The sequence below is a fragment of the Salminus brasiliensis genome, chromosome 1 (genome assembly GCF_030463535.1).
Source record: "Salminus brasiliensis chromosome 1, fSalBra1.hap2, whole genome shotgun sequence".
Lineage (NCBI taxonomy): Eukaryota > Metazoa > Chordata > Actinopteri > Characiformes > Bryconidae > Salminus > Salminus brasiliensis.
The window spans coordinates 47,621,504-47,765,682 of record NC_132878.1 but is presented as its reverse complement, the minus strand read 5'-3'; the positions used below and the strand labels follow the sequence as shown (position 1 = coordinate 47,765,682).

Genomic DNA, 144,179 nt, shown 5'->3' with positions numbered 1-144,179 from the left:
TTATGTATTTATTTCTTCTCAGTTGACCTAGGCAAAGTGTCAATACCTTCCAACAACTTGTTCTTACTTTGGCAACAATTTAAGTTTGAACTGATTCATTTAGAAATGTTCACAGAAATCGTTGAAAGTCTATGATTGCCATGACATGTGTGTGTTAAGTGTATGTACACTTTAGACCACCACTGCATAAATGTGGTATTGATGGTACTCAGCGATAAGTGAATAAAAACGATCTGTGATGTGTTTTTCTTCATTTGTCTATGATGATAAATAATGACTTTATTATAAAAGTATTATACATTAATTATAATAACCTATCAGAATCAGAAATACTTTATTGATCTCAGGAGTAAAATGACATTTGTTATAGCTGCATGTTAGTTCATGTAAGAATACACATTCAAATAAATGTAGAATAAAGAAAGAAGAAATTAAGAAAAATGTACATATAAGTAAATTATATGAATATAGTGAAGTGGCATATTGGTAATAACTGTGATTTTAAATATGGAAAATTATTGCACCAGAGTTATTGCACACATTTACATTGAATTACAGTACTATAACTGTATGAGACCTTGTAGTCAGTTGGTCTTGAGTCCTACTTACCAAGACAGAGACAAAAGCATTTTAAAGCCAAACTTGAGACCATTAAAGCATATCTGGGCTCTACACTACTACAGTATTACAACACTAGTTTCTCTTTTATGTTCTTGAAGAACCAAAGACCTAATGTAATGCTGGAGGCACTTGGAAGTGAGTGGGCAATAATGGTAGCTTTAGATTAACAGAATCCCACTGACCTTCATAAAATGACAAAAAGGAACAAATGGAAAAACTGTGCTTTTTTGGCCCAGAGTAGGTTTCCATCGCAGCACTAAGTCGGTGACTTGATTACTCACCTAGAGGATGTAACCACCTATTCCTGCCTGGGGTGTTGCAGCTACACTCAGACATCTTGGACATCAGATAAACATAAAAACAATAAAGTCCTAGTGTGGCAGTCATCAGTGCGCAGCTTCCTCCTTATCACTGCAGAATTTTTTTTTTTACTTCTTCAGTAAAAGTCAATCAAAATGGTAATTAGCTCATGTATATTAATGAACATATGTATTAAAAGGGCTGCGAGTTGTAGATTACATTAAAATAACCAAAATTATGATAAAATATAGCAACAATAAACTGAAATCCTCTACTTCTGCACATTATGTTGCACATTTACTGTTTATTGGCTTCATTTTACACATTGGGAAAAAATAGAAAATAATTGGCATGCACAAAATGTTTTACTTCAAAATCAATCAAACATGTAATTTGATCATTTGATCAACCTGCGAGTTCAACTGTATTGTGTATTTAGTCACTCTAAAATTTCTCAAGAAAATGGAGTTCCAAAAGCAGAAGCACTTTTCTGACATCACATAGTAGGAACTTATACTTGCAGTTATGAATGATCTTGTTTGCCTAATGCTAATTGGAGGGTATTTTCTCCTATACACTATTAGCATCATCAGCCTTCGTCAACTGTCCCTTTTAGGGAAGTGTCTTTTCATCAATTGGTCATTTTGCATAATTATTCCACAAAATTGCAATGACCTTTTGTTCTTAATGGCCCTCTCCCCAGACCTGTCAGAGGTGTAATGAAGACTGGATGTGACAAGACTAAAGCAATACTAGCACTCATCTGTGCTGGACCCAGCTCAAAATGAAAAAAGGAAACACTGCTGATTGAAGTGGCAGAGAGGCAGCCTGAGTAAACATGTTTCAACAGAAAATGTACAGAGGGGACAATGAAGAGATAAAATGTCTGCACTGATATTTTGTGACCAAATACCTTGAGACCCAAAGCTATCACTGATGTGTTAATTTTCTAATCTAGGCTTTGAGTGTATGGTGTAGATGTTGAATTTACAAGGTTATAGTGGGTTTAGAGGGACAGGTAAAACTCCCGAAATGTCTTTTGCTCTGTTCTGATGTGTGCTGGCCTCTTTACCAGCCTCTTATGTAAGATTCACTATGGAAAGCAGCAACAAGAAAACACATGTTATGTTTTGACGTGTGACTGGTGGGATATTATTGTGGGAGAATGCCAGAATGTAATGTCAGCAACCTTGCAAGTAAAGACAAATGTACATTTTAATATAACTCAACATCATAATGTCCATGGCCTTATGAGGTAATTCCTTTTTATTTTGTTCATGCAACTTTAAACATAACATATCATATGGGCCTGCTTAACTACCATCAGCACTCTGCTTAGATAGCAGTCGAGGACTTGTAGCAGTACTCCAACATACTATGTAATATTGACAAGAAGCATAATGTCATATACACTGTGTGCAGAATTATTAGGCAAATATGTATTTTGATCACATCATCCTTTTTATACATGTTGTCCTACTCCAAGCTCTATAGGCTTGAAAGCCAACTACCAATCAAGTAAATCAGGTGATGTGCATCTATGTAATGAGAAGGGGTGTGGTCTAATGACATCAACACCCTATATAAGGGGTGCTTAATTATTAGGCAACTTCCTTTCCTTTGGCAAAATGGGTCAGAAGAGAGATTTGACGGACTCTGAAAAGTCAAAAATTGTGAGATGTCTTGCAGAGGGATGCAGCAGTCTTGAACTTGCCAAACTTTTGAAGCGTGATCACCGAACAATCAAGCGTTTCATGGCAAATAGCCAACAGGGTCGCAAGAAACGTGTTGGGAAAAAAAGGCGCAAAATAACTGCCCATGAATTGAGGAAAATCAAGCATGAAGCTGCCAAAATGCCATTTGCCACCAGTTTTGCCATATTTCAGAGCTGCAACGTTACTGGAGTATCAAAAAGCACAAGGTGTGTGATACTCAGGGACATGGCCAAGGCTGAAAAACGACCACCTTTGAACAAGAAACACAAGATAAAACGTCAAGACTGGGCCAAGAAATATCTTAAGACTGATTTTTCTCAAGGTTTTATGGACTGATGAAATGTGAGTGACTCTTGATGGGCCAGATGGATGGGCCCGAGGCTGGATCAGTAAAGGGCAGAGAGCTCCACTCCGACTCAGACGCCAGCAAGGTGGAGGTGGGGTACTGGTATGGGCTGGTATCATCAAAGATGAACTTGTGGGACCTTTTCGGGTTGAGGATGGAGTGAAGCTCAACTCCCAGACCTACTGCCAGTTTCTGGAAGACACCTTCTTCAAGCAGTGGTACAGAAAGAAGTCTGTATCGTTCAAGAAAAACATGATTTCCATGCAGGACAATGCTCCATCACAAGCATCCAAATACTCCACAGCATAGCTGGCCAGTAAGGGGTCTAAAAGAAGAAAAAATGATGACCTGGCCCCCTAGTTCACCTGATCTGAACCCCATAGAGAACCCGTGGTTCCTCATGAAATGTGAGATCTACAGGGAGGGAAAACAGTACACCTCTCTGAACAGTGTCTGGGAGGCTGTGGTGTCTGCTGCACGCAATGTTGATCGTAAACAGATCAAGCAACTGACAGAATCAATGGATGGAAGGCTTTTGAGTGTCATCGTAAAAAAATGTGGCTATATTGCTCACTGATTTGTTTTTGGTTTTGTTTTTGAATGTCAGAATGTTTATTTCTTAATTTTGTGTTATATTGGTTTACCTGGTGAAAATAAACAAGTGAGATGGGTATATATTTGTTTTTTATTAAGTTGCCTAATCATTCTGCACAGTAATAGTTACCTGCACAAACTGATATCCTCCTAAGATAGCCAAATCTTTAAAAAAAAACACTCCAACTCCAAAATATTAAGCTTTAATATTTATGAGTCTTTTGGGTTGATTGAGAGCATAGTTGTTGTTCAATAATAAAAAGAATTCTCTCAAATACAACTTGCCTAATAATTCTGCACACACTGTATATGTATATGAGGTGTTAAGTTTGAATGTGTCACTAGCATTGGTGCACAAATAGTAAGGGAAATGTCCATCATATAGCTACCTAAATAAAAAAAAAAAAGCATATTTATCATTTATTATGTTTTTTTGGAAATGAAATGTAAATGTAATGAAAAAATAATCATCTGCTTTTTAACATAACCAGGCATATTTTATATGATGTGTGATGTATTTGCAAAAACAAAGAAAATAAAATATGATTTTATATTTCTTAGGTTTTATTTTTTTACTATTATCAATGTTTTGTCAGGTCACATTGGTTACATTCATGCAATCATTTATATGTTCAATTATTTGTTTATTTGTGCAAATATATTGCTAAAAATGTATGTCTGAACCAGCTGTTTAGCCTATGCAGATATTATTTAATGACCATTTTGCCATTGATGGTTGTTCATGTGAATCAGTCATGCACTGAGAAATGAAAAGCAAGATGACAATTTTTATATATCCATATATGATGAAGCTTAAAAATGTGAAGTGTATAAGACAATGTCATGCTTTAATTTTAGCAAAATAATTATACTGACTCACAACTCACAAGAGTAACCAACATAGGTGTGTGTTGGCTGTAAGATGAATTGCATATGGGATCATAAAGTATGCAGGTTTATTAGATCCTTTTTCCATACCCACACCCACCCATTTATATCTATGTAGGCAGTACATGCAGTGCGTGTGTTTATGTGGGTGTATATGTAAAGGCATTTACTATATGCTTGTTGTGTGTTTTCTTGCTTACTTGTGAATTTAGTATCCATAAATAATCTCTACTTCAACAAGTGAGAAAATTCCAGAGGTACATGCAGTCAGTTCCAATCTGAAAGTGCTCATGGGTTTGTAGATCACAGACAAATCACAGTTACACACAGACTTCCCAATAATGTTTATCTGATTCAAACCCTTTCTGAACTGCAGGGTTTGAAAGTTATTTATTCTGGAATATTTTGTTGAAGGAGCCAGTTGTTAGCCATTCTTTGTTGTCATTCATTGGTGATACATAAACCCTGATCTTTTCCCGGTGAGCCATTTATAACATAATCAAGTAACAAATTCCAAATTCGCATCAGTTCTCAATCCTATTATTATCACACAATAATAAAATTATTATGCTCACAAGGTCAAGAAAGTGTTGGAGACGAGCAAATTGGCATCCAGTCAAAATAACATTTTTGTTATGCTTAGTAACATGGCCCATGATTGCAAAGCCATTGTCAACACTTTCTGGTGTAGCGTAATGAATGGAGCATCATCTAACACATTTTCCCACTATTCAGTGTAATAGAAAATGCCTTACTCATATAACACATGCCACATAAGTTACATACTGATTAGAACAGACTCCTGTGAAATGTAATACATGCCACCAGCTGGATTAGAAACTGAAGGAATAGAAGCACAGAAGCCTGTGCTTATTAAGTTGGGCCATTCATGGCTCATGCTCCCTGATGAGAATGTTCATGCCCTTTCCCAGACTGATAAGGGTCATCAGCTCTAGCTCTCAGCCGTCCCTCACAATTGAGCTAATAAAGTGCAAACCGCACAATGTCAGCATGCTTGGGTTGTTTCACGGGATAATCATAGAGGTGTTAAAATTATGACATAAAGCAAGAGTAAGAGTAAATTAACGTTTAGGTTGGGAGGAAGAATGTTGTACAGACCTATTACTTGATGGTAACAAGTAATAGGTCTGATGGGAATGCCATGCTCATCATGCAGAGTAAAAATCAGGGCAGTTCCAATGAGTGTGATATGCACAGCAGAATGCGGAAGCTTTTCATTAATCCCTGAGGCACCTTCCCAGCAGGCACATAATGTCCTCCTCGTGTTTTCCTTTGGTTGTTTCCAGAGGAACAATTTATTAACATTCAGGGAATGTTGCTTTTAAGTCTACTAACATCAGGGCTCACGAGTGACGCATCCACCTAAGCCCGGGGTCTCAAACATAAGGACCACCCTGATAAAGATTCTAATGTAGCCCACCAAATAAATTATGAGTCCATGTCCTTATTACTGCCACAACAGAGAGTGAGAGTGGGCATTTGACTCACCACTGAAGTTACCCCACCTCTTTTTAACTGAGATCAGTCTGCATATATAACCTTTTAAACTTGGCCTATTTAAATGAAACTGGTACATCCCAGCTGTACAGTCACCAATTTTAAATTTGAAAATGGCCATCTGAACCCAACAACCTAATATCAGCAGAAGAAATGTGGAATTTTCTGGGACAAAAAAAAAGATCAGATAATCGAAGTAAGAGCTAGATTCAAATAAAATTTCAGCTAGGGGGGTGGGATATCTCTGAAATGATAAAACATGTGTGATTACATGTTCAGTAAGAGGAGCTGCAGCTCATTAATTCAGTAAAGGTTTATACTGTGATTAATGAACTTATGAATGCAGCTGGACACAGTTTACAGTCCAAGAAGTGTCAAAGTTATTTAACATTAGTTGCCGCAGTTTTAAATGCCTTGCTAAACTATGGTTTGATGTTCTTTAGGGATTTCAGAGATGTGATCAAACAAAGTGTGTCTAGTGGAAACCCAGTGAACCCTTAATGTCAATTGATTTACTGGAAGATGTAATTATAGAGCTACTGTATGACTGTATGAAGCTCTGAAAGGTAATTTTGGTCTGTCAGTCAGTGGTCCAACTGTCCTTTAGCAGTCCACCAGTGTTCCACTAGCACACTAGCCAAAATGTGCTAATAATGCAATTGTTCTGTAAGCATGTCCCTTTCTAAAAGATTTTCCAGTAAAAACTGGTGTGGCCTGCTTGACCATTGACTAGACTGGAATGTGGCCCACTACTTAAAGTAAGGTGGTCACTCTAGGTATAGATGTTGTTGGGAGATCCAGAGTCCCATTGATGCCACAGCCTTTCATGGCCAGGAATATAAGTGAGCATAATTGGCCTTGTTGTCTCTGTGGGTAGGATGGCCCATTACGCTCTGTCAGCATAATGCAACACATGCATCTGATGTAACAGATTTACAAGGCCGTTGGGTTGTCTAATGACATTGTGCTAGCGGCAGTTTTAAAAGATGTAGTGGCACTTTATTTGTCTCAGAGGACGCATATGCCAGCCTTTACCCTTCCAGCTTGGTAGCTTTATGTGATAGGGGAAATCTAAATAGTGGGTTGAATTGGACATCAAATCAAATAAAATTTATTTGTATAGCGCTTTTCACTACCAGTGTTGTAAAAAAAAAAACCTTAACGCAATCAGTAATCAGTAAAAAGACAAGAAATCAACAAAATAAGAAGACATGAAAACCTAAGACCCCCAGTGAGCTAGCCAAGGAAAAACTCTCTCTGAGCTGGCGGAAGATACCTTGGAAGCAACCAAGACTCACAAGGGGGACCCATCCTCCTCTGGTCATAACCATTTATAAATTATTGATAAAAGTCACCGAACCACCAAGACAAATGTGCAAAATAATCAAATATCATAATATGATAATCACAATAATCATGATATAGTATAATCACAGTAGTGATTGTAAGAGTAATAAGAGTAATGATAGTTAATGCTGGTAATATTATTAGTGGCTGAGAGTCCATTTAGATTTAACATGGTCATTAGGCAGGAAGCGGTGGCAGGAGGGTGTGCAGCTGGTCTGACATGACAAAATTAGGCATTATAGTTCCAGCTGGTATAAAATCAGGCCCTCTACAGTTAGATAATAAAAGAAGAATGGACTTCATACATTTTTGAGGGCAGTTTTTTTTAACCAGTCACTGTCTTTTCTGAACTCTGGATCTTTTTCACCCAGACTGATGAGGCTTAATTAAGTAATGCAATTAATTAAGAGCACCCAAAGCCATTTCCCAGAATCATTATTCAGCTATTGGCACACCAGAGAGGGAGCTATTTGCAAACCAATTACATAGAAAGGCTGGTTCCAATCAAGATTTAGAATCGACATGAATTGAATTAAGACGTGTCTCCTTAGCAAACAAAAGTGTAATTATAGAAAGCCTCTAGCTCATAAGAGATTGTTAAGAAATGCACCCATCTTGGGCTGGTATTTGACACCAGCATAATAAAGAGATTGACAAAGCCTTACTTGTTGCTCCGCAGTGTCTGGTTTTTCGCCTTTCAGTCACACAGTCAGTCCTGTGAAAGAAGAAATGACAGCTTTTCATGTTCACCGAACAGTTTTTAAATTTGTACTGACAATAGGATTTTAGTGTCTTCAACTATGATAACTGTCTCATGAGAAACGATAGGCAAGCATTAATTACTTATTGTAGCAACCCTAAGGAACTATGTGCTAGTTTAGCATTCCCATTCTAGAGAAATGAGAAATTGCACGATACAAAAGATACTGATACTGTGATACTGTGAAGATACTGTGCAAGCACACGCCTTTAATAATTGATGATTAGTGCTGAATTAAGTGCTTCTGTAAGTGACGAGTCTTCAGTCAGCAAAGACAGCACTTGGAGACCAAGGAGAAATTCATTCCAACACCGGTGCCAGGACTGAGAAAACTCCAGGCTTGAAGCCTCTTGGCATGGCTCGGGTTTTGGCTTTGTAAATCAGTGTCAGGATGCGTGCAGCTAAAGGAAGCCACTGAAGAAAACACAGTAAATGAGTCTAAAGGCCAAATATAGGAAGATTGAAGACAATTCATCCCATTGCATCCTGGATCAGTTACAAGAGCCTAAGGGCACATAAATAATGACCAGGAGGGAGCTGCAATAGCCAAGCCAAGATAAACTACGCAAGTGGGGTCTCCTAAACAGAGAAACTGGAGGAAGTTGTCCAGTTTGTCAATATAGGTGCCAAATGGATACAGAAAAAATATGCCTACTTTTATGCAGTTGTTTTAATAATCAGCCAATAAAAAAGAATTTGCAAGAGCATTGAGCAGTTCATGAGCCAATGGATGTCCTGATAGATGGAGGAGTAAGTGCACAGTTCCCTCTGCTGGCCGGAGCGTAACTGGTTTAACAAGCTTTATAACATTGAAAAATTTTTTTTTTTTAAATAAAAGTGAGATGAGATTAAATATATTTTAAAAACTATTGATAGTCTCAGCATTTATTTACTGTTATTGTTTATCTGTGTGACCATAAAAAGTATACTTACTTCAGAACAAGGATTGGTTGGTGTAGAAGGTTTGATTCCCTGCTCAGGCAAGTTCATGATGTTACACCATTAAGAGTCATTGGGCAAGACACCTTAAGCTACATTCACTTACAATTTTCAAAATAAATGTGTTTCAGAAACCAAACTGTATAGTTAGTATGGTACCTAGCCAGCAAGTCTCTGTCTCCATGTTATTTAATAAATTGCAAATTGCCTTTTCATTGGTTGTGTTTCTTCTGAACATAGCAACAGGCCATTTCACCAAAAGATCAGGCTGGATCAAAATCACATGGCATCTCTGTAGATGATTACTAAACTCTTTACAGAGTATAAGTAACCCATCAGCAAAATATCAGTGCAGTAGCAGCAGTGAAGCATCCGAATACACTGAGATAAATATCTTGAAGATGCTCTGCTGATTCACTACTAACATTAAGTAGATTTACTGTTGATCTGGTACACCAAATAGTCCTTATTTTACTTTTTTAAAAATAAAACCTAACCCAGCTCTACCCCCAATTTAACCATGGCACTGAACATGGGCTGTAGATCTGAACTCGAACTCTCCATATAAGACAAAGAGCTGAATTTAGTATTCTTCAGTAAAGGTCTCTTGATAATCTACTGCATTGTTTAGATGCTGCTACATCACTGATATGTTGTTGAAATGTTTCTGGGACTCTGAGTGTTTATTTCATCTAAAAAGGACTACTACAAATAAAGAGTCAGAGTATAACATATACATATTCTTTAAAATATTGTATAACATTTTCTTTACACCCAAATGTCTCTGTTGCAAACATGATTCTATATGGAATGAAAAGTGTGTGCGAAAGGTTCTATGACACTGCTGTATCTGTGTAACATAATTCAAATGAAAGTCTGGATCATCTCCCAACTGCCATTAATGAAGGAATGTATTTTTTTCAGTATTATTTTCAGTTCATTTATATTATTAGTAAGCACAAATCAGCATTTTTTTAGCAATTTATTATGCTCAAATTTAGCATAATCATAAAGATATTTAATATTAGATAATGTCCTATTTCTGATGGAGTATATTCAAGTCAATTCCACTCAATTAATTCTGTGGACACTTTATGCCATATTTGATGTAACCCCAGCAAGCAGCATCCTGTTCCTTTTTTTCCCCTTTTCTGTTCTTTCCGTCTGTCTACTGGCAAAAACCAAGAAAGATCAAAGTGTAAAGAAAGAAGTTGTATGTCATCTGGGCTAGCAAGGTCTTAGCAGGAGGTCTTCTGAAGGAAGGTGTGAAATGGCCGATGTTCTTAGTGATAAGGGCAGTTGAAGTTGAGGGGGAGAAATCCCCATTTTTGTTTTCTGCAGAAACCAACAGGTCATTGAGAGTTCATAATAAGATGATTGTTCACTTCTGATGTATCTCTTGGCACATTCATGTAAAAAATAAAAGTTCCTAAATGATTTTTGGGTTAGATATAATTCTTCACCCTTAAAAAATGAGGGCTCTTCAAGGCTTCTTCAGAAAACGCAATGGTTATATTAGGCAACTGAAAGAACCTAAGAGACTTTTCCAGTATTATGTTTTTGCTAAGAATGTACATGACAAAATGATTGGTATAGAAACTTTAACACTGAAATGAAGTAAGAGCGTATTCAGATAGGCCCATAAACAAGCAATCAATGAAAAACGTCCCTTACCTTAGCTGCAATGTCTTATCTCACCTTAGCTGCAATGTCACCTTAGCTTAATGTCATTTATTGCTTAATTTTTGTTATATCATAGTATAATGTACTTGCACAATAGTCAGTGCAAAATATGTTTTCCCCTGGTCTCAAAGATTTGTGCTCTGCATGCAGAGTTAGCAAAGCAAACGAGAATGAATGTGGCACTGCTGTCTGTGACACAGAGATAAAGTATCAGTCAAGAAGGCTTTTCCCTCGCTGCATCCAACATATAAACATTATCTGTTTATTGTTCGTTTGACTCGAGTCTAAGATGAGCTTAAAAAGAACCCCTCTGTACATCCCGCATTTAAAAGATGGACTGAACATTTATATAAAACTTGTTAAAATATTTTTTTAAAGCACTTTGTGTTTACTTTCTAAAACATTCTCATATTGACAAAATGTACAGCTGTGCCAATGTCAGTGTCCATACATAATACTTTCTTTATATGAAGACCATAAACTTGATATGATTAATATGTATTGTTTAATGACGCATTCCCTTGGCTTAAAAGGGATCTTCAGGTTTTTCATCCTTGGCCTCATCCTTAACAAAGCAAAGCAAATGATTGTGGACTACAAGAAGCTGCAGATCAATAATCTCTTTTCACCATACATTAATGAAACTGAGGTAGAAAGTTACTCGATGTATAGCCTTCAGATGACCTCACTTTGTTCCTCCACACCAACACATTTGTGTAGATCTGTCCGTCAGCCTTCCTGTAAAAAGCTCAAGCAGTTTAGTATGCCTCCTATCATTCTTTACTACTGCATTCGTAGTGAAACGATTAATTTAACATAATTTAAATTCTACAGAAATTCTGGAACGACTTACTGAAAAATGTACTGAAAGAGTACTGCAATTTGCCCTGTCAGGCTTTTGGTTTCCACTTGCACCTTTTTCCATGCCTAGTATACTTTCACAACTAATACTTTTGGATTGCCCCCTTTCTGATAAGCCTTTTGGTTTGGTTTTAATCTGCATGTGTCTAAGTCATAACATTCACAACAATCACAATTGCATTTCTAATAATCGCATTTTACAAATGATGTTTAAATGACTTTTTCAGTTTTATGTGTTTAGTTAAATTACCTAATATTGTTAAAATGAAGATGAAATGTCCTGATGTTTAAATGATGTTTTCGAATTTACTGATCACTCCTTCTACAGAAGCTCGAAGCCTTGGTGTAGTCATGGATGATCAGTTATTGTTCTCAAGTCATGTCACAAATGTAACTTGGTCATGCAGATTTCTCCTGTACACCAACCGGAGAATTCGACCCTTCCTCTTTAGAGAGGCTATCCAGGTGCTCGTTCAGTTTCTCGTCACTTCAAGACTTGACTACTGCAACTCTCTTCTGTCTGGTCTCCCTCTGCGCACTCATCCAGAATGCAGCGGCACGGGTTGTCTTCAATGTCCCTAAATTCAGCCATGTCTCTCCATTGCTGCGTTCTCTCTTCACTGGCTTCCCGTAGCTGCTGCCTGCATCACATTCAAAACCCTGACACTGGCCTACAAAGCCAAGACTGGACCAGCCCCTCCGTATTTGATGGCAATGGTCAAAAGCCGATCCGCACCAAGAGCTCTTCAAGCTTCAAGTACAGCTCGGCTCGACCCGCCATCCCTCAAAATCCACGAAAGACAAGCATGCAGGCTTTTTTCTGTCCTGGCACCAAAGTGGTGGGACGAGTTTCCCCTGGGTGTCCGAACGGCAGAGTCCAGCGCTTGCAGTCTTCAAACGCAGACTGAAGACCCACCTCTTCAGAGAATACTTGGGCGAATAGTAGAGTGGTCTCCTTACTGACATGTGTTTAGTAATGTCTAAGCTTAGAGGTATCTTTAAATTATGAATGTTAAAAAGGGTAAATAGGTTTTCATAGAATGTTCTGATTGTTTCACCTGACTGTACTTAACAAAGTTAGCTAATTTTGACAAATGAAATCTAATCTTTGGCTTTCCATTTCTTATAAAAACTAAATAAATTATCTTGAAATGTTTCAGTCCCATCAGAAATTGAATGTCATGTTGACTTAATGTGTGGCACAATTGAAATACACTTCACTTAACCATTTTTGTATGTGTAGGACAAAAACAAATCTACAGAAATGATTGAATTTGTGATTTTATTAAACATGTAATTCAAGATTACACAATTTGAACTGATATTCATTCAGCAAGTTTTCACAAATAATAACAATGTACATATGTGTAAAGAGAGTATACAACACTTAACTAAATATTTTGCATCAGCAAACATAAACCAATCACATTCTCATGATAGAATTACTAATTGTTTTTATATACTACTTGTTTTGGATATGGTAGAATTTCAAAGCATTTAACTAAAAATAAATGAAACTGATGCCTGTACATTAGCATTGTAAACATAGTTGACATTTGACATTCACTGCCATTGTAATTATTAAAAGTGAACTAAATGAACATGTATGGCTAGGACTAGTTTTAGCAGAGAAACAAGCAATATTTTATAAAAGCTAACAGACAAACTGAAGCTGTTCCATAAATAATCATGTGCAATAGAACCATGTAAAATATGTGTAAGAAACCTTTTAAATGTCAAAAACTGTCACTTGATGTAAAGGTTCTCTGCTAATTTTAAGGTCATTATATAAACATGGTTCTGCATGGAAACAAATGTGGTTCTCCAATGGCCTCACTTAAATAATCCTTTGTAGCATTTTTAAGAGTGATGATATTTTTTTTACCTGCAGAACAGGGGTTTATAGTTAGTGACTATTTCTGTACAGGTACTGAAGCCAAAAACATGACCTATAAAGCAGGGGTCCCTGAATTCAATCTTGGAGGGCCAGTGTTCTGCACTGTATGGTGATGTATGGGTCAATTAATTAGCAGGTTCGGTGCTGTGTTCGAGCAGAGAAATCACCAAATTGTGCGGGACATCTCCCCTCCTGGACTTGAACTGATAAGTTATCTCACATAGGTATTGTCAGTGTTGACCATTTCTGTTAGTTAGTTTGAGGTGGAATATTTACACAATGCCAAAACCAGCTGATGATTAAGTAAAAAATAAGAAAGAATCAAATGGATATGAAAGTAACTATACTGTTACTGTATACAATTTATTTACTTTCTATGTTAAACACAAAAGAGGTAATGTTTATTTAATGTGATTTGTATATATGCAGTGGGGCAAAAAAGTATTTAGTCGGCCACTGATTGTGCAAGTTCCCTACTTAGAAAGGTGAGAAAGGTCTGTAATTTTCATCATAGGTACACTTCAACTATGAGAGACAAAATGACTATGAGACAAAAAAAAGGATTTTTAAATAATTTATTTGTAAACTATGGTGGAAAATAAGTATTTGGTCACCCACAAACATCTGAAGTTTGCCAGAGACCATATGGATGAATCAGAAGAGGATTGGAAGAATATCATATGGTCAGATGAAACCAAAATAGAACTTTCTGATAAAAAAAAAAGAAGAATGCGGAGTTGCATCCCAAGAACACCATACCTACTGTGAAGCATGGGGGTGGAAACATCATGCTTTGGGGCTGTTTTTCTGCAAAGGGGACAGGACGACTGATCCGTGTTAAGGGGAGAATGAACAGGGCCATATATCGTGAGATTTTAAGCCAAAACCTCCTTCCATCAGTGAGAGCATTGAAGATGGAACGTGGCTGCTTCTTCCAGCATGACAATGATCCTAAACACACCGCTCGGGCAACGAAGGAGTGTCTCTGTAAAAAGCATTTCAAGGTCCTGGAGTAGCGTAGCCAGTCTCCAGACCTCAACCCCATAGAACATTTGTGGAGGGAGTTGAAAGTCTGTGTTGCCCAGCGACAGCCCCAAAACATCACTGTTCTAGAGGAGATCTGCATGAGGAATGGGCCAAAATACCAGCTACAGTGTGTGCAAACCTGGTGAAGACTTACAGGAAACTTTTGACCTCTGTCATTGCCAACAAAGGTTATGTTACAAAGTATTGAGTTGAACTTTTGTTATTGACCAAATACTTATTTTCCACCATAATTTACAAATAAATTCTTTAAAAATTCAACAATGTGATTTCCTGGAATTTTTTTCTCAATTTGTCTCTCATAGTTGAAGTGTACCTATGATGAAAATTACAGACCTCTCTCATCTTTCTAAGTAGGAGATCTTGCGCAATCAGTAAATACCAGTAAATAATCAGTAAATATCAGTAAATAAAGACTAAATACTTTTTTGGCCGAACTGTAACTGTGACAATGATCTTTTTGTATTGGTCAGAAGTATGCAGATTTGCAAAACTGTATAAAACTCTCAGAGTCTTCACTAAATACACAACGGAATACAAAGTTTGAAGCTCTTATAACCTCTGAGTACCTACTCAGAAACACCAGATGTATATACCTCATCTATACTCCACATATTGATGTGTTCTGCAACACTGTCAGGTTACCCTGTTGCCAATAGTACCCATCTATCAGAAATATGTTATGAGCATTGACAGGACAGATGCACTGTTTCTATTTCTTTTAAGTGGGAAAGATGTTGGCCAGATGTTTTGCACTGTTTTTAAAGCCATCAAGTCAAGCCCCCGCTGTCACCTTAGACTGTCAACTAATGGTTTAAAAATAATCATATCTCATTATAATTTGGTGTTATTTACAATGTATACTCTAAAACAATTTTCCAAAGCACCATCTGTCAAACATAAACCTATATGCAGTGTAACATAAATAGAGCAATGAATACTTATGAAGTATTAGACTGTTGTACACTGTCTCATTCATAAAAAGACTGCATTATCTGGCTTTATAGCATGTACAATTGGAAATGTCCCTTTTTTCTTAGGGATTCAAGAGTGACTCAAGCAAGGTTCAAGCTGAATTTGTGCACTGCCAATGATAGGACCAGTGCTTACAAAGTTGTGCCACTTGGGAGCCACTTTAAAGGGGCCCTAAAATGAAAAACTGTATTTACATTGGCATAACTGAATAATCAGAGTTCAGTATTTGTGACAAATTGTGAACCTTGAACATTTCTAAAGAAAATGCAGCATAACCAAAAGAGGGCTATAAAATGGTATAATCCTGTAACTCCATTCTTGTAACAGTCTTGGTTGACTTGACTAAACCAGTGACATGGCCAAAGGCCTTGTTACCACGACTTTTTCTTTGTCATTGTCTGTAGAAAGATAACTCTAACCAGGCCCAAAACAAAATAGAATCTAGACAAGCAAGCAGGGATCCATGCTAGGCTAAAAGCTAATGCTAACTGACCATTGCCAACTATTATGACCTATTATTGACCTTTGCCAACTATTATGTCTAAAACCTGCTCCCTTGAAAACTAAAGCTAACCACACATAGGAAAAGCTTATCATTTTTAACAAAGCTAAATCACTGGTGGCAAGTGGATGCTAAGCTAAAAGCTAACTCAGCTACAACCCCCTCAGCAAGCTTACTGCACACTGCATTGAGAGCTCACAGAGAGAACAGTTACCCTGTGGTAATAATTACATTTTTTTGCCGCAGTATTAAAAAGTGTGCTAGGCAGCTGTTGCTGTGCTGTAAACCAGCCAATAAACGCAATTGTTTTCCACAACTTAACCATAATTTTGAAAATAGACTTAGACTGTAACAAATCCAACCAAAGTCACATAATTGCTTTCTATGCATCAAAGAACAAGTTACTCAATGTATGCATTTCTGTGCTCATTTTAAAGCTAATAATTCTAAACAAACTTATAACAGAAAGCAGTGGACAGGTGATCAAGCAGGTGCTCATAGACTTCTATTTGATTAAACAGTTTAAAAAGTTTTTTTATGTTAAATGAGAAATTAATTGTTTGCTTTTGTCTGTGATAAATTATCATGTCCTAAAAAAAAGTTAAGAACACTAGAGTATTTCTTTAACAGTCTCTTTAGCTCATAAAGCAATTAAGGGGACACTGCAGGATAGGTACCTCTTTGATACTGTCACACCAACTGTGTGTGTCTGAGTTCCCGTGACGTGCTGAGTCTGTCAATGCAATGATTAGAAATAACGGTTAAGTTAATTACAGCCAATATTGAAACAGTTTGGCTTTTACCCTTTCCAGGGCGAGGAGTGTTCGAATGAAAGTCACTCTTGCAGAAGTTTTTTTTTTTCTCCTTGTGTGCATCTGTATGTGATTAGCAAATTAGCCAATTGGTGGAGTGACTTTTACTCAAACTTAAAAGGACAGTAAGATGTCAGGATATCGCCAAGCTCTGGCTGCTTGATTAATGAATTTTAATGCACCCTGTCAATTATATAAGCAGATGCATGCTAATACTACAATGCGACAGTTGCCTAAACAATCACAAATCATAATTTGTCCAAAATTGGAATTAATCAATTTATTATTTTGATATAAACAAAATAAATTATTTGTTAACATGAAAAAGAAAAAGTATATATATTATTTACATTGTGACATGGGATAGTAGACAATACTGGAAATGTGCTAGCGGTTAGCCCACATTATCTGAGCTTCAGGCTCAAAAAATGAAATGAAAGGAACATATTTTAATGCTTTTTTCTATGTGTGGGGAAAATCATGCATGACTAAAATCATGACTAAAATTATACTTATATTTTTTTTATTTTACCTCTTGACCTTGGTGCGAAGTGATTTTTAAGAGATCTATCTGTCAGCTTTCTGATCTCATTAAGAAATTACTCTGCACTAGCTTGATGCACCTTGAAGACTTCAATCCTTGTATTAAGTGCACTTGACTTGACATGACTGAAAAATAACGGCTTCCTCACACTTCAATACACCAGGAAAGAAAGATCCAGGCTTAGAGTGTTATAATTAGAGTTGGCATATCGGTAGCGTTTTGTTAGCTGGCTCTGGGGTAGTAGAGTTTTGAGCATGACAGTCTACTTTTAAATGTTTCTATGAATTAAAAAGTGTCCATTAAACTCATTTTAAAGCTTACTACAAATTAAAGAAAGAATATCGGCATGGTATCGGCTGATGTACAAGCTTTCAAAGTCAATAATACAAAAGAAAAAGTGGCATTGTGCAATCTGTATTTATACTGGAAACATTAACACTTTGGTTGCTCTGTAGAGGCAGACATTGGACTTTCACTGCAGAAAACAAGGATTAGTTCTGGTTAGGAATAGTAGTCAGTAAAACATTTATGAATGGAGCACAGAAGGTCTAAGGGTGCTCAGAATTACTTCTCTCATTAACTAAGCATTTAAAGTGAGTTATATTAGTGAAGAAGAATGTAATATTTACAAAAACACTCCTCTAACTATATCCGACTATATACTATATATAAATCTGTATAGCATGGCTGTCATGTTATGGCTGTTTTACAATCTTTACATAGGGACCTTGTTACTCAAGCATTGACTTCTGTAATGTAACTATATAATAGCAAGCATAAACATCATACTGCATTAAAGTTCACTGTGCATTTTTGCATCACAGCACTTCTCTTAAAGCAGTAGTCTAGGGGAAAATCCAATATGCAGATTTCCTCTACCTCAAAGTAGTCTGTCAAGACATATTTTTCATGTCTGAAGTTTGCTTCTGTAGGTTTGCACAGGATCCGCATGACTAATGTACGTAACAAATTATTGAAACTTATGCACAACAATTAGCATCACACACTCTGCAGGCTAAATCATCACGCACTTGATTCAAAGCATGCTGAGCTATTTGGTAACCTCAAACAGACTTACCTATGCCGTTACTGATACGCAGAGAACATACTTTTGTCAGGATGGCTGCAAGTGCTGTTTTAGATTTTCAGCTTACCTCATTTTACAACTTGATGTGCTTTAAGGCAAGTGTGTAATTATGTTGCGCTGTCCCTAATGGTGTAGTTGCATCCTGCAGCTCTCATTTGAGCATGGCTGCAAGAACCCCGAGGCAGTAGGCTGTCCCGTATCTCACTGTGGCAGTCAAAAGTGTGCTCAGGAGCACTTTCCATGCACCCTTCTAACAGTCTTTGGCAAGGGCCACATCGATTCGGATTTAGCATCTGTTATCCAAAATGCCTTGAGATAACAGGCAGGAAAATAATCAGTTGGGGAAAAATGGCATTTGTTTACTTAATTTTGAGATGCATCATGTAATCAGAGCCATTGTGGATAGTAGGGGTATAATGCAATAGCATTCTCCATGTCTCTGTATTTAGTGCTAAATAATCAATAAAGTAATATCTAAATCAAAATCTGTATGCAGATTTGAAGTGAGCATTGCCTAAAACTTTAGGATGTGATATTTTAAGGTAATATGGTTTTAAATGTATTCATGAATTTACAGTCATGTGAAAACATTTGGACAGTGACACAGTTTCTGTATTTTTGCTTCTGCAGACCACCTCAGTAGATATAGAATAAAGCAATCAAGATGTGATTAAAGAGTAGACTTTCAGCCTTAATTTAAGGGGTTTAACAAAATTAACCGCATTAGCTTTTTAGGAACTATAGCCGTTTTACAGCTGTTCTCCTGTGTGTAGACTTAGACAATAACACACCTACATTTTTAAGAGTGTTGACTTGACTTGACTAGATGTTGTCTTTCACCAAGAAAATAATTTTAGGTTTCCGTGGTCTGTTCAAATACTTATTGACCTGGCTGTATTTATTTATTCATCTATTTATATGAGAGTGCAGTACATCTACAGCCCTGTACAAAAATGCTATGTTTAATAATTATTGTGTCATGTGCAAATGCAATATATCCTAGCTTACTTATAAGCTACAATAGCCATATAGTTCCAGTGCCCTCCTAAATAAGCAAATGTCAAAAACTTAAAATGTTGATAGACTACATTTAGGCTAAAGGGAAACTGTGTAAATTTCAGCCAATCTATTGCTTAAAGATTGTTCAAGCTGGTGAATAGGACTTATTCTGTAGTCCTTGACTAGGTACAGTCTCTGCAACAATTTAGGCTAAAATGTGTCCACAATTGGCAGTTCCTCTTCTTTGTCCTTGGACCCATACCTAGATGTAAACTCCAGGCTTGTGGCTTTGGCCGTTGGCCACAGCAGGGTTGCTCTTCTTGATGGAGGTCATGCGGATGGCTGAGGTACTCTGGAGGTAGCTGGAGCTGCGCTCCTGGTACTGACGACGTCGGCAGGTCAAGTGGCTGTTGAAGTGTCGGCGGAAGCTCTCACTCAGCAGGTACAGGGCAAAGGGATTAACGCAGGAGCTGGAAAAGCTGAGCACACGAGCCAGCAGCGTGATGATGAGGTGCAAGAGTGAAGAGTCAATCTGACGGTAGTTGAAGGACCGGTACATGTACAGCACGTGGTTGGGGAACCAGCATAGTGCGAACAGGCCTACAAACACTAGGACGATCTTTGCCAGCCGTTTCCGTGTCTCCATCTTTGGAAGAGGTAAAGAAAGAAGCAAACAGACAGAGCACTTAGATAAATGTATACAAGATCAATAATTGATTTCTCTTTTTGTTCCCAGGGTTCGTTAAATAATTTCTCTAATTAGACAGAATCTAATATTTTTTTTACATACTTACATAGCATTTTTTACATGCATTTGTTTCAACATAATCTACCAATGACACTAGAGCTGGAAGGTGGGAGACGAACATTGCTGTCTATCTTTGGTAGGTGCTTGTAGAAAGGACTAATGCAACTGACATTTAAAATAGTTCACATAGTTTGGTAAAAAATGGTGACTAGTTGCATTGGTTTGGCTTTGATTGGTTCTGCCACTGAGTTTGAGTATACTGTATGTTCATTTGTGGTAATTGGTCAGCCAGAACGATGAAAGTGGTGAAGTGGTATATTATGTGAACTTTAAGAATGTTTTTGTAGTACATCAATCTGAAGCAAGTAAATTTCAAATTAAACCTACATATAAAGTCTGCAGCTTTCAATTTCTAGAAAATGTTGTGTATATATCCACAGACACATTTTTATTTGTGCAACAAAGATCCTTATATTAGGTTTGATATTAGAAAACCACAGAAGGCCAGATATGACCAAAGAAGGGGTGATGCCTTATGTACTTGTAATACCTTGTTTTTCACTCAAAATAAAGAACTGTTTACAACCTAATGACGAAACAGGTTTGCACCTTATCTTGTTGCAAACAGACAAGAATGACTGAGATCACTGCAAGACAGACAGCTTGGTGTGCATGCTTCTGTGCACACCTGGAAAGAAAATAACTGATGTGTAAAAAGAATGGCATGCGTCAATAGTTCCCACAAGAGTTAAAAATTAAATTAAAAACATATTGTTTAAATGCAAACATATGTTTTTCGGCACTGTTTTGTACCTAACTTCAGGTTTGTTATTGCGAACAGTCGAGTAATAATTTGATAGATCTGATAATTTCTAAAAAGTTCAAAAGTGATCTGGGAATCTGTATGCACTCTGGGTTTCTTCTCAGAAAAGACAGTCTTAATCAACCCAGTGATGTTGCACTGTATTGGTTATTTAGTTGGTTGTTGGTATTATATACCTGTTAAGACAACTTATATACTATTGACATTCATGCCCATGATGTGTGTATGCACCAAAACACTAAATTACTTTAAATGACTATCCAATGAAAGGAATCATATTCTACATACTCTGAAGTTATTTAAAATATTAACCATAACCAAAAACTAAAATGTATGTAAATGTTTTTGGGTTTTTTTGCTTATTCCTGACTATGACAGTCTGTAGAGAATTTTTTTTGGAAAGAAGCTATGTGAGAAGAACATGTTTAAAGCTTCAAGATTTTGAACACAACATAAATTATTATTTTTTTAGAAAATATATATATATATATATTTTCAAATATTATGAACCATCTGGTGCACCTGTACTGCCATATCCCCTACTGCCTTATTGAGCCAAACATATTTCTTTTACAGCATTGTTTAAAAAGCCCAACAAGCCTCTTACCTGGCGTTTAGAGTGCTCACTGATCTCACCTGGCATGTCATGAGCACTTTTGATTAGTGTTCTGGCAATGTGGTAGTAGTACACAGAGATGATGCCCAAGGGGATTAGGAAATAGACCAGGAAGATCATGATGGAATGAATCTTTGGATGCATCTCATTGGATAACGGATAGGGCACACAGGCCGTAAAGGTGACATTCCTGTCGGTCATGTGAACCACCTGGGAGAAGATAGCTTCGGGCACAGCTAGCAGCACAGAGATGACCCAGATAGAGATGGCTTTCAGGCAGGTCCAGAACACTGCGCTCGATGTCTGGATGTCCATAGGGTTCACAATGGCTTTGTGTCTGAGAGGGGAAGAGTAGCAGAGAGCTAGTTAGAATATTGATTGCCATGACTCCTTTCCCTGGTAAGGGGGGGACGAGACAGGCAATTGGTTTGGTTTATCATCTCCTCATCTCCTGAGGAGCATCACCCTGGCTTCTTATCTGCTTGTAAGAATTGATTCTATTTTGACCTCAATCCCTGAGAGTTTTCTGAGGTTTGGGAGGCTTCTCTTCATAAAAGCACTTGGGATTGCTTTTTACAAGCTGGGTCAGCCTAACACCCTGCATGTTTCCTTGCTTGAGATGGAAGACTGTTTGTGATTTTTACAACTTAAAATGGAATTTTACCATTACTGAGAGCTAAATTCTATTATATTCGCATTTTCACTGGAAATATTTGTGCCTTCCACCCCGTCAACATGATTCCAGCACTATTTCATGTTAATCAACTTAAACATCCAGCTGTCATCAAGTTGCTCTAATTCTGCCTTTTGAATAAACCTATTATCTAATCATCGTCATGTAATTTGCTTTATCCTGTAATAACGTCCGGCTCTCCCAGATTTGTTGGCTGGCTATCAGCCCACTCTCAGAGCAAATTTGTATCATATTTCAAAAGCCTGGTTCAGCTACACAAGGTTATATTGTTCTTGAATTTCATATTAAGAATTTGTCTTAATGACTTGATGATTAAATTGTATTTTTAGTGCCATACTGCAATAGTTTAAATCTAACTATGAAAATAGCAATTACTATGAGTCTGTAGCAAACATTTGTCAGATGTTTGCTCTGTAAACAAGATCCGATCCATTCAAGGTCTTGACCAGCAAAGGCCAGCATAAAGAGAAGTTTGTGTCATGAAAACGGCTCTTCCAAAAACAATAATGATTGGATTGGACATGCAAGGTCTGTAGATTATAAATCAGTGACATGACCACCACAACATCCAACTTCATCCGTCTTCACAAAAACCACAAAGAAAGAAATGTGTTTGTGTCATTTTAGCTTAGCTTACTGGCTAGCTGAACAGTAGCAGGGTTTTTTTGTCAATAGTGTATCATTGAGAAGACAAAATTGGACAAAATTCAATGTGTGAAAGAATTTTGGGCTTCTGACATGCTATTAATATTCGAAACAGGCTTTCTAATTGAGTTCTAGCTATAATTAAGTTGAGGTAGTATAATTTAATTTGATTCTCATTGGTCTTAACTATGGCTGTAAAAACTGAAATAGATCACTGTAAAAACATATGAGTCAATAAATTAATTCAGACACTTTGTCATAATGAGCCTGCCTCAGTGTCCACTAGCCCAGAGAGTTATACTTTTGCAGCAAGGAGTCATCCATGACACCACAGATGGCACACAAACCTATATGATATGCTATTGACGTTTATACTTGACACAACCTTGCAGAGAGCTGTACCTGCTCTGCAAGAGTTCTGCAGTGCAAACCCTCGCGTCAGTTTCAAGGCGTCAAATCTAAGTCTATTATAAATATAAGTCTATTTAGGGTCTCTGGGATTTTAACTGTACAGAGGCACTGCTACTGTTTAACTAGATAAAATAGTCTGAACAGTGTTGTTATCAGGGCCAATTGTGTGAGATTGAAATCAATCCGTAATTCCAGAAATCACTGTCAGAACACAGTTATTATTGATTTGTTAGAAAAACAATACCTGAACAAAGTATTAAACTAAAACAAAACAAAAACACAAATCTATAATGTTTTCGATGCAAACCAGAGAGTTCATATTAGAGGTGAGGATGTATATTAGATCTGGGAAATCAGCAAACTGTGCTGGAATCTCACCCTCAGTTCCCCATCCCTGCATTACACAAAGAAACCATGCAATCACAGGGCAGGGCAAATGACAGGTCACATGTAGGCAAGATAAAGAGGCAGAAAAAACAAACAAACACAAAGGCACATGGCCGCAGCTGGGGTGACACAGAAATGACCAGGTAAGAAAAAGGAGACACAAACACAGACATAGTGTCACGCCCGCGCCGCCGCGCCCGCCCCAGGGGCAGTCTCGGGCCGCGGCTCACAGGTGATCAAGAACTCCCCCTTAAAAGTCATGTCATGTTTTGTTATGCTCTGGACTTTTATGCTCTCAACTTTGTGTTGAAACCCATCGTCGCCATCTTGGTTTTAGGTTGCGTTTGTCATGTGTCTGTTCATTGTTTGGCTAATGTGTTACACCTGTGGGCTGGTGTATTTAAGTAGGGATAGTGCCAGCTGCCGGTTGCCGAGGATTACCCTGAGTGCACCACATGCACCCAGGTTATTCAGTTAACGGTAGAGACTCAGTATTCACCGGTCTGGTCTGTAGAGTTCATCCTCGTACAGAGGACTCTCTCTCTACCTAGCTAGCTTAGCAGGGGAAGCTAACTTGCTAGGCTGCTCTTGCCACAGGGTCCAATAGGGAGCTACTGCAGGTCTGTGGCGATCTTTCGCCAGGCTTCTTAGGTTCAGCAAGCTGGGGTCCCGGAGCTTCGGGAGTGAGCGACTCTCCAGCTTGTTTCAGCAGTTAGCTCTCCTCACCGTTGGACCGGAACAGTCGTCTAGGTTTGGCGGCTGACTCCTCACGCTCTCAAGTCTTGTAAGTTCAATGCGCCTGACTAGCGCTACTCTTTATGTCCTAGTTTATAGTTTTCCCAGGCTCGGCTTGGAAGTTTATGTTTCTGAGTAACGGTATTGGCTCAGCCCCGGCAGCTAGCACTGCCCTAGTGCCTCACCAGCCCCAGGTGTGTTCTTTTGGTTTGCCCAGTATTGTTTGTCTCGGTTTTGTTTAAGTTCTTCCTTATCCCTCGTAATTGGTGCTGCATTTCTGTTTTGTTCATGGTTTATTGTTGCCAATAAACTCCTCGCTTTGGTCCATCCCCTGTGAGTGTTCTCCCGTCATTGTCAGACCGAGTGGATCATGACACATAGACAGATGTAAAGATTATGTTCTTTACGTAGTTCTTAAATGTATGTACCAACAACACTTGTATTCATATCTTTGTCAAGTTCAGTTAAGCAATAAGTGCATTCAACTGAAAGCAAAATTAATCTTTCATCACGAGAATAAATGTAATACAATATTTAAACCCTTTTTTCTAATCTGTTTCATCTGTAAACTTCATTTAAAGAAATGGAAACACAACATACAACTTGAATGATTATAGGAAAAAGCTCACAGCTGGACAGTTTACATTTTTATTAGAGGGTGTCTGAATAGTTTATTTTCTTATTTCCAATGTTTCTTTTTTGCTTTTAAGTGAGTAAAAGAAATCACAGTGGAGTTGGGAGCAAGATGAGAAAGAGGGAGAGAGAAAAAGAGAGAAACACAGATGGGAAGTGCAATGTCTGCAATCCTAAATGACCAAGCTTTATAAATGATTTAAGTCAAACATGTTCTCTTTCTCCACAATGGGACAACACATCTTCCTAGTGATGATATTTTTCAGATATTCCACTCAAATTGAAAAGCGATTCTTTAATGTGAAACCTAAGGACCTAGCCAGCTGAGAAAAAAAAAATATGTGGGAAATTGATTAGGTACTTTTCGAGTTTAGAATGAAAACATTAAACTTTTTTAATTTCCACATGAACAATAATCCATTTCCCACACACCACTGAATGATTCACATTAACCCTCAATAATCCACCTCCCACACACCGCTGAATGTAAGCATTTCGGCTGATGTCTCTGAACCTTGTCATGTTTATGCACTGATGTCTTTGCACTGGGTGTATATGTCATTTGTGGTGTGTGTAATTAGGTGTTGTTATTCTGTGTAGCGCACTCAATTTCCACTTGCGGATTAATAAAGCACATTTATCTATCTATCTATCTATCCATGTATCTATTTATCTGTCTGTCTGTTTGTCTATCTATCTACATTCATGCTACAACAATCCACTGAACTGTTCTTCCAAAAAAGTTTTTCTATGGCATTAATTCTTTATAGTACCTCACAGTACCTTGTAGTACATAGGGAATACAGAAATACAAGAAACATTGTCAGATCCATGGGTATTTGGTGACACCACCTCTGTGTATTTGAACTAAGGCAATCAAGATGTGATTGAAGTGCATACTTTCAGCTTTATTTCAAGGGGTTTAACAAAAATATTTCCAATATTTGCTCTTTTTCTCACTTACTTTAAATTCACCATGTTCTGCAGTATTTGACTGAATGTGACCAGAAAGTATCACTCGGCAAAGTTATTACCCTGCTACCTTTATCAGTAGATAACAAACAACTAAAACTTAAATACCAGTGTTTCTGCTCTATTAACAGCCACACATGCCCAGGTGAAAAAAATGCCTCCTTATGTTTGACAGATATGCTTCAGATTATGATTACCCCTCTTTCTTTCTCTGTATTCAAGTTAATCTTTACAGTGATATGTCTCCTTCTTTGAGAGTATAACATGACTCTTCTGTTCTTTTCTGAGGTTATCCATTTTTGTTGTCTTTTTAGTGGTTTTGAGCTCACTAATGTATTCCTCCTCCTATTACACTGTTCATTTGTGCACTGAAAAAGTATCTGCTATTTCTCTGGGATGATTTTTGGGGGTTTTTGTTTCAGTCTACTGATGGTCTGTATTGCACTAACATCTTTTTGCACAACATATTAAGAGTTCCCATGCTACCAAACGTAAATTCTTGGAATCAACTCACTGTTATGTTCTTAATTTGTCATAAATGTGTCATGAAACCTGAAAGTCTACATGTTAATCATAAATTGGTTGTTTAATTTCAAATCTATCAAGTTGGTGTACTAAAGACAAATGGCAAAAATTGTGTCACTTAAACATGTGACACAATATAAAAAAAGTTTTTGGACCTCACCACAAATTACATTACACAATAAACTAATATATCAAATTCATTTGGAAATGTGTTAAGTGCACTAAAAATAGAAATATACTATATGCAAAAATGTACAAAGTTTAAGCAAGTATATTCAGTGCATCTGTCTTTAAAAAATACCTGGCTTACTCTATGGCTTTTTCTTCTTTATTCATCAGTTCTGCTGCAGCCATCTGTGAAGTGAATATTGTTTGGCATTGTCCTTATGTAGGCAGCAGGCTCCACTGCCCCCTGCTGCTTCTTTGCCCCCTCAACGATCATGAACCAGGCTGCCTAAGGCAAGTCGATGCATGGGATAGCCGCTACCAACACTTGAGGTAAACAAGGCTGAGCTGGACATGTGGATTCAGTGTGACGATGCAAATTGGTTTGATTGTGTTTCATGCATGGGTGCCAGGACTAGAGTAGAGTGGTAATAAGATTCTTTCAAAGCTTTAAAGGCATCACTAGCCAGCATATAAATAACTCATTTTCTATCATGCTTCAGCTCACGGACATATACTCAGATGGCTTGATACACACATGAGTGAGCAGCTGCTGCCCTTTTTGAACCCATATGTTTGACCCTTGGAGAAATGACCCTACTAGTGATAGGATCACTGCATAATACTGCATAACACAATGACGGAATAACATTTATTCATAGAAACAGCACACATTTTCAGACAAAACTCTTCTTCTGAAATCAAGAGCATTATTAGGGAATTTTACACTTTACACTATATTTTAGAAGATTTGAGGGCAGGGTGTCATTCAAATGAGCCACAGGTGACCTAGTAAGATCAGGTACAGATGTTGAATGATTAGTTGGATGACTAAATCACAAATGCCACTCTAGCTCGTCCAAACGTTGTGGTCTTAACTTTGCCCATGGTGATTTTATGCCCAATTTGTTAGCAAAGGTTTATTTTGGAAATTAAAGGTATGGACACCTCTGTCAGCATTGGCTGCATATTTCTCGGTATAATTTATTTTACTTATATGTTAAACCAATGTTATGCAAGTATTTCTTCTCCTTAAGTCACGCTTGGAGCACCCTTTAAAGGATGCATTTCTGAAAGAGTTGAGAGATACAGAACAGTCACTAAAAGGTAAAGAAGCATGTGGACTAGAGCAATTTTACAGTATTTTACACAATTAACAAGTTAAACAAAAATTACACAAGTTCTCGCAAGCATTTTCCTGCCTGCTTTACCAAGTTACATACAGCAGTGTCTGGCAAGTCAGTGGAGCATCAGGATGATTTTAAAGTAAGCATGCTACATAGTATTGCTTTAAATGTTAAATATACTTTGATTAGGGTCAAATTAAAAGAGTTAATGGTCTGCAAAACAGCTGCACAAAAAGTATTACTTCTCCTTATGGTCCCAGTATCACAGATTGGAGTAGTAAACAGTGCACACATTATTGCACTAAATGTCCTAATAACCTCTTATTTGAACCTATGAACCTATTATTATATTCAATTCTCATATATAGACTGAGATCATTTACACCATCTTGCTGTGTCTTTCACTAGCATAGGAGAAATACTGTGAGGTAGTTTGGAGGCCTATTGCTTATCATTCTAAGCATCACATTAAGCTTGGGATGAGTTCCATCAGTAGCCAATTAGGTATCTTGTCTAATTAGTACATTTATTGGTAATTGTAAAGTTGTCAAATATTGCCTTCAACAAGGACACAATTTAGGAATTACTGACATAATCTGAGTGTGAATTTACCAGACTGCATTTGATGCTCAAGGCATCACACAATCTATGCCCAAGAATCAAACAATCCCTGTCCAAGAACTGTTGTTTTCTTGTTGACCGATTCTGATAGGTAACGCTGATAACATAGACCTTAGATCAATAACCAAGCGGCACTATTGCCCAAAGGCAGCATCAAAGTCATCATGACAGAAATTAACTTTCAGCAAAGAGAGAGCAGCCTCAGACAACAAACAGGCAGGCTGCTGTGAGGATGTTAGAAACGGTCATGACCTTTTTTCTAGAGCCCCTCCACCCCCCTTCCCAGATGATGAGCATGTCTAGATGCAGAGGAAAGAAGTGATGGGAACATGTGTAACCATGCAGAAAATGCGTTTCACTTAGGCTCACTTTACACTAGCAAGATGTTGTTAAAGTATGCAGTCATCTTCAAGCGATCAGGTTGGCGAACAGTCAGTCACGCTGAGCTGACTCGAGGATTATCTAAAATCCTACAAGAACTTTCATTTTTATCAATGCAGACCAGGACACATTCATTTTTTGTGAGTTATGGATGGAAGGTCCATAGTGCCTGACGCAGTCCTTTAAAAAAACATGACCAGATCTTCCCAACAGACCCAGGGTGTCTGTTCAGCTCAGGACACATTTGGTCAATTATCGCCCCAAAGCACGTTTTAATCAGATTATTTATTGCAGACTGAGCATCCAAAAATCTAAATAATGAGGTGAAGGCAAAGAACCCCTCCCTAATGACCTGTAAAGCCTTCCAAATGTCCGCAAAACATGGAACAAACAAGTTCCTTTATTCATCCGTTCTATTCATTATTACTAATGAACATCCACTGACTTTTTGAGGCAAGCAAGGATGCCTGATGCTGGAAGAGCATAATGAATATTTACTATTCAAAATGACCAGTAAACCTAATATCTCTTAGATTCTACATGTGATGTTGATAATGGTGGTGAATGGACATTTTCTTTGGGGACTATTTTGCCTTGCATTACTGCATATATTTGTCTTCATCAAATAAAAAAAGAGGCTTTTAGAGGCTTAAACATTTAATATAAAGTGGTCTATGTTTGATGTATATTGTCATAATGTGAAGCAATGAGAGAATCAACTAATTACAACTGCAACTGGCTTGCACAATTGCAGGTGTTCTGTGGATTCTTATAAAAGCATTCAATTAGATTTGGAAAATGTAACATCAGAAAAGTTGTAATAATCTGTTTTCTTTTTTGTTTAGTTTTTTTTTACAAATTGAAGTATTAAGTATTAAGTATTTAGACCCTGGCTGAAAATTCATTGTGTGTATTGAAGTTACTCATAATATTATTTAGTTTACAGTTTTTCTCAGTCTCGTTGGTGCATTTCTCACATCACTATTAACATTTGCACAAGAGTAAGTGCATTTCTCAAAATAATTAGTACAAACTGCAAAACCCAGTTGATGACCTGCAAAAGCGATAATTCATTCCTCACAAGCAAGTATTCATGTCTAAGAAAGTGTCATCAAAATAAAAAAGTCCTGACATCATTGTTTATGAACACGATGGCCAAATGGCTTTGTCATGTTTTCACTGTGACAGATTTCCACTGTGAAAAAGTCATCATGGTGACTCCAACTCCAGTACATGCTTTATACCAGAAGAGAGAGAAAGAGAGAGACTATAACACCTTTTCCTGTGTAACATAATGCACAATTCCTCCCACTTGTAAAATGCTGCAGTACAGTGCCATACTGTAAATATGGTAAATCTTTACTGTAACAGTACTTTACACTAAAATACAGTAAATCTGTCTAAATGTAAAATTCTTGTCATGTAGCTTCATGTAGGACAGTAAAGTAGTGCAGATTGTTTAGTGCTGAATTACTGTCCAATATACACACCTGTTCTCCCGACGATAATATAATTGAATTTACAGTGGTTCTCCCAACATTTGGCTGCACCCTTCGACCAGTCTCAGCCATTGTGAGGCCGTAATTGACTACATGGTTCACAATTGTAACCCTAATTTCATCAGTAATCTGCCTATGTACTTGGTCTCTTCTTCCTTCCCCTGTTTTGTCCCCTTCCTCCACGCATCCTTGCCCCTGTTCCGTGTTGCTGACCTTCCATTTCTGTGTCCAGTATTGTTGAAATGGTACACACTTTGTCCTGCTCGGTTCATATTTTCTTGCTAATTGAGGGTTCATGGAATTCAGCTCTAAGTAACTATGGAGAAGTGGCTTATCATTGGTTACTAACTAATGCTTCTAACACTCCTCATTAGTGAATGCTGAGAGAAATAGTTCAATGTGGGAGACATTTGACATTTTCAGGAAAAATGATAAAGAAATGATTTGTTTTGACTGATTTTGACAACTAGTTCAACAATTTTGTATGTAATGATGTAAGCAATGAAATGAGAACTATTCGTTTCATAGGGAATGACTATTCAGCATTCATAAGTATAGTTCATTGACTGACATGACATAAGAAAATGATAATGTATAAAACTGCAGAGAATTGTGTGGCATTTGCATTTTGTTGGAAGCAATGAGAAACTGCTACTATGATGTGCACAAATGACTAAATCTTGTGGAGGTTGAACTAACCGTTGACCGTGAAAATTTAAGGTCTGATCTGAGAAATGCACCAAAGCAATTGAGGAAAAACTGTAATATCTCTCTGATGTTGTGACCAGAAAATAGCCTCAGAAAAAGTCATTGTGATTGGATTGATAACGCGACAAAGCATGAGTAGTTCATTGACAAGAATATGTGGACCATATGGACCCTTTTTTTAAAAAAGAAAGTAAAACAAAAGTGTCCCAACGTCAAGATCAAATCCTCTTTAAGTTATTAATAAACCCTTGGGATGAGAATGTTGAATAAGGGTCAGTGATATAACCTCAAAACAGGTTTTATATATATATATAGTACATTTCAGTATTCTTTGACAGTTCTTCTTGTGCTATTTAGATTTATTTTATTAACCAATTAATCTGACAAAGAATAATTGAAGAATCATTTAAACATCTTTTAGCTGTCAGATGTCGCCATCAAGACACACTGCCTTTACCAAAAAAAAAAAGACATGGCTTTTACATTTTCAGTCTATTTGTTTGAATACACATTACTGAATGCCATATTTGGAGTGACGGTGCGCCATTTTTCCTTTGCTGAGGTCTTAAATAACTATTAAAAAGCTCAAATATTGCGCGGTTAGTTTGTAATAAGAGGGCAAAGCAGAGCTTGGAAAAGCGCTCGGCGTTTCCCAACCTTGTTGTAGGGAGTCACAAAAGCAGCTAGCTGGAAATTGGGAACAGCCTAAAGACTTTTAAAAGTGATTCTGTTCTTACCTGTCGGCGCTAAGTGCCGTCAGGGTGAACACGGAGACCCCGACGGAAGTGAGCTGAATGACCGGGATGAGCTTGCAGGCTACGGTGCCGAAGATCCACTCCTCAAAGAAGTACCTGAACGCGTCCACCGGGACGCAAGTGACCAACAGCAGGAGGTCGCCCACGGCCAGGCTGGAGATGAAGATGTTGGGCACGCTGCGCATGGCGCTGGTGGTGATGAATATTTTGACGAGCGTGATGTTGCCCAGCAAGCCAACTGTTATGATAAGTATGTAGACCGAGGGGATCACGCAGCGGATGATGAAATGGATGGTCTCTCTTCCATCAGGGACCCACTCGTCGGTGAAGTTGTTGTAGTCGGGAATGTCGTTAGAAAAAGACGTGTTTAAAGTATCGTCCATTCTTTCGGGCACAGGAGGATGTGGGACTTGATCGGAGTGAGATGGAACTGGAGGGACTTGAAGCTCCTCTGGGAGAAGGTTGGAGAAGTGGTGCTGTCCGCTCCGCGCTGGTGCTGAAATGAACGATTTGCAACTTGCACGGTCTGACTGGTGGGGTGGGGTGGGGTGGGTGTGGGTGGGGGGAAAGAATGGGGGTGGGAGTCATTGCTTCAGGACACGCGATGAGCGATTGAAAAAAACATCGATGCGAAACCTTTTACATTTTAAGACCCTACACACAAGTAGACGTTCATTGTCGATTAAAGCTATTTCCCAGATTTTCCTACAATTCCTTGAGGCCAAGAGTGTGTATGGAAAGGTGGTGTACTTAGCTGCACAAATATCCATTCATTGTTTTTGTGTAAACAAAAGTACCTTGTACATATGAAAACGTTTAACTCCCTTGTACATGCGTTCAATATATGGAAACAAATCTGCAAAAATATCCAATTAAAACAAAATTAAAGTTGTAAAAAGGATTTCAGCTCTAACAGCCAATCAAAACAGAGATCAAGTACATCCTGTTTAATTATAAAAGAGAGGTTGAACAATGGTCCCGTAGTAAGTCATGGAGAAAAAAATAGAAATAAAAAATAATAATAGAAACAAAAATAAATATTTTAAAAAGAATGGTGCCAAAAACATTTGTTTGGTCCACTTTATCCTAAAGCAATGATTTAAAAACTGGTATCTTGGGGGCCTCCAGAGTGTCCACACTTTTACTTTTACACTCCTTTTCCACACTGTCCAAGACAAGCGTTCTATATAACGATGATTCTTAACGATAGTGGAACTCATTAACCATACACAATAAAAGAGGCATTCAAATGGTTCTTTGGTCAATGTTCTATACAAAAAAAACTTTACTACAGAATTATTGAAGGAACACTGCCCTAAAGAACCTTTCATTGGATGATTCCTCAAAGAACCATTCTTGTAATTGTAAAAGTCTGAAAAACCTCTGTGACCCCAAGGCCTATTACACACTAAGGCATATTACTCTGTAATTACAGGGACTTCAGTACAAACTGGTGTGGCTATTCTCTGGCAACAGTAAAGTTACCTGGTAAAGTTTGTAATAACACTTTAGCTCCACCAGTGGTCCACAGGCTTTTTAAAGGGTTAAAGTACAAGGAATCATTATATGAACTAAAGGCTCTCCACAGATAAAAGTTTTTCTCCATGGCAAGAACCACTTACTGTACATAAAAGAATACATTAAAAAAGAACTTTCAATCTTCTTGCTTCTTTCCAGTGTGGTTTCAACATGTGCATAGCCAGAAGGTGAAGTGCCATTTTATACCGATTTTCACTAATAATTTAAATAGTGATGAAACCATTGTCCTCGAGCCAAGTGGTTTTTTTTTGTGCTCCTGGGATAAATTATTAAGAAAGGAATTGAAGTCACTGTGGTTTCAATCAGAGTCACCTGTAATTCCACATGAGGAGTGTAAACTCAATGGCTTTTATAGCTTTTGTCAGAGAAGGTCTGCTCCTTTCATGCCATTCGCAAAGGGAAGAGAGTGAAAGGAAGAATCCAATAAATACGTAATCAGAGAAGCAGCCGTGACTGAGATGCTGGAGAACAGCCGTCTAGATATCTAAAAGAAAATTCAAAGACTACCTCCACTCTTCTTTATTGAAGGAAAGGTCCAATATTTAGGTGATTTAGGAAGTCTGTGTAAGAAACACTAACTTTCACATTTTATTTACTACTTGCTACAGTAGCCCTGGCAATCAATTGGGGTTGCACTACTATATTTGTATTTTTTGGTGACTGTGTTGGTGCATTGTGTGTCAGCAATGGGTGCACCTTAGTGTAGCTAAATGTATTCATTAAAAGAGGTGTCCACAAATATTTGGGCATATAATGTGGGCTCTACATACTTTATACAAATAAATTCGTTCAATAAAAAAGAATACAACAGGGAATTGCAAAGGAAACCAAAAAGGAATATTTAAGTCTATGTTGGTTTAGTGACATCTACTGGCGAACCGTGGGCATACTTAGAAACTACCTACCATGAATATCCTTCAATGTAATTTCTTGACAGAGTTTAGGCGTGCATTTGGAATTCTGCACTCAGGAAGACTGTTGTGTGAAATTGTGAAATTACATTATTCATTATCATATGGAAACAGCTGAATGCGTTAGTAAAGCCCATGTTTTCCCATTAAAAACAATTTCTACATTATATGAAAACAGCAGCTGCTTGTGTGAAAATGTAATGATAAATAGACCAATAGAAATGCTCCAAACGTATTGTTGAAAGATTGTTAATCACGTGGCTTAACTTGGTCGTTATAAATGTGTTATATAAAAAAAGGTAAGTCATCATTCAATCACTAGAAAATGAAAAACAAACAAACACCTACTACTAGAAAAAGGAACGCTGTCAGAGACCTCAGTGGTTACAGTGGAAAAAAAGATAAATAAAACGTTATGTTAGCATTATGTTTTCCACCCGTATTCCGCCCAGCACTGGCCCTCGCGTTATGATTGGCTAGTAGTTTACGCTCAAAAGTCGATGACCAACCATACACTAAAATCCGACATAAAACTCACTGCATTCGCTTAAATACGAATAATTCAAAATACAAATATAATTTAACCTACTCTATAATTATTATAGTGTTTATCTTATATAATGACATATAGATTAGTATTTCTGTCAAATAATTACACTGACTGAAAGGCATTGTCCAAAACCTCTCAGCCAATACAAAGCGTCTATATAAAATATAAAGCGTCTCTTGGCACATCCCCTGCGCGCCCCACGTGCTCGGTGTGAACGTGTCCGCGAGCTCTTCTTCGTCGTAATTAGTTGGTGACACGCGGATAAGCTGTGCTGCGGCTCCGCGCGCTCTCCGCGCTCTGTGACACGAAGCCGCGCGCTGTGTACGAGGAGTCCCCAACATGCCGCCCTCACAACCCCTCGCTGACATGAGAGCAGGACCCAAGCTCTGACTGAGAGGTGGGAATGAACAGCACTCCGCCTGGACTACGGTTGGTGTGTGGAACTTTTACTACCCACATTTACTTTTCCCCCTTTCTGTTTTTCTGGTGACATGTTTTTGTGGCACAAGATTGTAGCTAGCTAGTTCTCTGAAGAGAGGAGAAAGGAGCAGAGGCCAGGGCACCCAAACTTTAAGACGGTTTTCCAGAAATGTTTTTACAAAGACTCTTTCCACAACATTTGAAGCAGGTTTAACCCGAGGTAACGTCGAGTAGATGGGTACGTCGGTCATACACTTGTTTTCCATCAGAAAATGAACCTAGCTTTGGGCTAGAGGAATAAAAACGGCCAATATCGAGTCTTTTTCCTTTAAACCAGATTCCACAACTTAGTCCCATCGTCAAAACGCAAGCAAATGTGTTTGTAAAGATTTGGCCGCCCACTGTGTGGGCTATAAAACCGACCCAGATAAGCAAATGGACTGGTGGTGGTTGTGCAGTGACGGCGATGAGCCTGCATTGTACTCTATTGCATGTTCGCTCTTCTCTATTGTGTGTTACAGGAGTTGGCTTTTCGCTGACTGGGTCGGATAGGGATTAGCCTATGGGCCGACCACATGCCCCGCGCTTTTGTTTTTTCCTTTTTGTTGCCTTTTTTGCACCGAGTGACTAAACTGATGAAGGCACCGCGGATAAAAGAGAAATATGCATTGACAAGGGCTTTCCAAAGCGAAAGGTCATTAGGTGGAGGCGCAGGCTGTGGTGCGGCCTCTGCCTGAAGCGAAAGCGCGGGCAATGAAGGCCACACGCAACGACACAGACAATCAGGATTTGTTGGCCCAGTCATGTCTTTGAACTACATAAAAAACTTTTACGAGGGATGTGTAAGTATATGCAAACGAAAGACCTGCTGTGCATGCTCATTTGGAATCATTTTGAGGTAGCTATTTTTTTGCAGGAATCCATTTAACCTATTTGGAGTCTTGTAATTACTATCCTCGTCTTCTCCATTAATAGTGAAATGACAGACAAGCATTCTTTCAACATAGTGATTGTGCTGCTGTCCCTCTAGTGTTTTAGAGGCCTGCATACATCGTTAATACTACCCTACTTACCTCAGCAGGGACTGAAAATGCTAGACTGTTGCCCAACTTTGCAGACCCTCTTCTTTTATGACGTTTCTCTGTGGTACATGTGTCTGCGTTTGTTTGCAGGTTGCTGACCTGTTCTTACGAGTAATGTCAGCAAAGCAGCACATTGTTAACGCCTCTGTTCTTTTTCAGCTAAGGCCTCCGACAGTGATAGGCCAGTTCCACACACTGTTCTTTGGCTCTGTGCGCATGTTTTTTCTCGGGGTCCTTGGATTCGCTGTGTATGGCAATGAGGCCCTCCACTTCAGCTGTGATCCGGACAAAAGAGAGTTAAACCTCTACTGTTACAACCAGTTCAGGCCTATAACACCTCAGGTAAACAGTATGCATGCATTTGTGGTATTAATAGTGCATCAAGCCAGTGGTGTCCCTCAAGTTGCATTATTCTTAAAGTGTAAGCTGTAAATGGATTGTTTTTTTTTTTGTCTTTTACAAAAGGTACACGTTAACAAAATTGAAAGTTGACTACCCAAGTTCTGCGATTGTAGTTACATTAATATCAGAAATAATCCAGTGTATCATATTTTGAAAGAATATTGGATCTAAATGTTTGTTTGTTTATTTACACACAGAAAGAATATTAAAGGAACAAAGATTAATACACAAAGCCATAAAAAGCCTTATAAAGTCTTATTTGTATGGTGTCCTCCTTAATTCAATTTGATTTAGGCATGTTAGAAGAAAAAAAACATTTAACCATAACAGTAAGGTTTTAAAAGTATGGTTCATCCAGTTGGCTGCAGTGCTCTGAACAAGGGTCAGCATATTCAGTAATTTTTTTTCAATTTTTCAAAGGTCTTTTCCCTTTTCCAACTTCTGAGGTAAACCCAGTGATGAACAACAGCATCTATATTGTCTGTGAATATTTAGAGGTCCATACTATCTCACTATTTTATTATTTACTAACAAAATCACAGAACTATTCTGTTTTAGAATGACCTATTGTATAAATGCAGAATTAACAGCACTATCCACCCAGAAGTATTGTAACCTAGGGCTAATTTGTCCTATAGCAGTAGCCCAAGATTAAATACCAAGACTTACTGGTACAATCAACTCCCAGTTGCTCCAGAGAATACCATTCTGCTGAATTCAGACTGGGTATAGATAGGCAGACAAAAAATGACCAATCAATACATAATGTTATTCTAACATGTGTAACTTGACATTGCTTGTTCATAAGTTGTTTTCTTTTCCTTCCAGGTATTCTGGGCATTGCAGCTCGTTACTGTGTTGGTGCCTGGGGCTGTGTTCCATCTCTATGCTGCCTGTAAAAACATTGATCAAGAGGAAATCCTTCAACAGCCCACTTACACAGTCTTTTACATCATATCTGTCCTGTTGCGAATCGTGCTGGAGGTCATAGCGTTCTGGCTCCAAAGTCACCTCTTTGGCTTCCTGGTTCACCCTCTTTACATGTGCGATTCCAGTGCCCTTGAGAAGCTGTTCAACGTCACTAAGTGTATGGTCCCCGAACACTTTGAAAAGACCATCTTCCTCAGTGCAATGTACACCTTCACCATCATCACCATACTGCTCTGTGTTGCTGAGATTTTTGAGATCCTCTGTCGAAAGCTTGGCTTTTTAAGCCAACCGGTGACTTGAGATTTTGGCCAGTTTGGTTTGAGAGGTGCTTCTACCATGCTTATCTTGAATGTCTTCAGTGGGTGTCTGATTGACAGAAAGGACAAATACATACATACCTCTCCTTCTATTGTTAGACATGCTGAAGACACACATTCTTTAAACTCAGTTATCTACTTCAAGAGTGTACAGTTGCAGCACATACAGGTGGAAACTGGCTAATTTCATTATTAGGTGGTAGACATAAAATTCCACCAGACCAGTATTGTGAAGTAGGCCTCTGAGGAAGATTAATGGTAAATTAGTTTGGAATAGATCTGTTGTAAATATTCATCATCATGGTAGGAATTTTTTGAAGAACGTTTTACAAATATTGAAGATTCATAAGATGTCTAATGATGCAACAGAAGCATATGCAGAGCCACAGACCTTACAGAGAATATTTATTATTTTGGGTGTTGATTACACAGTCTAAGATACCACTTAGGCTCTACCGAAAAAGGGTGGCTAGTAATAATCAGCCTTTAGACTGCTAATGTAACAGATGCCATGCAAGAGCCTCTTGTCTAAATGGAAGACTACTGGAGATCAGTAGTTTAATTGTGTTAATGACAAGATGAGTAGCTCAAACTGCCACCTGACTTAACCTGAGCAGAATGTTGTGCACACGGGCATTAAGTTTGGGTGGCAGAAACAATGAAACTAGTTGAACTACCACACACTGTTAAGAAATGTTACCAAACTAGTGGCTTGCTTACTAACCTAGCATTATCCCTGCACCATTCATCAGTTTATAAAAGTTTATCCACAATGCCCTGTGCTGACAGTAGGTCTTTCAGCAGTGCTTCCCTATTACTGTTCACTGTTCCACATTTTTGTTTAAATATCTGTGTGATATCTGAGTGGTTTGGTGTGAAATGCGCCATTCCAAAAAAATGACCAACCGAACTTGTTCACAACCTATTTATAAAATGAATCACTGTTTTAGCAATACTACGAATAGAAACTTATTTTTTAGACATATTTAGGTTCACTGGTCATCAGGACCCCCTGGCGCTCATCCCCACCACTGTAAATAGCAGTAAGTTACTCTACAGTGACCTATTTCACATCAAACCATTCTGAAATGACTGTTTACATCTCATTGACTGAATTATGCAGAAGTATTTGAAAATCCCCTTTAATACTGATACTGATTTCCGTTTTGTATTCAATTTTGATTCTGTTTGAGAAGGATAACTTATTTTGTTTGGTTTTATTTGTGTCTATAAGGTATCATCAGACATCCATCCAACTTTTGTTATTATTCTCAGCTAAATGTATCATCTCAGGTACAACATGGCATGTGACAAGGTATTTGTACCTAATCAGATGGTCTTTCTGTCTCCATGACTGTTTGCCTATACAAAATCTCAATGAAAAGTTTTTATTCCAACTATTCTGTCTATGTGTTTCACAAGGGTTATAAACTCTTTTTTTTTTACCATAAAGGGGGTGGATATTTATACCAGTCTCCTTTACACATGTGTCTAGTGCATATATTATAATGAGAACTCTTCAGAAAGTGGGAAACAGGTGGAGCACATTGTGTTGACCACTGTGTATGTTTAGGGACGTGAATCAGTTTGTGGTCAGATTTTCAGAGCTTGTGCTTGTGTATTTATGGTATGCTTTTAGTTGAGATGTTTCATTAACGTACATGAAGTGTCTGCTAAATCAATTAAAAAAATATTTATAGTAACTGTGATTTTCGTGTGCTTTACACTACTGAAAAAAATTGTACAGCGCAGGATTTCTCAGTTTAACTCGATGACTTCAGCCCAAAGTCAAACCTGCTCAATGGGCAATCTTCAACTTTGTGTTTTCACCATTGCCCATCACAGAGTATGTTAAGCCAGTAGTAATATAGGTAATGCCCATCAAAAGCCACCGGAAGCGAGCTACCATCAACCTGGTCTTAGCTGTACTTTTAGCGGCGACTCCAAACACGGCACACATTTAAGTCCCGCAGTACTTTCGCCGTCTTCTAATAGAAAGCCCGTTTTTATAGACTTCCCTTGTGAAGACGTGCTGAACACCAGCACTCGAAGCACCCATCCCACATTCCTGATACTGTGACCCAGCGAAAAAAAAAAAGAGTATCTGTTCACTTCATCTTCCACACCTAGAGGGGTCGCTAAAGGCACTAAGCGCAGGACTGCTCCTGTCATCTTTGTTTTTGTCCTGGCTTGTTGTCTGGGTTCGCTAGCTAGACGTGTGCAGGAGAGGAGCGTAAGGAGATGGCTGTCCCGTCGCAATTAAAAGCTATTCAGCACCATATAAGAACAGCACAGGAACATGAAAAACGAGACCCCGTCGTAGCTTATTACTGTGAGTTTGCCATCTTTCCTTATTTTGACTAGCTAGCCTTACAGCCGCTTCAAGCGGCATAAGAGTTGCGTTAGCTATCTAGCTAACTAGATAGCTACATTGCAACCAGGAAATGACTTAAGTTTATTTAAGAAAGCGTCAGTCGATTCAGTTCAAATTCAGTAACACGATCACTATTAGTTACACCAGCTTTTCTCTCTCTGTTGGCTTTTTTTTGTTCTTCGGATACTTGCTGGACAGTATAATTTAGCTAGTGCTAGCTAAGTTCCTTAGCGCTGACTAAGTTCCTCGAATACATTTATTAAAAGTTCACCTCACCGGTTATCTTGCAGCGTTAGATTAGAGCATAGCTACACAGCTCTAGCTACGTTATGAGTAACGAACTCCCTTTCTTCAGTCAAGATGACCAAAATTGTCACCTAGCTATAAAGTTTGAGGATGGGCGTTTCTAGCTAGCAAATTGGCTAATAGCTGACTAATGGCTAAGTTATGTTGGGCTGTAAGATATAGCTTAGATGATGTATTGTCGTATTGTTGTGGCTTAGGACAACAGTTAGCTAGCTAGTTTCTTTTTATACAGTGATTCAGTGTGCTCTATCACACTGTCCTGTAGCCTATGTTACTGGCCGTGATCTTTAGCTAGCGCTAGCTAAGCTACGTTAGTCTGCATCATCCTCGTTTCTGTGCTAGCTAAAAAAACCATTCAGCTTAAAGCTCCTGTGTCATGCACCCAATCCTGAGACCGGCGTTCAGTTGAGCGCACACAGCGGAGCAGGTGTTTAGGTTTTACGGACTTTTTACCTGGTGTTGCATGTCCTTGTACGAAATAATGATCTTATAAAACCAAACAAAAGCTTGAGCCATCTTCTAGAAATACTCATAAATACACAACACGCATTACCAACATGTCACTTAATAACATTCAGTATAGGCTAACAAAATTGACAGGTTTAATATTTCGATTGGCTGTTGTTTACTGGCTATTGTAAGTAGGAATACTAAGTGCATGGATTTATAGAAAGCAGGATTGGTAACGTGCCGAATGTGTATAGCTCTAGAATATTTTCTTAAATTGCTTGGAGTTTTGAGTGGAGTGATGTGATTACAATTGAACCAACTCCAGATGCTTGAGGTCATTGTTGTGTGTTGCTCTGAGCACAGGACTACTGATAGTTTCGTATAGTTTAGTCTAGCTCCGGGCTGCCCAGCCTCAGTCATGACTTTGTGTTCCATCATCTAGCACACCTAGTTCAACTAATTCCTCCTAATTAACAGCCTCCTTATCCGCTAACCCAGGAGTGATCAGGTTTAGTGTAAAGAGAATTCATATATATGCATGCAGCCTGACTGGAAACCTCTTAAGACTCCCTGTACATTCATTCTAATATGTGGTTAGTTTAAAACCTTAGGCAATAGAAAATATTTGAATTACTCTGAACACCCCTTCTGACTGTGCAGAATATAATTATCATTATGAGTTATAATAGATGTCCCAGGCCAATCCATGTTTTTTGGTGGTGTTCAGGGTGCTTCTCTATCAGATCCCTGGAACGAAGCCTGGAGGTAATCAAATTATCAAGCTAACTAGACTCCGCGAACCCAGAAAACATTAGTTTTTCCTCTATCCAGACTTTAAAATCTGTCCCCTGCAATGCTCAAGTCCAGAAGGAAACTGAGAAAACAGATGGGACATGGTGTCATGTATCTATCTAACAAGCCTACCAGGGCCTTTGGATTTAAATGCGATTTGCAGCACCACAGATCTGCCATCGCACTTTGCACAGCAGATCGGGTTCTTCACTTTTCAAGACCTTGACTTTAATAAAGTGAAACTGTAAACATTCAAATATTAGCATAAGGCATCTTTACCTTTCATTGAAGAATGCATCCAAATCAAGAAATCCCTGTTGAATGGTTTGGAGAATCACTCAGTTAGAAACCATAGAATGCAAGCAATGTTTCAGGCATGTATATCGATCATTATCGAGAGTTTTTTTTCTACTTTACTGGCATGGAGATGATGTCTGATTGTTAGTTTGGAGATTTTTGCAGTTGTCTAACTCTAGTCTTCTTACTCTCAAACTAAGGGTTCATTCCCGCTCCCTGTTGGTTGATAGTTCTTGTCTTTATAGTAGAGGTGGATAGTTATTGCCTGATATATATTTAAGAGACATTGCCATTTAACTTGCATGCCATCACATCTTCATTCTACTGATTGGTGAATAAGACTGTTTGTGAGTCTTGTCATATTTATGCCTCAGTGAAGCAGGAAGTCTTGAATGACCACTTGAGTTTCTGAAGTCCAAAGGCAGGTAAATTAGAAAAAGAGAGATACACACACAAGTTTTTTTTAAGAGTCTGTACACTGACTCATTCATGCAGTAATCTAATCTAAACCAATCATGTGCTAGCAGTGCAGTCCATAAAATTATGCACATACAACCAAGCAGCTTCAGACAATGTTCACATAATTCATCAGAATGGAGGAAAAAAAAAACATGATCTCTGATTTGGAGCAACACGTGGTTGTTTGTGACAGAGGAGCTGGTTTGAGTGTTTGAAGAACTACTGATCTCCTTGGGTTTTCAGCACAGCAGTCTCTAGCATTTACTCAGGATTGTGCAATAGGTAAAAACCTTCAGTGAGTGCCTTGTTGAGAGAGGTGGTGGGTGTAGTATAGTTGGCAATGTCCTCGCTCTTCCTGTGGCAGACTAGGGTTGGATTCCCTGGCTGGGTATGTGCACTTCTCTACACCAGTAGGAATCATTGGCAAACACTCTCCTACCTGTGTAACGTGATTCAAATGTAAATGGATACTGCATTTCGTTGTCTTGTACTTGTACAGAGCAATGATAATAAAGTTCCATCCATCCGTCCATCCATCTATCCATCAATCCATCCAAAAATGTAAACTGTAAGGTCAGCTGAGAATGACCAGATTGTTTTGAGCTGACAGAAAAGAAGCAGTAACTGATAAACCACTCTGTACCACTATGGTGAGTGTGGAATATGTGAATATGTGAATGCACAGCACATCAAACTGCTAGGTGAATGGGCTACAACAGCAAAAGACCACATCCGTTGTTCAGAAAGCCCATCAGTCGTTGCTAGAATGCCAGAGCCTATTTGAGTATTATTGGATAGGAAAGACCCTACCAAGTACTTTGTGTAGTCTTCCTAATAAAGTACTCTGAGTGTTTTTGTTTAATCCTGTAGGGTTTCAATAATTCTTACATTTTTGTAATAGGTGCTTATTTTTCCCTCCTAAATATGGATGGTCCTATTTCTCACCAGAGAGGGCGCTGTATGTATTATTTACACTCTGTGTCTGGGAATTCTTTCTTGTACTTCTGAGCTGGGTAGCTTCAAAGTAAGGTAGATTCAGCTCAGACTCTGAGCTGTATGGCATTATATCATTTTACAATTTACATTTTTTAGTTTAGTGATAATCATGTAGGGCATGAGAAATTGAGAAATTTGAGAAATGATGACACTATCCATGATAAGCTCACAAAAAATGTAATGTAATTGTATTGTCGACCAATTCTATCAAATAAGAGCAAAACGCTGTTTAATATGCTGTCTGAATAATGTTAAGAATGGAAAGTAATTTAATGATTGGTTTAACAATGCATAAAAAAATTCAATTCAGTGCAAAAAATCATCTGTTGAATAGACATTCTTGTAATTATTGCATTAAAACTAAAGCAGTTGCATTGTTTGAACATTGATTGTAAAGATTGTAAGCAACCAGCACCGATCAAGAATCCCATCCAGCGCTGTCACAGCATTCACCACACTCCTCCTGCATCCTAGCTCTAGTCTATTAAGTAAATTATGCAGCAGGGTGAGGGGGGTTAGAGCAGTTATGTTGCTCTGGAAAATAACACCCTTGTACTTAGCAGTAAGTTGATATCACAACGTCAGGCTAATCGTCATCTGCAAATGACCGGTTCAACACCTAGCCAGACGTTTGCAGCTGATCTCGTTGTAGAGCTTTGAATGGCTTGCTTTCAGAAAAATGGCTAATGCTGTGTGCCACTGGAGGTCAGCATTTTTCTTTAAGTGATTCAGGACTTGTGGAAATGGTTGCTGCTGATGTAGTGCTTTCATTCACGTTGGAAATGTTTATAGCCTAAAAGCTTTGCTCTTCTTTTCATTCCTTTGCTGCTCTAGTTGAAAAGAGTTGTGAACTCCAGGTATGTGAGTTATGATTTATGTAGCACATTCATGCCATTATGCCAGAGTTGTCCCATTTTTGTCAACACCGGCTGTCACCGGCGAGGGGCTATTAAAGTGGACCAAAGAAACACTTTCTAAGCACTCCTCCAGGCACTAGAGGACATGCCTCAGATGTTAGTCAAGCATTTTCATTGTGTTATAAAAGTGAGAACCAATCAAAAGTGAATATGACTTCTTCCTGCTTAATAGTAGCTGTTTGTGTCGCTGTGGAGTTTCAGTTGTGGTGGCCTGTAAATCAGAAAGGTCTCTTTGAGCCTGTGTTGTTCTCTATGCTGATTCTTTGACCGAGCCCCAATTGGCCGGACTGCCGCTGTGCTGTGAACCTATGGAAAAGGCGCCTCTTTGACATTGTTTTGCCTCCTGCTATTTGGACTCTGTCCAATCCTCGAACTGAAGCTGCAGCGAAATAATAAGATCCTTGTTGTGGGGCGAGCCGAGTGCGCGGGCTGGCATTCCTGAATACACAATTCTGTCCTTACTGCAGATGTCAGTGAAAATACTTACGTTTGTCCCTACAAGACGTCTGTCAAACGTCAAGCTTACGCTGAAGCCATGAGTTCATGTTAGAGGACTGATGGCTATCCTTTGCATCCTAATAATCCATTGTTATTGGGCTGCATTATGCAAATGAGCCCTCTCTGACCAATCCCAGATGTTATACTGTGTGCTCTGAGCAGCTCTCACTAAAGCTCCAAAAGATGATCCAGGCAAGGTTCTATGAATGGTTTAATGTAAATCATCTTGGGCAAATTAATGCAGACCAGTCTGCATCAATTTCACATCAAGAGTCCACACATTCATTTTTAACCCTTTGAGATTATTCCTGTGATTTTACTGTGTGGGGGTGCCCAAATGTTTTTCTAAGGGGGGAAGACATGCAGTGTTTTAGTGGACCAAAAGGACTTAAGTAGACTTTAAATGGAGTGTAACAATGTATTCTGTGGACTGTATTTTGTAACTTAGATACCTCAATATAATAAAATAGCTGGCATCATAAACAGGCAAAGACCTAAAGACCCTGATGTTTTGTATATATATATAATATATAATATTGTGTTGATTTACCAGGCTCAATTTACTTACACTTTAGCATATCCCCTCTATGTGTTTGCACGTACTTATCTTACTGCTGAGTTGCTCATAAATGCTAGGTGTAGCAGAGATGTAAAGGTTGCTTGTGTAAAAATTTTATTTGTCTTGTTTAAGTAATTATTCAAGAACCGGTTCTCAAAATATTAAGTAAAAATGCAGTGGAACAGTTGATTTGACACATTTCTATAATGACGCCTAGGCTTAAAGTGACGGTTTGAACCACACTCTGTAATACCGCTAATGGATTGATTATCTACCAGTACAATAGCACACACAGAGAAACAAATACTCAGTAAAAATGAACTTTAATTAAGTTAACTTTCATGACCGATGCATTTGCTAGATATGAATTCCGTTTGCGCTTGTATTAAATGTGGTGCAGGTGCATTTTTGACCACCTCTGAATGTGGTTTGGGTGATCTTGTTACGTTCCCAGTGCGTCCTGGGTGTGTTTACACCTGCCTTTTCAGCCTCTGAGTGTCATCACCTGCTTTACCCAACTGCAGGACAGTGAAGAAGCCACTGCAACATGCCTTTGTTTGGTTCCAGCTGTTTCATTGAACTGAAGCACAGATGATGAGTGTCAAAAAAAAAAGCCTACTGTCAAAGCATACTTCTCTCACCCTGTCAAAGTTCTCACACTCTGAAGTCTTTGAGAAACAGATAAAGGGGAAACATCCACACACAGCAAAGTCTGAAGTGGATTATGGATTTTTTTTATTAGCTTCATGGCAGTGCATTTTGAATAGCCTCAGTGTTGCATTGTTTCAAATGAGGAAAGTTGGATGTTAAACAGTATGGGCGTCACTACATTACAAAGAAGGACTTTGTTACTGTATACTGTGATCCACAGTGATGGACATCAGATCTCCGCAAATTGGTCCCCATGGCAGAGGAAGTGGGTTATTCTTGAAGAAAGAAAGAAGGACAGGGGGATTTGGCAAACACAGAGCTTTTCCTATAGCATTTGTTCCAAATGCTGTCAAGACATTTAACTTTAATTTTTTTTTATATATTTTTTTTCTGCTCCTGCAATTTAGTTTGGCCAACTTACTCTGACGAAATGTGGATCTTTCAGTCAAATGGCCACTGCTTCTGTTAACAGAAGTAGTGTGTGACTTATCCTCCTTTTAATTAAACAACATAAAATAGCCAGCCCCTTTTACCAGTGACAAGGTGCTATGGTTAGGCTTTAAGACTGGTGGTCAGTGCTTTTATATGATATGGAATTTATGGGCCAGTACAATAAGATAATTGAGATGTTGTACTGGCCAATACCTATTTAAGTGGAGTATGTCACATTTAAGTACCTTTATCATCACTATGCTTGTACTGCACAATGACCTCTTCACTTAGCTTGAAAAGCATGTTTCTGAGCACAGAGGCAACCATAAGAATGTCCCAACAGTGGCAGCTTAGTAGACATGGGTATTGAACCCGAAACCCTGTGATTGATAATGTAATAAATGTTAAGCAGGTCAAAAATCTCAAGACTGACCATTAATCAGGTTCAGCTGCAAATGTGATTTTCAATGTTGTGTTTTCTAAACAAGTTATAAAATACTGAACTTGTGAGTGTGAGGCTGTTGCAAAAACCTGTGACATGCTCAACAGAGCCTCTTTTTTTTTTAAGGGAGGCAAAAGAAATTTCCACTTGGGCCAGCAGGCTCTGCACTTTAAGTGGCCAACATGTGAAATATTGTACCCAGGGGCACCAGGCAATAAGAAATATCTTCCCCTTTTTAGCAAAGTAGCGCTAAATGTTTTGCTCTTCAACTGTTGACTAAATCTGATCATGATGTGGTAATATTTTTCAAGTAATTCTGTCAATATGGTTACAATAGCTTGTCTCCTATGTAAGCAGGCTGCATATTTTACACCCTGCGCAATGGCTCCAAGAAGTGTGATGAGTCCCCAGTCCTTTCACATGAAATGACCCTGCCTAATAAATCAATGACCTTAACTTATGTCCGTCCACAGCTTTATTTTCAGCTGTCATTTGAATGTAACTGATGATATGGCCGCTCTAAAGGTGATAAACATTTAATTGGCTCAGGCTGGCATTTCATTTGCTCCCTGCAGCTTTTCCTTGTTCGTAGTTCAAGCCAATGCATTATTGCACTTTGCACACCAAACTTTAATATCAACTTTTTAAATATTTTAAACTGTCGCGTTTCTGGTTCACAACACGGGGGACTTGGGGGAAGGTGACAAATTGAGTGAAATGTAAAATAAACATGATTTGAATATTCCTCAGATGCAGTTTAATGAATTGTCTCATCTGTTTCCTGCCTAAAAAGTGTGTTCTCTGTTGGCTCTCAGTAGCCATTTGGCTAGAAGGCTCTTTGTAACCCTGCTAAAATTTGCCTTCTGCGCATATAACGTAGTTTTACTGTGTAATTACTGTAAAATCCATGTTAGATGAGTGACTAAAAGCTGTGCCATTCAAAGCTGAGTCTGTCTCCAAAAACGTCCCTTTTGCTGTGCAAGTAGAATTGGATATTATTCCTTTTAGGAGTTTTTGACAACCATGTCGAATTTCCAGCTCCCTCTAGCAAAGAGACAGGGGGGAAAAAAAGCATAATAAAAGCCACCTTGCATTAGCATGTATTTTGTGTACAGATGGCATCTGGATGTTTTTTGGCCAGATTTTATTTCCAATTCTCCTTATAACATGTCCCCAGTTGTAGCAAATATGATCCAACTTTGTTTTCATATATAAATCCCATGTTTTGTTTTCCTGAAATAAAAGGTATTAAAATGAGTTGTTCTCCCTTTACTGCAGTAACTGTCTCTACTCTTCAGAGAACATTGTGGTACATTGTCTTGAGAGTTTAGTTACATTAGTGAGGTCATGCACTTATGTTAAATAATTAGTTCTGGATCATAAACTTGGCCCAAAGGTATTGGATGGAGCTCCATCCCTCTGGAGAGCATAGTTCCACTGCCCCACAGCCCAGTGGAGGGGGGGGCTGCTCTGTACAACTCTAACTGACTCTTGCCATTGGTCAATGTGACCTTGTTGCAGCACATGTGCAGAGTGTTCTGTTCTATTGTAAATGTCATCCAATCATTCTTTCTTGTGAAATGCTCAACATTCAATTTAATGTGTGGAAAAATGTGATTTCAGCCCAAATACAGTGCAAACAAGCTTATATAGCTCATTTAGCTCTGTTTGAACCCATAGATCATGGTTATTTGGGGTGGAGCATATATTTGACCAATGCTATGAATTGAACACTAATTCTGCAGGAAATAATAAGGCCATGTTCCACAGTTGAACAAAAGTGCCATCTGTTCAAGGCCAGTAAAGCTTTGAAGACCTCTCAACTTTTTAATTTCCTCAGGGAAAGAGTCAACCTGTGGGAGTTTTTAAATTGCCCAAAGCGTGGGAGGTAAAAAGGTATTATCTTTGTTAGTGGACGATGTCCCTCAAGGTCTGGACCGAGTACTGCGTCCAAATGTTCTTCAGAGAGCTCCACCAGCTTAATAGCTTTGAACTTCTGCTCCAGCTATTGATTGTTGTTTTCTCTCCTTCCTGACAGCCTGTAATTAAGGCCTTGTCTGCCGTCCACCTGGAATTCTAATTAACCAACGCTTCCCGTGTTCATCGCTTATGACTTTACCGCGATGGTCTTTGAAGCGCATGCTAACCTATTGAGGCCTGCAGACTGCAGAAATGGCATCTCATTCATGAGCACAGTGATGTGTCCCTCACCCTCATTCGCTTTGTTTGGTCCATCTGTGAAAGCACAGTGACATTTTTGGTTCATCGCCACATCAGAAACAGCTGTGAGGGCTTTGAGCCGCCAGCCACGGCTTCGTTATTTTAAAGTCTGCGTCCTGAAGTGACACCGTAAAGGCTCAAAGGTTTGCAGGGATGTCCATCACCCAGATGTTTTTTTTTTTTTTTTTTATGCCCCTCCCAAACAGTCAAAGGTGAAAGCACATGAAGCAAAGGATGGAAATTTATGGCAGAGTCGAGGGTAGAGGGAGGACAAATAAAGCAGATTCAGCAGATTTTATCCATGTGTTGTGTGTTGATTGACAGTCCTCAGGCGACACTTGTTAAAGGCTCATATTTACCCATTCTCCTGTCAAAGCATGTCACTGTGGATGGCTTGTAGAGTTGTGGAAACGTGGATCAGGATGTGTACAGGGGTCACCGGTTATTTCATTGCTGCCGTATTCGAACCCTGACACTCCATTGTTTTCAGTTCAGTCCATCATTTTGAAATTGTTTCTGTGAATGTTTAATGGGTTAGCAATGTTCCTGCATTACTAGAAAAAACATTAAAATATGTGAAACTGCATAGTTTATACTTTTTGTTTATTTCTGCAAGATGAGACAAACAATTAGATGAATAAAATACAGATAATGTAGTTTAGTAACCCAGAATCACCTAAATAATTAGCTCTTCTGCAGTGTCTTAAATGCATAATCAAATATCAGTTTGAAATACTTGTCAAAAGTAAGTGCTTGCCAACAATTATCTATCAATCCTGATATGATAGACTTGTTTTCATCACGCTTTTGAGCTTATGCTTGTGCTTAAAAAAAAAATAAGTTCTTTAGCCAATTAAACCACTTCTCATGCCTCTTATTTTTTTTATGTCTTTAAGGTCGTCTCTATGCCATGCAGACGGGAATGAAACTTGACAGTAAAACTCCAGAATGTCGAAAGTTCCTTATGAAGCTGATGGATCAGCTGGAGATGGTAAGATTTGCCCTTAACTGTGATAATGACTTTTATTGCAAAGTGCACTGAGAAATGTTTGTAATCTGTTAAGTTCTGCAGCCTTATGTAAAAGCAAACAGAAGAATACACTGGAAGAGTGAGAGAGGCATTACCTTGAGAATGATGGTCAGGAAGCAATAATTGACCCTAATGTTAAGAGCTTCACATTCTCATCCCAGCCTGAAGTGCCTGGCTTATGGCTTTCCACGCAATGGGCACAGGAGACTGCAATAGAATAATGTTTGCTTTTAAGCTGAGGGACTGTTATAGACATTTTGGAACCAATTAGGCCACTCTGGGGACCCTTCTGTCTTTGGTGCCTGAATTGTACTGTTGTACTGTATTAAATATCACAGCAGCAGAAATCTGCAGCTGGCAGAGGCTCTTGCCAGTGTTGAGGCTATGCGGTCAAAAAGTTAAATGTAGGTTAAATTTAGTTGCTTTAGCGTGGATTTTAACCCTATGTTAGCTTCTGCTTCCGTCATTCCGCCGTGCAGGATGTTGATGTCATATTATGTGAAATTACGGTGCAGATAGAGTAGGGATGTCAGTACTGGTTAGATTACTACAGTGGCAAGAAAAAGTAAGTGAACCAATTGGAATTGCCTAGATTTCTGCATCGATTTATTAATAAAATGTGTCTGGGGTCTGTTATTTTTCTATAGCCCTGTTCGGGCAGAATTAGTTTTACATGGGGAGGTGGGGTAATGTAATTATTGCCTTCTCAGGCATGTTAGTCATGTCCAAATGCACCATGTCAGTCAATTTCTCAAGTAGATAGAGTGCTCCTGTGTCAGTAAAGATTCCAGCCTTGTATGTTGTGTAAAACACACCATAAAAATAACCCCAGGTTGTAGTAATCCTGTGCGAATCGACATGTCCGTAAATATTCCGTCATTTCCTGTGAAAAGCTTATTTCACAGCTCTTGTCAAGTATGGAGGCACCTGAGAAGGCACTTAGTTTAATCTTGCATGGCATAGATACCCCGGGTCGTTTAAGTCCATGGTAAACCTCAGACGAGCCTAGACGAGACTAGAAGACGAGCCACAGACTCCTTAGAAGCGATGCCTCTTGCAGCTTCAGGCAAGTCATTGGCCTTCATACTTGCTAGCTTTCAAAAATATCAAGTGGAATATAAGATAATTTTGTTTAAATTTAATGTGAGCTGAGCTGGAAAGCCAGCATTACAGCTGAACAACACAGATCAGAACCAGTTTAAACACAACACGTCTAAATATGACTGAACTGTATCAGTGTGTTTATACTGAAGAGCCGAACACAGAACTAATAAGAGTCATGGTTGCAGTCAAAGAGTAAACAGTAAAACAGTATTCTGAAGGAGAGTGGGTACAGGTGGGTCTTGTCATGAAAAGGCTTGGAAACCCCTGCTTTATGCTGTAAGCTGTTAGCAACATGACATGCTAACATTAGTGAAAGCTGAATAGTGTTTCGAAATAAGTGAAAATAAGATGGACATAAAAGAAATGGCTTGCCTAACCATGTATTAATGTACACCTAGGTCTTTTAGCAATGCTTTTGATGCTTTTGTAGCGTTTTTTTTTATTTGTTTTATTTTACTTCAGCTTCAACACTGAGGTCTTCCGTAAGTTGTTTCTGTCGACGTGTGTTTTTTACTAACCAATCTTTCTGACCAGATTTGTCAGTAACCAGGTTCTGTACCTTTTGTTTGAAGCACCTGTGAAGTACAACTGCTACATTTTATTTTAAATGACAATAAAGACACGCAGCTCACTATGACGTATGGTGGATATGTGGTATTAGCATCAAGATGTTAGTTTTAAGTTTACGTCCGTACGGTGCACACATACCTGGAGTGTCCACACAATGTAAAAGAAAAAAGGACTGTGCCAGGCAGCCATGTATTCTCATTTGTAATGGCATTTGGTACCCACAAACTTTAAACCTGCTCAGCAACTCCTTAAGGCAGACAATGTGCTAATGACTGTAATGCGCTTAAATTGTAAGACTAATTTCAGTGTTAAAAATAGTCCACTAAAATGCATAGCATTTCCAAACACTTTTGTCTATATTCAGTAATGAAATATTGAAATATGTAATGTACTGTTTGTAGATTATAAAATATAAGTAGTATTGTAAAATGAAACTCTTTTTATTGACTGTTAATGTTGAATGTACCCTTTTGTTTAACACACTAACTGACTATTAACTACTACTACTATTAACTACTACTACTAAGAACTGACTATTCTGTTACTGTTTGCTTCATCTGTGGGTAGATTTGTTGTTTTGGCTCTTTGGTGTTGCGAATATCTTGATGGATTTATCTAGAACACCCACAGAAACTCATCTAAACATTTAAGCATGGTTCAGATATGTTTCTGGAGGTGTTCTGGATAAATCAATGACACACAAACTCATGTTGGGTAGATTATATATTATCTGTTGCTTTTTAAAGAATGTATATATTGCACAGTTCTAGTCCATAACACTTAATGCTTCGAAAACCATCAAAAGCCTTATGAAATTGTGTGTTTAGTCACATCTATCATCCTGTCAGCACTAATATCAGCAGGAATGTGACAGTATCTGTATGTACATGAGGGCACAGAAATCTGTACATGAGGGAATTCTAGCAAATCCCAAGGAATCCCTACAGAGTGACAAGATCTGCCCCTGAAGCTTTCATTCAGTCCACACAAGCAAGAAAACCTTCAAAACACATTCTTGTGTTTGCACACTTCGTTCCCAGTTCATGGTATTACGTGCCTCTGCAGTGCCCAAGCAGGGTCTGTGCTGTGTCGGACGTTTTCGTTGGGATAGCTAGTGATTTCATTAAATCTTGAACAGTGTGGCCATTCAGGTGCCTGGGTTCCACCTGTTGAAATGTAACCAGTATTATTTGCTTTACTGATTTTACAAGGAAACCCAAGGCTTTCTAGCAGACTGTAACATCACACTCCTGTGGCCGTGGAGGGGCTGAAGTTTCAGGCCTTGGATGATGGCCATTACAAACTTGAATACAGACTTGACCACTGCCATACTGTTTAAGAGCTGCCTTACCTAGAGAAGAGTGATAGAAATGCAAATAAGCTTAATTCCAGCTGTCTTGTTTGTTAATGCACTTTGATGAGTAGTTTTTAGAGTTAGCCCAGTGTGCCAGTGATATAAAAAAATAATGTGAAAAAAAAGAAGAAAATAGGCCAAGCCATAGCCTGCAGAAAAAACATGGTGCCTGGTGGACAGTGGAGTTAGTACTTGCCAATATACACTCTCCATGCACTTTAGTAGGAACACCCCATAGCTCACAAAACAGCTTCAGTTCTTCATGGCATGGATTCCACAAGATACATCGGAAATATTGCTTTGAGAGTCCAGACTTTTATTTATTTATTTATTTATTTATTTATTTATTTATTTATTTTTACAACTGTAGTAGTGGTGCCGCAAACAGACACAAGCTGCAGCAGTGCTAGACGTTCTAAAGGATGACAGAGTAGTTTAAAACACTGCACTGTGGGACTGTTTTAAAAAAAGATATTCTATTTTCTATTTCTATTTTCTATTTTCTGTGAAGCAAAGGTAATGTTTCCCCTGGGTTTGAACTAGCTGCTTTTCTTTTGAACATGAGCATGTGTACTGTGAGGATGAGCAACATGCAACCAAAAGTCGCAGCTGGTTTAAAACGAAACTCGTGCAGAAATGCTCTGCTGGTTAAAACCTTTGCATTCGTAACCAATGGAAAGGAGAAGACAGTTGCTACCTTGAGCAATATGAAATCAGAGTCTCAAATAGCTCCTATGGAGTGTGCTCAGTGTCTACACTAAAATAGGATTTTATATCCCTAACCTAAAGCTTTTTAAGGCAAAGGTTGCGTAATTCCATGAGTTGCAGATGTTGTGTGCTATATAGGAACAAAGGAGCCATTTGAGATTTAACCATAGTTTGTACACTGCACTATGGAATGCTTTTCACATGTTCCACAAAAATAGCATACATCACTTCATCCTGTGAAGTATTGTGTCCATGTCAGAAGTATATATTGGAAGTGCATAGATTAACTTGGTTTGGGCCGATCCTTAACATCAAAGTGTTTAGATGTGATTATATCACAATGTGAAAATGTAATGATATTGAAGTTTATCAAAATCACCCAGCCCAAAGTGCAGTTTTGGATGAGTTGCTGATGGTAACTGGCATCAGTGCTGACTGCAGTAAAAGGCATGCCAAGTTGCACAAAGCTTGATGGGCCATAGAATGTGTTTCTTCTGAATGATTGGGCTGCAAATCATAGCTGTTGGGTCCGGCTGTCACTGAGCTTGAAAAACAGCTCGGCATATGAATCCACTAATTGTGCGTGGGCAACTCTCCAGAGGAGCCTCCACGCTTCTGTCTGTTAATTACGCTGCGCTTCTGGAGGGGAATCAAAGTGGCGGATGCATCCCAGGAATCGATGAGTCATGGAAACAGGGCTTCTGAGAATAGCCTTCATCTTGAATTTGTCCCTCAGTGGTGCTAAACAAATACCCTAGTTTATGGTGCTACATGTGTGAGTCACCTTCCAAAACCAGGAAAGTGTGAGCTCAGTTTAGAAACTGGGAGAAATGCTCTGCATTCTTTGTCTTGACTGGGACTAATTTTGTGCTGTATTGTAACTGTCGTAATGTGTGTGTTGTTGCAGATGAAGAAGGAGCTCAGCGACAATGAGTCCATCTCTCAGGAGCTGGTTGGCAATGCTCACATTGAGAACTACGCCTTAAAAATGTTCCTCTATGCTGACAATGAAGATCGCTCTGGCCGCTTCCACAAGTAAGCCTACAGTGCATGGAAAGTGATTTCCATTTTAGAACTCGCTTCTGATGTTTCCATCAAATTATCATTTTTTAAAATTGCTGTTTCCTCTCAATGAACCGTAACACCAAATAATCTCACTGTCTCCGTGGCAGTGCATTCTGGGAATGGACGGCTGGGCTAAAATTAGTAACAAAGAATGACTCTGTGCAGGGCTATTGCCTGGGAGTGAGACGGGTGTGGATTAGCCAGGTGTAGCGTTACAGGTCACAGCGATATAATGAGGCTGTTGTGGGGAGTGATGTCACAGGCAGGGCTGGACTGGTAAAGGTGTGCCAATGAGCTGAATGTCTGGCAGAGGTTTGGACCCTAGGTCTCCCAAAAAGGCACTGCTCGAGGCATTTTAACTCAGAACTAACTCTGATGTTAGCATGGGTGCTTACCTTAAATAAGCCCCACCCCTGCCTTTAAGTTTTTGACCTTATGGTCATCGATAGAGGATTGTTTGGGTTATCGTTAGTTTTTATATATATATATATATATATATATATATATATATATATATATATATATATATATATATATATATTGTGTTTTTGTTCCATGATTTCATTTTTTTCAATTTTTTCCATGATGTCATTTTTCTATAATAGTCAAATGTACTGAATGTAATTGCAAACCTAATTTCATAGTTATGTAGTGCAATACATTTGCATTTTATTCATATTCTGAATGAATACATTCCACTCCATCTATTCTTCTCTTTGTTTCAGTGTCAAGAAATGACCAACCGTGGTCCAAAATGTATAGGATGACTTTTTTGATGATACAACTTCCCCTTTAATGCTAACAAATTTCCAGTGAGCTAGGAGAGAGAAATAATTCATGTCCAATTACGCCAACCTTTTGTTCTCACCAGCAATAACTATGCCTTAGAAGGGTCAAGTACCGCAGCCTGTGCGTGTTGCCTTTTTTGAGCAGAATATAAAAGAAGTAACACTGTCCGCTATGTCAGCAGCTTTGTATCCGAGTCACGAAGAGCACAGTCCTGAGAAGAACAAAGTTTTGACATTGTGTACCCAGATCCACTCTTAAGCCCTTTATCCTCCATTTGCTGATAAAGATTACAGTGTAGATCTGTCTCATGATGCCACAGATGTCAAACATGCAGCCGCGCACATCCTGTCCAAGGGCAGTGCACAGCCTCTTGGAGCCCATTTAAAGATCTCTAGTTCATTCACAACAATGGAAAAGGTGGAGTTGTGAAACGTTTTACTGCCACAGTGATTGATTATGAAATGTGGTCTATCCAGAATAGCCTCTTGCTGTGATCTGACAGACACAGGAGTGACTCACAAGCAGTGCAGAGGTAATGCCAAATGTTTTTTTGCCCTTTTGTACTGTTATGTAAGTAATCTTCAAGAGACAGAAATGGTGGAGCATTTCCCTCTTGAACAAACTTCAGGTGTCAGAGGTGGTTGATGATTGTGCCCAAAGTGTTGATCCCATCAGAACAAGTGACCGTTAAGAAGCACCAACTGAATGTGTGTAAGCAGGACTTTGTCTTTTATAGAATTATTCTCTTACTTACAGTTGATGTCACAGGTTAGCCAAACAGAATAGAAAAGGAATAGATTGAAATTGCAAGGGTCTTCATATGAGGCAAATCATTAATTGTATAACTGTTCATTTAATTAACATGCTGTACAATGGGCCAGATGTATAAAATCCTGTAGTAACAATAAATTATATTTACCTTGCTGCTTCTACCAGTTGCCATGCTGACTTTGCTCGATTTTTGAGCCACGTTCAAGGCCATTTTAAAATTCCCAGATATTGAATTCCATAGAGTAAAATACTTATATTAAGGTTCTCATACTATTGCTGTGAGAGCTGTGTCCACATTCTCAACACTAAGACAGGCTTGTTCATGAGTGATGGGAAGAGGGATTGTGAGATCGATCATAAGCTAGCTGCAGTGGCTACAGTAATAAAGTTGCTGTACTGGACTGCAGTGGTGAAGAGGGAGATGGGCCATAAACCATAAAGTTCTGGATTTACCAATCGATCAGCATCACCACCCTCACTTTTTGACATAATTTGTACTTCAATGACATAATTGGAACAGTATCAATACTGATATCGACCTTATATAGCAGGTTGGGTATCAGTTAAATCTGCCTGATCCACACTAAATACCATATCTTGGTCATTCCAATTGTATTTTTATGAGTGAAATTATGTAAGTCTTCCAAAATAAGATGTCCAATCCTATCCACAAAAGCCCCAGTATGCAGTTGTACGTTTGGTACCATGCCTGGTGCGTGCTTTGGTGCTAAAGCTAGTTTATGTGATCGTGACAGATTTTCAGTCAATCGAATGAAGTGTGAGTATGATTAATCCGTCCCTGGATGGCAACAGAAAGCAGCTGCCTGAAAGTGGGCCTACGTTTGTGGGGCACTTTGTGGGAACTGTGCCCAAAGGAAATTAAAAGGGCGAAGTAAACGTGTGTCCGATAATTGATATTTAAACAAGAAAACAAGTCCAGGGTCAGTGGCTAAAATCAATATGCAGGTGACATCATTACTGTCTGAGAGAAAGTGGTGCCTTTAGTGGTACCATATGTAGAGAAATTAAACCACATTCGGAAAGACTGCCCACTGCCCAGGATTACGAGAAATAGGCTAGATTAATATTCCAGTCCCGTCCAAGAAAACAAGCATGACTTATGAGAAACCAGACCTATGTAAACATGCAATGAATGTAATGTTATGTAATTTCTAGAGGGTGCTGAGGTGAAGGTTTATGGGAGCTGACCTTGAACGAAAAACTTCCTCAGCTTCTCAATACAGTCTTGCTTTCCACCTTCTAAAACTTCTAACAAGGCTGCAGTTAAAGTGAAGCCAGTGTATGTCAGAGGCTCCAGGAAAGCCTGTGTTTTTAAGGTCCTGTGTGTTCCGACAAGCTCTCCTGTGACTTGCCTGGCTTTTACAATTCGTCCGGTTTGTGCTGTGTCTTTGAACGCCAAAAGTTTCTTGGGCCCCTTCCTGCCGACCCCCGTTCAAACATCAGAGCCTTACTTAGATTTCACATCGGACGTCCAGTGACAGGTTTGTTTTGGTCTAATACTTTTCAGCTGCAGACGTTTGTAATGAAAGATCGCGTTCATCTAAAATGAGTTGCCCTAAGTGCTGATTTTATGATGGGTTTTGCAGTGCAGCTAGAGTTTCATTCTTCGGACTAAACTGTTATTTAGGAGCTGACACAAGGCTGCTGCAGGTATGCAGAAGATTAAAGTCTCTGCTCTGTTTCTCAAGTGAATTAACACAAACACCCACACTCAGACAGCAGTGTGAGTGATTATAGTAAAATTCACTGTGACAGTACAAAGGCATGTAAAGAAGTATTGCCACGCTGACTTGATTGCAAAGGGACTCTGCGAAGTCATCTGAAGTGTCAGAAGCTATTTCAGCTCATGTTCGAGAAGTTTGTTTCATAAGCTTGTTCAATGGGTTCTACTTGGGTGTGCAATGTGGCTATCACGGTCACTGTGGTAAATTAGACAAGTGTCCTAGAATTTTAATATTTTTATTTATTTATTTATTTTGTGAATAGGATTTTAATATTATTTTGAGTCTATTGATTTATTTTAATTTTAGTAACAAGTAATCAGAACCTCTTTCTTTCTCTCTCTCTCTCTCTCTCTCTCTCTCTCTCACCAGAAACATGATCAAGTCTTTCTACACTGCAAGCCTTCTGTTGGACGTGCTGTCTGTGTTTGGCGAGTTGTCAGAGGAGGTAAGCCTGCTGTGACATGATTTTATTATACCATACTAAATTAAACATTAAAGACTGTTAAAGACTGTTGTGCTGGGAATCCCTGGAGATATGCCTGTGTAGAAATACTCAAAGCAGCCCATCCAGCACAAAAAACCATGCAACACTCAAAATCATGGAGATGATTCTCACACTCAATTCTGAATATCTGCATGATTTTATGCATTGCACTGCTGCCACGGGATTGGCTGATAAGGTAATTGCTTGAAAGAATAGGTGTACAGATTGTCCTTATAAATTGCTTGGTGAGTGTATATGAGGGTTGATTGGAGTGGATAATTTCATAATTATATGTTAATGGACAAGTTGTGTGTGATCGCTTGACTCCTTGTGCAGAAGCTCATTTGTCAAACACTGCTTTATACAGCATTTTCCTAAGCCAGACATGGAGCACTTCGTATACCTTTCCAATTTAAGCTTGTTTGGTGAAACGTTTTTTGTTGTTAAAACCTTGATTCTAATCAGTCCCAAGGTCGCTTTCAGATTGACACCCCGTAATCAAGTGAATAGAAAACGCTAGTCTTAATCCCAGACTTATTATTCCCGGATATATTATGACCTTTAAAATCTTTATTCATATCCAGCAATGTGTGTAAATTACTCATTAACTACTATGAAACCTTGTAGTTAATGAGAACATGGAACCGAAATGTGGGCCGATTATGCTAGTGCTACAGTTCACAGAGCAAACTGGAATCAACAGCACTACCTGGTTGTCCCTCAACCTGAAAGCCACTGCAAAAACCACCAGTGAAAAATGGAAAGAACTGAGGGAAGTGAAAAGGCTGTGCCCAGGACTTCGCCTCACCACTCACAATGTACACAGAAGAGCTTTCGACAGTGCTGATTTTTGGGAAACTCATGCCTGGAAAGTGTGGGTAATACGGGCCCACCAGCAGAGCTTCTGATGCTTTCTTTCCAGCGTTCCTATTAGACCATCATTGCTTGGTTTCCATGGCTGCAAATGTCTTTCTCTTTCTGTCTTTCTTCTTCTTCTTTTTTTTTTTTTGAAAAACGGAGTGAAGTGACCTGTGTCTGAGAATGGACAATGTTTCATTGAGTGCTGTTTGCTCCCTAAGGGCCAGACATTTTCCTACTGTAGAGTGGCGATTGGATCGACTGTTTTAACAGTGCGCCTTGTCCATGTAATGCTAACCCAGACAATGACTCCTCAGAATCAGCCCTCTATAATAGTGCTGCTTCTCTCTGAGCTGGTCACAATGAATTTCGGCCATATTGGATTACTTGTAGAAAAGGAGCATTTTGGCACCAAGCCTCTTGTGGATGTATAAGTAGGTCCTGAGCAGTAGAAAGAACTAAGAGACTGTTTTTTTTTCCAGAAAGCACAAAAACACAGCAGTGGAGAAGTTTGGAATCATTAGTGAAATGAACCATGTGTATTTTATATTCAGTGATAGTACAGTGTAGGTTTACATGTGTACAATATTTTAAAAAAAAAACAAAAGCTATTTGTTGAAACAGTTTGTGCAAAATGTAAATATATATTTAGTCATTTAGTCATATATATGAGTCATCTTTAGGAAATATTTGAACTTGAGGCTGGATCATCACTTGGATACAAATTTTGGATACAAATTTAATTGTAACTTTGTTGTTGGGCATTGGTGACTGTCTATGTCTAGTGTTTGTTAGCAGCTTTGGTCTAGCATATCCTTTTTTGGTAGATCGCATGCACCAGATTATAAATGGATAAATCATAGTAATTGGACTGTTTATCTATTTATTAACTAATTATGCTCTCGTGACAATTGGCAATATTTTCTTATTTTTTTGTAACTTCATGGTCTGCAAACAGCAGTCGTATAAATGACCTATAGTATTTATGCTAAGCGTGCATAACATGTTATGGTAAAGCTCCCCAGTGTTTGTTTGATAAATGGGCAGGCCTGAGCGACTGCTCAATCATCTCCACATAAGGGCTGACCTGGGCTTCAGAGCAGCAGCTAAGCAATCATCTTGCCACATTCAGCTCTAAAAGCCAAATAAACAGTCTTAGCTTAATCTCTGCCAGCAGCCTCCTTTTGTGTGGCCGTGAGAGAGCAGTAATTGGCATGGCTTATCTCAATCATTCTCACTATTGAACCCCCACCCCTCCCGCCTCTTTCCAGAACATCCAGCACAGGAAGTATGCAAGATGGAAGGCAACCTACATCCACAACTGTCTGAAGAACGGTGAGGCGCCTCAGGCCGGTCCTATTGGAATGGAAGGGGAAGCATATGGTAAGTTCTGATATAATATCAGTGACCCCCCCCCCCCAACCCAACCCCCCAACCAAACTAAACATATGACTCTTGCTAACAAAATACATTCCAGTTGGAGACTTTCCTACAGCCTACTAGCTGGCTTCCTCAGCGCTGGCCGGCTAAGCCTGAGGCGGTAAAGGTTAGCGCATTGTGTGCCTTATCAGATTTAGGGAGGCCTGCAGGAGAGCAGTTCCCAGGTCTGTGGAGCCTGCACTAAGAAGCCTGTAGCTATTTATGTACCAATTCTTCTTTTTCTTTTTGCTATCGCACAACAACACTGGGGCTGCCTGTAATAGCGTGAAAATGATCCGCTAATGCGTGACCTATGCGCTTTGAAGGTTAGGACTGTCATTAAGAAAACAAGTGTCTCTTTTATTAGAGTTCTGTCTGATGCTGATTATACTGAAAATAAGCGGGTAGAAGTTTTTTCATTTTTTTTCATGTCCTCTCAAGATGATGAAATTGACTTAAGAGGTGAACCAGCCCATAACTTCACATTTGATACATGACCCAATCAGGCCTGACTGGTACTACGGTTAGTTTGAAATTCAAACTTGACCTGAACGAGCTATTCTGAATGCAGCTATAGACTACACAGCGAGAGATGGAGCATGTTCGCAAGAGAGACAGCAGGTCTGGCAGCAGACCTCTAATAGGCATATATTTCATTAGGGATGCCAAGATTACTCGATTGAAAAATCAAAGTGAATTATTTTTATTTATATTATTTTTTTATTTATAGTATTTTTTGGCAGTTGGTTTGGTTTTAGATTTAAGACAAAATGTGCAAAGGCATTGACCAGATTTAAAATGCAGATGTACTGCAGTGCAAGAACTGCTTTTGTTTCACTGTTCTACATGCAGACATTTGGCAGTACTGCTACAGTCCTAACAGAATCACAGTAGAAACTATATGAACTGAGGAAGTGTTTGAGATTGGCAACTGTGGTCATTTCTGGTCTATGATTGTGACACCACAATAAAATACCCTGTTTCTACTGTTTGTTTGCAAAGCATGTGGGACATTATTGACAATAGGTAGGTAAGTATGCATAGATGGTTTTTAGACAAAATACAATGACATTACACAATAAAGAAACAGTACAAAAATTAAGAGGATAAATAGTTAAATGTGACATCAAATATATCCTTTAATTTTATTTATTTAATTAATATGCATGCATTCATTCATTCATTTCTTTTCCTGTTGAACAGCTGGCAAAAATAAAGAAGCTTTAACATTTGAATTGTCACTGTCATCCATTAAAAGAGCTTGGTGATTGGTTGAGTGTTGAGGAAAGACTCATCTTTTGTAGCTCCAGTTAAAATGGCCAATGCTGCTTAGTTCAGGTCTAAAGCTTCACATCCAGATGATTAGCTCATCCCTGTCTGGTGTATTGTAATTTCATCTAATTGACCGGGGGCAGTGGTGGGTTATCGGTTAGAGCTCCAGGCTATTGATGACAGGGTTGTGGGTTCGATACCCTTCACCCTCTCTGCTCCTCGAGGAATCACTGTGTGTGTTCGCTGCATGAAAGGGTTAAAGGCGGAAGCCAAATTCCATCTTTGTCCGACACAAATGGTGTAAATATGGGTGTCAATACTGCATTTACACACCCCTTCCTGTCACAATGCTTTTGAAGCTGAAGGAAATAATGTCAGTGTTGGCAAATAGCTACTCTACAAAGTTAGCATGGGTAAGTTACTCTGTATGTCCTGGATAAATATGCTTAAATCTTCTGTGTACACTTCAGTTGATCATTTGTGCATGGGTATGTTTATATGTCTGAGGGTCAGTGAAGACATGTGTATGTAAGTTCTGTAAGTATGTAAGTGTTCTGTAATAAACCGATGGAAATGTAAGCTGTAAATAGAAATGTGCATCCCGTTCTTCTTATATGTGATGACTGCAGTTCAGGTTTGCTACTGGAACAACATTGAGTTAGTTAGCTTTTTGGCTAGCTGGTGTCTAACATTCTCATAGTCATATGCTATATGTTAGAAATATATGTAGCTCAGAAATCAAATTTGATGGCTCAGTTATTCACTAGGTAACTGGATTAGAATATGATCCGTCATGACTGTGCTTCTTTTTTTGGATCAAAGAGACATTTCATAGCATGTAATGAAATATGTGAAGTGAGTCCAGGTGATGCTGTTTAAGTGTAGTAAACTACATCATGCATTGCCCAGGGGCATATACATACAGTACACTCTACATATACATACTGTACTCATTCAGATGGAGATTTACATCAGCTGTAGAGCAGTTGCTTATGTTTGATTACAAGCTCTCGATTGTGTTCTGATAACATACAAAAACTCATTTCATGGAGTTATCTGTGTTGTAGGATTTAGCCTTGGGCTGGGATTAAAAAGAAGATCCAAAGCTGTTTGTTGCCTTCACAAGTTGGTTGAGCTTAGCGGCAGGTTTTTTAATGGACAGGCACGGAGGGCGGATGGCTCGTTGTTAGCTCACCCTGCTCCCCTCGCAACAGCTGCTGGGCGGGCTGCTTTTGACCTGACCCCGCTCATGTCGCGAATGAAGTCATCCGTAGATTCATCTCCAGGGGCGCGCACACGTGCAGTGTCGCACAAGGCATGAGCCTTAGGTCAGATACACACTCAAGACACCCTGTTTTTTTATTACTCATTGTGCTGCAGGTTAGTTACTGGGTTAATGTCACTCTTTGTCATTTCATGATTCTGAAATTGTAAGTTTGCCAGGATATTATAAGAAAATTGCTTAGCTTCAGTGTAGGTTTTTGTTCTGGATAATTATTGTATATGTGACTGTAACGGTCATTGCTTTAGTGCTCTGTGTTATGGTTGTAGCTACATTCTTTCTTTCTGAGGCCTTCACTTAGCAGCTGGGCCTTCCCACTGAAACCGTGACCTCATGCTAGGTTATTCCCAACAAAATGCATCGTTCCCAATGGAAAGCTGATAGCATTGGCTGATATCTGGGCTTTTTTGAGTGTTGCCGTCTTATCACAGGATCTCTGTGTTTCCACATGTCTGTCAGACAGACCACTTAGAGGAGGTCTATTTACAGGAAATGGATGTCCTCATGCTGCATGACCAACACCACAGGCATTGTTTAACATCACATTTGAAGCAGATAACCTGAACAAACAGAGCATTACTAACTCACTAATCAAAGTCAATGCCGCACAGTACTGATATGAAGGGATAAAACAATGACAACTCTGAACTATTTGGGAGCTTGTGATTCTTTGCCTAGGTAAATGGTTTCTTGATTTGACTGCAAAGGTCTAAACACTATTGTTACAATCAAAGAATCCCTTCCAGTACCACATATGAGTCCAAGTGATGCTGTTTAAGTGTAGTAAACATTATAACCCTTTTTGCTTAGAGGATACAAGACTTCTGAAGGTCAAACACTTCCCTGTGGTGTCTGGTACCAAGATGCTAGCAGCAGATCATTTAGGTCTTGTTGATTGACCTTGGACCCCCAGTACCTTGTTGTCTGTCTGTGGTATGTCCCTTCTTGGACCACTGCTAACTGGGAGCACCACACCAGTCTGTTTTATAATTATCTTTGTCACTCTGGTCTTCACTTCTGCCCATTTCTCCCACATCCAACACATCAACTACGATAATCAACTGTCTACTACCTGGCCCAAACCTGAACATGTGCCATTGTTAAAAAATACATAATTCATGTTGTCTGTGTCATAATGTTTTGGCTCATTGATGTATGTGGCAATACAGCCATAACAGTATGTGAGGCAAACTAGGTCGCTCTGGTCATAATAGATTTATAGAGTCAGCAGCATTTGCTGCATTTGCCGCATTAATCTCTTAATGAAGAGATTAATTAAAGCAAAAATGTCACAGTAAAATGTAGGTTTTCAATTTATTCATTGGGCATATACATGTAAACACGCAGCTTTAACTCTGCTGTATGTTTGCTGCTGTATCTGACCATTCTGCCAAACTTGGTAAACTAAACTTGTAGACTAAAAACAAAATATGTAAGTCCACAAGATTTTCAGTGACTTAAGAAGGCCCTATGTCTTATTTAAAATAGTTGGCTGTTTTTTTGCGGGGGGTTATTTCTAACCCAAAATACCAATAAGTATTGGCTGATATTCAACTTTTAAGGTACTCAAATTTCATTGATAGGCAAAAATGGATTGGGCCAATTTCCTTGCAATTAGAGTGGGTGATAGGAGATACATTTGACAATTCTTAGAAATATTTTTATAAAATATGACATGCTACATTATATAAATGCCCTGGTACTGTCAGATTTGAGAAAAAAACATTAAAATCAAGAACCGTTTTTCTGTTCTTAAAAATTAAAAAAGATTTTAAAATTATTTCTAATTGATCAGGATTATTTATCCTGGTCAGTGTTCTTGGAGTACTGACAATATTCACAGTTCCTAGAAAAGTATATTAATTGTAGTTTATTACATAAAAACAATACAATAATAATAATATTGGGAGTAGTATATACAGTACCACTGCTCTTAAGCACTCGGACCACTTTTGATGATTTGTAAATTGCTGTGTGTAATGACTAACAACTCTTGACTTCAGAGGGTCAGATCTCTTTCAAGGCTGAATTTAGCTTCTGTGTGAGGATCAATAGAAATGGCAATTATGTCAGTTGTATCTATGTTTTTATCTCAAACCTCTTGCTCTGCTTTAGTGGCACAAAGCTGTCCAGTGTGTGGCCACGTCTACGTCCAGGGCTGGCAGAGGGATTGTGTCTGTATAGAGAGTAGTCTTGTTAGGGAAACTTGCCCTGAGACCCGTCCTGTTTTGTGGATCTGGCACAGGAACTCCTCAGATCCACCAGCACATCTGCACTAGAACCGTTGAAGCCATTAGTTTCACAAGAGTACAAACTCTGTTTATACTTGCCCCACCTTTATCATTTTACCGTGACTTATGAAAATAAAAACGCTGACGTAAGCCTTCTGGACAGAAAAAATACTAAGGACAATGTTTAAATCAAACACTACAAGATGGAAATATGTGTTTCAATTCTTTCTCACTTCTTCTAATGACAAGGAAAAACAAATGATTTTCCTTGTCATTGAACGCAGCCGATGCGAGAAGATTGATTAAAATCTAAATGAAATCATGTTAAAATGTATTGTTAGTGCTTGGATTGCACAGTGGGATACGGGAAGTCGTGGATGTGGTGGTCCTGGCCACAGTTTGTTGGAATTCTTTCAGTGTCTGTTTGATTTGCTGTTTGGATGTCACATGATGAGATATGCTGTTGGTTTTAAATGTAGGAACTGTATCTGAAATAGGATTTCACGAAGTGTAGCGCTGTTTCATCATTTGCGTGCGATTTATTAAATTACTTGGCGGAGCTTCATCTTGATCTGTCCCAGCTGTTGAGCGCATTTATCACGTATTCTAATCAGATCAACTTAATATCACCTCCACAAGATTTATGCATGAATTTATTTCATGTTCATGGATGGAACCGTAACTCCCACACTCTGAACTCCCAGCATTTAAGAACAACGCTTCAAAATGGACATCTGTTTTATGTAAGTGTGGCTGTGTGAGGGGGGCTCCTTTAAGCATGTGTTTCTGTTGCTTCTTCTCCCCTTGATTGCTCTTTGACATCAGCGATGCAGGGGGAGTTGGTCAGTAGGGAAAAGGGGGCTTTGAGTGGTGACTCATTTCTTCTGAGACAAAGTAGAATTCAGTCCAAACACGATGGCTTCTCAAGCATTTTGTGCTGTAGGGGTGCCTTTGGCTCATGCTCACAAATGCGGAGTTTCGTCCTTTATGTTCAGGTTAAATCTAGAGCTATTATTATTTTTATTATATTAGTAATCAAGTCGTTTACTCATTATTTTGGGGATTCATTAAGTAATCAAAGTTCTAAAAAAGGTTCAGCTTCACTGAACAATAATAAACTGTCTTATTACTCTATAGGAAGCTTTTAAAGAGACTGAATTAAACAGTACAAAAACACAATGACCACAATTTGAGCTCTGGTTCTCACTGACAGATTAGTAGTAGAATATAAAATGGGCATCATTTATCATCATCAAGTTATTTTACTTTAATTTAACTTTAATTTAATATAATAATTAATAGTGATGTCCCAATCCAATGGGATTGTTGATCTTTCTCATCAACAAGATAAGTACATCTGTAGAACTGCTGATAATCCCACGAGATCAGAAGTCTGACACCAACAATCATGTCCCTTCAAAATCCGAGATCACATCCCCCCCCAGTTCTGATGATTGATTAATACCTGAAGCACTGCTGCCACAGAATTGATTGATGTACATCTTACCTATTTTTAACTAGACTTGTATACAGCATATTAAGATGTTCCATTATTTAATGTTTAAACTAATGTTGATGATATGGTTTCCTTTTTCCTCACATAGATGATGAATTTGGTGCTGAAGGTGGTGGTCCATCGCTTGACCCTCAGGGTTCACTTCAGCCTCAGCCTTCTTTCCGTTCAGGGCCAGCAGAACCAGGCCCAACATCCATGCCTCCACCTAACTACAACAACATTCAGATTCCCCCTGGCTCCCACGCACCAGCCAACACACCCGCCGACGTACCCCGTCCCACAGGTAAAGAATGCCCGCCTCCATGTCCCCTCCATGTCCGCCTCAGACTGATAGACCTTATTTAAAGACGTTTTATCACAAGTTCCTGTCCGATGGGAAGTTGTGCTACATTGAGTGACATGTCAAAACAACGTCCACATGGAATCAGCTCTGCCATTCTATTTATTCTGGCTTTTTGCTTGTGTTTCAAATCGTTCTTCCTCTGTGTCTCATTGTTCTCAAGAGACAGAGATGCCATAATGATTGCTTTTGGTTATATTCTCACGGTCCTTTTATCACTTTGTATAAATACTATAAAAGCAATCATTTAGAAAACCACCCGCATTGGTATCCTCTGTGGTGCATGCTTGTACAAGTGCTGTAAGTCCATACCATAACCTACCAGAAACAGTATGGGCTCATTTGTCCTGTTGTAATACAGTGGTTTTAGACCTGAGCACTTAGGAAATAAAGGTTCCTAAATGGTTGATGGCAAAGAAATAATTGGTGTTGAACCTTTACATTTAAAAAGGCTCTTCATGTACTACTGCTTGAGGTGTACTGTATGTCAGAACAAGAAAAAAAACTACAACATGCAGGGCAATGGTAAATCAGGACCAGAAAGAATGTGTTTTAAGAGTATGGTCCTGGAGTTGTTCTGCATGTTTTTGCATTTGTCCCACTTTAACGTTCTTAAACCAACTAATGAATTAATTGCAAGCCCTTTACGAGTTGAAGTAAGTTTGTCAAGAGTTGAGAAATGACCAAAACCTGTAAGGGTACTCCAGCACCATGGTGGGCATCAGCTTCTGTTGTCTATCTTTTGCCTGCTTTACCTTGGAAAAAATACAAGCAGTAAGGTCCTAGGCCTCTGTGATCAGTTATTTTGCTAACAAGTATTGTGGAAATGACTAATCCTCAACAAGTCACATTCAAGGTCCTAAATGCAGTGCACCTTTCTTGGCCCTGCTTGGGGTAGAACCTGTGCTAAATCACAAAGATTGTTATTGTTTTCAGATATGTTACGCTTTTCGAAGAAAGTGTCTGAAATTCTGGTATTTTAGATGATTCAAGTTTACTTTGGTTGCCTTTATGCCTTAAAATAAATAGATGATGTGTTGGTCAGAGCATCCATAAAACTGTAGCTCAAACCAGTCATTGTGCCCATGTTGACCTGTGTATAAAAAAATAAAAAAAGAGCACCTACAATAGGCACATGAGTATCTGAACTAGACAAGGGTTGAAGGCCAGGTGTGTGCATCACTTTCCTGGGTAAGACATGGCATATATATGAAGGAAGGCCTTTATTAAAAACACTGCAAAAGATAGGACCAGTTCTTTGTGGAAGGTTCTTCTGGTTCTGGTATCTGGTTGTAGCACATCTACATCCCATGTTTTATTACATAAAGATCTGGTAACAGAGAAGACCTCTGAAGAACACTAAATTGAGGTCTGTCTGATCAGTTTTTACCCATATGATGTTTGTTTGTTTAACTGCACCAAAATGCAAATGTATCATTTTCTGCTTTGGTCCAGACCAAGGGAACCGCACTACCAGAATAAATATAGTGGCATAGCATCATCATTCCTGTCATAAGGAGATTACTGGTTTAATCAACGCTGACATGTCGTGATTTGATTTGATTGTATTTTAATCGCCATTGATGCCACATCCATCTGTGGCCAGGATTCTCAGAGAGCATAATTTGCGTCACTCTCTTGTGGTGGGTAGGATTGCCCTTCCTGTCCCTCCAATCTCTCAGCGAAATGCGAGTGAATACGGTCATCTGTTGGCTGATGTAAAGGACAGTTAGCGTTCTTCTCCAGTCATGTTTAGCTGTCAAATGGCTTTGCATTAGCAGCAGTTTGAAAAGATGCAGTGGCTCCCTTTTTGGTCTCAGAGGAAGCACATGCTAGCCTTTACACTCTCAGCACTGGTGATGATGGGGAGTCCTATCCACTAGGTGGAAAATTTGGAAATGATTCAAATTAAGGAGATAATTGGAAGGGTTTTTTATATATATATATATATATATATATATATATATATATATATATATATATATATATATATATACGTTTGAAGAACGGACAGTCGCGCAATTCACAGTTGACAATCATATTATTGAGTTTTTGATCATGTTAAATTAGATTAGTCATTCTGTATCAGTTATCAGAATTTATAGCTCTTTAACCCCAGTAAAAGTCAATTTATTTGCTATTAGTAGTTCCCCTTTTAACTTAAGGTGTGTTGCCTTGTTTCTGTGCAGGAGAGCCAGTCAAGCCAGTGCCCGTTCCTCGGACTATGCCAGCGGTGGACCCCTCCCTCATCAACACCAACCAAGAAGGTACAGTAAACCTCAAAATGGTCATGCTCTGCCCTTTATTCACATGCATCTCATTGTCCCACCCAAACCTCAAACCTGCCTAACTTCAGTATGCCAAAAGAACTCACTTATCCCATACTTCCAGCCTGACTCGTCCCCGCTTGTGGCTGTGAAGGGTACAGAGAAAAAGACTGGCACAAATTGAGTCTGCTTGTAAAGCCCTTATGGAAAACTGAGCCATGGCTTTGGGTTTCTGTGGTGGGGGTTTCGACTGCGGCCACAGACAAATCCCGAGTAATCACAGTCTCTACTTGATGAAAAGAAAATGACTGCACTACCAGCTATGGTGTCATAGCAGTGCATGCTTAATAAGAGAAAATCTGCAGCTAGTGCTGGCATTCAAGCTTCTAATTAAACAATTTAGCTCTCGGGCTGTGTTAAATCATATTTAAAGGCTACGCATTAATGCATTAATGGTCATGTCTTCTTGCTTCACTGGCAAATATTAGCTCAGGGGTGTGCAGCCAAACACAGAGGAGCTAGGTTATTATTTTGGATTGATGCGACCTGAGTTTCTGTTTGCATGTAACGATGGCTTTTTTGTGTGTGCATGCTACTTGCATGCAGACTGTTTTATTCCATTAGGCTGAAATGTTTTAGGTGTTATATAGATATTAATAGATACTAAGACAAAGGTAAAAAAAAGAAATCCTTAAACCGGACTTCCCCAGAAGGTCTTAAAAGAATGCTTTGATAGCTTTAAAGCAGTTGTGGTGGTCCCTGTCCAGGTCATTATCCTGCATTCTGAGTCTGGCATCAGCACAAAATTGTCAGTCAGGGCTTGAGTCTGAAAGCCAGTGTACTTTGTGTTGTGCCGTGCACAGCTATAATGTTCCTCTTTGCCCACCAGCAAATATCTCAGCTCCTGTTAAGTGTTGGAAAACTATCTCAGCCACAGCACAGCCTATAATTTGAGAGTGCTAGTGGTGAAGGGGCGTTTTGTGTGGCAAGCCTCAAGTAGATCCTCGGGCCATGTGGGAAGAGCACATGGACTCAGGTTTGTAATATGGGTCATCTCGGATGCCACTGGAAAGACGCACACCAAATCTCTGTGCCAGCATGGTTAATGCATCGTTAAGTTTTGATAAGGCACGATAAACATGTGTTTGCACCATCCTGTAAAAGGCCATTTACAAGCCTTGAAAGCTGTTTTTACCATCAGAAATAGGCGGTGTTTATCCTGCCTCTCCTAGGAGTGGGATTGGCACATGTTGGATAGCAGCTGATGGATTACCTGAAATGGCATAGTCATATATGGAGTGGAGGTTTGTTTTAATTCTAACCTGCATTATTCTCTCCCAGTGTTTGCCAGCAAAACCGGTGAAGTTAACTTAGTTGTCATGCAGATGTGACCTTGTTTTAGAACGGTGGTCTCCAACCCTGCTCTTGGAGAGCTACATTTAATTTAATTGGCTGAATAAGGTGTGTTGGATTGGGGTTTGAGTTGAAACCAGTAAGAAGAAATCACTGCTTTATGAGGTGGACAAACTAGACTATAAACAGATTGGTCAAATATGACCAACACACACACCTCAACACACACTATATGTCCAAATGTTTGTGGACACCTCTTCTAATGGAAGCATTCAAATGCACAATGCCTAATGCCCAGTGTGGGGCAGTGGAATGATGGTGCTCCATCCAGTACTTTTGGGATGAGTTTGGGGTGAGGTGTGGTGGTTATCATCATCCTGACCTCACTAACGCTAACTTATTGCTGAATGCATTTAAATCCTTACAGCAGTGCTCCAAAATCTAGTAGAAAGCCTTTCCTGGACAGTAGAGACAGTTACTCCAACAAAAACTTTCGAAGAAACAATGAATGAACAGGTTCTTTGCCTGGTTCGATGTAGTCTGTGGTAAATGGGACTCAACTGACTACGCATCTCAAAATTCTGTGTTTGTAAGTTTTTCCAAATGTCACTAAATGAAAGAATTGTTGCAGCTTTGAATTATGTGTATTACTACATGCAAGCAAATGCTGTTGCACATCATAAACTGACATCATGAAACCTCCCCAAAATACCTCAAACATACCCTCAAGATTTGTTAAATGTGTTGGTAAAGTTGCTTTGGCAGTAGCAGATTACAGTTTGCCTAATGGTGTCGATGATGAGTTTAGTAGTTAATGCAACATCATTTCAGTTGGCATGCATGTGGTGTTATTCATATTTCAACTCAATTACAAAGCCTTATTATTCAGCGGACCCAGTGGGGTTCATTATATATAGGGCATTATATAGCAATATTTACTTAGTTGTATTAAAAATGGAATTGATTAAAGTGATTAAAGGATCACTTGCATCTCATTAATTGTGGCTTTATCTCTGTTTGCCATAGGTGACGTGCGGCTTACAGCAGAAGACTTCACCCGGGCTCAGAAGTACTGTAAATATGCTGGTAGTGCGTTGCAGTACGAAGACGTCTCCACTGCTGTTCAGAATCTCCAAAAGGCCCTCAAGCTCCTAACCACCGGCAAAGAATGAGTGCATTGTCCTGCCACTTTATCATAGATCTGGCCCATATGAACTGCACAGAGGCCATCTCCCAAGCCTGAATCCAAAAGAGTAGCTCTGCTGGACACCCCCATATCGCTCAATACCACATCTGTTAGAGTTCCAGTAGCTGCTCATTAACAGATAGGGACAAGGATTCTGATCTATCAGTCACATGTGAAACCCTTTAATTAATCCCAGTTCTAATATATATCTCCATAGTTAAGTCTGGAAAGGAATGGCAGACATGACAGAGGTGACTTTTGCTACTTTTGAGTACTTTGAGATGTCATCCAATATGAAGAGAAAACCTGTTGATCCTTTTTTTTACTGTTTTATGCACTACTCAGTCTTTTTCTTTTTTTTGTTTTGGGTGGAAGGGTTTTGCAATTAGATTGTGTTAACAGCAAGCGGTTTTCTGCCTTTAGTTTATTAAGTTTAATTGCAATCAACAATAAATCTTTTAGCTCTGTTAACTTTTGACTGGCATGTTTGGGTGTTGATTGTCCTCTTGAGAGCTGACATTGATGCAAGAGCAATTGCTGGAACATTGGTCAGAGTATTTATTTAATTGGCTTAACAAAGTGTTAAATGACATTACGCACGAACGTGTCCATACAGAGAGCAAAGTCACATAGACTGTTTTTACGAATGGTTGAACACATTTGAATAGCTTTGCCAAGCTGCTTTCCGTCCTCCTACCTTGACACATACAGTGGCATGTAAATGTTTCAGCTCCACTGGTCAAAATATCTCTTCTGGTGAATATCTAAGCAATTAAAAGAATGATCTGAATTTCCAAACGGCATAAAGTTAAAGATGACACACTTTACCCTTTTTCCTTTTTTTAAGTGTAGAGGAAAAATAAAGGAAAAATAGTTTAAATGTAAAGGGCCTCACACAAAGGTTTGGGCACCCTGCATTGTCTTCTTTACAAAAGGCTTCTTTTGTAAGATTCTTCAGCTGTCTTCCGTACACTGTTCTTCTGAGGGTTCTTCCAGAGTTTTCTTCTATTAAACTGAATATGTTCTTTCCTCTACCAGTGAAATTGTTCTCCATGCCACTGGCTGCAACACAAGCCCTAAGCATGATCAACCCACCCTGTGTATAACAGAAATTAATTTCACTAGATTCTGCACCTTTTTTGCTCCAAACAATACCTTTACTCGTTGTGCCCAAACAAAAATGAAAACCACTCCGGAGGTTTTGATTTGCCTTTCTAGCAATCATATAATATGTCTGTTTCTTAATTCATTTACAGAGTGATAAAACAGTTAACTAAAAAAATGCTTTGCCATCACCCTACATGCCTTTTCTGCTTTGTTTGCATCTGTTGTTTTAACTGGCAGGGTGCTGGGCAGCCACTTAGAGGAGCCAATGGAGGTTTGAGGAGTCAGAAGTGATTAGAATTTGTTTAAATGTGCATCACTGTGAACAAGCCTTAACTCTTAAAACTCTTAAAAAGGTCAGAGACCTTGGTATGGTATTAGCTGTGGTTTACAAGGTGCTTCTGTCCTTTTATTCAGTTTAAACACAGTAGTCTTGTGCAAAACGATCAGTTCATCTTCTATTCACTCAAACGTGTGAATGCTACTGTATTGAACTAAGCGCTAAAGTCATTTAGCTTAGCTTTCAGAACAAATAACTAGCCAGCCAGCCATCTACCGAAATACTTCCGGCTCATTAGCGCTCGAAGTTGATCGCGCTGTTCATTACAATGTGCTGGAAGTACACGACCAGCAGCTGGAGCAGCCGTTATGCCTAATCTTTTCTCACAGACAGAATTCCGTCAAACAAAAGATGGTGACTGACGCGGAAAGAAAGGCTCTGCAGCGGCGCAAACGCCTGCAAGTGGTGACACATTGTGGTGGCATATGATGAACACCACCACACCGCACTTGCGCTACAGGTCTTGCTGAACAGATCCTAGGCCGTGCGCTGAATGCAGGGCAAAGTGAAGTCATTGCTCGGGCTATTACTTCATGTGGCCAGGAAGCAATCAGTTTCTCTAAGTAGTTCCGATTGTTTTCTGCTCACTTTTGCGTTGCTGAACCGGTGCTTCCACGGCCTTTTGTTTTTCCTCCATCGCTTGCTAGTAGCCTGAAGTATAATAGTAAAGGGCATGGGGCTTATCTGGGTGCTGAACTAGCTATCGCTGTAAGCATCTGCATTTGCCTGAATCCTTTCCTTCCTCGTTGTTGATGGCTGCGGAAGGGATGCAAATGAAAATCACATGGGATTTTCCGTGCAAGCCGGCCTGCTCCCCAGCACGCCGTGGACTCCAGTGGGGTCAAGGTAATGTGTTCCTACTGCAGCACCTCTTTTCCAGATGGCACCAATATCTGCCGATTACGTCCTCTGTGCGCTTGCGGCTCGCAGTCTTCGCCTGTAGGTGGCCAATTTTCCACGTGTTTTTCCCCCGCATTGTTCAGTGTCAACACCAACAAGGCTTTGTATTTTTCTAAATGTCATTAATATATTTAATATCTAGGGGAGGAGGCTGGCCATGTGTTACAGCCAAGTCTGTGGTGTGAAGTGTCAAAGGGCGATTTGATTTAAATGATTTAAGACATTTAGTATATCTTTCCATTGAATTTTATTACTTTTAAAACTTGACTTGAAGTTCATTACAGATACTTTTCTATGATCTGAAGGCACATTTAGCGGCCTTTAAACACCGGTCACAAGGTACAGTATAAGTTATGCCCTATGTGCTTGATGGCAGTATTAGTTTTGCACTCTTAAAAGTCAAGTTTCTTGTCTTGAATGAATGGTTCCCAATAAGGCTCTTCAAATCTGGTTCTTCTGTGGCATCTGGCTGTCTGGATTACATAACGAGGCCACAGGCTCTATCATTTCTATATTCTACGATAATTTACAGGTTTATTTATTCCAATATATTTGTGACCTCACCATTCAACTGTACAATCTCCAACCCATTGTCCTTCATCTCTCAGATAATGCTAGTATAAAACAGCTAGTAGCTAAATCAATCCTTTTCCCCTAAATAAACAAGGTAACCATGCACAAAATGTGTAAACTAGAGTTCATATGGCAGAAAGGCAACCTGAGTTGTATGGTGCGTGACCTGCATGTGAAATGGAAGAGGCACATGTATTCAGTTATCCAATTCTTTTAGAATTTAGCTGCTGAAGCTATCTGACTTACAGATCTTTCCTAACAGTAAAACAACAGCTTACTTTGGCTGAGGCTACACTGAATTTCCCTGTTTTCTCGCCCTTTTCCATTTTTAAAATGAAACAGGTATACACAGAACAGCCAGAGAAGGAATTAAGCATGCATACATGTACATACATCCACCCATAGATGCAGACTCTCATGGAAGCCCCTTCTCTACAGGTAGAGGTGAAAAGCAAAAGCACCTTTTTACTCTATTTCTGCCACTGTTAGGTCTAATTTTTGGCTTAAGTTTTATAAAATTAGCTGTGTTGTCTTAGTATCCTGAAAAATTCATTAAATGTGTAAATATTGAATTTTGCCTGTTGAATTAAGGATGTGCCAGATTTGAACTGACGAAATATTGAATTAGTTGACTAATGTTGGCTGTCAAAATAAAGATTTCTGATATTTTCTCATGCTTAAATATTTTCTCTAAAATGTGATTTATCGCGAATTGATTCATGTATTATTTCTGACATATTAAGCAATGTTTGATATTTTTATCTTAACTGCCAACATAATAGGATCAACATTTAAGGACATACTAACTCACAACTTGGAGAAAGAAAATAAATCTTAGGGAAAATTCTCATTATTTCGAGGAAATAAATCAATGCTCTGGAATAGGACGTTAACGGAGACATTAAGGGTGAGAGACTGACTTTTCTTCTCTACCTGGCGGAATGGCCCTACATTGGCTTCACACTCACTGAATCAGGTCTGCTAAAGAAACAAGTCAGTTCACAAATGAGACTGAATCAAACGTTTGAATGTTTTACTCGTCTTAGCTGCGTTTTTAAGAACACAATTTGGTCTTCTTTTGTGAGCCCGAGGGGCTTCTCTTAAAGGGTGGGGCGCTGTGGAGAACGGCCTCCAGCTGTGCCACTCGACGCGACTGGGTCTGAGGTAAACTCTCCTGGCGCTCTGCAAGCATCTGTAGCCAACCGAGAAAGCCTGTACTCACGCAGCATTTGGCGTCCAGCTTCGACTGAGAAGCATTTCTCCTGCTTGTCTGTGATAATGTGCTCGTTTTTTCCATGAGATTCTCCGTCCTGGCGCGTAAAACGGAAGTCTTGGGAAAAGTTTTCTGAAGTTGAAAACAGCGCCTTGGACTTCAGAGGAAGAAATAATGGTCCTCCGAAGAGTCGAGCCTCAATGAAATAATGTAAGTTTCCATTTGACTTAAGAAATAGTAGCTGCTTTTTTCGGGTTTAGTTCATATTTGGGCGTTTTTATTTTCTTCTTTGGGTTGTTTTATCGCCTCGCTTTGCTACCAGAAGCAGTCCGTTTGCCTCTCTGGAGCTGTTAGTGGTTAATGGTGATGTGTTTGCGCCTTTTCCTTGTCATGGAACTGTAGCTAGCTATAGGTTCTCGGTGGGTGAAAAAAGCTCACTATGGCCCTCAGGATTACTCGTGTTAAGTTCATTAAGTTTTCATAGTTGCAAGAAAGTTTCCTTTTCCTCAACTTATATTTAAAAATGGTTTCAAAAATACTCTACTGAGTGTAAATGTGATTGTAAAGCCGAATAAACTGTCAGAAAAGGCTTGAACAGGGCAGGTAGGAGTGTACCAAGGCAGGATTTTCCATAATCATGGCTGCATTGAGCCCGTAGGCACAGACCAATAGAGAAGACATGGAGCGGATGATGGATGTCAGAGGAGCCTCGGCCGGTGACAGGCATTTATTTAAGATTTGATAAAGTGATGATTTATGCCACATAAGTGCTCCAGTGTGAAAAACGATAACTGCCTTGTCAGGTAAATCTAGTGTGACAACACCACATTCACATCCAGGCGCCAGTATTTTGGTAGCAGGATGATATTAGGTATGATGATCAATATAGTATAATGCACTGGCAGGTTCTTCTCTGCTCACGGTGCAGTTTACAGTCGTGACGAACTGTAGGTCTGCGTACTTGGAGAGCTTCGTGTTTTCCGGGGCCTGTTTTCGGACATCTTAGACGTGTGAATGTCAGGACTCAGGGTTTCCAAGGCTTTCTTACCATCTGATGAATCAAGTTCTTTATCCGGCTCGCCTGGAGCGTTGAGAGCTGACCCCATTCATGGGCATTTGCATATTCCAAGGGGGACATACTGAACAATGTTCACGTTTTATGTCTTTCGTGTAATGCCATAAATCGCATGAATCTTTAAAAAGCGGTGAACAAAAGGCTGCATTCTTATTTGTTATTAAAAGACACCCAGCTGCTTTCGTAATTACTTGCTGTTTTCTGGAGAGAATTGAGATTAGGCAATGATATGATCTCTTTACACTGAATGATTGTTTTTTTGGGGTTTTTTTTTTTGGACCCACCCTATAAAGTCCTCTCTGAGAGGATCTGCTCTTTTTCGTCTAAAGGAAACACTGATAACTTTGTGAAATGTGACTTTCTTTTTTGATCCTTTGTGGACCATTCAATGTGAATGGGTTGAAAGTGGCTTTAATAAAATAGGGCTCCAAGGCATAGCTATTGTACCGTCGTCTTATTCTCACCCCTCTCTGCAAATGACATCGCAGGATTGAAATACACATCTCTTTTATCTGGTCTGATTGTTCGGGCATTCTGAGCTGTCGCACTGAAACAGGATCTTGGGGCCCCCACACATGATCTTGTGACTTGTCACACTTCCAGTAGTTCGGTGACAATAGGTTTCAGACCTCTGTGTAATTGTGTGTGATGCCGCATGCGTTATTGCTTAATGCGTTCCTATTATCTTGGGTTCCCTGATGAAAAGAGTCTTTCCATTCATTTATTATGAGCTTGCTTAAATCAAAGGCCAGTGGGACAGTGCCCACATACATTGATGGGTTTGAACCAGGGCATCTAGGCCAGATGGGGTTGGGTTGGGTCCCCCCCACCAGTGCTTTGTTTTCCAAGATGCCTATTTCTCAAGCTCATGTATGTTATGGATTTTATAGGGTGCACAAGCAGCCATATAAATCCTGATTGGTGCATCCCTAATGCCAATAAATCAGGTTTAGCATGTGTTCTACTAATCCATCATGTGTGTTTTCTGTTCGATATGGCACCAGTATTGGTATTGGGGTGATATCAGCAGAAAATTCTGTACTGGATATTAAAAGACTAGGTCTATGGATGCACAGTGTTTTATTTATATAGAGTATAATTTCAGTAGGTATAAAGCTCCATTAGAACTGGATTGTGGAGCAGTGGAACTGTGTTCTCTGTAGTAATTGAGCTCCATCTAATACTGTACCTTTGAGATGAGCTGAAGTGGTTCATCAGTACCTGAACATAGTAATGCAATCTAATCCTATCTTGACAGCAGTGTTCTAATATCTAGGGTAAAACATTCCAAAAAAACATAAGGGTATTGCCACAGCAAGGGGGGATCAAACTTCCTATGAATGCCTTTGATTTAAGAAGAAACGTTAAATGAGTAGATGTGTAAGATCTTTTGGACAATGTGGATGTAGTTGTATGTAGTTATATATAGTGTATATACTAAATAGCCACTTGTTAAGTTTTATATGTCCAACAATGAACAAGAAATGACTAAAAGACAGCATGGATATGAGTAACACTACATCCTTCTACCCTTTCCCAGAATTCTCCTCATTTTGGGATACAAAATCAGTGAACTATATTAAACAAAATCTACTGTGTACAAACAAGCAAAAAAAAAAACTCAACTAGGGATGCATGATTGGTATGGGCCGTGTTTCAGGTCTTTGCCCCAAGTACAGAATTGGCAATTTGTCCATTTATATTTTCATTTGATCTAATTTGTGTTTTATGACTCAAGTAATGTTAGCCAGGTCACTGCACTCTTACTCTCCTATAATTCAAGTTATTTACATACTGGACATGACTTGGTTTTAGGGATGTTCCAATCAGTTATTTTGCCCTAATTCAATACATTTATAGGCTAATATGGAGTGCACAGTCAGAATTTGATCCAATCAAAGAATATTAATGCTAAATATCAGCTAACACTGATCTAATCTGTGTGTTTGTCTATATATAATACAGCCACACAATTTAGGTAAGTGTGCTGCTGATTACTACTAAAGGAAAATCACTGTTAAACTGTTTTATGCCATTCTGAGCTGTTTATAAAATTATGTTATGTTTCAATGCTTTATAATACAGTATGACAGGCCTCCCTGATCATTCAGCTCCCAGTTATTTTATTTTAAAAATGACGTGATCGTGATATTTGTATATAGTGGAACAGACTGAACTGAACTGCTTCTACTACTAATGTGAAATAACTATTGTATAGTATTGTTAATGCTCTGATCTGATTTCTACCATGTCTGTGTATTAGCCTACTCCTCTCGGATTTAAATGCTGTTCAGTGCTGGTATAGAACCAAAAAAAGGGAAAAAAAGAAAAAGTGGTACTTTCCAGAGACTTTCCACCAAGTTTCATTTCTAAACAGACATATTCCAAGAGTAAAGGCAGGCAGAAGCATAGTTCCCCTAGTACTTTAGGTTGCATGGGCAAAAAGGACAAAAACATTAAAGACACAGGGTTCCCAGATACTGTCTTAAAACAAATATTATAACTGTAAAGACTAATGAACTGTTTTGTAGCATTGTGAGAACACTCCTCCCTGCAATAGGCTCTGAATAATACCAGAGCGTACTTTACTAGAAAGGTGCAGATACCCGACCCATTAAAATCAGCCCTTTAGGCCTGATCTGGTTGGATCAGAACATCCTTAGTTAGTGTTTCATGTGTTGCGTTGAGTTACAGAGTTACAAAATGTAAGTGTTGTGTTTAAAAATAGCCAATTAATAAATTGAAACAGACATTAAATTTAATTACCAGTGCATTCTTCATCTCTGCTGATTGCACAGATTTTACTCTTCTCTGATCAACCCTTTTTTATACCATCAGACAGCTGAGCTCAGGCTTTTGTCCTTTTGGTTATGTATTTTCTTCACTGGTTGCACCAAAAAAAGTAGTCACTGTAAGAAGCAATGATGTAGCAAGCTTGGCTCTTATGGAACAGAGGCCTCCTTCATGTGTGTGAGAGAGAGCAGAGCCTGTTGGCAGATGTACATCACAATCCATTACACTGCGGTGCGGCTGCACAAGCGTATGATTAACTAATGGTAACCCAGCTCAGCGCAAAAAGACTGAGCTTCCATCGCCCCACAAGCATATGGTTTGGAAAGGAGGCCTTTGTGTGGAAGGGTGGTTATTCTCTCCGTTTGCAGAAAACCAAAGGTCTGCACCATTTACAACGTGTGAATGGAAATAAATTTGACAGTTTGTTTGCAGTATGGGAAACTTCACCTTTCTCTCTTGCTTTTTGATTTAGAAGCCAACATGTGGGCGTTGAATAGAAATATGTATAAGCGGACGCCATCGTCCAATACACTAGAAGGCAATTGTTGAGGAAGAATTGGTGGATTAATGCTTAAACTTCCTATCAAAGCTTCCTATCCTTACATGAAAATATTAGGTGTTTGTTTTCTGCAGTAAATATATTCTTTATGGTAAAAGGCTTTCATTTTCCCTCTGCCCACTCCCTCTGCTTCACACACATACATAGCCATGAGTGAAATTGTGAATAATGGCAAACCATTTGATGTTCTTTCACTAAAACATACTGCAAAAACAAATGCTAAGTAAACAAATGTTAAAATGGGAATTATATTAAAAAGATAAAATATATCCACTACTAAATTGCATAAATATGCACAAGAAAACTTAAAAAATGATTTAATGACATTTTACTACTAGGATATTATGTTAAGGCTTTCAAATATAATAGATAGGACGTGTAGTTTAGTGGTTAATAGAACAGCCTTCCCTGTGGCAGACTAGGGTTAATTCCTCGGTTGGACAAGCACAGCACCCCTAACAATTTATGCACTGTATGTGATTATTAATATTAATATTATTATCATGTTAATAATATTAATGTCCCAATCATATTCACTTATTTGGGTTCGGGGAAGATCCATGCATATTTTTTGGATCGGGTGTCGACAATCTCCGATATTCTGTTTTTACCCTCTGGTGTCTAGACGTCATTAACAGCGATTTACAGTATTATTTACCACAGCAGTGAGGAGCGTCTCAAAGTTGCAGAACATTTTGCAGAAGAGTATGCAGTATAGAACTGTTTTACAGTGGAACATAAAAACTGTAGTATATCTGTAGTTTTAGTGCTCTGTTTGTATTTAAGACACTTTTCTGTCAGAACCTAAACCATGTGAGGAAATACACTTCCAAATTATGGCTATTTAGAAACTATGGTGGAAACTCTCTGTTTTACCAGCAGGATTACTGCGTGCCTTTCTTAGTTTTTTTTTAAACCAGCACTGAAGGACTGAGGAAAACTGAGGAATAGACTAATACACGCATGTTATACAACACCAGATCAATAGCACATTCAATAGCTATTTCACATCAGTTGTAGAAGACAACATGCATCAGTTTAGAGTACCACTTTACTCACATGAGACATTAAGGGATTTCACTGCTGTGTTTTCATGTGTCTGATCAGGGAAGTCAGTCAGACTGAACAATAATAAATGATAATACAATAATCTGTATTAAAAGTATTTGAGGACTAAACAGATTATCACTTTGTCACATATAAACCGTTTACTAAAAGCAAAGTGATTTTATTTCAGCATTAACACATCTTATCTAAATTATGCAGCTGTTTAATTTAGGGGAAAAAACACAAGATCAGATCGAGGTGGTGGTGTATATAATTAACAAGCAAAACAGCTAGAAATGTCTATCATTTGTGAAGGTTTGTTTTTTCTGATGAATGATGCTACGCTGTATAAAAATAAAGTATCTCATTAACATCCATTGTGCCAACGACACAAGTTTCTATTAAACCCCTTTTTTCTGGAAATCATTATGGCTGACATGAGAGATTCATCATTATGTAACACGCTGTTTCATAGCTGCGGTCATTTTTTTGCACAGAAAATGTTGTTTCCATGCCACTAATACATAATTTAAACCTTCAAAACATGCCCAAATTGTAGACACATGAGTATGAATGAAGATATTGTACTCCTGTGTGTAAAATGTGTGTGTGTGTGTGTGTGTGTGTGTGTGTGTGTGTGTGTGTGTGTGAAGGAAGTTACTTACCATGCATGAAAAGGTTTTAGCCAGTGTTCTGCTCTGAACCCACAGCCTTGGAAAGGTACATGCTACGTAACTTTGTGCTGCACTAATTGTTTTGTTGCGATTCGTTTATTTATCCTGGTTATTCAATGTCATTCTTGACCCAAGCCTAACCACAGTGTATTTAATAAAACAATGGATCTCCTCACAGAACGACTGAAAACAGAACAGAGCAGTGAGCTGAAAGGGGCTTTGTGTTAATGCATGTTTTTCTTTTTTATTATTGTTTGACAGGGTTTCATACATCAGTGGTCGATGGTGGAGATGGAAGTTCCGGAACGTTCTCTCAGCCACCCTGCTCCTAATATGCATCACAAAATCAGGTACAGAAGGGTCGCAGGGTCCCGTTGCCTCTGGCATAAGTAGTTACATATGTTTTGACGACATGAAGCTTTATAAATAAGACCTGGATATTTTAAGTCTTGCACTTGTTTTATGCTTGTTTTGCTCATTACCATTGCTCTCAATGCATTTATTCCTTTCAAACTTCCATTTCATCTTTCATGCTTATATGTTTCTTTGCTTTTTCTTATGTATGTGTATAAGTGTGCATTTCTCTTGTAAGCTTAGCAGCATTAACAAAGTAATTTGTCTTTCCTTTGCATGTTTAGTTGAAAACAGCAACAGCCTTTTGTCTTTTTTTATGCGTTCATGTTTAACATTTTCTGTTACATCTCTTGGAGCACTGATCAGAGATAAATCCATTCATTCAAACAGTTGGATTAGTTTATCCAGATGCACTTCTGTGATAAAATGTTTTACAAGTTTCCGGACGGCAATAAAATCCACAGGATGAGCGAGTTGAATGTTTGCATCACGTTGTCACACGATCACACAATTTTTAGCAGACTTTTTCACAGGATGTCCTGTACTAATATACTTTTTTAGCTTACACTTTTAAACAAACATTTTATTGTGTGTATAATATCTTTATAATACATATGTCTGAGGTACTTTGGCTACATTTGGCTACTGGTTACTTTCAAATGCTGCAGTGAAATCACTTTTTTTAGACTACTTACTATGTTACAGTCTAGGGCTGCCGCGATAAGTCGCCGTAGTAGATGAAATCGACATCAACGTAGACATCAGTATTTTAAGATGACGCATTATTTTAACATTATTTAATTTATTTTCTTTCACTTTTCCTCATTACTCCTACGTAACTGCTCCATGATTATCAGCTCCAGTATGTGTTCACATGCTTTGGGCTTGACTGGATATAAATCATATCTAATTACTCTATTAAGAAATTACCTTAGGCTAATTTCTTTGTGTAGGGAATGGCGTAAATACAGTAGATCACAGGGCATATAAAATGCACTGCTTACTTTTCTGCTGAAGTTCTTGATTGAACCTACAGTTTTGCACTTAATGTGGAAAACTAATCATTTAGTTAAATTGATCAACAAAATAATGGATAGATTAATCAATAGAAAAAAATGTTTAGTGGCAGCCCTGTTACAGTCTTTTAAATGTATTTTGATTTTGTGTTTTTGGTTTACAGCATGCTGTTTCATGTTGGTAGGAAATGTTTTTCCAGCATTGGTTTGGCAACAAAGCCAATGGTGTCAGAAAATAGACAAACAGCTATTTGTGCTCATATTATACATGTCTGGTGGATAGATGGTTTCCTTAACCACAGTCAGTGCAGATATTAGAAATGTGCCTCACTACTGCAGGCTGTAAATAATTTCTGGATCTGACCCAGTCTGCTGAATCTCTAGTAAGACTGGATCCATTTTTCCTGCAAAGCTCTGTACCTGATGTATGAATATATGAGATTTTGGACCATTTGCAAGTGTTTAAGCAGTCCTATAATAGCGGCTCCCTCTTGAAAGAGGGTATGATTGATACTTTTGTTTTGCTGACAAAGACTGCATTGTTTCAGGGCTTTTACTGACTTTTCAGTAGCACTTAATCGATTAGTTGTTCCAAAAACATGTCCCTATTTAAGATCAATCAATGGCTGTCCATGGTTGTCCGGATCTGACAGAGGAGAAACCTTTACAGCTTTTGGCTTCTTATAGAAATAGCCTGGCGCAAAGGCTCCATTTAATGCAGAGAATTTGTGAATCTTGAAGCTGTGCTAATGGCTGTGGAGGGACACAACAGAGAGATCCGACATTCTTTGGAAAGAAGTCATCTTGGTGAATGCTGGGCCCACTGAAAATATTAATGTCACGTTTGAAGAGCCTGCCAACAAAGAATTTTAAAGCCATATTTTCATGTGATAGCTTACTCAAGCATGATCCTTGTTGAAACAAGGCTGAGTTCAGTGTTGCTCAAGCCTGAAAATTGGAACAATGGCTTGTTGATTAAGTGTAATTATTCACATTGTGTAAACAGTGCAAGGGGTGGAGGGGGGCACCCACTAGCAGAGAAGGGAATCCTCATGGCCTACACGCAACGGGTGCTTGATATTAAAACCAGATGTGTTGCGGCACTTCCATGGGATTGAGCCACAGTTCATTCATGGTTTGTTTTTTGTTTTGTCGTTTTCATAGTCCAAATACAAAAGTACACACAGGCCATCCCATGTTTTCTTTTGGGGTTACCCCATTTGTCTAGCTTGTGTCTTCTCTCTCTGGATAATACTTAAGGGTGTGTTTGCTGGACATGTGCCTGGATCCCTCTGGACAGTTTTTGATGAAGTATTCTGCGTCATTTCAAAACAAAGGGAATAATTGTGACCGTGTGTGTGTGTGTGGACAGGGGGATTCGTCACTAGTTTATTACAGCTATCTTGGTGGAACTGCCAGGTGCCACCTAAAAAGCACACTCCTGAGGCACGAATGCATGCACTTTTTGAATTATGGTGTCAATTAAGCAGTTGAACAGCACGTGAAAGATATGAAGTACTGTGGACAGCAGCTGTAATGTAAGCACTCCAGGTGAGCTCAGGTGAGCTGTCAAGGTCGAGAGAGAAAAAGAAGGAAAAAGAGAGAAGGATTGCTGAGAAATCTCTGAGATTAAAGCCTTCTCATATGTAATGCTGCTGAAAGGGCGCTATTTTTATCACAGAAAATCTTTGGATGGGTCTTTTTAGCCCCCTACGTGTCTGGCATTCCATCTTTGGCTCTATTTCATTGCCGCCTGCCTCTGAAAGGCCCTTTCTATGATCAATTGTCCACACAGTAATCAGACACTCTCTTATTGACCTTCATGGACAATCATGCCACAACTGCTTGCCAAATTCCTGCTTCATGTTTTAATACAATCTGCCACTTTAGCAACATGCATCAGTCCAGTTTGTTCTCCCAGGGCAGATATGTATAGACTGATACTGAGAACCAGAACTGATCGCGGTGAATAATAATTTCTCCAGGAATTATTCAATTTGCCAGACAAATTAGTAAAATTCCAGCCACAGACAGCACAGCATCATCAGCAAAATACCATACATATAAATGGGAAGTAACTAATCTTTTTTTACATTTAAGGCAGTTAGCAGACGCTGTTATCCAGAGCGACTTACAAAAGTGCTTCACTGTTTACTCAAGAATAACCTTAGCTAGTTTGAATAGACTAAAAATTCAAAGATACCTCTAATCTTAGACACTACTAAACACAAGTCAACTCTTCACTCTTACTAACTTACTGAAGCACTGATAACTGAACAACATACAGGATTCGTAAAAAATAATACTGGGTCACTAATACTGGTAAAGTAATTGCAAGTGTTTGAGTAATTTTATTTGTATATATTGGTAATGTCCAGTCTAGGTGAGTTTGTTTTCCCCCTCAAGCACAAAAGTATACTTATAGACATTTTACAGTATGTATTGTGTTACATTTATATTTCAAATGTACACAGCCAATGTAGTGACATATTGTGAAAACTGCTATCAAAAACACTATGATTTTAATTCAGAATGCACTACATCCAGGTTATTCAGAACTGAATATGGTCTTGTTAATGAACCATCCATTGGTTTGTCTCCAGATTACCCACATCTAATTAAATTCATTGGTGAGTTACCAGGTTTAGTTTGTGTGCTAGACCATAAAAAAATACCAGACTGTGCTGGTTCTCCAGCTCTGATCCTGTATCCAGTATTGCGGGGTGGTACATCATCGACTGTGGCACATAAAGCTCATTCTGTGGTCAATTTGATGGGAAAAATGAAAGAAAAAAAAACAACTCCAGAAACACAAGCTGTTGTTGTTCTAACAGTGCCTCCCAGACCTAGTAAATATCAGTAATGAGACTGAAGGAGCCCAATGCTTCATTTCACAAACAGCACATTAAGAATCATTACGCTACAGGGAGACAGAAAGGAACTCCCAGATGCAATTGGGACTTTAGGGAGATGAGTTGTGCTTTGGGACAGAAACGAGTTTCGGAACTCCGGACGTGTTCCTGCCAGTCTCCCTGAGGGGACCAGCAACAGGCATGGCTGTTTTTCGTTTGTCACCACAGCCGCTTTCTCTCAGCTGCCAGCCAAAAGCAGCGCGCATGGTTGTAAAACAGCAGGGGTATTCCAGTAGCAGCATTTCAGCCAGTAGTGATTTCACTCCCTTTCGGCACTTTGGACCCAACATCCAGGAGCTGGGCCAACAGCTTGTTTGTTTAAACCCCAGACATGACAAGCGAAGAGAGGGAGGCAGATTTTTTTTTTCTTTTGCTTGTTTTTTTCTGCTGGTCTTTGAAGGTGCAGAGCCCTATGTTATGGAACAGTGAACATTCTGGAATAGGACATAATGGATGTCACTGGTTGTTTGTCCTTAAAGTCAATAATGCCCTGCATTGATGGCATTTTGATATTGTTTAGTTTGCTGTCTTTCCAAATGAGTGGAAAAATCATTTAAAATTTACATAATTAGATAAATTAAATTATATGTCCCTAATAAGATTTAAATGACACTGACAGTAATCTAAACTGAGCTTGCTCTGTCCTTAGATAGCACTGCTTTGTACTGCTTATTGTTATTCCACAGATGGAAACCCAAACTGATCTTAAATAATCTAAATAACCTGTAATGTCCTGATTCAGTTATTGCCCCATGTATTGATTCGAGCAGCTTAATGCTGAGTATTATCTGATACCAATTAGATGCTGTCTTAGCGTTTCTATAAATAATACATTCACACAGTTTAGGTCAGATGTGTTGCTTATTAATAGTAAAAAGTAAAATCACTTTGTTTTAAGTGAACAGTTCATATACTGTGACATTCTAAATGGACTTATTTGTTTGGTTTGATAGCAATTTTTTTTAAAAACCTGCACCCACTTTTGCCTTTTGCAGATAAGGTTGAACACCCCCTGCACTAAAATCACAGATGTTACATTAACTTTTCAGGTTCCACTGTAAAATAGTTTAAAAAATGCATTCTAACCTTTTCTGCTACTTTCTAACAACGCTCCACACTGTGATGGGCTGTGAATAATGTCTTTCAGTGGTGCTAGTCTATTAACTAGTCATATGTCTAAATTAGCGATGATCAACTGGATTGGATTGGGACACCCTTATCCGAAACTAGACTAATTGTGTTATGGCTGATGGTTTTCGATAATGAAAATAAACATACAGTTTCTAGTGCTAGTCTGAAGACATTAGCATTAAAGGTTTCAATGTAGGTTGCCAATAGCTGAATTTAAAATAGATTAGACTGGCTTAAGGTTAGATATGCTGGGAGATAAATGCTGGCAAGTAATTTATTTAATTGCTCCCAAGACGCAAAGAAACTGTCCCACACTGAGCTAGCGATGAATGTATTAATGGGAATGAAGCACAGAAGAGAAACTTCATTTACCTACATTGTTTTCCTGTTTGCTGTTGGATTTGTGTCTTTTGGGTTAAAAGTACAGTTGTTTAATTTGTTTTCAGCTGAAAACAAGCTATTGAACTAGCATTTGTTTGGGAAAGAGTGCTCCTTAATCTGTAGCATCAGTGGTCTGAGCCAAGGGCAGGGCAGTTTTTGAGTAATTGCTTTGTTATTCCCTGTAGACGAGAATAAATCTCAGCCGATTTATGAAGAGTCATGAACTAACAGCAGTACATTTGTGTAGTTAGAGGACAAATCACGTAGAGTTAGACTGAGCTCAGTGTGTCTTGCCTGGACCTTTATCACTGGACTATTTGCATCACTTACTTCCTGGCCTGGTGCAAATTAACTCATGTTTTAGCTGAGGCTGTGTTAGTGTTATTGGTAGATATATTGGTAGATTTTCTATAAAAACCATAGTAACTCCAAAAAAAATTAATGTCTAAAATCTGTGGCATTCTAAATGTACCACAGTTTAGTACTACATTATTTAATCACACTATATTTAAATGGTACACCGTATCTATGGATGTTCACATTATTAACAAACTTACTATAAAAAACAAAATTAACATAATAAGGCAACATGATGCAGTAAGAACTGCACTGGTAGTATTAGAAGTATAGTTCTGAGAATTGTTTTGTTTAGCTAACTTAGATTTGCTTGTTTACACTGATTATTTTGTTTAGGATGTTACTTTATAGTAAGATAACTACAACATTTCTTGTCAGTAAATGGTTGTTTTTGTGTTTATTGAACAAATAAATCTATTTGCAGAACAAGAAATTCTAACTTCTTGTAACTAAAACAATGAAATTGTTGAAAAAAAGTCACAATTTAATGAAGGCAACATGATTCATTAGGAGTTTGCCGTTGCCCTTACCAAACTTACTTTGTTTAGCCCGCCAAAATTGTTTACTCAAAATTGTTTACTTATCATTGAAATGTTTCGTATTAACCAAGTCGTCCAGTAAAATATTTTGGGTTGTATCAGATTCACTGTACGCCCAGAGAAGTTCACCTAACTAAAGAACTTTGTTTAGAATCAAGATACTTAATTCAGAGTGTATTATCTCACTGTCTTAAAATCCCAAATCATCAAATGAAAAGTAGTTGCCATTTTATAGTGTGTGTGGTAAATTCAGCAGTGTTAGCACTGGAATTAGGACTAGGGCTTGGTTTAGGACTTAGACATCGTCTTTAGTCATCCAAGTACTTCCTGCAACACCTCAGGCACCTGCACAAGTCTATACATGCAGCTAAAAATGGACATAACAACTGGGATTTCTGCTTGATGCCACCATCAAGCAAAAATCCCAGTTGTTATGTCCATTTTTAACTGCATGTACAAATTGTGCATGTGTGTTTGAGGTGGTGATATGTTCTTATTGATTAATATAAATTTGATGGGTATAAGTCACTCCAATTTAAAAAAGTCAATGATGGTTTTTAATATATTATTTGCATTAATAGCAAATGCTGTTAGGAAGCTGGCTCTGTTTTGATGCTTGGCAGAAGTAATTCACATTTTATTTTCATTGCCGTATCGAAAGCATTTTAATTAAAGTCTATTTGACTTTCATGCCATTAATGTTAGAACCATAAACTGTATGAAAGCTGAACCGTGCTTAAAGCTGGTTGATGATGAGCCTATTTTCTATGCATTATGTAACAGCGTAATGTAGCATACTTCCCTTCTTTTTTTTATTTGTATTATGTATTTTACTTGGTTCTCAGTAAGATCCTTTAGCTCTGAGTGATCCCACTTTTAGGCCATTTTTCTTTTTGACTTTGGGCGCAGTTTTATCCAAACTGCTAAAAGTACGGCCCAAAATCCAACTCTCTGTCTGTTCTTGCCTCAGAAAGTAACCTTCTTAGCTGCTTTATGTTTACCACAAAGGACCGCAATGCTGGCCTGAACACAGGAGATAAACAAAAACTTGTGGTTTGTGCTTTGTTGCCAGAACTAAAAGGGTGTGCTCCTTTGACATGGGATTCCTTCAGCCCCTTTTATTGGCATCAAATCTCTTGGGTTTTGGCTTCTCAGCTCCTCCAAATGGAGCATTTAGAGAGGCATCAAATCCCAGAAGTCTTATTGTTCCTTCAAGTCGACTATCACATTTGACCATATAAAGTAGGTTTATAACAAGTTACCATAAACGTTCTGCTCGTACCCTTGACATTTGTTGCTGAAATTATGAGCCCTGTCAAATGTTTTATCCAGGTTGTAACATTTTTTCAAGAAAACACTGTTTTATTAATGAGAGAAAGAAGTCTGTATCTAAAGTGGGAAAAAGCCTGTTTTAACATGCCTACTAAATTTAAAGTTTGTAAAAAATTTACCACTTAATATGCATTCAAAAACAAAAGTTTCTTTTAGCCTACAGCTGAATATTTTAGGCTCAGCTTAAGCCTGTGTAAGCCTGTTTTATTTTTGCACATATCATGTAAGTGTACACATAAAGCCCACATATTAGTAAAGCCAACTTTGAAGTTAAATTAAGTGGTAATTGAGTGAAATGTCTACATAACCCCTTAGCTTACCCAAACCACATGAGCTCTGTGAATGTCTTTTTGTGTTCAAACAAAAATATGTTTTAGTCTTTTTGTTTTAAAATAATATCACAATTTTGGAAACCCACTCATTGATTGATATTGATTAAACCAAAATTCTGAATGCAGCTGGCCTGAAACTGTGACTCCACAGTCAGAAATTACTGGAGAAAATGAATTTTGAATTTAAAAGTGTTTGCTTGTGTTTGCAAAAGATGTAGTATGCAAACACAAGCTGTTTCATCTAAGAGATAAAGATAGATTGAAATATAGTTGCATAAAACCTAAAAACCACAAAACCTGTGTTCATAAGGGAGACTTCAAAAATAATAAAAAATTTTGTTTTTCCTCCAGGAAATCAGACATCAGACATCATCTGTTAGTTGTACAATTTCCTTGACCTTAAAAACTAAAGAACTGTATTATAGACCTACTGAGTTGTATTAAAGTGATAATAATACATCTGAGATTTTACGATGTGTCAAATCAAATCATTACGAGGTCAGAGATTTACACCACAACTGAAATAACAAGGCAAGGCCTTTTTCTATACCTTAGCTCTTCTCCCCAGCCTGCTGTGTGTCAACACTTTTTAACAGCATGTCTCTCTGAACCTACCTGGTCCCTTACTGACTCCTGTCCTGTCATCGTCCTTTACTGTCCTCTTTGCCCATCGGGTCCTTCTACCCTGAATGACATGACCCCCCATTTTGGTCCAGCAGTGCTGAGCTGCCAGGACAGCTGCAATGAGGTGCTCACGGCCTCTGAAGGAACTTTTACCTCCCCCTGCTACCCGTCCGACTATCCACCGAACAAGTCATGTGCATGGACCCTGCAGGCTCCGGCCGGCTTCATCCTGCGGATCACATTCCTCGACTTCGAGCTCGAGGAGGCCCATGGCTGCATCTATGACCGCGTCATCATTGACACCGGCACAGGCGCCACTGTTAAGTTTTGCGGCCTGACGGCCAACGGACTCGCACTTAACTCCACTGGAAATGTGATGGTGGTGTCCTTTAATTCAGATTTTAGTGTCCAGAAGAAAGGCTTCAGTATCAGGTACAGCCAAGGTATGTTTGAAAGTTAGGTTTCTATGTGGCATTTTTGGCAATGCAGGCAATTAGTGCTTGAACCCTGCCATTTGTTATTGTTATTGTTGTTGTTAGGTTGTTGTATAATTATATGAGCAGTAGTAGTAGTTGTCGTATAAATCTCTTATTTTCTAACAATTACTTAACCTTTTATAATTGGTTTAGGTGTACCTCCCATCCCATCACATTGCTTCTGTGTGTGTGTGTGTGTGTGTGTGTATATATATATATATATATATATATTTGTATAGTCTCGACGAAGGGCATTATCTTTTGTTGTCAAGCCTGTGTGTGTGCCATTTAGAACTATGCATGACAAATTGTTCATATCTTGATATCTTGTCATACGTCCAAAAAACAGCAGTGTGCATGTTTCAGTGCATACACAGCTCCTACAGTGCTATTATCACACCAGGACATCTCATGCTTTAGTATGATAAAAGGGTATGGCATGTATTTAAAGTTATCTTTCCTCCATCCAAATCCAATGTAAACTTTTTAACTTTTAAAAGATTTGTTTTCTGTCTTTAAATTGTTTGAATGATTCCTTGATCTATAAACAAATGTCCTTTAGCTTTAGCGTTTAAGAAGGGGCTTAGCAGACATGCTAAATGGTAATGAATTTTTTTTTTTTTTTTTCATTTCATATTGGCACTGCCTCGCATAATGAGGCAGCCAACAGAAGCAAACTCAAGGACCTTTTTGGAACTGTGGTAAAACTAAATGTGTGAGGGCATGTGATATTAAAAACACAAAGCAAAATATCACGGTCACATTTTCCTCAATGTAGGAAATCTGCATTTCTGTCCTAATTGGACTGTTTTCAATATAATTTACTCACACTAGTTTGAGTTTCTCAAAGATGTTATTGTCATTTCAAAGGAAAACAATTCTGGGATATTTTAGTAAAACCTTTACTTTGATGTACAGGCATCATAAAAAGCCATAAGGATTCCATTTGATTAACTAAATACTGCATTGAGTGAATGATTGTGTTTTTTTTTGTATTTACTTCTCCAGTTGCGGTGGCACTGAGGAACCAGAAGGTGACCCTGCCACAGAATTCCAAAGATGTGATTAGAGTAGCCAGCACAGTCTCCATCCCGGTGCTGAATGAGTTCACAATATGCTTTGAGATCGCTCGCTTATCCCAGAAAGGCACAGAGACTATCTTTTCATACTTTGACGCAAGCAAAGGCTTTAAACTGGCCTTTGGCAGCTCTGGGAACGTTATGGAGCTGACCATAGCCGGCACCAAGTGTTCCATCAATGACCTGATCACATCTACAGACTTCACCTCCCAGATGCAGCTCTTTTGCCTCACCTGGTCCAAAAGCAATGGCAACGTGTCTGTGAACTTCAGAGGCACCAACCGGTCAAAGATCTGCCCCTCCACCGTGAATCTAACTGTGGACTCGGGAGGTTTCTTTGAGGTGGGTTCCTCAACGGAGGGTCAGAACTTTAACGGCATGATCTACAACTTTCGCCTGTGGAATTTCGCCAAAACCTCCTCAGACCTTTCTGCACTCACCTGTGATGTTGTGGGCAGCGTTGTGGACTGGGACAACAGCTTCTGGGACATCCCACCCTCATATGCACAAACAGACTCCAACTTGAGCTGCAGTGAGTAAGCTGTGATCTTGTTAAGTGGACATTAGCTTAATTAGTAAATAAATTAGCCTGCAGGAGTCAACGTTATTTATTATATTGGTAGTTAAGTAATATACCAGTAAGTTGTATGATTTATACAAGTATGTTTTTAAAATTTCAATATACATGAAAAAGGAACTACTATTTTGAGGCTTTTGTATTACCCTATTAAAATTCTATAAATGTAAATGAGGTAGGGCTGCCGCAATTATTCATCCTAGTCTGAAAATGTGTTGACATCAAGTCGATGCATCGCTTTAACAATATTTTAAATGTAAGCCTTTTAGGTCTCAACAACACTTTAGTTCAAATAACTTTCCTTATTACTACTATATAACTGCTCCATGAGGTGAATTGTGTCTGGCTCCGGTCCACTCTGCCCCATTCAAAGAGATAGTGTTATAAAAAACACTTGGGGCTGCAGCAGAGTCTGACCCAGTTGCGAAAGATGTTTTTAAAAGTTTCCAAAGACCTCAAAAAGAAATCGAAAGTGTGAGAACCTGAATTTAGTACAAGACTGCAAGACCACTGTAGCACGCTCAAGCAGCTAAGGAGAAAACCACAGCCGATATTTTAGACTATGGACAGCCAGAAACTGTAAAACCACCACAACTGTTGTCTATTCATGTTTAAGGCTAGTTCATACCTTGATATTACTACTTCTTGCACAACCGACACTGGCGACCTTGTGTTTTAGCAGTGTTTTGTCCGCCATTCCACCACTTTGGCCTCTTATCCGCAATCGTTAAGACCATTAATCGAATGAAAAATGGTCATTAGTGGTAGCCCTACCATGAAGTGCATTTGTAAAGAAAAGTAGCTTAAAGATGGCTTCTGTTACTGTTGCATATATAAGAATTATTTACTGTTCCAACTGACAATAATTGCATCTATCGCAACTGGCAAACAAATAGCATGGTTTTTGTGAGTTAACAATAATCATAATAGTCTTCTAACCTTTGTTTTTGTTTAATGTGTATTCCATGTCTGTTTCAGCTAAAATATGTGTTCTAGGTCTTTCCCAAGGCTGCACCTTGTTAACTGTAGTTGTACTTGCTAAACAGAAAGTTATATATAGTTATATATAAGAAGTGATTTATAAGCTTCAAACACACTAAACTAAACCTACTGTAAAACTACCAATCCATATCCATCTTCCAACCCATGCAGAGAAATCCCAAACCATGCCAGGAACTACCACATCATACCAAGAATTACCAAACCATACCAAGAATGTCTGTACAATACCAAAAACTCCCAAACCATACTAAGAAATACCACAACATACCAAGAACTTGCAGGTTTATGAATAACTTCATGAAAAACATTGATGATTTCCGACAGTTTAAGTAGCTTCTCTGGGCGTTCCAACATTATCTGCCAGGCTGAAATGGAGAGCCCATCGGGTTTCACTTTCCGTGAATAAGGCCCATTGTCAGCAGTGTTAGTTTCTATCAGGACCATACCAACTACAACTTAAATTAAGAAAAAAATATTCTTTCTTTTCCTCTTCTTTTCCTAGCAAATTCTGGTCTACAAGCATAACATTTACAAGATACATATCAATCAAACATGTAACAAAGCTCTTTTTTAAAAAATACTGATTTGGAAATTGTAATTTTCAATCTAAAGCATTTTTTGTATTTAAAAGCCATACTCTTTATCAGTCTGTCATTCCACAAAAAAATGACCATCCAAATCAGAGACATTTTTTTAAGCATAACTACATTTTACACTGTTCATACTTGTTTAACGCTTTTCTCCTCTCCTTCAGTTCTCCAGCCCACAATAGAAAGCCATTATCCCATTATCCATTATCACTTAAGGATCAGTATATTAGCTAAACTTTCAAATGATTCTTAGAACCAATTAAGTTTTTTTTAGAGCTGCAAAAAGCTGAAGAATAATGTAACGTTACATCTGAGGGTTATCATTGTTGGTTTGCCCCATATATGCTTCCAGTATATCGTACCTAGACAAAATCAAGCCGCAAACAAGGATAAGAAAAGAATATATGCCGATATAGACTCTTTAGAAGCCTCAGTGGGATACTGCTCTCTTTCTCTCAGTTTAACTTTGGAAACCCAATATACCCAGCACAGCTTGGGTTAAAGGTTTTAAGGGAAAAACGGTATCGTTTGAAACCTAGCAGTCTGAAATCAAATGCAGAGTCACAGTCAAAATAACTCCTATTCACTGAGGCAGATTGAACTGCCCATCCTGCCTGCACATTTGGTCTTTGTTAGTTTTGGACGTGCTCCTGGGTGGGGAAGGATTAGCGCTAATTCTCTTCAGCTAACCTGATAAATGTGGGTGTATTTCAACACTTCGGGTTTGGGCTAGGTTTTTTTGTTTTGTTTTGTTTTCTGTCTTCATTGATGTGAGGAAACCCAAAAGGAGTCTGGTTCCATTTTGCTATTCCATTTGAAACATATGTAAATCAGTAATCATTTTACCTTTTTTATAGTCATATCCCCATCCCTTTTTGAAGTCGTGTAGCAGGTGTGTGCTTCCATATCACTTTTGTCCGTTGCTTGTGCTGATGTGTTGATGTTCGTTGCTTGTGCTGATTTCTGTAAAAGTGACATTACTAATTCTCATCTTCTTTTTACAGTCTGTTACCCACATTGCATACATTTAACAACAACTGCTTCATCTAGTGGTGAGTGTGCTGCTAACATGCTGATTGCCTTGTCAAATTGCTTGCTCTCCATGCTTTGAAAATTGCGCATGATAGATAGTTTATACAGTGTTTTACACATAGTAAAACATAATAACATTCTGTGTAGTCTAAATGTACTAAATGTACTAAAATGCTGACTGTGAATGATGCATGTTTGTGCTATGGAAGGTGTGGAAAATACACTTGCTGGTCACTATAAGAAACCCCTGCCTTACTGGTGCATTTTGTATGTGTACAGTTAGAGCTCTATGTTAAGCATTTCTTAGCTGTACTGGATGGGTCTGTTTTTGACCACAGAACCACCATAAGATGGACGATTCTGGTTGGTAGACTATTCTCAGCACAAAAGTGGCACTGTATGGTGCAAACTCCAACAACGCTGCTACACCTGATATGTTTGTGTGAGCACAACACACACTAATGTACTCCTACCCCTATGTCGTTTGAAATCACAGCCTCAAAGACTCCGCCCAAACAAGGTGTCTAGTATCTATACACCACTGATGTTCTGTTGTCATTCTGTAGTCGTAGCCATATTACTCCAGGTCTAAGCAATTTTTTTTAATGAATGGACAGAAATGAATGGAGTTCCAGCTTTTTACTGAAGCTTCTGCAATCGCAGCATACCATGAAAATTTGAGGGACTTTTTTGTATGGGAACTGTTACTCATTATATATGGTATACTCGATATTACACATGAATACTAAAGATAACAGCTATTATAAATAACACTAACACAGTATTTACACTTATTGTCTCATCACACAACATCTTAATCAAATAATCAAACAATCTAAAGATAATAAAAAACTCTAGAGATGTCATGAGAACTGACACTTCGATAGCAGGTTGATATAAAAAAATTCCAAAAATGTGATGGTACTAGTTTTCTATAGTACCGAAAGAAACCAAAAAACTCAGCCATCATAGAAACTGTTGTAAACTGTTGTACTGCTTAGGTACCGTGGTTCATAATCATTAATAAGATCCCGCAGGTACTCAGGAGCGAGGCCATGTAGGGCTTTATATGTTAACAGAAAAATGTCATAGTGAATACAGAATTTAACTGTGCTGATAGAACTGGACTGATATGGTCAAATTTTCTAGTTTTAGTAAGGACCCTGGCTGCAGCATTTTTGCAGAACTAGTTGAAATTTGTTTAACCTGCCAATAATGCATTGCAGTAATATAGCCTTGAGGTAAAGTGTGTTTTTCTTCAATTTTAGGAACCAGGCCTGTGCTTTTCTTTTCTAATCTAGTTTGGTGTACATACTGTGCTATAACAGGTTGAGTGAGTTTCATAACACAGTATTAACTGTCTTAAAAAAACATGAAGGCTACATATCACTTTTTTTTTTTTCAAAATAAAGGTTCATGTTGAAACATTTATTTAATTGAATAATTTATTGAATTAAAACTTTGTTTAGATAAAAAAAAACTTTGTAAGCCAGTATAGCCTCTATAGGCTGTGTAGCTACCAAGCAAAATAAAAATTATTTTCAGCAATATTTAATTCTGCTGACTATCAGTCATACAGTAATTGCACATAAATTAAACAACAAGAATGCTTTACAAGAAGTCATCTCAGCTTTTCTAAACACTCTCCAAACCTGATATATTTTGATTTCTGATGCTACTCTCTGATGCTACTAGTGTAGAGAATGTGACACCATTTATTATTTAAAATAGTCTGGTCAGTAGTGGTGCTTTGGTGGTACCTTTCCTTTGATGGTGGAGTAAAAAATGAGTCTGGTAACCGGGTTACAGTCAGTGGTTTTGTAAGTACAATGTGCCCCTGTATGGTAAGTGTACCTAATGAAATGGCCATTGAATGTAGCTACAAGGTACCTAATAAACTAGCAAATCAGTGTATGTTTTTTAGGGAGGAGCTTGAGTGTATAATTTGTGCATATCAATGGACAAAAATAATATAATATTGCCCACTATCAATATTTTCCTCAGTACAGCAGGGCAGATGTATTCCCATGTTGTTTATAGACATATATTTATAGAGGCGTTCTGCATACTCTGCTGTCCTTAAATGGTCGTTTTTCCCTTTATGTGCACCAAAGTTTATTTTTGTCAGACTATCATCCCCAGAGCCATTTCTGGGCAGTGCAGGCCTTTGTTCTATATATTTTGGTTCTGGCTTTTCATCGAGGCTTCTGCAATCCCAGCATGTGACCTGAACCAGAGGTGGTGCTGGGCCTGCCAGCATGTCATTTGAAATTGTACATAATGTCAAAGTTTGATCCTGATAAATGGTGTTTTTATGGACTTTTTTTCTCTGGTCTTGCAATTGGAAGAGCTGTCTGGGCCTCTTTGACGCCCGTGGCAGACAGTTAGTCACAGGAGCCAGTGCATAACTCCCCTCGTTTGGATGCGGCCAGCTGTGCCTGTGATGTTACCGTGCCACTGAGAAACTCATAAACTTGGGCCTAGAGCGAAAATCAAATGCTGTCACTAATAAGCACGCTTTCCAAACCCATGCCCCCCAACCCTTCTCAAGTCTACTTTCCGATGTTGATAAAACAGATGAGATGAAGGTCTCACACCTCTGGTGTAAAACCTGAGGACGGAATAAGGGTGTTTGTGCTGTAACAATTGCATCCAGAAGCCAAACACCTTATTAAAGGTGTTATTTTTTTCCTAATACTGTAACTGATACACCAACCCCATAATACATTTGTGTTGAGACTACAATACTGTGTTCCCTCACATGTATACCCGATTTACATATGTTCTATGCATCTCACATAATTTGGTTTACAGACTCCTTTTGAAGACCAGTAGCAGGTAAAAATGATTTATTAAGATATAAAAAAGAAAAACATGTAAGTATTATTAGAAAATTAACAGTGCAGGCTGGGTGGTGAATCGTTCAGATAACTCTAGTCTTAATAGTTTCCTAAAATAAATGAAACACCAGGGATGAAATGCTACTTTATACAACAAATATTTCAGTTTGCAGAAAAAAAACTGTTAATTTAGAAACTATAAAATTTGGTGATTACAACCTACTATGACTAGACTTGAGAGGACTGGATATAATAGCCAATGATCAGATTTCATTCTTACTTACTGCCTTTAGTGTGTGTTCATATTTGAAACACTAAAACCACCTTCCAGTTACTCCAGGAGCTTTGTCCCTTCCAAACCATGTGGCATGTTAAACGTACTTTAAATATTATGCCAGTTATATTATGCTCACTTCAATGAATAAATCCACTGTGTTTGTTTAATTTTTGAGGTATACTTTGAACTTTTCACGGGTTGCAGTCTTTGAGAAACCAGGGATGCATCCAGAAAACTGTGCAACTGCGGTAGGACAAAATAAATTACTTTCAGGGGTTCAGGACACTGCCCGTTTATCACAAGGCCTTAAATGAAGTCTGTTAGTCACACAGCACCTTGAAGTGGAAAACTACTGAACAACTTAGTTCAGAAAAAATGTTTTATTAAACATTCTAAAGACATTTTCCAAAATTAAGTGCATATAAAGTAAGTTATTGAGTCCTTAATGTAAGTCTGGTTGGTTGAACTTCCTAATGTCCATAAGACTGTTAATAAGAGTTTATTTGCCTCTTTATTGAATGCTAACAATGGAAGCCAGATAGCAAGGATCAGCTAACTTGATGTCTTTTTAGCAGTCTCCTTCCAGCTTTCAGGTGAAGTAATCCTTTAAAGTAGTGCTTTGAAGCGAGCAGAGGCCCTGTAACAGTAGACAGCTGCCTCAGTGGGCCATCTCTATTCATGTATTTAGAGGCCCTTAAAAAGTGTGCCCTGCTACTTCACTTTTACGACGTGGGGTGGCTTAGTTCCATTGCGTAGTTCCACGTTTAGGGATTGCTTCAGCGGAGTTGTTTGAAAGCCTTTCTCAGTAGTCCATTTCCGTATTAAATTTTAAATAAAGTTTGTCAAAAGTGCTCAAGTATAGAGGTACACTAAAGCAAGCCAATTAAGCATTACAATGATTTTATCACAGTTTGATTCGTTATGACATATGAGGGTCTCGATTCCACAACATTTTTGATGCAGTAAAAATGTGTTACTATTGTGCCTTGTGTTGGCTTGTTAATGCTTTAATTTTCAGTTTGTTGTATTTAATTGTTTTTGTATTTAATACGAGCCACAAGCCAATATGTTAACCACAAGCAAACACAGTTACAATATAACAACACAGTATGATACCATCTGTTGTATTGTTTCATTCCTATTAAGGATTGTTGGTTGGACATGGGCATGAGAATACAGCAAATTACATTGGCTTTCAATAAATTGTTTGATTTATAAAGAATAATAATCATAGTAGGCATGTTTTAATATGTGGAACACATTAAAGACAAAGAGAGAAGGAAGCTCAAAAGAAACTACCTGAAATATTGACCTTTGCGCACTATACTCTCAAAAACCTGGATGATGAAGTAGCGAAGAATGAAGCATGATTGGCTGTTGTAATAGAGAATAGATATTTGTATTGTTGAGAGGAGGTGGCATTCCTGGGCATGACTTCAAACCAACAGGCAAAAGCTTTGAGTTAGTGATTCAGCAGAGTGATTAAATTCCACTTCTGGCACACTAATGCCAGTGCTTCTCGGCTGACATTTTGGGGCCACATTCCATTTTCCAAAAACCCTGAAGAGTGTGAATAAATTTTAGATTATTTTACAATGTCACATTTTCCCTAGCTTACACTGGTGGTGTATATTTTTCAGGACAGAAAACAAGACCGAACACAGAACTAGCGTACAATGTTAGGACCAACTAAATGGTCCAAAGTGGTTTTGTATTGATTATTTTTTATAATAATAATAATAATAATAATAATAATGACTATTTGTCATTTCCTTTTTAAAGACTGGCACTAAAATATCTTTTTTTTTATTGAGGTTAAGGTTAGATTAGCATAAATGCAAATAAACATTAGCAGCCAAAAGTAACTGGTTTAAAAATTGAGTTCTCCTCAGTGCCCTCAGCCAATACAATACCATTTTGCCAGCAGCAGAACTCCTGATTTAACATAATATAGGACTGATTAGTCAAACCATTAATGACACGTTATGTATGTTAGATTGAGGCAATATTTGGAAAAGCTGCCCTGTGTTGTTGTATGATACTATGAACCTATATCAGTGCATGTACAGTGAGAAATGAGAGTATATTTCAAATGTTTTTATTAGTTTATTATAAAGTATAGTATTCCTTTGTGTTACACATAACTTGACTTGATCTCTTTTAATTTAAACTATTGACTGATTAAGAAATGTTTAACTGTTGTGTTTTATTTCAAGGTACTTCCATACCATATACCACACCACAAACCACCAGCTGTGCTTCATCTGGACTGGGCTGCCCAGGTATTGGAAACTTGCTCTTTTTTATATTTTCCCAGGATAAATTACATTTTAGATAAATATAATGGAGATTTTCTCATTTTCTTCACGGTTGAAAAATTTGTGGGAGTCCTTTATCAGTCTTTTCCCCCCACGTGTTTTACCATGACACGTTGCTTTTCCACAATAATCTTTTTCCTTTCTGACGAATACTGATCTTTGTTACTCTAATCCATGTCCTTTTGGAAAAAATAAGCATAAGGTCTAATTGTTACATTTTAGTCATACAGCAACATGCTTAGTTTTATTGGGAACCCTGAGTGTGCTCTTTCTCCATGTTAAGAAACCTCCTTTAACCATATCAATAGCCAGCAGACTTTCCCCATAAAACAAGCAGTCATAAGAAAACAACCCCCTTGCTTCCAGTAAAGGTCATAAAAGGTCATTGACCAGTTTTAAAAGTTCCCTATGTTCTCACTCCCTCAGTTGATGCGTGCTGTTATGCAGTGTAAACCTTGCTGGTCCTGGAGTAAGCACATTACATTGTTTTGCCTGCTTCCAACACACTTGGCCTAACTCAGCTAGGCCTAACTTGACATTAATTATCATTAATTGTCTCATAGCTTATTGAAACCAATCCGATGTGTTGATTCCAAACTTTAGAGAAAACTTGTGTACTGCAAAATAACAATAGTAACTTTTTCAGTAGTCTAAATGTCCACAACACATCAGTTACCTCTGCATAGCACAACCAAAATGGGCGGAATTGTCCAATTTTGTTGCTTCAAACAAGCAATCACCCAATTCGTTGTTTTGATTTCTTTCAGTTTGTTTCATTTCATATTATTGAACAAGGCAATTTGCCCCTTTAAAGAAAATAAAAATTTTCTAATATAGTAAACAAGTCATGGCCTAATTCTGGTCCACACTCATACTCATCCGGGCCACATACAGCAATGGAATTACAGATTATGAATTTGGACTGTAATTATGAATTTGTCAGAATTTGGGTAATGAAACACTAGAGCCAACAGCTGGCTACAGTCAGGCCAGTTTTGGCCCAAAGTAGAAGTTCTGTACAAACATTTTACATGGTAGGTTGCCTGTGTTTGAATCCTATGACAGACCTTAAATGTGGCTGCTACATCTGGGCCATTTGTGTCCCTTAACACATTTGCAGTGTTTGGCACAGAACCATCTTTCATCTGGGTTGCCTCTTTGACCTATATAAAGTACTGGAAATATGATGTGTTTCATGTGTTCATTTTACAGAGTGTGAGCTGTGGGTTAACAAAAAGGCAAATCATTTGGGTCTAAAGACATTGGCCCTAAAAAATCATGGTCATTACATTACTAGTAACTTCATACTAATGTAGCATTTGTTGTATGTAAGACTAAAGTATAATGTGGTCCAACTTGCAGATGTGTGATATACAGTAAACAGCAAGTGTTTATATCACAAGTGCTCACTAAACATTTTTATTCTTATGGTCCAGTGTGGAAGTGCTTTATTCATACAAACTTACCAGAGAGAAGTGGAACACTTAGCTATGTTTCTAGTCTAGTCAGTGAACTGTAATTATTGTTTACTGTTTTGTTCAGATACCCTTCTTATTTTCATTCATATCACCCCTGTGCTATGCTTGTGACGCACAAGACCGTTCAGTTGCTCCATGGATTGTTCTTGCATTTTCATTGCCATTCTAACCATCCATTTAATGCCAGTGTAACCTTTCTCCATTCCTGCCACCAGCACCATTAATTACTACCGCCCCATCCACTGTCACCACTAACACGATTCCTACTAATGCAACAACCAACGGTAAGCATTCGCCTGTGCTTTTCTTTGTTTTGAAGCTTGTCATTGTTGGCTTTCTTGGTGAAAATGTGTCACATTGTCAGTGTTAACCCTTTAGCTGAAAAAGAGTAATGTTACTTTCATTTCATTCCCTGTAGAGAATGTAACTGATCCAAAGCTAATACACTCATATGAGTGTTTGTAATAGCAGCTCTTAAACAAAGGGTATCAGGCCTAAAACTAAGCTTATATCATCTTTTTAATTACACTCAAACATTTGGGTGGATATTTTAACAGCTGGCAATATTTCATTCTCCCTGCTGCATTTTAATATGTTGTGCTTAAACATTTTTTGTGTGCTAACCTTTAGTGATTTGGTCTTTGAGATTTAACTGTTAAAAATATTGAATGTTACAGGGTATTACAGCTGTTTTTATGACTGATTATCTTTTTTTTTTTAACATTTTTAAAAGTGGACCCTAATTAACATTTTTTGTATGACTCATTGGACAAAAATCCACTACACTAAATCACTAAAAAAAAATCAGATGTCTACCATGTACTGTAGTAGAATCAACAATCTGATACATTCAGTTTAGGCGTAATTTAGGTGTCATACATTGAAAAGTCAATTTCACTAATACAATTACAACACTACCATTTTACCTATAGAAGACCGTATGTAGAACATTAAAGATACTTAAACTATGTATGTCACAGGGTTTGATGTGGATGTGTGTACACAGTGTTCATTCATTTTCTGTTCTCTTCATCAGCTCTTTCTACTACCATTTCATACACAACCACTCCTAGCATGTCTTTATATACAACTACTGGTAAGCAGAGGGCTTTAGGTCTTTCACCCTACACTCTTTTTAACAGTATTTACTGATGACTCTAACATATGTGCCCTAACCCCTCAAACACTTTGCCCTTGTGCCACCACTAGTTGAAACTACATCATCCCCTACTACTACAACTAGTACCCCAACCACCTCCAGCACAACTACTGGTAAGCTTTCTGTACCAGCAGATTTCACCTGTTGCAGTGAGCAGCTGAAGTGTTTCATAGCATTTTTGCTCGCCTCATTATAAAGACATTTAATTTTTCCCTTCTGCTGTCTTCACAACCAGAACTTCTGACTACTACCTCAGCTACAACTAGCATGCCGCTAACTGGTGAGCAGCTTTGTTTAACCATGTGTTTGAAAGTCATTCTACTCTCATGCACATCATTCATATGCACTTTTCTTTTGACTTAAGTTTGAGTCGTTGCGTGCTATCACAAGCTATGTCAGCATCATGGCATCTACATCACTGCCTTTTTTGACACATGGTTTTCCTTTTTTTTTTTTTTTCAGTTACACATGGTTTTTTACAAGATGGTGGTGCTGGTTTGGTGTTTTTTTTATGTTTCAGCATATTCTGAAGGACAGTTGGCGGCACAGTGTTTAAAGAAAACACATGGACAACAAATATGTTTTGATTGCTATGATATAATAATTTAATCAGAAAAAGAAAATGTACAATTATCAGATTCTCGAAAATGAATTTGAAGATTTCAGAGTATTTACAAGCCAATAACTAAAAATACAGTTATTTCTCTGCATTAGGCTGTTTTTCACAGATGATTAATTTGCATATTATTTTAGATCATATCTGTCAGAATTGATCAAAATGAGTTTGATGTACACACGTCTTTGAAAATCATCAGTGGTTTAACATCTTAATCTTATATTTTACAACTCAAAATACTGTCCCCTATTTCATTGCTAGTTCAAACTTCATCAACTAGTACACCAACCACCACCAGCACAACAACTGGTAAGCTTTCAATACCAGCAGAATTCACCTATTTCAGTCAGCAATTGTGTTTCATTAATAATAATTGTTTCATTTCTTTTTGCATTTATCTCATATCTTCATCTCATTTATCTCATCTCAAGTCCTTTTGTCAGTTTTTAAATCATTTAAAATAGATGAATTAAACACAGATGGGTTACCACCACATTAGGGAGTATTGACATGCATAGCTGTTGAATATCATATTTATATTTCTATACATTTATGTTAAACACTATACATACATCATTCCTCTTTTGTTTATGTCCATCATCCTCCTCATGTATATAGTGAATAGTGACATGATGTGCGCATTCGGGTTAGTGTGGACGCAGATGATGCGATACCAAGCTAAAACGCTCATCTGGGTGGAGAAAAGTATTTGTACTTACATACATTTTTCATAAATACCTACACCTCTTTCAAAATATTCTGAAAATTGTCTTCATGGTTCTAGTAGTTAATGGTAGTTAATAGCCATTGTTGCTTTGCCAGATGAGCGGAGGTTAAAATAAACTGTCTTTTTAGATGTTGAAGTAAAATGTAGCCTTTTTTTTCTTTTTTTTATACATATTTTTGTCACCACTGGTTGTGTATCTTCAGATTGAAAATGTAGGCATCATCAAGCCAACTATTTGTTTTGGTATTGTTTTAATCAAGTCATCATCACAGTCCTATAATGATTAACCTGTTAAACTTCCACAGCTTACTTATATAAGCGTACTACACTCTAAACAAATTATTTTGACATTAAATAGTAACAGAATGTAAGCATGGATTATTCCCCTCAGGGTCTGTAGTAAATGTCAATGTCATTTTTACTGATATACTGTATTTGGAACTATTATACTACTCACCCAACATAGCATTAAAGTTATTTTATTAGCTGTTACATCACAATATTTCATTTGCATGCATGTGCTTCATGCTCATTCATTTGACTTTTTTTCATTCTGTTTCCAATAAGATGTAACAACTAACATGCATTAACCACTCAAACACTTTGTTCCTGTACCATTACTAGTTTATACTACATCATCCTCTACTACTTCAACTAGCACCCCAACCACCTTCACCAGCATAACTACTGGTAAGCTTTTACTCCATAGGTTGTGTACCATCAAATTTCAACCATCCTCAATTATTTTAATGTATTTTTGCCAGTGTCCCTGAGACATTAAAGAAAGTGTAAGTTGGAGCCCATTTAATTTGGAGCCCATAGTGTGATTTCTAGTTCATCAGGTAATAATGATCTGTTTTGAGTAGGGCAGTGTCATTTTTTCTGTCCTAATAACTAGAACATTTGACTACTACGAATACAAACACAGATCTTACTACACACTCTAGATATTGACAAGAATGTGCTGCATCAGAGAGATAGACTCTCATGTTGACATCCTCCTCTAGATTAACAGTTGCACCAGTATGTGTTCATGTTGTTCATGCACTGCAAATTCAGTGGCATTATTGTTTCCTGGTTCCAATTAGTTGAGTTAGAGAATACAGTTGAGAATACATTACAATGGGGTTTCAAAATGTTACACACAGAATAAAGCATGTCCAACCTTGTGTCAATAAAAGACTATTTGGCATGCAAATAAATATGATGTTAATCTCACATCTGTGTCACACATTACCCCATTTAGGATTTGTTTTCAGTTTTATCTTTCACATATAATTGTCACAGTACATTCCTGTAGTCTCAGAGTTTAAAAAGTTGAGTATTAGGCTGTTTTTCATAGATGATTAACTTGCATACTATTTTAGATCAGTTTGATTTACACAACTCTTTGGAAATCATCAGTGATCTAACATCCTAACCTTGAATTTTACCACTCAAAACACTGTCCCCTATTCCATTGCTAGTTCAAACTTCAACTAGTACACCAACCACCACCAGCACAACAACTGGTAAGCTTTCTTTACCAACAGAATTTACCTTTTTCACTCAGCAACTGTGTTTCATTACTAATAATAATTGTTACTAATAATAAATCTCATTACCAAGTCTTTTTATCAGTTTTTAAATCATTTAAAATAGATTAATTAAACACAGATGGGTTACCACCACATTAGGGAGTGTTTATTGATTCAGTGAGTGTTGACGTTGTATTCACATGCATAGCTGTTGAATATCATATTTATATTTCTATACATTTCTATACATTATATCCATCCTAAAAAGTGACATGATGTGCACTTTCGTGGGTTAGTGTGGACGCAGATGATGCAATACCAAGCTAAAACGCTCATCTGGATGGAGAAAAGGTATTTGTGTGGACATAGCCTCAGGCTCACAGTAGTAACTACTTTCTTTAGTAATTTTTTAATGAAGCCAAAAAAAAATTTACTTTTTAACATGCAAGCACTTTTCTGTTGACACTACAGAGAGACAAGTATGGGAAAAAGAATAATATAAAGCACGGTCAAATTTATGTATAAACTGTTAACTACTAACCATTGAGTATTTATCCCTTGTTGTTCTGTTATAATCTACCTTCTTATGTGAACATATAATTATAAATCAGATTATCCATACCTTGGAGGTGGAGGAGGCGGTGTCCATGCATATTTCATTCATATGTCATTATGGGAATCCTGACATAAATAATGATGTATAGTGTTTTAAATATGATATTCAACACTTATGCATATCAATGCAATTGATAATTGACTTATTGATTTCTTATGATTTCTCAATATTTAGCATACAAGTCTGTGGGAAACAAAAACAACTGAGGCATTTGCTATCTGCTAGGCATTTGCTTAACTGAATTATTGTTTGATAAATCAGCCCCTATCTCTCTACTTACTTAAGCTACTATATGTGTTGCTCCTGTATGCGCTTTTTTATCATTACCTCATCTTTTTCCATTTGCTGTCATTGTCTCCAGTTACTCAGTTAATTCCTTTATCTGCTGCTGCTGCTACTAACCCACTGTCCAACACAGCAACCAATGGTAAGCCCAATGTATTTTCTCTTGTCACTCCTGACATGCTTGTGCTTACTTTGGGAAATGTACAGAGAATAGGTGGCTATGCTAAGCTGAGGTAATGGGTGCTAAGCTTGGCTAAATTGGAACCTTAGAGTGAATAAAATCTGTTAATTTAAGGGATTTTCTACTTTTTCATTTTTTTTTTTTTTTTATGAATTCACCTGTGATATTAAGGATTAGTTTTTAAGGATATTACACTCTTCTCCACGAGGGCCAAAAGTTGCAATTGCAGTCTACTGTTGATGTCCCACCCAACACTTTCTTGAAACACAACTACTGATTGTCAGCAAAATGTCAAAATATACACCACAGTGGTAAAAAGTATTTTTGGTGAAAGTATTTTTTGTCTATATTACTCAAATCATAAGAAACCCCAAAACAAACTTGTATACTTTTTGAGCTGTAATTAGCTGAAGTTGGCCATCCATAAAAATCATCCGTTTCCTCCCTGTCTATGCTATTCCAGATCTCTAATGCAGCTACAATTCCTGTTATTTGCAGGCTTTATGAGTGCTAAACCGTGAACCATCCACTTTTTAGCCCCTCTCAAGTTAGCAAAATCTCAAGTTAGCAATGTGTTTCAGATATTTTGTTTTTCAAAATTGATCCTGCTATTATTGGTTGTCACTTCATCAATACAGACAGGCATGGTAGTTCCACTGGTAGCCTTACAGTTTTGGGAGTATACTCATATACATACTCAAATATTTTTTTCTTGGCAGTTGTCCCGTCCTCTTTTTTTATGTGATCTTTCTTTATGTTGTAAAATAATGTTATTCTTTTATTTTATCATTGGCATCTATAACTGCATTTCCAGTCATTACTAATGTTTTTTAATGGTCTTAACTAGTTTTTTCCTTATTATTGAGCTCCATTTACCTTGACACTTAATGTAAAATATCATTTGATACTCGTCATATTCTTGATTTTTTATTTTTTTTTTTTCATCTTTTGGTGACTTCATGTTTAGAGGGATTTCAGGTTATCATTCAGTTTTATTATGGAATAATAAATAATTTATTAGCGTTTGTTTGATTATGTGATTGCAGAAAGTATCAACCAACCTTTACAATACTGGAACTCAACTGCGATAATCAACTCTAGACTATTAAATATCATATGGACTAACAATCTAACACAGCAATGACCAAGAAACAATTGTTTAGCCAATTACTTTTGGTCCCCTTCAACAAAAATGACCTATAATTTCTAAACATTAAAACTAAACTAAAAGGGCGTACATATATTGTGTATTAAATGTTACATCAGCACTAATTATTTAAATATGTTGAATGTATTAAGTAATTGTAATAAATAATTACATATTTTCTCTGCCACCGTCATTCTAACTTAATTCAATTTAGTCCATTTTAAATACAGGGTGCTGAACTACAGACCTAAAACCACTACAGTTGTCCCTGTTTACATCTTAGATATGTCTTATGGACTTTGATTTGTTGGCATCTGTCTATTTTATTGGTCAGTTCTTAATTCAAATCTGATTTTTCTATGATTTTTGTCCACTCATTTTTTTTTTTTTTGTTGTTGTTGCTATAGCTTATTTAATCTGTTACACTAACAACCTCTGCTACCATTAAGGGTACTGATATCGCTTTGTAGAGTTATTCAAATCTTCTATAAACTGATGATCCCATCACCCTTGTACATTCACTGTATGTGTCTTTAATGTTCATATTAACAAACAAAGACAAATCATCCTCAAACATAAGACAATTGTACAAACTGTTTTTATCAGGTTTCCTTAACCCTTGGTGTGTGTTGATGTTTTTTTATGAGTATGTTGTTATATATTACGTTAAGCATCAATAACAACCTTTTTTGACCTCTTCATTCCAACTGACCTGTCCACTGACTGGCACAGAGAAAGAAAGAGCTGTGTTTTTGTGGTCGTTGCTGCGTCTGCCTCTGCGCTCAACTGCCCTGCCGACAACTTCCCTACCTTCTCGGCCTCCAGTTGTTCCCGCTGGCCGGAGCTCTAAGACTTTTCTTGGTTTCATCTCCACCCCTCTCATTTGGCCTGTAAGAAAGAAGCCATATACTGCAATCACACGGGCCCAAAAACGCCCTACTATACATCTGACTAAACCACCTTCCTTGCCAACAAAGAGTGTGACAAAGATGTCCCCTGACGCACTGACCAGTGTTGAGAACTCAAACTTGACAACCCGGAAGCCAGCCTACTCCCAAGTGCTGTGGCCACACAACCAAACCGACGACCATGAGCTTTACCAGGTGGCATCACTTGGGAATCGGAAGAATAAGCCGTGGAATAAGCCCCAGTGGGTCCCGAGTGACAACAACAAGAACAGCTCTGAGACACTTGATTACTCCTCTGGATTTGGCCCAGAAGCATTTCTCTATGATATTGATTTAGATGACGATGTATTCAGCCTATTTGACTTTGATTCTACTTATTCTCTAGATGAAAGCCTGGCCACTGTCGTTCCCCTTAACATGTCCTTGTTAGAAATGGGAAGTGAACCTACTGCCAGCACCAGTGCCCCAGATGATATTCGCAAAGCTGTAAACAAACGTGAGAATTTGCAGAATCAATCAGATTCTACTTTGTCATGGACATTAGTGGCTCAGACCTCTGAGCAAGTTTCGCAGAGCAGCGGGATGCTTATTTCTTCTTCGGTCCCAGCTTCAGGTGGGACAAGTGTGCAGATGAATCCACTTGGGCTGAGCACAGTAAATGGACAAATGGCAGAGCCACCATCAATCGCAGTACTAGCACTCTCATCTTCCAATCTTCTAGATTCCGAGTTATTGAGCACAGTGGGCCAGAGTCTGTCAGAGGCAGCAGGTATGGAGCACACCTTTGCTGAGTTTGCACAAAGTCAAATAGCTTCCACTGAGGTGACATCTCATCTGATAAAACCTACTGTGGTTGCGCACGGGCAGATGGGAACTTCAGAGGAAGGTTATGGCAGGACGATAGCCATAGACACTGGGTATTATCTTACAGAAACCACTCCTGTATCCACCGTAGCTGCCATCCCGCGGTACTACTCAGACTTCCATTATCAGATGGCTGTGTTCACAGAACTGCTGGCAGTAAGTCACTCTCCTTCACAAAGCAGTTATCCCCTCATAGCAGAGGCACGTCCTACTCCTTCTCTCCCTCCTTCTTTCACCACTGAAGCAGGGGTACTTATGGATTCAGCTCACAACAGTGCCCCACTTATTGAGGCTCTAAGTTCATACACCAGCACGATGCTTGCCACAGAGGTTCAAAGTGACTACTTAATGACGGAGACCATCAGACCCAGTCCATTGTCCCTGACGCCGGTCACTGATGTTTTCGTGACTCTGACACTTGGCTCTACTGAAAGCTTCTTCAGCTCAGGTGCTAAAGACAAAAGTGTGCTGGTTTTACCCCCATTAAAGAATCAGTTTATTCCCACCCAAAACCCAGACTCTAACAACTCAAGCTATGTGATTACCCCCAACCTTGTTGATTCATACCTCAGCACTGAACATAGAACTATTACATCATCATCTGTGGCTGTCTCATCCAAATTAGATTCATCTCAGGTGCTGGAGCCTTCACATGTAAACGGATTGTTAGAGACTCTATTCAGGGGTTCGCACAGGCAAAAGGACAATAATTCTTCAGAGGCAGAACTAAGAGGCCTGTCAGGTACATCTAATATTTCTGTCAGCAGCAGTTCTGAGTCACCACACACCACGGCAGCCACCTTGACAGACGAATGGGGCAGCTCTCCGTCCTCACCCGTTAATCCAAGCTCTCAAATGAGAGCAGAGAGAATAGATGGATTGCCCATGTTCACCTCACCCTGTCCCAGCTCTATGCAGGTTCTGGCAGCTTGGCTGGATTTCTCAAAGGCCACAGAATGGGGGAGTGTCACTGAGACGGGGAGCTTGGCAGGAGAGGTGGTAGATTTGTCTACCTTAGGTGTTTCCAAAACTATGTTACCGCCACTGTCCCTGTTGTACACAGGCTTTATAGACTCTCAGAGAGAGTCATCTGTGCCTCAGCCTATAAAGAAGAGTCCATCTCATGTAAATGACCCTAGAGATAATTTAGAAACACAACAGCTTTTAAGCAAAACAAGTAATCAAACAGTGTTTCCTATTGAGTCTCAGGATACATTTGAGAGATCCACCACCCTCAATAGAACACACATTTTACCTAGCATGTTAGACAGCACCTACAGTCATATAATATCCCATGACCCCAGCAACCCTGTCACACCACCCTTGCCTATGCATGAAAACCCAAACACACGATCGCGCATGGACACTCATTACCACACGATTCGGCCAACGAGCACTGTCTCTCACAATAGAACAATTTATGCCAATGTCAGCACAGTCATGCCTCACAGAGAGCACAGCTATAGAAACACACACAATGTCTCAAAGTCTCATCTGTTAAGTATGCTGTTTGTTGGGTCCCCAAAGGTGTTGATGCATACAAGTAAAACATCCTCTGACAAAGCAGTGACCCTTCGTCCTCATGTGGGAGAAAGCTCATTGATCTCCAGCCCTGTTCCCGATATGACAGCAACCGTGACTGTAGCTGTAACACTTTTACCAGGCACAGGAAATGAACCTATGTCCCATCTCACTCAGTCAACCAGTGGATTTCATCATGTTTCTACCTTCCCCAGCAGGCAGTCCTGGCCTTCAAGTGTAGTAGCAAGTACGCAAACCTCTGCTTTACCCTTTCAACCAGTGGATACTAAAATTCCAGGCAACCTTCAGGATACTAAATATGCCCAGTCCCCAACAACAGAGCAGCCATTTTGGTCCAAGAATGAATCAGCAAAGCCCTCCAGCCACAGCCACAATGTACTTGTTGTTCACCCCGCCACCACAGATAGAGAAACGCATCCGTCTCCCCCGGCCATTGACGACCAATCCTTTGTCCCCTCAAATGGCACAATCTCTCACACTACCCCGCCTAAGGGAACCATTGCAGGCTTTGACACTGTACCCACTGGCGCCACCCGTGGGACCACCACAGACTCCCCTGAACTCCCTCCATGCCCATGTAAAGCTCGCTTTCATTTTACATGTCTGTGTGGACTTTCAGCCGGGAACAGTATGTTTTCCAATAACAAAGTAGACCTTAGAGAGAGAGAGAGATTTCCTTACTAGTTAAATCTTGGCTTGGTGTGTTAGCAATTCTTGAATGATGGTTTGGGAGAAATGATCACCCTGTCTTCTCATTGCCCAGATCTTAGAAGGGTGTTGACTTGATTCCATGTGATTTGGTGTGGGTAGAAATACATTAACATTAGTGTCACACAATCAATCACTGATATCTTGCGCTCCTCAGACATTCTGCTGTACTCTCACACTGTAGGGTGTAGAGTTTCATTGTAAAAATTGTATGATTTTTAAATTCTTACTCTTTCTTAGGAGACTGCTTTGGTGTTTTGAGCAAAACACAATTGTTTCTGTAACTAAATCTTTTTTTTAAACATTTTATTTTTTTCATGAAGACTGGACACCAGAGAGACATGGCAGTTTGCCAGCTCAACAATATGTCTCTGGGCATGTCGTATTTCGATGAATGCACTTTCTTTGCTGCAGTCTCCTAAGAAGGCCTTGGCATGGAGTAGAGAGGCATTGTGCTGTAGTCCTGCACTAACAATAAAGATTAAAAGGGACATGAGCGCCATCTGGTGATGGCTGTGGAGCATAGCAGTAGGCTTCTTAAATATGTCTAAGTAATTGGTCTCGTTATTGATTACATTTTGAATATCAGTAATTTAATTATATAACTAATTAAACTTGGTCAGAACTGCCAGCTGTAGTCTATTTCTCTCACCATTTGTCCCAAAGCCACAGTTACTGCTATGCTACACAGAAAATTGTTCAATTGCACATTAAGTTTATCACATACTAAAAACTAAGCATGTTCTTATTCCAATTTGAATTGCAGAGGGTACTTTCTACAGGATTTCAGTAATTGCAAAAAGAACTGAAGACCAGGCGATCACAGAAGAGGCTATGGCACAATGGGTATGACTGTATATGTATAACCAATGTTTTATCAGACGTATTGTTAGGGAGTACTTTGTCCACAAGAGCGTTAGTGAGGTCAGGTACTGATGTTAAATGATTTGTTCTGGATCACGTCACCACAGCCCATCTCAAAGGCACTGGATGGAGCTCACTCCAGATGTGGGGGGCTTTATACCTCTCTAGTCGAAGTTTGGTGCTGGGCATAGTGACATTATAGGATGTATGTATGGCTGCTTAGTTGCTTCGTACCATTCTGTTGGTAGTGCTGTGGAAGTTGTATTTGTACAACTGGCAGCAGTGTCAACAGTGTCAGCAGTGGGTCACCTTACAGTAAAAATTCACTAATAATAATGTGAATCTGGGTACTTTTGAACATACAGTCCATGTACTTAGCAGATGCAGGTGTAATCACATGTATAGGTTCTATGCATTATTTATGAAACCAGTTGTGCTTCATAAATTGCTGTCGAAAGTTGCTATAAATTATGAAAAGCTTTCAGCCACAAATTATCTGATTCTAAATGTATTACCAGTTGCTGGTTACGTTTTACTATTCATGTTAGCAGTTGTTGTTTAACTTTATTTTGTGATGTATTACTTCGTATTTCTTTCTATTTTCCTACAGTTTAACCAAACATTTCAAAACTGGACCTACACTGTTTATGTAGGTAATTTATCAATATATCCTCTGCCTGGCACTGATGTCTCCAGGTAAACCATTGTAATTGTCTAGACAGTCTTTCCTCACTCATTTCTTTCCCACAATGATTAAGGAATTTCAAAGTTGTGGTAATATTTCTGTGTTTTCCAGGTACAATTGTAGTGCCTTGTTGATGTATAGAAATACAACAGGGAAAGATCTGACAAGCACTGAGATTAAGACCAGACTGAATAAATCTTCTGCAAGCAACCTAGTGTTTGATGATGTCATCGTAGATGCCATTGGTATGAAATAACCAAATTCACAGTTTAACATTGTTCTCCTACCACAAGGTTCAAACAGAACTTGGTTCTGTTTGGTTCTATTTTTAATGTTCTTTGATGTATAAATACTAGGTGTATGATTTTGGTTGTAGCCAAAATGTCTATTTGCAACCCTGTTATTTTGCCTCAAAATGAAACATGCTGATTTGTCTTTTACGGTGAGTTTGTAAAATAAAATAATGAATAATTTGCTGGTCACTGTGGCAGTTCACATGAGTGATCCTTACTCATCTAGTTTTTGCTCCTCTTCTGTGGCCACTGCCACTGTTTGCATAGAACCATTTAGCTAGCACAGTCTGGCAGCAATGTACATACTTGTCTTAGAAGACGGATTAAACTATTCAAAACACCATATTGTCCTGAAGTGGCTGTTGTGTTACTGCATCTCAGCTTTGACTAGGACTTTCATTAGTGAGGCTAGGTGCATGCACGGTTGCATACACGTACCCATTACAGTTACCTAACTTAAACCCCAAAGAAAATATTTGGTGGGATTTGAAGAAAGTAGTTAAAGCACAAAAACCCAAAAATATTAGTGAACCTTAGGCCATTGCCCATAAGAAATGGGCTATGATTCATCAGGAATACTGCCAGAAGCTATTGTCTGGCTATGCATCACATCTGCAACAGGTCATAACAGTAAAAGGGTGATCTATTAAGAACTAAAGACTCTTGTCATGAAGGGGTTGTATAATTCTAAGACTGCAGTCATCATTAAAAGTGACATTTAATGTTGAATGTGCAAAGCTATTTCAGAACAGTTGTGGGGGGTTGGAATTGGCCCATTTAATGACTCTGTTTTGGTTATGCCTGATTTTCTTTTAGTGAAAACACAACAGTGAATTTGGTTCATGGTATGCTACTGTATCTCATGTGTGATGTCATTAATTAACACATACATTTGAAGGAAACACCTTATACAAATATATCTAATGTGGATAATTGTTTTTACAGAAAATTGCCAGGCAGAGGAGGAACAACTCCATTATAAATGGCCAGAGACCAGACCATCAGTCACCCAGTACATCCCCTGCTTTCCTTACAAAGAGCAAAATGCATCTAGGACATGGTATGTAGACAGTGGGCCCACCCATATTGAGTATTTTAAGAAAAGTACAGACAAAGGATGTGAGATCAGGGTATGAAATGAAAAAAAAAACTATTTGATTGTTTACACCTTGAATCAATGTTTTTGGTGATCAGATAATGTTTCGATTTTACTTAATTGCATAAACAAACCCAGCATGAATTGAAAGCGGATTACAGTCAGATTACTAAACCACAGTCAGTGGTGGTCAAAGATGCATCTTGACCACATTCAGCACAAATGTGCAGTAAATGTGGTGAAATGTGCTGGTATGCATTGTCTTATATTGTCATATATATAGCAGGTACTTTTTACCGGAAGTAAATCAGACACAGCATATGACTTCACATTAATCCAAGGTGGAAATCAGCTCTAAACAAGCCACCCTCCCCTCAAAATAAAATACTAAATATGAATAAACATGTGTTTTCTTCTCCCAGCATCATCAGCACAAAAAACTTTACATCAATGTGGGGCCCGCCAAACTTCTCTAATTGCAAAGATATCGAAGCAATTGAAGTTTCACAAGGTAAGCTTTGGTTGTCGTTAATCAAGGTGGCAAATGTTAATGGTTCAGCGGTTTACTGTGTTTCTTTTACAAGGTTGTGAAATGCAAGATCAGTCCAGCAATGTGTAATTAAATTGTCTTGAACTTGAATAAACAGAGAATGCTGCAGAGGTTGCTGTCCAACTGGCTGACATCACAAACAATGAGCTGACCACCGTAGAGGTTTCAAAAGTTGTCACCATGGTGAAGAAACTGGTGAATGTGGCTCGAATTAATGCCACCTTGGCCACCACTGTGGTCACCATCATCTCCAATGTAATGATCACCTCAGACACCGCGCAGATGGCTGCCTCAGGAACGTAGGTGCATTTTTGGCTGTAGCTTGATTGATCAGATGTGAAAACATCTTAAAAGTTATGAAAGAGACATGATGCTTTCTTTGTTGTTGGTTGCACTACAGTAGTTTTGTCTTATGTTTTTTGAGGTTTAAACTTCAGTAGGTCATGTTTTGCTTTGCAAACAAAGCATGGTTAAAAAATGATGCCTCTTCCATCAGTGCTCTAAAAACCATGGATGAACTGATGCAGAAGATTGAATTTGATGGTCCTTCCTTGACCATTTCCTCCAAGAACCTGGCAGTGGGAATCTCAGCCCTCAACATAAGCAATTTCAATGGAACCAGCTTCAGCGCCTTTATTCCACCCAACACTACAGATCCACAGGTACTTAATAGCTTATTTGCAGGTAGAAGAGTCAGTCAGTCAGAGTGTATGTGTGAGTGTTTTTAGATGCTTTTTGTACCGTATCTCTTCGTATTCTTTTCTATATGTGTTTCTTCCCCAAGGGGTAGGCAATATTTAAAAGAGAGTAGCAGAACCTTATACATACTTTACATCAATAATTTGTTTTACACAAGAAAAATACAAAAAGCTTGCAGCATTGTTTTGATCACCTATACTGTTTGTGAGCAAGGGCAGATGTTAGGCAGGGGTAATTATAACTGACTTAGGGGCTAGTTGTAAAACTGTGAGTTACTTATATGCCTCAAAACAGTACTGTTACATAACACCAACTAGGTAAGTAAAATAATATGGGGACAGTCTGTGACAAATATTTGCCTGATTCCATTTTTGATATTGATTTAAATTATTGATATCCAATTTTGATATCAACAATTTTGGCTAAAGTACTGGGACACCCGTTCATTCATTGTTTCTTCTGAAATCAAAAGTACAACTGTTTTTGTTGGAGCAACTGTCTTTACGGGAAGGCTTCCTTCTAGATTTTGGAGCATTGCTGTGAAGATTAGATTGTATTCAGCGACAAGAGCGTTAGAGAGGGCAGGATGTTAATGATAATGACCACACCAATTTATCACCAACTCCCCAACTTTTCCGAGAAGGAGCACCATGCATTATTCTAGAGAACGCAGTTCCACTGCTAAACAGCTCACTGTTGAGGGGGTTATGCCTGGCATTAGGAATGGTGTCAATAGGTACATGTCTGTCTGCTCCAGAGAGTCATATTCTATTGGCAGTTTGACAGGACAAGTTGTGTGTGTGCATTTGCACATCTGTGTCAGCAGTGGGTGTGACCTAAAAAGGCTGAATGCATTGATTAGAAATGGATGTGTGTTTGTACTGTAAAATTATTTTACATGGTCTTCTTTCAGTTCGCATTCACAAATAGCTGATTTTTGTGCAATGTGAATTTCATGGTGTATTTTTAAAGTCTTTATTTTTTCTTTTTTTGTCTTTTTTATTCCTAGTTCTGTAAAGCACTTTGGTTTTGTGACTGAATGGTTGTAGCAGGCTGCATGTGCAAAATAACTTAGACAAAACGTCAGGACAGGCAGGGGTCACATCACAGGCAGGCAGGTACATCATTGGCATATCCATACTCCAGTAACAAAAACAAAGCAAAAAAACAAAAAACAAACTAGCAACACAAGCACAGCAAGAATCAGTAGTATCATGGAGACTCCACGTCGAGCACCCCAAACAGAGGAGCTTAAGTGGAGTCCTAATCAGTCCAGTGATCAACTCCACCTGTGTTCTTAGAGCTGATCTTCAGGTGAGGGGCAGAGCCCAGCCCTTGTGCATAGGCTCCTCACTGAGGCCAGCAGAGGGAGACATTACAGGTTTGAAGCAGTGTATAGATAAATATATAGATAATATTTTGTTCTGTTCTGTGTGTCTGTACCTAACCTCATGGGGCACGCAGATAGTAACCAGGGGAGAGTAAGGGGTTACTATACACTAGTTATTTCAGACTCTTTTTGATTGGTTTCATGTTTCATGTTGTCTTTGTTCAGTGTGGCCTGGAGATTACATTAGTACATAGTCTACATAGTCTGCATTGTTCAGTGTTGTTGAAAAAGTGTATAGACGTGTAGTATAGTGTGCCTTCCTCTGGAAGATAACATTCACAGTAGGTTTCTAACTGCTTGTAGAAAAGAGAAAAGAGACCAGTGCTTGGGCCAGAGGGAAAAGCCTATGGAAGTTTGTGGATGGAAAATTTCTGCTTCTGGGTGACTCTGAAAAAGTGTGAAATAAAAAAAGGCCTAGTTCACTTAGCAGAAAAAAAATAGCACACATTGGATTACTTTGATTTTTCCGTACTGAAAGTATCATTCCACAGTTTTATGTGTATTTGTATCTATCTTGATTTTATACAGTGTGAGTAACTTAACTCTTGAATATTATCATAAAACATAAACAAAAAGAAAAAAGATAACTGACCTTGTGGTTTCTCTCCATCTCTCTCTTCAGATTCATTTTGAGTCAGAAATCCGGAATCCCCTAGCCACTGTCACACTACCTGCAACATTGTTGCATAACCTGAGCACTGCCGATATAGAGACCATCTCCAGGATAAACTTCATGTTCTTCAGCAAGACAGGGCTGTTTCAGGTAAGTGCTAATCCAGAGACTCTTTCTTGGTGTCTTCTGTTCCTTTTATATATATTCAGTATTTCTCCACGTTGCTCTGGCCAGCGAGAAATTTCTTGATTGTTATGCATAAGCAGTTTAATTCTGATGTTTTTATCCACAGCATTTTGGATCAATAATGGTAAGGTAATAGATTCCTGGATGAATTTACTGCAACGATAAAGCACACTAATCCCCTCAGGGTCGTCCTTTTAAAGGGTTAACCTTAAGAAGTCACCTATATCTTCTGTGATAACAAAAGCATGTAATAAAATGTTAATGACGTCTTACTAATAATTGCAATAAGCAGAGAATCAGAAGCTGAAGATCCTTACCTTTCAGTTGATATGTCACTTCTGTACAAGAGGAAGAGTTTTGACCTTTATTAAAACCGATGTTGGTTGTGCAAACTCTAACCTTTCCATCCATGATGTTACATCTAAATGTAATTGTGTAACGTACTGTGTCAGTGGTAATTCATACTTAAGTACTACACACTAGTATTTGAATTATGTACATGTAGCCAATAAATAAAGAATGTGTGCAGCTACTGAGTGGAAAATGCTGTTTGTATACAGTCACCATCTGAATCTAGTGCATCTAAATTGTAATAATACCTTATGTATTAATACCTAATAGTGCGGTGACTTCCTCACATGTCTTGCAAAACATTACCAAAAATGTATCATGTTTCATGTGTAAACTTCCATAACATCATAATCAGGGATTTCAGGCCAAGAGATTAAGACTGTTGCAGTTTTTAAAATATCAGCTGAAGAGAGGATTAGGTTATCTTTCTCTCCTAAAAATCCATATGTGCATAATGTCATGGAATATACTGAGCTTACTGCACTAAAGAAACGGAACGTTTTGAAATCAAGAACCTCTTAAAAGTATACAACTTTAAAAGAAGATTAAAGTTCAAATAGAAGATTGCCTAAATAAATCCCTGATTATGGCTTAAATTCTAACTCTTCTGATTTGTAGCTTTTCTGGGCTAACAGATGTTTTAAACCATGTGTAAGCATCTATCTATATTTTGTAATTGCCTCCTTTAGGATCAACAGAGCAATGGCCTATCCTTGAACAGTTATGTGGTGGCCAGCAGTGTGGGCAATTTAAGCATAAGTAATCTGAGGGATCCTGTCCAAATAGAGATCTCCCATCTGGAATATCAGGTATGGTAGTACTGTGATAGTTTACCCACAGCACTATCGCTCTTCAAGGGTTCAAGAGAGAAAACATGGCTTTTCTTTAGCTAGGATGAAGGTTCATGCAGATTTCTATTGGTATTAGATTGGAATTTTACATGTGTTTTTATATTTGATTCAGTTTGCAAAAAAACGTGTTGGTTTGATGTGAAATGATGTATTATAGAAATGCATGGTTTAAGTGAGTGGTATACATTATATATTAAAAATACATATAATATATATGCTTAATTGTAATGATTCATATCACCTGAAATCTTTAAGAGAATCACTAACGAATATGAATCTTTCTTTTTTTTTCTTTCAGTGGAATCCAAAGCCACTTTGTGTGTTTTGGGATTTCATCCTCCAAAGTAAGTCTCATAATGAACGCAGTGTTTAGTTTACTGACCTGATCAAAAAAATCTTTTTTGCTTTTTGGGGGTAAAAGGAATGATGTGTAGACTGGCACATGTGTCACTGCTCAGGTTTAATTCTGATGCGTGTCCAACAGATGGCAGTGGAGGCTGGAACAGTGAGGGTTGTGAGGTCAGCCCTGAGTCTAACAGCAACAGAACAATCTGTCTGTGTAGCCACTTAACACACTTTGGCATTCTGATGGTGAGATATCCTTTATGTGTCCCTTAATTTCTGCTAAAATCAACTTGCATGTTTTCCAATCCATTACATTTCACTTGATTCAAATATATCATCTAGAAGTGGCATAAAGCCCCCTTTTCCTTTTCTTATACACAGTTGTTAAATTTGTTAAATTAACCTTAGCAAGAAGCATTGCGCAAAGGATAATAATTTCACCGTAATTTCTGGATTAACTGTTTTGTCCGTGCAGAAGAGAAAGTAGCTGCTCCAAACATAAGGTGCAAAAGGACAGAAGGGGGTTCTTGATATACGTTGGGGGTCATCACTATATGTAACTATTTATTTCGTCATTTTAAGTCAGAGCCGAGAACATTACATAATACCACATATCTTGATTGCATTCAGTGAAGTCATCTTAGTGAAGTCAGGATGTTGGATGATCACCACCCCACCTCATCTACAAGTATTGGATGGAGCACCATCATTCCTGAAAACACAATTTCACTGCTTCACAGCTCAGTGTTGGGGGGCTTTATACCTTTTTGGACCATGCCTGGCATTAGGCATGGGGTTCATGTTCATCTTCTCAAGAGAGTCCTATCAGCAATATTTTATTACAGGGACTAGACAAGCTGTGTGTGCATTTGCACATCTGTGTCAACAATGGGTGTGTCTAAATGCATTAATATAGTGTATGGCTCAGTTCATGCAGTTCTCGTAAGTGTTGTCCTGTCCGCTTCTCCACAGTTACATTGTTCAGTTAGCAGCGTGTCGTAGAGGCGGAGGAAGAATTAAAAAGACATGCCTTTGAATACAAATCCGATGAGACATTACTGAACTCAGTGTTGGTAGTTGACCTCTGTTTTCTTCTGTAGGACATTTCTGGAGCTTCTGCTCAGATTGATGAGAAGAACACCAAGATTCTCACCTTCATCACATATATTGGCTGTGGCATCTCTGCCATCTTTTCAGCAGTGACGTTATTGACTTACATTGCCTTTGAGTGAGTTTTTACACTTTTAAACATAAACTTGGGCCTTAACTAGCTGGGTTCTACGGAATTGTATATAGGGGTCTAATTGGTCATTGATGTATTGAAATTCTGCTTCCTTGGGATTTATTTTTCTTATATTCAGAGCTACATTTTATTATCCTTTCTGTTTAGTCTGCCAATGTTTTGATGAGATACTCAGAGACAGTGGATGTTTTCTCTTGCCAGTTTGATATTACCACTCATCCTTTGAAAATCACAGATCTTGCTTGTGGCTAGTACTTGAGCTCACCCAAGCATTTTAAAGATATCAAACTTGTGAAGATGTTTTTAGCTTTCACAAATAAAATGGGCCTTAGGCTACAAAAGGCTATGGATCATGTTACATAACTGAATAATAAGTATTTTAGTATATTTCTCTCTCTCACACACACACACACACACACACACACACATATACACGCACGCTTAGCACTCAAGACAGTCTCAACTAAACTCTTGCTCACCTTGTAGGAAATTGCGACGGGACTACCCCTCAAAGATTCTGATGAATCTCAGCACTTCACTGCTCTTTCTTAACATGGTCTTCCTGCTGGATGGCTGGCTGGCCTCCTACAATATGGAAGGCCTTTGTGTGGCTGTGGCTGTCTTCCTGCATTTCTTCCTGCTTACTTCTTTTACTTGGATGGGTCTTGAGTCCATCCACATGTACATCGCCCTGGTCAAGGTGTTTAACACCTACATCCGAAGATACATCCTCAAGTTCTGCATTGTTGGATGGGGTAAGTCACAGTGGTACTATGTGGTGCTGATATTAGTGTTGAATATTTTGTAATACAATAATGTCATTAATTGTTCTTACTCTCTATTTTCAAACTCTATTTTCAAGGTACAAACAAATACTGCCCTTCATTTTCTTTTGCAGTTTTCCACTAAAGCATTGTACAATAGTTATAACTAGTTATAATAGTTATACTAACTGCTATTGTCAAACCGTTTATTACTGTTTGTCTAGGTCTTCCTGCTGCAATTGTAGGCATTGTGGTGGCTGTGAACAAAGATTCCTATGGGAAGGAGTACTATGGGAAAGGAGAAAATGGCCAAGGCTCATCCGAATTGTAAGCTACAGTTAAATGGTTTTAGTTTGGTTTTTTTTTTTTTTTTGTCCTTTCTCACAAGTTTATCTCAAATTAATGCTCTGCTACATTGTTATGAAGGACAAACTGCTAGACGCTGATTATCACTTTTTCTCTCAAGCTGTTGGATACGCAGCAAGGTGGTCTTCTACGTGACATGCGTGGCCTACTTCTCCATCATCTTTCTAATGAATGTGGCCATGTTCATTGTGGTAATGATGCAGATCTGTGGTAGGAATGGCAAGCGCACCAACCGCACACTTCGAGAGGAGGTTCTGCGCAACCTGCGCAGTGTAGTCAGCCTCACCTTCCTTCTAGGCATGACTTGGGGCTTTGCATTCTTTGCCTGGGGCCCTGTCAACCTGGCCTTCATGTACCTCTTCTCCATTTTCAACTCATTGCAAGGTGCGTCAGCACAATATGACAGCTACAGCTATGAAAACAGAAATGCTAAGCTTGATAATTGTGAAATTATTTTTTGGTTACTACTGTTTGCTGCAGTTTTGTATGTATTTATTTGTTAGTCATGTGTTAGTCTGTTGCGTTTTTTGAATGTTCAAGGCTTATTTGCATTTACTGTGCATTTATATAAAGGGTTTGCAGTTGTATGCAGTATTTTGGGCGTCTTTGGCCAACTGACACATTTAGTGACAAATTGGCTCCTCTAAGCAACTGTCTAAAGGTCTGAATATGGACGTAATCAATGCCCATAAATCAGAGATATTATGAGATAGCTATGAGTTTTCAGCTTGCAGTTTCTACATTGAGAAATGATATTGAGAAATTGCAATTAAGGGAAAATGTGGAGGGCAAGATGAGATCTGGAATACCTAGTACAAAGTGCCAAGAATCTTCATGAAAGAAGTAAAAACTTTCCTACAGCCTCATGACTGAACTTAACATTTGAAATATACCACAGAACACCTAGGCTAGAGTTTTGGAAACAGGTTGTGTGGACTGATTAAGTAAAAAAACTTAATTTAATGAAAAGAGCACCTTGCCAATTGTAAAGCATGAGGGTGGATATATATTGCACAGGTGGCTAGAAGAATGGATTTAACAGCATACCAGCAAATCCTTCATGCAAATGCCAAACCGTCTGTTAAAAAGCTGAAGCTAAAAATATGTCTACTACAACAGAATAATAATTCAAAAACACATTGAAATATACCATTAAAGACACAAGCTAAAGCTTTTGGAAAGCTCTATAGGCCTACTGAGAAGAAGATGGGGCCACAATTATAATTTACTGGGGTTTGTTTTTGTTTGTTATAAAAAGTAACTGCATTAGGATATGCTGAAAAATATTGTGTTTTATTTTGGATAACTACAGAGATTGTGTATCACTTCTCAGTTAAAAAGAAAAAATACAAACAAAAAAAATTATTTGACCAAGGGTGCAAAGACTTTTGCATACAGCTGTACATAAACCTGCAGAGAAGCCTTCAATGCAGTGAATTTAATTTTAATTCAGTTCCTTTTAATTCCTGCCCTGCCTTGACCAGTGAAACATGGTAGTAGTTAGTCTGTAGTTAGTCAGTCCTACTTATAAAAAACACACAATCATTTTCCTTTAAATCTCTTTATTCTATAGGTTTATTCATATTCATATTCCACTGTGCTCTGAAAGAAAATGTACAGAAGCAATGGAGAAGATATTTATGTTGTGGGAAGTTCCGCTTGGCAGACAATTCAGGTAAACTCCATAGTACATTTTATCCATGTATTTATTTCAACTTGAACAAGAGTTGATCATTTATTTGCTTGTTTGTTTGTTGAATATATCATATTTGGTTCTTTTTAACTGTATGTCGCTAGGAGAAACCCAGCTTTAAACATGCTCTAGGGTCCTGATGTAACACTGACGAAAAGTTATTAAAGTAAAAGGCCAAAAGGATTTGTGCTGGTTATTACTACCAATAAAACAAAAGCCCAAAATCTCAGTGGTGCCCTGAAGACATCTGACCTTTTTCACTCAACATGTGCCTACGTGTGAAGCAGAGCCCACACTGTGTATTTGTTATATACAGTGCCTGCTTTGAGGGAGCTGCTGAGATGGGAGAGGCCCATGCATATGACATCCATTGCCCAGGTTCTTTACCAGACAAAGCTTTATAGGAGAGCGACAGAGAATTCAATCTTGACTAAAGTTCACCTAAAGGCATGTGGGAAACTCCAAGGTCAACTGGAAGAAGTTTATTTGGTCTGATGAGACCAAAATGAAGCTTTTTAGCCATCAGTCTAGACACCAAACAACACTACACATCACCACAAACACACCATTTCCACCATGAAGCATGGAGGTGGCATTGTCATTTGAACTCCTTCAGAGTAGTTTTAGGTGTCTTGGTGGCCTCCCTCACTAGTGTCCTTCTTGCATGGTCTAGTCAAATTTACACATGTGCCATATTCCTTTCATTTCTTAAACATGGATTTAACTGAATTTTAGAAGATGTATAGTGATTCTGACTTTTTTGCATTCCTCACCTGACTTACACCCTTTAATAACCTTTTTTTAGAGTTGCGTGGAGTGTTTTGCTCTCATAGTGTATTTTCATGTGAAATAATTTCAGTGTCCAGAGCATGAATATAACAATGTTTATATTTGAACTTTGACAACCTAAAGATTTGTCTTTGTCCACCACTGAATGTGTTTTGAGTGTGATCTGATGGTAATCCAATCACAATACAACAGTGTGTTTACACTTGCCTTGTCATGTGATCAAATGCAATTTGATCCTGATCCAATTGTTGCAAGGTGTAAGTAGTCCCTTGGTTCTGTATGTTGCCAGACTGGAGCAAGACTGCCACTAATAACACTAAGAAGGTGAGCTCCGACAATCTAGGAAAGTCGCTCTCCTCGAGTTCCTTCGGATCCACAACAGCCAACTGGACCTCCAAAGCCAAGACCACATTAAACCCATTTGCAAAGCGACACAGCAGTGCAGGTGAGCTTCACTACTACATTTAAAGAAAAGTATTGGGACACCTGCTTATTCATTGTTTCTCCCAAGGGTTTTTTTAAAAAGAGTGTATCCTGCTTAAGTTGGAGTAACTGTCTCTACTGTCCAGGGAAGAAAGCGTTCTACTAGTTCTACAAGTTTTTGGAGCATTGCTAAGAGGATTTAATTGCATTCAGACAAGTGCATTAGTGAGGTCAGGATGTTGGATGATTACCAACCCACCCCATCCTCATCATGGATGGAATTCCATCATTCCAGAGAACACAGCTCCACTGCTTAACACTGGTGGGCCTTTATAACCCTCTAGCTAGGCATGGTGCCAAAAGGTTCATGTTTATCTGTTCCAGAGAGTCCTATTATATTGGCAGTACTTTTTTTCAGGTACTAGACAAGTTGTGTGTGTGTATTTGCACATCTGGAATGTGTGCAGATTTGCTGAAAGCATTCATTAGAAGGGGTGTCCACAAGGAATTAGCGTATAGATTATTTACAATTCATACATTGTGTATGCGGTATTGGCCATTATTAAGGTTGCATAACTCTGCAATAAGTTCCCCAAAATAAAACTATGTGACTGAAATGTACGTTTTAGGATTTGACTTAATTCTTAAGATTCATATCTTGTACAGAAAGTCATATTTTGTAGCAGAAATTATGTAATGTTTTGCTTAAAAAAATCTGAGGATGTGTCATCATCTTGTGGTTTTCCATTGTCATCTCATGGATCTAAGCCATTGCAGAAAAAATGATGGCATAATTTTTATGCACTGTGGTTAACAGTAGAATTAGCCTAAATGTGATGTGTAAAACTTTGCATACACTTTGCTCCCCTGAATGTCATGGTCTCATGTACATTACGAGATCATAAAGCGGTCAAAATAGCAATATTACTACATATAGTCTTAAACACAGCCCTGCTTATATTTTGAAACTTACTTCTCTAAAAAACACAGAACTAGAAGCTATTTGCAAAGAAGAATGGAAGAAAATCCTCCAAACAAGAATCAAGAGATTTACAGCTAGCAATAAAAAAGTCTGTTCCTAGACTGTGATATTTAGGAGATATTACTAATTATAAAGCATTCAGGGTGCCTGCACTTTATTACACGTTATTAAGAAACTGTAAAAGATGGAAATAAAGAACCAATCTGGCTGAAAAAGAAATGTCACCTTTAACTTCTTTTGGAAATATTTTGATATCTACAAGATAAATGCCTAAAGCCATTATTCATTTTTATATCAATCATTGCTACATTAAGTTAAAGCTAAGGCTGAGGAACCAAGTCTGTATTCTAACAAACTCAATAGACAGAAATCACAGCTTGCAAATGCGTTTTTGCAGCAGCTAAGTCTTTCAGTTCTTATAAATGGGCTTTCCCTTCTCTTCTCTGCCTCCAGTTTTTGAAATATTCTTGGATTCTTGCAGAATTTTTATGATGTTTTGGTCAGGGGACTGTGATTGCTATCACAGCTTAGTCAATGGTGATTTTGAGGTATACTTCTTATCATTCTTTTGTTGTAAAAGCCATCCTCTTCTCAATTTTAAAGGGTTTCACATTTGGATCCAGCATATGCTGTTATTTTGTGGAATCCATTTTCCCCATTACCCATGCAATAGGTACCTCTAGTTATTCTGAACTGCCCTTTCTCTGTAAGATTGCTTAATAATGCATCAAAGCCTCTTCCTAAAACATTCCTTTTTTTAGACAGAGCTGTTTAGAGGAGCTCATATTTGATGAGTGGTTCAACAAGCATTGAAGAGTCAGAAAACGTTGTGAGATTGTTTTTTGTGAAGTAGCTCTAGCAGTAACTGCCTTTAATTTGAGTAGTTAGTGTTGTAATATAATAATTTAATTTATGTGCACAAAATAATTATTTTAGATTCACTTTAAACAAGATTTGGACAGTATTTTCTAATGTTTGCAAGCACTTCAGTAATCCTATAATATAATATATTTTTCATGAGTCAGAATAGTAGTCAGACACAACATCCAGTTGAACTATTTATTTGGAAGTTTAAATGGCTGCAGATTACACATTATGTGGTTGTAGCATTGCAGTAAGTGTTTATGGTTTCTGTGTTTCCCTGACATCTCTATGTGGTTCTGCTTGGGCACATGTGCAGATGTAGAAAAACAAAAGTCCAAATTAGGACATAATGAGTAATCATATAACTTCTAAAATCAGATAATCAGTATATAATTGGTATGCATGTAAGATGTTGTAAGTATTATAGTTTTCTACTTTTTGGAAGATGTGATTGCCTTACTTTTGTGTAACTGAGTAATGTCAGTTCGATGCACATGGGTGTTTGCTTTCTTGTAACCTATATGTTGCAATATTCATATTTCGTCTGCTTTACAGTTTAGAAGACCTCATGGCATTCAGGGGAAAATGTACAAAAAACAGCACAAAATCAGTTTTAAGCTTTTTTGTTTACCACAGGGATTCAGAGAGTTGTCAAAAAGACAGAACTTGTCCCTTACTACAAAATGATGCACAACCTCAGAAGTCTATTTAGTTTAGCTGTATTTTTTGTCACTTCTTTCTGTGTGTTACTATTTACCCAACTGTGCCATGTGTTTGTATTTATGTTTGTGGTATAGATAATATCCACCACTAGGGCAATGAAGAATCTCCCTGAGGTAAAATAACACAAGTTAGCTTGAGTTCATGCTTCTTTATTTTGTGTGACTGGGCCTTAGTTCCTCTGAGGACTTACTGGATTCAATCTACAGACACAGATATTTCCTATCGTAATGTCAATAAATAACAGACGTGTGAGGATTTGAAATTACTAATAACTAATGTTTTTGGCGAATGCCACAATTGTTTGTTAGATTGAATCCAGGCTGTGGAGTAGGGGTGTAACGGTACACAAAAGTCACGATTCGGTTCGCACCTCAGTCAGGACTTCATAGTTACAAGTATGGTACGAAGTGGAAAAACCTAACCCAGGTCCCATTATTTAATTCGAGCAGACAGTCAAGTTACAGTTTGTTCCATCTGGTACCATGCAGTCCCCTCTGAGGTAGTTAATTAATGTTCGATGTGTTTCCACACACAAACACCCAAAAATGCCAACACATCGTCCGTGTTCAATCCACCAAGATTTAAAGAGCTTAAATAAGATGTTAAAAGCCAGAGTTCCTTTGTAATACTTGTTTTATTTTCAGTCATACAAAGATACAAAGGTGAGAAACTATGTGACTGACATGTACATGAGAGAAAAGTGTCTGAGTCACTCTCTTTACACATGGCAGCAAGAGGAAGAGAGACGAGAGAGCTTGTGAAGATCTTGTGAGAGCGCTTGTGAAAAGACTGCGTTTACCATAATAACACGCATCATGTATTCTCCCTTGCGACTGCATGCACCGAACCATGACACCTGTACCGTTACACACCTACTGTGTAGTGACATTTAGTTGCTCTATGCCAGTGTCCCCAATAGAATAATAATGACAACAAACTGATCTGAGGTTATTCCTAATTATTCATCATTAGAGATAAACTGTCAGCCACTGTTTCTGGAGCCATAAATTTGCTGTAAGCATGAAAAAGAGGGTTAAAGGTGATGTTTCTGCAGGGAAACATGCATGGTGATTTCCAGATATGCTATTGAAGCTCTTTTGTAATCTTAGTGTTTATAAACTATGTAATAATGAGACCAAGGTGAAATTGTTTTAAATAATTATTTTTGTTCTAAAAGACCTTTAGAAAGCCTTTGACAGATCCACCGTGTATTTGAAGAGACGCTGGCAAAAGAGCTTTATTCTTCCTTTTACCTCTTCAAATGTCACTTGCATTCTGGTTGCCACTGATTTTAATCTCATGGTTGCTTTCTACTCTTTGATCACAGCATCTTTATCACAACAGAAGAAAAGGGGAAAAAAAGTGAGCGCTCAAACAAAAGTACAATGTGACGGACTGAACTAATGTCAATAGTTAAGATGCCAATAGATCCAGGATCACAAGAGTAGGTCATTTCGTACAGCCTTTTTAGTTCTCTCAGCGTGAAAGCCATTTGGATCACAACAATTTAAAATCAATCAAAACAAACTTAAATAAACACAAAAATAAATATACACATACTGAGGATCATGAGGTTTGGCATGGGGGATTGTGTCTTTGGAGGGAAGTACCAAAAATGAAGCTATTTTTTCTCTCTTTTTCTTTCCTGCCTGAACATTTTCCTCTCCTTGCATTCTCTCTTCTAACTTTATCTGCCATCCCTAACCTATGTTCTCTTTGTGTCTAGGGGGGATGAAGATTGGTACAAAAAAGTCATGTACTGTGAACTTCAAACCATATTGTCTCCTCCTTTAGATGCAAATTCTGCATATGCCAAGGGGCTGTAAAACTGCCCAATTCCAAAATTACCAAACGAATCATGACTCAAACATTTATGCCCCCAACGTTTGTATACACCAGAGTTTGTCCCCTAGTTCAAAATCGTGGTGCAGTAACACACACTGGCCACTTCCTAGGAATATGGTGTTTTTGTTGCTTTTGTATTTATTTTTGCCACGATGTGTGCATCAGTAACATTGGAGAGTGACATGTCACCACCAGACTTTACAGAGTATCAGAAAATATGCAATCTCAGATTGCTAACCAGGCCTCAGATTTAAATGATGCCACTAGTAGGGTCCTCATCCAGTATATGACTTGTGATGTCACAGGCAGGAAAACAAACAGCTCATGCTTGCTGCAAGTTTAGCAAACTGCCCGAGAAAAGGTCATCCAAGCATCCTGAATGAACCAGTCAGCCATGCTTGAAAAAATGTTAGTTAATTTCTGTGGGGTTTAAGTGGCGATTTTGTCAGCTACTCCAGTTTCATTCAGGAAATCTTCTGACACCAAGCCTTGGTGGACTTTGTGTTATGCTTGAAAAAATTGTCCTGTTGGTCTAATGATGTCCAAGCATCAGCTTCCTCACAGAAGGCTACTTGATTAAATTAATCTTGTCCTGCACATGCTGCAGGTTGTCAACTCACACAATTACTTTTTTTTCTTCTCCCTCATTTCAGTGTCATTTCAGAGAACTAAATTTTTCTATCAGTTCTCACTACATCAGTTCTTGAATTAGGTAGCACCCGTCTGGCATTATAATACAAATAGCCCAACGCGACTGTTTCTCTATAGCGCACTCAGTACTGATTTACAGAACGACCGCCAGGGAAAGATAATCAAGGGACCAAAACATCTGTAAAGGAAAGATCACTGTTGATCATTGTCGTACTGTCGACTTCTGAACAGTTGAATGAATAGTTCTAATGAAACATTAAACTACAACAACTTGTAAGCTCCAGACAAACCTTAGATTAACCTCAGCAAATGCGTATAACTTGAAATATTTCTTTTTTATTATTTTCATTTCAGACACTGTTCAGCTTCAGCTAACTTTAGTATGACCTGTAGCTCACATCTTAAGACATTTTCATGACGAGACCCACCTATATCCCTTTTCTCTGAGTGTGTACATCTTACATGTGTGACCATCCACACTAAACATTGCAAACAGTAGCACTTTAGAAGTGCAGAAAACTGCTTACCAGGTGGGACTTACGCTTTGGTTCCTCATTACATTTAGCAGTCTTTAGCAGTCGCACATACCTATGAGTTACGTGTACCGTGGGTTCTCCATGAAACTGCACCCTGTACCATGACAGTTTGATAGTAGCACATATATATATATATATATATATATATATATATATATATATGTCTATCAGTCATCCACACATTTGTCAATCGCTGGGATTAAGAAAATAAGAAAGTCCTTTTCCCCCCCTATTGATGCTAGATTTTCACTGTTGCACTATTGCTTCCAAATGAATGTAAATGCGTGTGTGTTTGTGTGTGTGTGTGTGTGTGTGTGTGTGTGTGTGTGTGTGTGTGTGTGTATGAAAAGAACTGTTAATGGAATGGTATGGTTGGTTAATGGTAGTGACATTAAGATAAGGTGTGAGATGGAACAAGATTCAACTGCTCAGCTGTATTCCAAGTGGAAACCTCAGAAACACTGCCCAGATGCAGTATTTTGACAAGACAAGACAACCATATTCACCATTTGTGTCGGACACAGATTGAATTTGGCTTCTACTTTTAACCCATCCGTGCAGTAAACACGCACATACACACTAGTGAAACACACACAGTGACTGTGAGCACACTTGCCCAGAGCGGTGGGCAGACATTGCGTGCAGCCCGGGTATCGAACCCACAACCCTTTCATCAATAGCCTGGAGCTCTGAGCCACCACTGCACCATATATATAGACTGGAGTATCTATCTCCAGTTCAGTCTGGTGCTTCCTTCTCCAAAACAGCTAATCCATAAGAATGTTATGACTTGGCTAATAGTATGGGTCTGAAATTTTTTTTTGCACAATGACAGTAGTATCATGAATCATGATGGTTCATGATCTGTTGCGATTACCAATGAATTATTTAAATTTCACAAAATGTATTGTCTAGTATTTAATGGATAAATGTGTAGTTGTGAGTCAGTTGAAATATACTTTGCAGGTGCATTGTAAGTAATGTGAGAACGACCATGTTTGTACAGCAGTACTACAGTACAGTCCAAAAATGCAATAATTAAGTATTTGGTGCATACTTTAGTTCATTGTGTAAATACAGAATAACTAATGTGAGAAACACCAGGTATGTTTCAATATGTTAAGGGTTGTATCGTCTTTTCAGTAAAGACTTTAGTAAATAATTCAGTAAATAAATAATTGTTGTACCTACAACTGAGTACCTTTTTTCCATTGAAGTAAGTCATTTAGTTTTACTGGCACATTCACTGGTAGGTTCTTCGTAATATTGTGGTAAAAGACCTGTTAAAAAGAAGTTTATGTTGTTGGTGATGTGCAGTAAACTTGCAAAGTATGCACAATTATTGAAAATGTATTGTAGTATTACATAATGCTGTACTTTTCTGGTATTTTTATATTACATGAGAAATACCAGAATGTTCCAGAAAATGACTTCTTTTAGATTATAATAGTAGATAATAGAATAATATAATAGAATTAGGCCCCATTTTCATAAAATACTACATACTTACCATACTGTAAATTAAACCCTTTGAACATTGTATCAAGTACACATATTACTTTGTAGGATTACTTACTGCAGCCACCCTTTCTATCCAACGTGTCTATCAATGAAAAGGGTCGTGGACCATTTTCAGCACAGTCTTATCAAGTTAACAGACAAAACGCATCAACAGCATAATGAATGTTTAAAAACTGCTATCCAAATACTCTCCCATACGGAGTAAAGTGATTTTTCAAAATATGCTGCATCTCATTGAATTAAATAATACTGATTAAACTCTTTGAAATGAAACGTGCAGTTAATCAGTTTTCTGCCAATATCCACAATATACTCATAAAGCATGTTGTGTACCATGATAACAAAATTGATCACGATACGATAAAAAAATTATCAAGTGCTAATGGTTTTGAACTGACTGGGGTTTTTCTCACTAGCTCAAAAAGTTAAAAACAAATAATGGTAGTTACCTTTTACTGTATGTTTGTTTTTGTACTTTAGTCTAATGCACACATAACTAATTTGAGTATACATTACTCAAATGAACAAATAACTTTGATGCCCAGAATTCCATTAGGAATGGTTACATGTGTAAAGTAGATTTTCTTTTTTATTTTTAAATGTAATCATGGATATGAATAGTGCTTGCTATCTATCAGAACCATTTATACTGAAAATTAGTATCGTGGTGTGACAGCATAACTAATATTTTGGACAAAAAATCACCAGCACCCAGCTGTGTGCATAACATTCGTCCATTCTGGTTCACTCGATTAGTTCACTCGAAAACCTCATGGAAAAAGTGTTCACACACATACACACATTTTTTCCTCCCCCTCCACTCACTTCATGTTGGCTTGTCTTGCAGGAAAAGGTTACTCAAACCAGTGTAGCCCGAAGTGCAGCACTTCCGACGTTGATGCCTCCACTTCTTCTATCCTGCCCGTTCACCAGGTTCTGGACAAGGTGAAAGGCTACTGCTCTGTGCGCTCTGACAATTTCTACAAAAACATCATCATGTCAGACAGTTTTAGTCACAGCACCAAGTTTTAGAGATAGAGAGGGAGCAGTTAAGAGAAGAGGAGACTGGGCTAGAACTTCTATGTTGGACAGGCTTCTCTTAGACCAGCAGAACACTAGTGACATGTGTATACTGAACCACATTGAGCTAACCAACCAGAAATGGCTTAGAGCGATGCATAACCCTGTAGAAAGGTAAAGCTAAGGAAGAAGTGGATTTTACATACTGTGATGTTCAAACTGCTTTTCTCTGTTCTGTACATATTCATAGTATATTTTACTGTATGTCCAAATGTGCTTTTGTTCTAATCTGCCCTTCATGTACCTTCTTGCACATGACACGGTCAAGTCAGCTTGTTTTTGTGTATACATAGCCACATACGTTTATGTTTGTACTTCATGCTTCTTCTATGTCATGGGAAATGTAAAAGACAAAAGAAATGCCAGACCAATTTCACACCAAAGACTCAAATCTTTTGAGGAGCACTTACTGTAGCCGTGGATCCGTTTGTGCCTTAAAGGAACAAGTTTATTTGACTGAATTTCTTTAATTACATCCTACCAGTCATCTTCTATCACCAAAAGAAGCCAAGTAAACATTTCCGCTGTACAGGAGTGAAACTATTGTTTATTTTGTCACTATTTATGTTGCTATCACATGCTCTACTACTGATTAACAATTTACAAAGGATTGTTCTGACACTACAAACATTTTTAAGAGTACAGGTGCTTAAAGGAATTCTTATAGGAATATCATGGGAAAGTCACTTTTGACAGTATAAACAATCTTTATAATAAACAATGTTCTGTTGGGAACCAAAAGTGGTTCTTCTGTGGCATTGCTCTAAAGAACTCTTTTTTTTTTTGGCACCTTTATTTTTTAAGCATAGCGCTGTTTCTACAGAGGGTCAGGTTTGGCACCAAGGCTAAGGTTAAATATGGTATGCAGCTTTTTCTTTTTCATGGGTCTGTTCTGTAATGTAAAACAATCAGCTACATGCCAAATCTAACTAGATTGTTGCAGGTTGTTTTTGTTTTTTATTTTTAAAAAAATGGTATTTATTCTCTAAGGTCTGGAGATGAAATGCTTTACCAAAGGCATCGATAAATGCTTTCAATTGCAAAGTCTGACCTGGTATGACGTGTCAATTTATTATTCTGTGGCTTATATGGAGGCTTTTGTGAACGTGACATAGTCTTACTGTAAATTAAAAAGGGTTCAAACCACATGTGTGTGTGTACATTTGAAACACCCAAACCGCATTCATTTTCAGGTCAGTCATACTGGCTTTTAGGTTTATCTCTGTTCAGAAAAAAGAAAAAAGTAACTGATAGTTCATGCTGTTGAGGTGACTGTTATTTGGTTGTTTCAGTTGATAGAAAACACTGACTGATATTGACATACCACTGAGATATCGATAATAATTTAATAAGCAGATACTCGACACCCACTGTGTGATATGTTCACTTATATTAGCAATACAGACTGAACTAGTAATTAAAACACAAAACAGCATTACAAATAACAAAACAACCTATGCATTATCATGAGGATAACATGTTAAAATAGAAAACATGTTTGAGAACAAATGAAAAAAAAGAAAAAGCTTATTAATAGAAACCAACTATATATATATATATATATATAGTGAGGAAAATAAGTATTTGAACACCATGCGACTTTGCAAGTTAGAAATTATGGAGGGGTCTGAAATTTCCATCTTAGGTGCATGTCCACTGTGAGAGACATAATCTAAATAAAAAAATCCAGAAATCACAATGTATGATTTTTTTTATTATTTATTTGTGTGTTACTGCTGCAAATAAGTATTTGAACACCTGTGAAAATCAATGTTAATATTTGGTACAGTAGCCTTTGTTTGCAATCACAGAGGTCAAACATTTCCTGTAGTTTTTCACCAGGTTTGCACACACTGCAGCAGGGATATTGGCCCATTCCTCCACACAGATCTTCTCCAGATCAGCCAGGTTTCTGGGCTGTCGCTGAGAAACACAGAGTTTGAGCTCCCTCCAAAGATTTTCTATAGGGTTTAGGTCTGGAGACTGGCTAGACCACTCCAGAACCTTGATATGCTTCTTACGGAGCCACTCCATGGTTATCCTGGCTGTGTGCTTTGGGTCATTGTCATGTTGAAAGACCCAGCCACGACCCATCTTCAGTGCTCTGAGTGAAGGAGCTTGTTCCCCAAAATCTCACAATACATGGCCCCGGTCATCCTCTCCTTAATACAGTGCAGTTGTCCTGTCCCATGTGCAGAAAAACAACCCCAAAGCATGATGCTTCCACCCCCATGCTTTACAGTAGGGATGGTGCTTTTGGGATGGTACTCATCATTCTTCGTCCTCCAAACACGGCGAGTGGAATTAAGACCAAAAAGTTCTATTTTGGTCTCATCTGACCACAGAACTTTCTCCCATGACTCCTCTGGATCATCCAAATGGTCATGGGCAAACTTAAGATGGGCCTGGACGTGTGCTGATTTAAGCAGGGGAACCTTCCGTGCCATGCATGACTTTAAACTATGACGTCTTAGTGTATTACCCACAGTAACCTTGGAAACAGTGGTGCCAGCTCTCTTCAGGTCATTGACCAGCTCCTCCCGTGTAGTTCTGGGCTGATTCCACACCTTTCTTAGGATCATTGACACGCCACGAGGTGAGATCTTGCATGGAGCCCCAGTCCGAGGGAGATTGACAGTCATGTTTAACTTCTTCCATTTTCTAATAATTGCTCCAACAGTTGATCTTTTTTCACCAAGCTGCTTGGCAATTGCCCCGTAGCCCTTTCCAGCCTTGTGGAGGTCTACAATTTTGTCTCTGGTGTCTTTGGACAGCTCTTTGGTCTTAGCCATGTTAGCAGTTGGAGTCTTACTGATTGTGTGGGGTGGACAGGTGTATGTATGCAGCTAACGACCTCAAACAGGTGCTTCTAATTTAGAATAATAAGTGGAGTGGAGGTGGACTTTTTAGAGGCGTCTAACAGGTCTTTGAGGGCCAGAATGTTTGCTGATTGGCAGGTGTTCAAATACTTATTTGCAGCAGTAACACACAAATAAATTATAAAAAAAATCATACATTGTGATTTCCGGATTTTTTTTTTAGATTGTCTCTCACAGTGCACATGCACCTAAGATGAAAATTTCAGACCCCTCCATGATTTCTAAGTGGGAGAACTTGCAAAGTCATAGAGTGTTCAAATACTTATTTTCCTATATATATATATATATATATATATATATATATATATATATATATATATTATGTAAAATAGTGTTTTATTACATAAAATTAATTCAGTCAATATTGTATATATATATATATATATATATATATATATTATGTAAGACCTGAATTTACAGATGTCAGTAAAATAGTGTTTTATTACATCAAATTAATTCAGTCAATTATTATGAGTTACAATTTTAGCTCCTTAAAATCAGTATTAGTATAGTATTAATGTAGCAATATTTTTTACAGATAATTTTTAGTAAGTGTGTAGAGTTTGTGTGTGTGTATGTGGTCTGCTGGAGCAGTGCTGGTTGTGGAGTCTGACGGCAGCAGGAAGGAAGGTCCTGCGATATAAATGTAGTCAATCAGGGCCCTATCATGCCTAAGCATTGGCACCATCATGTATATGCATTTGGTCAGTAATGTCTAAAACATTGGCCATATTGTAGCTAAGCATTGGCCCGATTATCATAAAGCATCATAAAGTTCGCCGATCTGGGTCTCATCAGCAAAGGCGACGAGTCAGCATACAGAGAGGAGGTGCAGCAGCTGACAGACTGGTGTACACTCAACAACTTTCACTGGAATGTAGAGAAGACCAAGGAAATGGTTGTTGACTTCAGGAAATCGAGACCGGACCACTCTCCGCTTAACATCAACGGCTCCTCTGTGGAGATCGTTAAGAGCACCAAGTTCCTTGGTGTCCACCTAGCGGAGAACCTCACCTGGTCCCTGAACACCAGCTCTACAGCCAAGAAAGCCCAACAGCGTCTCTACTTCCTCCGGAAGCTGAGAAAGGCCCGTCTCCCTCCACCCATCCTCACCCTCTTCTATAGGGGAACCATAGAGAGCATCCTAAGCAGCTGCATCACTGCCTGGTTTGGGACCTGCACAGCCTCTGACCGCAAGTCCCTCCAACGCATTGTGAGGACAGCTGAGAAGATCATCGGAGTCTCTCTCCCCTCCGTCATGGACATTTACACCACCCGCTGCATCCGCAAAGCAACCAGCATTGTGGATGACTCCACCCACCCTTCACACAGACTGTTCTCCCTCCTGCCATCAGGAAGAAGGTACCGCAGCATCCGGTCCAACACGACCAGACTCTGCAATAGCTTCTTCCCCCAAGCCATCAGACTCCTCAACACAACTCAACTTCTGAACTGATATCTTTCTGGTACATGTACACTCTCCCTCTCTCTCTCTTTCCAACCATTTACCCCAGATAACATGGGAAGCATTTTTTGCACAAGCATTTGCACTAATAACTTTACTACCTCACTGGACTCTATTTATTGCACATTGCACAACTTGCACACTACAGTCATTATTTATTATCCTCTGTCTGTACTGTGTTGTCTGTCCGCACTTGTTTGTTTGTGTTGCACTTGTGTCTTGTGTACTCTGTATGTAGTTGAAATGACAATAAACCCACTTGACTTGACTTGATTGGCTGGGTAGGATGGCCCTCTCTCTCCCCCATTACTCGGCATGATGTTAACCTAACTAAAGTGGGTAAAACAAATTAAAGCATAGATTGGTCATTTATTAGGATACCTGGTGCTTATAATTGTGGCATTTGGAAAATGTATGTGTTATTTTTTTTTAAATAATATTGCTTAACTGAAAATTAACCTGCAGTCTGCTCATTAAGGTGAAATTGTAAAACTCTCTTTATATAAAACAAAAATGTTGGATACCAATTCTTCGCACAGTGTAAAAGAAATTTTGTTTTAACCAACTGTGGTTGCACATCCACAGGCCTTTGCTCTGCACGTCTCAGAAGCTGTCATGGTTGCCAGATAGTAACATGGGGACAGGAGTAGGGAGTGTTGTTTTTTTTTCTCTTCAGTAAATAAGAGCTCCACAAATTCCTTCCAGAGGGCTCTTGTGAATGCCTTCCTGTGAGGTAAACCAGCATTCCTGGTGCTCCTGAAAAAGAATCAAAATAAACAGTCTCCCATGGATGGGGTTTGGTGTTTCAGCAAATCAAGCCCTTTTTTATTTTTTACCTGTGATGCAAAATTCAACATTGTTCAGCAAGTAGCTGTGTGTCAGCATTTCTGATCATTTTTGACTGAATTTAAGGCTTTGTTTATGGAGCTGACAACAGTGACAAAAGAATGACTGTAGCTATTTAGAAAATGACTCTAGTCTTGAGTCTCTAGTGTTGTGGAAACATTTAAGATGGCCATAAACCTATCCCTTAATCAGCTGTTGTTTGATCTCAGGACACAGAGACGGCTTTGGAAGTTTCTCTGCTTCACTCTCCACAATGTACTTCTCTAATACTGCTCTCTAATAATTCTGTTTTAAAATCAAGTCACATATCTCTGCTATAACAAAATACAATACCTTTGTTGCTGTAACACCTTGTACTCTTCTGGGAATACTTTACATCAGATTGTGAAACATTGCTGTGAGGACTTGATTGCATTCAGCCAAAGGGGCATTGGCGTGGTGTAGCATTGGATGAGCAGTTCTGGATCACAAACATCAGCCCAGCTCAACTCGGGGGTACTGGATAGAAGTCCATCAGTCCCGAAAACACACAACACCGCTCCACAGTCCAGTGCTGAGGGGCATGAAGTGCTTATGGCACTTTCACTGAGAATGTTACTCAGCACTCATAACCACTACTGTGGTTATGGTCATTTATTATTACACTTCAAATGGAATGTAACACTTATCAAGCTAGGAAAATGGACCTACATTTGCATGTAGGTGCCAACTTTAGGCTAGTAATTAATGCATCTGGAGCCTGCAGGCACTGACACCAAGTGCAGATTATTATTTTTAGGCCTACAAACATAGTCAACCAAGTTTTATATTTTTTGAATTAGGTGATGGCTAATAGCAGGAAAGACAGAGAAGACAGAGGGCCGAAACTAAAGTGAGAGCAAGGTGACATTTAAAGAATATAGATAAGCGACTTCAGTGCAAGTTCTGTATCATCTTGAGGCTAACTTGGTTGCACATTGGCACAATATGTAAATCATCATAACATTGAAGTGTGAAGCTGACAGCATAAAAGAAGGACAAATACTCTTGTTTGTTTTTTCAATTTATTTTTTTGCCATAATTTTCTTTTCCTTAACAAAATAAATATTCTAGTCATCAAAGTCTGCATTAACTTTTGTAATTCCAGCAGGTATTTAACACAATGCAATCCTTCATGTTTGATATGGGTGTAACAATTACAATATGTATCAAAAAATTTAATTTTAAACAGTGATTTAAAAAAAAACTTTGTCAATACTGTAATACAACCTTACTCAAAGCATTTTTCATTTACATTTTTTCATGAAAGGCACTGTCAGATTGTTTTGTAAAATAATTCAATAGTCTTTTGGTTTTTGTTTTATAGAGTAATTGATTCACTTTACGACTTTACAGGCCTATTAACTTTACCCAGTGAAAACCATGCCTATAAAAAAAGGGTTTCAGTTTAGTCCACAAATGTCAACATACATTTAAATGTATGTCTACCATTAGGCCAACTAGTTTTCTAAACTGGTCCCACTCCCTATGATTGGTTGATCCCTCTGCTATTTCCTAATTGTGTTGGTACATAATCTAGAGCATGAGTTTAGCATCAGTTTAACATAACAGTAACAATATAAGGTGAGTTCACCAAAAGTGGGACATTAAAACAAATTGTATGCCTAAGCTTTATGTTTCTTAGCACTTGTGACAGAATCAAATGTGAATAATTACCACAAATGTGTTTATCATTCACCATTTGTTTTAATTAGTCTAGCATCGTTGCTGTGGCCATAGTCATACTTTAAAATCTACCAATTACTGTGAGATTATGCTCAGCGGACCACCAAATTGGACCAAGTGGACCAAGTGGACTGAAAGAGCTGCAGCTGCTGTTTTTCCAAAATCTGACTGAAGTTCGACTGCCAATTACATTCACTGTCATTGACATATCTTGGATTTGTAGAAGGTCTGGAGTTTGTATTATATATGTATGAAACTGGTTCCATAGTTTAAGAACAAACATTACAAATTACAGACATGTATTTCTAATTCCCAGAATTCATTAGGCCTCTCTGAAGGCCTTAAAGACCCTGAGGGTCCTCATAAACTTTAACTTGTTCAGTACAAACAGACACAGCCATGCTTTATTAATATGAGCTAAACTAATCTGTAATGAAATACTGAAAATGAATTGTAGCCTGAAAACACTTACTACTGTTTATATCATGTTACACTGAATCAAATTCTGAAATCTGAGAATGATTATATTTGTATGTCTTTTTGAACAAAACCACAGTGATATACAATTTGTATGATTTAAACTTTATCGTAAAACAGTACGTGGCAATCTGTGGTAATGTTTGCATTATTTGACAAGTAAACAATGCTAATTTTACTAGTTTATGTAGGGATTGTAAAGTGCAGTCAACCAAACAGTTTCCTTCAATAAATATCAAAGCTTCATGTCACACTCTAGCTGAGTAACACTTCAGTGGTCTGCTTACTAACACTGTGGGTTGTTAAAAAAAAAAGCAATCTCACAGTTTTTTGTTAGTTATATATCTTTTTTTGTACAACACTGTAGCTCTGTGGCCTACTGTATCATGTAGCAAGAGTTTTGTAGAGTGAATCATCTCTACAAGTCAAATTGAATAGGGCCTTATATAATATCCATTATGACCATTCACATTACCAGCAATATTTACAAACATTTAATTGATGTGGCTGTGGTTGATTTGTCAAGACTTCCAGCATGCATGGCTTTCCTCGCACTTCAGGTTTTCCAAATAGGACTTTGTTTTACTGTGACCTTGTATCGTTCTTTGGATTTTTCAGGAGGGTACACCAAAACAGATGCATTATCATCTCTGTAGGATAAAAAGGATTTCTTTATAAACAAACATACTGTAAGATAATTGACCAAATATAACAAAATGCTTTAAAATGTTATAAATCACATGTTAACATACTCAGAATTCCACTCGGAGCAGAACTTCAGGCACTCTGTATCATTCTTATTTCTGCAAAGACATCGCACCGCATCCCTTCTTAGCCGCATTTGGAGGGATCCTACTCCATATGGAATGATCTGACTGAAAAAGTAGGTGAAACTGCAAGTTAATTTTGTATTTGCTACACTTTATCCCCAAAAGTATCTAGACATCCCTTCTATTTACTGAATTCAGCTTTAGAGGCCCTGTTGCATACAGGCACATTGTAAAATTTGTGATGGTTTGGATTGGCATTTGTTCCCCCAGGGAACATAATGTTGCTGTGGCTAAATGCACTCACATTCATACAGCATGTTCCAACATAGTGTCTATTAGTATCTTTGACTTCATAAAGAAAACATTGGATGAGTAGATGTTTCGTGGATCAAGCACAGCAGTGGAACATCTTGCTCTGTAACAATACTCCTTTTTGATTCAGTTTAATGTATGATGAGAAGTGTAAAGCAATGCCATTATCTACATCTGTTTTTGTATTTGTTTAATGCTCTAAATATGTGTATATGGGCTGCTGTGTCCAAAAAAATACAGAAACTTTTTTTTTTATCTAAGATTCTGCCTGATCTGGCAGCCATGTGGGTTCCACAAGCTAGTCGGCACTGCCAGTATACTGCATTCATGGGCTACAGATCAGGAAGAATCATAAGAAGCAAA

The 144,179-nt window shown here is 38.4% G+C and overlaps 5 protein-coding genes across 14 annotated transcripts in view; 3 read left to right on the top strand and 2 right to left on the bottom strand.

The window, feature by feature from the left end:
* Positions 1-19,694: 19,694 nt before the first annotated feature.
* Positions 19,695-32,280, bottom strand: nmbr (neuromedin B receptor). Its single transcript, XM_072695964.1, has 3 exons — positions 31,860-32,280; positions 21,611-21,956; positions 19,695-20,078 (listed from the first exon to the last, which is right to left on the bottom strand). Exons 1-3 carry the CDS (start codon positions 32,258-32,260, stop codon positions 19,695-19,697), a joined length of 1,131 nt encoding a protein of 376 aa, XP_072552065.1. The 5' UTR covers positions 32,261-32,280.
* Positions 32,281-35,280: 3,000 nt separating this feature from the next.
* Positions 35,281-38,011, top strand: gje1a (gap junction protein epsilon 1a). The gene is made up of 3 exons (XM_072695961.1): positions 35,281-35,310; positions 36,539-36,721; positions 37,610-38,011. The coding sequence occupies exons 1-3, from the start codon at positions 35,281-35,283 to the stop codon at positions 38,009-38,011; spliced, it is 615 nt and encodes a 204-aa protein (XP_072552062.1).
* A 2,217-nt stretch (positions 38,012-40,228) lies between these two features.
* Positions 40,229-73,241, top strand: vta1 (vesicle (multivesicular body) trafficking 1). Its single transcript, XM_072680531.1, has 8 exons — positions 40,229-40,360; positions 50,318-50,412; positions 55,095-55,222; positions 58,927-59,002; positions 61,171-61,282; positions 67,708-67,902; positions 70,149-70,226; positions 72,606-73,241. Exons 1-8 carry the CDS (start codon positions 40,270-40,272, stop codon positions 72,749-72,751), a joined length of 921 nt encoding a protein of 306 aa, XP_072536632.1. The 5' UTR covers positions 40,229-40,269; the 3' UTR covers positions 72,752-73,241.
* A 3,651-nt stretch (positions 73,242-76,892) lies between these two features.
* Positions 76,893-136,509, top strand: adgrg6 (adhesion G protein-coupled receptor G6). 10 transcript variants are annotated; one of them, XM_072680486.1, is made up of 31 exons: positions 76,893-77,105; positions 83,305-83,393; positions 92,114-92,464; positions 93,506-94,108; positions 96,750-96,797; positions 102,111-102,176; positions 103,906-103,974; positions 104,727-104,786; positions 104,900-104,962; positions 105,085-105,129; positions 106,817-106,882; positions 107,659-107,703; positions 108,687-108,752; positions 114,727-114,806; positions 115,435-115,520; positions 115,621-115,754; positions 116,748-116,862; positions 117,321-117,409; positions 117,546-117,747; positions 117,945-118,110; positions 120,160-120,300; positions 121,377-121,496; positions 121,837-121,882; positions 122,023-122,129; positions 122,984-123,111; positions 123,613-123,881; positions 124,115-124,217; positions 124,357-124,640; positions 125,830-125,931; positions 127,028-127,183; positions 135,131-136,509. In XM_072680486.1, coding segments are annotated over exons 1-31 (4,086 nt in total). In that variant the 5' UTR covers positions 76,893-77,103; the 3' UTR covers positions 135,316-136,509. The 10 variants fall into 10 exon arrangements, with proteins under 10 accessions (XP_072536587.1, XP_072536601.1, XP_072536592.1 ...); XM_072680500.1 differs by lacking the exon at positions 103,906-103,974; XM_072680491.1 differs by lacking the exon at positions 108,687-108,752.
* Positions 136,510-143,290: 6,781 nt separating this feature from the next.
* Positions 143,291-144,179, bottom strand: part of LOC140545674 (endothelin-2) — a 7,862-nt gene continuing 6,973 nt past the window's right edge. Inside the window, exons 3-4 of the mRNA XM_072669006.1 lie at positions 143,487-143,609; positions 143,291-143,384 (exon numbers count right to left, since the gene is read on the bottom strand). Of these exons, the coding sequence (XP_072525107.1) occupies positions 143,291-143,384; positions 143,487-143,609 (217 nt within the window). The remainder of the gene's footprint in view (positions 143,385-143,486; positions 143,610-144,179) is intronic.

Bases quoted from the DNA above. Each gene is read 5' to 3' on its own strand.
- nmbr (XM_072695964.1), bottom strand. From the start codon at position 32,260: ATGGACGATACTTTAAACACGTCTTTTTCTAACGACATTCCCGACTAC. The intron at 21,957-31,859 runs GTAAGAACAGAA...TTCCCCTCTCAG, and splicing joins ACGGCACTTAGCGCCGACAG to ACACAAAGCCATTGTGAACC. The intron at 20,079-21,610 runs GTAAGAGGCTTG...CCTCTTCCAAAG, and splicing joins GTGAGCACTCTAAACGCCAG to ATGGAGACACGGAAACGGCT.
- gje1a (XM_072695961.1), top strand. From the start codon at position 35,281: ATGAACAGCACTCCGCCTGGACTACGGTTG. The intron at 35,311-36,538 runs GTGTGTGGAACT...GTTCTTTTTCAG, and splicing joins CTCCGCCTGGACTACGGTTG to CTAAGGCCTCCGACAGTGAT. The intron at 36,722-37,609 runs GTAAACAGTATG...TTTTCCTTCCAG, and splicing joins TCAGGCCTATAACACCTCAG to GTATTCTGGGCATTGCAGCT.
- vta1 (XM_072680531.1), top strand. From the start codon at position 40,270: ATGGCTGTCCCGTCGCAATTAAAAGCTATTCAGCACCATATAAGAACA. The intron at 55,223-58,926 runs GTAAGCCTACAG...CTCTCTCACCAG, and splicing joins CGCTCTGGCCGCTTCCACAA to AAACATGATCAAGTCTTTCT. The intron at 67,903-70,148 runs GTAAAGAATGCC...GTTTCTGTGCAG, and splicing joins CGACGTACCCCGTCCCACAG to GAGAGCCAGTCAAGCCAGTG.
- adgrg6 (XM_072680455.1), top strand. The intron at 115,521-115,620 runs GTAAACCATTGT...TGTGTTTTCCAG, and splicing joins CCTGGCACTGATGTCTCCAG to GTACAATTGTAGTGCCTTGT. The intron at 124,218-124,356 runs GTAAGCTACAGT...TTTTCTCTCAAG, and splicing joins GGCCAAGGCTCATCCGAATT to CTGTTGGATACGCAGCAAGG.